Genomic DNA, 144,179 nt, shown 5'->3' on the forward strand with positions numbered 1-144,179 from the left:
ATGGATTTAATAAAAATTAAATTTACTTATTAATTTTTAACAGAAGAATTTTAAGAACAGAAGTTTAACACTTAACTGGTACTAATAAGATTCAACATACATGAAAAATAATGTGAAACCAAAATCTGTTTAAGCACATATTTTGTTACAACAATTAAAGAAATCGTCTTAATGTTTAAGACTACATTTATTGTTATTTCATTTTGAGTTGTGTGCATGGACATCACAAATCGTTTCGGGTCAGATGCGTTTCGCTATACGCCACCACTATCATCATTGTATCGTCTGGTAACGACCGTGGAAAATTTAAGTAGCCTACATTATGCCGACAATCAATCACTTTAAATTTGCCTGCACTTGTTCTTGGCAAATTCTCCTAAATGTGCAAAATGTATCTAAATTACTTAGAACATTTCCGAATATTTCGGCCGTTCAGACGCGTATCGGTTTCTCGCCATCTTCAGCGATAGGTCTATCTTTCATTTCTCTATTATAAAGTCTTTTAAGTCTTAAATTATATAAACTGTTGTTTTGTGTATTTTATTACATTGGTTCGAATTATCTAAATGTGTACTTTGGAAGATGAAATTTAAAAAAGTAAAAATAACAAATTAACGGTTTTCAAGAAGCCCACTGCACAGTTTAAATGTTAACAATTAATGTTATTATGAATCTGAAATTAAAATGAATACGATGAAATATGGTTATCATCCTTCCGGACCAGTAGAATTCTTAAGTGATTTTTATGCAATAACATAATAATTTTTGTTGAAGGACCTCAGCGTGTACAGATAGATAAAATAATATTAAAAAATTGAATAATTTTTTAAAACTGATTTTCACGTTAACATGAGTAGTATTTAGAAATTTTTTTCTTGCATCAATTTAATATGTAATTGTGTACGTAATTAACATTAATACTTTATAAGGGGAAAAATTAGGGTTTTCGAGGAACCGTTGTATTGCATTTAATCTGTTATTAATAATAAATATAATAATCTAGAACTTTCATGTAATATATGTATTAACATATTTAGAAAAATGATCTATAGCTTTTTTGAGCCATTAATTCGTATTGTACTTTGGTGAATGCTACTATATGTTCATACTTTAGTCTATGCATTTTTGAACATATGTGGACTAATGAAACGTATAAAAACTATGATTTTTCGTCGAAAGAATATCATAATAGAATTAATTAAATGTTTCGTTATTAGGGTATTCAGGCGTTTTATTAGAACAAATTTGTTATTGGGCAATTAAGAAGCATGGAACGTATACAGGCATTTCAACATTTCCTTATGCTAAATGTGCCCACGTATTCAGGAAGATTATTCTTTAGTTTTCGAATCAGTCTTACAAGTTATACTTGGTGATTAAAAACGGTTAATTGAGTTTTTTTACCGATGAATAAATTTAAAAAGGCGTTTATATTTAATTTTGTAGAGAGAAATAAAAATTGGAAGGCTGGAACATTTATAGCTGATTTTCTCTTCTTGCAGAAAGTGTATCTTCTGAAATGTATCGTGGTTATGGCTGTACAGCTAATGCCAGAAAAAAAAAAATTTACGGAATAATATGTAAAACGAAATTACTATATGTGCAGTTATTAGAGTATATAGGCAACCGTTGTATCGGGTTAAATTTGTTGTGCTTTTAAAATATGTACGAATATAAATGAACTGTACTTCACAATTTTTATATTTTAAATACTGAAGATAAGTTGTTTATTCTAGTTCTCGTTAGATAATCAATGTTATTTTTTTCAAAAGTTAGGTAAAAAGGATTTTTTTAGTTAATTATTTGTAAAAGAATAAAAAAAATAGCAAACAGGAGAAACTGGGCTTTATCAATCAGCAAGCGTATTTGCAAATATCGAGCATAATGGAATTACTTAAGTGTACTGATAGGTTTTCAAATGTTTAAGTTTTGACATATTTCTTCAAGGTTAACTAATAATTTATTATTTTAAACGGTGAAGATATAAATAAAACGATTATCTGTTTAATACCTGCTCTGAACATTTTTGGATCCTTTCTTCCTCTATGCACCTTTTTCATTTTTGATTATTTTGTAGGCAATATAATAAAAACCTAACACATGCTAAATGAAATAATTATTTTATTATTATCTGCTTATAAGAAGGGCCATAAAATTCTAATTTTTTAATTAAATTATTTTTATCCTGCTTTAAGCATTTTGGTTAATCTTTCCTTTCTTAATTTAAGATGTTTCTTTCTTTCTGATTCTTCTACTTACTTCTTAAGTAACTAACTTAACTATAAAATATAACTAACTAGGTGAGTCTAACTATAAAAAAATGTTTATAAAAAACTGGCACGACGGTTGGCAGACCTCAGACATGGGATTGTGTGCGAATTAGTTACAAAACAACACCCTTGTGACCAAAATTTAATTATTAGCAGGTGAATAGGCTAAAAATTCGTTAGTCTTTTTGACGGTTGTATCATTACTGATTTGTCACAGTTAAATAAATTATAATGAGTTTCCTATAGTTTGATTCCAAAACTTAATTTTCATATGTACTTCGTTTAATTTGTGCATTTTCAGGTAACAAAGATCATTTCTATCATTGAAGAGTGTAAAAATATCTAGGCCTTCCAAATGATTTTTATTTATTTTTCATATAATTGTTTCAAAATTAGTCCTAATTGTAAATGTATTAGGTAATAAAGATTCGCCTCCACGTTCCATTAGGATGATGATGATCTTTGATATTGAGTTTTTCAAAATTTGCTTTTATACTTATAACGGTTAGTACTGTTTGTATGAATCCACATTTTCGGCAATTTAACTTTTGCATCTAAAATTAATAAACACCTCAAAGAAGGTGTATTCTCAAAGCAAGTAGTGGCTCAACAGTTACAATAATTATGTTCAGATTATCACTGATTGTTCAGACAACTAACAACCGTTTTACATTTATAACTAAACGGGTTTGGGCATTATGCTTTCTTCATGAATGGGTGATTAAGCCGACGAGAATGGACGGACCCAGAAAAATGTTCAGTGTTGATCTGTTGCAGTCAAGCCCGCCAGCACAAATTGTTTAGTGAATTGTCTCTCTCCCCATGAAGCGAACCCATCTTTCAACACTTCGCCCATTATATCCTAATCTAGGCTTCGGAGTATCTTTCTAAGAGTCGGCGGTCGAAGGGAAGTAAATGTTTGGGATGCAGCGAGAGGCTGTGTTTGCATAATGTTTGTGGGCGTGTGTAGGCGGTAATGATAGCGGCTATTGTCTAGCCCATCTCCAAGAGCCATTGTCTCTCTATTAGAAGACCACGGCTGTAAAAACCGTCTCCGGGACTTTATCTCGGAAAAAAGAGAAGACTTATAAAAAAAACTACTAAAAAAAAGTAGAAAAGTCAGACGCGATGAATTCGGCCTACCATTCATGAAAGCACTCTCATTGATGTGCACGGGCATACACATCTTTCCAACAGTTTTTTCCCCTTCTGTTTTATTTTTCGGACTTCAGACGTCTCGACCACCTACTCGAAGTCCGCTCATATCTCTCTGAAAGTGATTCGCGAAAGAATTCCCGTTGATAATTTACATACAAGGACACTTTTCATGAAAAATAAAAAAGAAAATAACATTTCGTTTAGAAGGTTTATATCCCTCGAATGTTCCTCTTGTTAGAATCAGAAAACAATATGGTATTCATGGACTTTTCAAGTATTCCCTTCATACATTATGCATGTGTACATTTATAATTTGATTAAATTGGACCCCTTTTGAATAACTATGTTTTGTTTATCAATTTTTCGCCCGTTATTATGACATACCATATTTCAACTACATAATTTGCTATAGTTTATAAAATCGGCACGTCTGATGTAACCAGTTACTATTTATTGATAACGGTCGTGACAACAACTCAATTTAAATTTTAAATGTTATTAGACAGTGAATTTGAACAATTCACATAGAAATTACAAACGAATTTTGGTAGGTAGCAGTCCTATATGGAGGCAACCTTTGATCTCAATTCCAGCTAATTTTAACAATTCTACGAAATACAAAGAATATTATTACAGTAATACAAAACGTAACATAAGAAATAACCAAAAGTTTCTAAAAGTTAAATTAAAAGCTCAAAATTAGTGAAAATAAGCAGATACATGGGTAACAAATATTTAAAAAGAGTAAGAGTGTAAGCAAAGCGTGGTATAATAAATGACCGAAATTAGCCAATGAGAGTGGGTGGGCAAAGGAAAAAAGGGTAGGGAAATGTGAGAGAGCGAGAAAGAGAGAGAGAAAGAGGGATGATGATGATGAACGCTTTATTTATCCATCATACAAGATTTGGTCTCTAGGACCATTCTTACATCTAATGTGAAATCCAATGGTTACTAAGTTTAACCTTTTAATTGATTAACAATTAGTCACATCGAAAAACCTTATTTTTGTGGTCAATATGTTCCATCTATTCGTTTTACATTGAACTTTTACTTAAAATAGCTTATTTAAATTAATATTCTAATTTACATAATAATTGAGCGATTAAAAAGCAAATTACTAATAAAATAAAATAAGTGAACAAAAATCCTTTTCAATACAATGCGGTACAAATAATCAATTATAAATTACCAATATAAATCAACAAATAAAACTTTACTTGCTAAATAGTAATCCAAAAAACTAAACAAGACAAAACAACAAAAGAAGTTATAAGACATCCATCATAACTCGATAAGACATGAATTTTAAGACTATTCTGAAAATCTTTGATATTTTTACATCGTTTTATGTGTGTAGGGATTCTTGAAAATGTTATTGCACCTTTTGTTGAGAATGAACTATTAAAAGTTTTGGTTTTGTACATAACGGCATGCAGACGGTAGTTTGCAAACCTAGTATCTCTATCATGAATCTGAAACATTTATTTAAATTTCACATATAGATATTTTGGTTTTTGAACATTTAGAATTTTAAAAACTTTACACGACAGATTGTAATCGATTAAATCTTAAATTTGAATTGCGACAACTTGTTATATATACAATTGTCGTATTTCAGGTTCAGGGTATATCTAATACACATGTGTAACCCTACTTTGAGAGAGAGAGAGAGAGAGAGAGAGAGAGAGAGAGAGAGAGAGAGAGAGAGTATGTGTGTGTGAACAGTTTTTTTAAAATGAAAATAATTGAAGATTCAGTAGGAATTTTTCAAGAGAAAAAGAGAGAGAAAAAAAGATTTTGGGGGAGCGAGACAAAGAAATATATAAGGGGAGAGAGAAGAGAAATAAAAGTAGAGCAAGAAAGGGAGAAGTAAATAAATAGAGAGAAGGTGTAAAGCACACACACACATAGAGAGAGAGAGAGAGAGAGAGAGAGAGAGAGAGAGAGAGAGAGAGAGAGAGAGAGANTTGTAAGAACAAAAAGAAAATTAGAATATTTCCAACTGTTTTTTGTCATTTATTGTAAAAAGGAATTATAGAATTATACAATATTAAATTTTTTAAGTAATTAAACAACAAGGAAACTGGATGTCAGATTTGCATTTCAAAATTTTTATAATTTCTTTAACAAATATATCTTTTTACAAACTATGTACAATAAATAACAAAAGGCCAATTGTGTTGACTCATTTTCATAGCATTCAATCTTAAATGTTCCGAATGACTACACACAAGTAAAAAATATGTATATTTCGATTGACCTGGATTCGATGAAAAAACCTCTAGTCTTCTTGTACTTAACCTCTCATATAAACGTCTTATCAAACAAACAAAATTTCAAGCTTTGTGGGATAACCCTAGGTTCTTCATAAAAATGACTATTAGAATTAAAGAAACCTGTCAGAATATATACAACAGTTTCAAAAGTTGACATCACTATAGCCGTGTTTGGAAACTGCCGAATGAGCTGCGACGCCAGGCCTCATTACACACCCCTATATCCTTCTTCTTTATACACCAGGTCTAAAGTCTGCCAAAACTTGTACTTGTACTTACGTCAAACGAGTTCTTGCGACTTCATTAAGGGAAAGCAAATACACGATGCCACTGTTTTGGAACATGCACCTGCCATCATGAACTCGACAAAGTCCCATGAAGTATTATCCTCTCATGTAATCTCGTCCTGTCCACCCTCATTTCAGTAAGTTAAGCTTTTATTGCTTCATATATGACAAAATGAATTACAATATCAGATTTACCCCAATATGACGCTGTAATTCCCTTATAGAAACCATGAAATCCGGCTTGATGGTATATCCTTTTTATGCGCTGCAGTGCTGTAAGCCGCTGTCCACTAGAAGCATAGTCGAGTGGTAGTCTAGTTTTAATGAACCAAATAAGACCAGACAAACAGACATAGACATAGATATAGATAGATAGAGTGAGAGAGGGAGGGATTGATGATTGATTAACGAGTTAAATGAGTTATTTAATAATATACATGGATGTGAGTGTTAGAGAGAGAGGGAGAGAGAGAGATGTATTTTCATGTCACATAAGGTAGTTTTAGACCACTGTCAAAGAAATAACATTTGAACGTTTTTTAAAATAACAAATAAAACTATACATATGTCAAAATTCGTAATTTAATAATATTTATAAAATTTAATTGAAAAATAAACTTGCATAAAATAAATCAAAAACTGTAAATTCATGCTAGACAGAAATCATCTTGAACACGTAAACTGCCCAAGGGAGTCGAAATGATTCTTAATTTTTTTTTTACAGAAAATATATCCAGCCAAAAATAATTACAGGTGGGTCCAACTAGCAGCCTCCGTAAAATAGTAGAGATTTTAGGGAACGCAAATGTGACAATCTGCAATATATGTAAGATCCAGGTCTAGTAATCTTGTAATTCTGTTTATTTTAAAAATATTATGTGATTAAGAATTTAAATTGCCGTTTAAAAAAATAGTAATTTCATTTAAGCTGGCCGTGCAAACTGGTAAATATCCAGATCAAGTGTAATATTTTTCCAGGCGAAGCTAATTTGCACTAACGGGCTATGTGGGGGCGAGGAATGTTTGCAAAACAAACAGCTCTTTCTCGGGAAACGGCAAAATATGCACACGCATACGATTTTCAGCTTATCCGCCGGGCTTTGTTTTCTATTTGTTTCGCAAACACATTTGCAGGTTTTTGTGTTGACGTTCAATTTCCTATGTACGTCATTTTCAGTTTAGAACTGAAACAATTCCCTACTTGCCGTTTGAGAAGAATAGCTGGGCCGCGTTCCTAAGAGATCCTTCCCGTTTTAAGAAAACCCCCAGACAAGCAGGGGGTAGCGGGGCACTGCGGGTAGCAAGTGGTTGTTTCTGAAGGCGAGATGATGAATGGACGGGACACAGGTAGTGAAGGCTGCCGCTATCTCTAAGGATCCGCAAAAAACAAATGTCTTCGGAAACCTCTTGTCCTTATCTGTGTTTGTCCCATATCATACAGACACATCCATATTTATGAGCCGCAAATATTGCTCGGGGCCGATAAGCGGCGGCAAACCCTAAAGCGGAAAGGACTTGGTCTAAAGACCATTACAAACAGTAAGCGCGTGTCCCATTTTTTTTGCCTTGTTCAAATCTATTGGGCTGGCCATTTACGGACGATACAGGAAGTTTCCAAATCATTTATGGTTTTATGTTTGCTTAATAATCAAATATCGAAAAACGTACGAAACAGTTAATTTTTTTCTAGTCAATTTTGTTTTATAAGAGAAATATATCTTTTTTATACTACATTTCAAAAAGTTCTACTGAAACATTTTTAATATCAATTATAAATATAACAACTAAAATGATATGCTTAGTCAGAATTCTCCTTGGCCTCATCCTTTATCGTCTTTTAATATGTAATATAAAAATAGTTATGTACTACATATGTATTTTTTTAGTAAAATATTTTAACAGTATTGCAGCTTGTCCAGCCCGATTTCTTAAATAGGGCGATTTCAGACAAACCGCTCGTCATTTCTTTTATGTAGAAGGGTTCCATACAATGGTGAGGGTGGAGACGTATGCAAATCCGCGTCTAGTCCTAACAACGGCTGACTAATAGGCCTAATGGCGCCACATGAATTAATTTCTTCCAGCAGAAGAGAAGAGACTAATACGGCTGGATTATTCATGACGGGCTGATCCGTGTCTAGTCTTCCAAGGACGATCTTTCCACGAACCGCGCTCATCAATAACTAACGAGCGGACGAACAAGTCATAAAAATTCAGACGACCCAGACGATTTTCGAAAACAGAACGTATTCTGAATCTACTACACAATACACACGCGAGTGCACACAAAAGGGCAGTAGATTTTTTTAAAACAAAACAAAGACTTAAATTTTATTCATAATGAGTACTTATTCAAAACAAACTTCATTACCAGAAAAATAGACCAAAAGTTAGTTAAGAAGATTTATAATCGTCCTTTCTGAAAAGTGGTTAATGAAAGACCAACAATATTCAGTCATTTACCTGGCAATTTTCACTTCCTTAAGTCTCCTGCACCCACACAAAATAACTCCTTGACACTCAATCACTCTCTCTTTCATTCTCTCTTTTCTCTCACTCTTCCTCTTTCTTTCCCTCGTTCTCTCACACTGAATAATTTCTTTCGCTTATTCTTCCTTTACGTATTCTTTCACTCTTTTTTTACTTTTGTTTTATCTATCGATCTACCTCTACTTTTATTATTACGTACTCATACTCTCTCTCTCTCTTTCTCTCTCTCTTTCTCTCTCTCTCTCTTACTGACTATCTTTCTTTCACACACTTTTCCCCTCACTCTGACTCTAACTCTTTTTATATATATCTTTCTCGTTTTCACTTTCTCTCTATCTCTCACTCTCTTTTTTCTTGTACAAAACAAAGAAAGAAATAGAGATTAAGAGTTTTCTCTCTCACTCTCTCTTTGTTTCTCTCTCTCTCTCTCTCTCTCTCTCTCTTTCTCACTATATCTCTCACCCTCTTTTTTCTTGTACAAAACGAAGAAAGAAATAGAGATTAAGATAGAAAACAGAGAAAACTAAGTTTTCTCTCTCACTCTCTCTTTGTTTCTCCCTCCCTCTCTCTCTCTCTCTCTCTCTCTCTCTCTCTCTCTCTCTCTCTCTCACTCTCTCTTTATTTCTTTGTCTCTCTCTCTTTTTCACTCTCTCTTCAAAAAAGAAGATATATTTTTGTAAATGTAGCATTTAATCTTCCCCCTTTCTCTTTTCCTCTCTTATCTCTCTTTCTATCGTTAACTCTCTTTCTCTTTCACTCTATTTCAATCATTTCTCTTTTACTTACAGTCTCACACTTTATACTAATGTATTATTTATCTTTTTCACCCTTACTCTCTATCGCTCTCATTCCTACATAGATTCAGTTTTACTCTCATCTATATCTCATTTGTCATCCTACTACGTACTGACTAATTCCTATCTCTTATTTTTCCACTGTTCTCGTATTTAAACTCGTTCTCTTTTTATGTAAGAATTTCTAACTATCTGACATTCACTTTCGTTCACTCTCATTCTTAAGTATACACACATTCTCTCTCTTTCTCTCTCTTTTAATTAAAACGGGTGAAGATAAGATGTCAGAGAATCTACATATAGATTGCATAGTGTGCACAAGCTCTACTCTAGCTTCACTGATTTTTTTTGATCGATTTTCAACTTATATTAATTACATTACAATGCATTTGAAAACTGTAAACTTTGCCTTTATATAGATGATCTAAATGTAATAAACGATTTAAAAATTGATAAAATTAATGATACAATCGATATAATGAATCGCGATTTATGTACATTAATAGATTGGAGTAATAAACATGCCTTAAAAATTAATCCTAAAAAATGTAAATCAATAATAATTGGACATAATAAATTAATGGAAAAGTTAATGAACAAAATATCCAAAAGATAAAAATAGAGAACGTAGAATTGGATTATGAAGAAACTAACGCTTAGATCTTAATTTGAATAAAAATTTAAACTGGAACGAACAAATTTTGAATGGAAGTAAGAAAATGTATTCTACAATTTATAGGTTAAAAAAATTAGTTGGTTTTGCGAATGTTACTATCAAAAAAACGTTTAGTACAAGTTCTAGTATTCCCGTATATTAAATATGGAATAGCTGCAATGTGTGACTTACATTGTATGCAAATCAGTAAACTGCAAGTTGGTGTAAATTTGTGTGCAAGATATATACTTAACTTAAAATATGATGATAACATTTATGATAAATATTCTCAATTCCAGTTTTTAAAAATTAATGATTTAATTGATTATAATTTAGCATGTATCATCTTCAACGTGTTAAAAATGAAAAACGTACAAACATATATAAAAAAATAAAATGTAGATCTGATCTACATAATATAAACACTAGATATAAAACTAAGCAATTACAAATATTAATAATAAAATATAGAACCATAATATTTAATAATTCATTTGCAATTCAAAGTGCAAGAGTGTTTTCAAAATTACCAGTTGAAAGTCGGAATTGTAACAAAAAAAGTTTGTTTAGAAAAAACTAAAAAAAATTTTTATATCAAAATATGTGTAAAAATATTAAACTGTAATATTAATTTTTTCTCTCTTTTTCTTCAATTAAGTACAAAGATTGTCATGTTAAGATGTTGATAATGTATCTTTACAACTTTCACGTAAGTTTATAATGTTAAACCCTTACAAATGTCTATTGTTAGTTTTTCCTGATAGAAGTTACGTTTGTTATTATTTAAAGATAACTTTTTATTTTGAATGTGTTAATCCACTGAAAGCAAGTTTGTAAGAGATAATTAATTTGTTCACCTTTTTGTGTATAGTAGATTGGGTAGAGTTTATAAAATCATGTTGCTGTAATTTCACTTTAGGTGTACGAGTGGTCCTAGAGACCAAATCGTGAGCGATTGTTAAATAAAGTCATAATCAATCAATCAATCTCTGAATTATTGAATCTAAAAACCCAAACAAGATATGAGATTTTGTCTCTGCGCCTGGAGACCTGATGTTTGGCAGTTTCCGGCTATTTTGGTCTGCCTATCCTCGTTGTTTTGTTCTGCCAGGCCGATTTCGATTTCTCGCCATATTCAGTACTGGATCAATGGAAAGACCACTATACGTAAAATAGCGTTTGACAGACCAAAACTCCTACGATAGGGGAACCAAAACGGAAACGGCTCCAATAAACAAGATTGTTCGATTGATTTTTCTTTTATAATATATTATATTGAACCCTATGCAATATGAAGATAAAACGGCAACGTCAGAATCCAGAAAGTTCTGAAATGGAAAGTTTAATTTGACACATATATTATCGTTGGACAATTTTAGATAAGATAAGTCGGGAAGTGTTTGCCATATTACATAATTTTTAAGGATAGTTTTTGTCAACTTAACTTGAGCATACATCCGCACTAGTCTTAGACTAAACATCAAAATAGAAGTATGACAGGCTCTGATCCTTCTTCGACCAAACGGAAGAAAAAAGTCAAGAACGTTTCGGTTATTCGGTTGAAAGTCGATGGTTCGGTAAGTTGAGTCGATCGAGGGCAGTCACTCGAGTTGAAGAGATCTTGAAAATTGTTTATTTATGTCCAGCCCGAGGGATTGTAAGAGAGTGAGTGAGAGAATGAGAGAGTGAGAGAGAGAGGAGAACATCTTCATAAATCCGGCGGTACTTGTTTGGTCTATCTCCCTCTCGTTCCGGCGGGCGTACCAAGTAAGACCCGCTCCTTTGATCTTCTGTCCCCAAGCCCTATCTCAGGAACGTGACTAGTTAAATGGAAATACGAAGACATCACGTAATTATCAGACTTATGACCTGATCTGTCTGAAGAAACGGAAATCGTGAACACTGGATTTCACCCGGAATTCAAAATTTAATAAATTTTTTTTTCCTGTCGGCCTGTATCAACAAGGAATTTTGGAGGAATATGAGGGAATACTTTGCTCAAGATCGGTGGGTAAAATTTCTTCTTGTTTCAAGTTTGTTAGGAGATAATGCAAAATCTGTTATAAAGTAAAAATTGCAATACAAAAAGTGTTTAATGAGACAAACAACTATGAAATGACTAATTTAAAAGTTCATCGTCAGAAAATCTATCCAGTATGCATTAAAGAAATAAAATATTTGTAAAAATAACTATAATTTTCTATATCTTTTCTCAGTTGTTAAGTTTTAATGTTGTATGTTCATTTTCATTAATAAATAAATTTTAAAAAGTTTTGTGTTTTCATTAGTGAAGTCATAGTTTTATCTTGTGACTCTATCAAATTTCACGTAAGAATTTGTGCGGCAAATACCTAAATTTTCTACAAACCTCAATAAATTTATTTTTCCTTACCCTCTTATTGATTGAAAAATCCCCTTCAACTTGAAAAAAATTATGAGAAAATTTTATTTAAAAACTTATTGTTGTATCATTATAAATTTTACTTATTATTATTAACTTTTATTGTAGTCCTACACATATTACAAATCAAGTGAAGATTTTTATATATCGAAACCACTAAGGGCAAAGATATTTCATACTAGTTTCATAAAAAAACTGTCGGTTCTATCATCTTCATACTACTTATACATGATTAACATATTATGTAAATATACAGAAAGGTCAGATCACACAATAGATCTAATAGCTGAGATTAAGAACGGCTAAAGCATAATCACCATTTTTCTTAAATGATTACATATATATTAATATAATAAAACGAATAAAAACGTAAGTATATAATATACAGAGTGTCAGAGTGAACAGAAACCAATACTTCAGGAGGTTAATCTTCATGGCAAATGGGACTAAAAGGTCCTTATTGTCTTTAGTATGATTCTCAGTTGTATTTCGGGTTACTTCAAGATTCAAAACGTTTCTCACAGTGCTCCGTATGTCATAAAATCTTAATATTACCATAAATTTGAGTACATGAATGAAAAGAGCATTGAAAATCCTAGAAGAACTTCAGTTACTTTTTTGTAGCCATAAATTGACAAAGTACAAAATCAGTTAGAAGGTAAACTGTTACGAGATATCGAACTTCAGAGACTAATGTTTAAGTAAGATTTTGTTGATTCTGTAAATACTGACAGATATGGCGCTTACAGAAAATGTTACCTCTCTGTACCTCAGAGCCTCTTCAATTGGGCTTAAAATGATACAATGAACAAAACCAATAGACAGTAACATAAAAAATAATAGTCTGGTTAGCATTCACACTACCTCAGAATACTCGATATTCCTCGGGGTGATTGGGGATATTCCCCTCCATTCGCCCAAAAAATTACATTCACACGCCAGACTTCATTCAAACTACTCCAAAGTATTTGATATTCCCCCGGGTAATTTGGGATATCCTGTGTAAGTCGGACATAGGAACAGGCAGCCTTAGACCTTTGAAGGGTAATTGGGGATAAACTCTGCAATTCGCGCTAATAAATTACATTTATTTACACTACCCAGAGTAACTAATGTTTATATATCGGGGTAATTGAGGATAAACCATGTCTATGATTAAGAGAAAGAAAGAAAAATAAAGCCTATTCCTCATCCTCGTAAAATCCCGAGTGAGCCGCCTCCGCGAGGTCCAGTTTGGACGCAGTGACATACTGTGACTAAGAGCTCGCCAGGTGGAGTGAGATACGACCGTCTAATTGACAAAAGAAAGAACATAGCTTCCGTCTATAAGCCAAAAAGCTTTGTAGAAATGCAAGCCAAGAAGCTGCAAACAGCTATATGGCTTAGGTGCGGCAAAAACAAAGGCACAGACGGATAAACCTGCCATTAGTGCTAATAAATTACATACATAAACCATAAATTATTCACCGTACCATAGACAGATTTATATATTCCTCGGGGTAATTGGGAGATGAGCTGTTCATATACGCACATAAATACATTCGTTACGATAAATCACACATATCACCTACAGAAAGATACAAAGATCTATAGACAATCAAACATATTTATCGGCTGCGCCTAGATCATTCAGAATGCCGTATTTCTTTCTTTCTTAGATAGTTTAGACTGTTCTTTTGCAGTCTCTTACTACATTCTCTGCCGTAATAAGTTAATTTAGATGTGTTTCTTTCGTTCCAGCGGATTCTCCATTCATTTTATAGCAACAGCAATCGTTCTTTGAAAATCCGCTGGATGTACGGAGTGGGTAAGGGTCGTTTGTTCTAGTCGTGGCTAACTTCTCTCCCTTATCTGCTCCTTCGTTCCTGGTTATTCCATGTGACCGGGAACCTAAGCCAGGACCACCCTTTTTCCACTGACATCGATGCTTTTAAGTTGTTCATACTTTTTTTTAATACATTAATCGTTCTGCGGATGCTTTTCTGAGTCCTTGTGTCGCGCATAGGGAGTCTGCCCATATTATGAATGTATTTTCTTGATTTCTTTCGAAAATCGCGAGCGGTTTGCATTTTTGAAGAATTTAAGTTTACTTTTATTCCAATATTCCTCCAACTATTGTTGAGTCCCTTGGGCTTACCTCCTTAAGTCTGTTGTGGTTCAGAAGTGCATTGTTTTTTGTTTTTGTTTTTTAGCTAGGTATCCAGCTTTCCAGTTTTATCCTTCAATGATACGATATCTTTTACGATGTTTTCCTAAGGATTCAGGTGATCTAGAGGCTGGAATACAGTAAAGGGTATTTTCTATTATTAAACATATTTTGGTAGGGGACGATTCTTTTACACGCCTTGAATCTTTTAGTGCCGAGACGAGTTGTCGGTGCAAAACTCCGTGAGAGAAAGAAATATTGAAGCCCCCGTTGCCGAACAACCGTATTGGTGAGACTGGATGTTGTCCCGGATGACCTCACGGTCCCCAATCAGGTCAGCGACGGGATCACGTTACGACAGACTTCCAGACCCACTTAGCGCCACCCGTATCTGATTTCACGATTTAACGTTCCCTTGAGCATTATCAATGTAATCCGGTATAAGCCTTTTAAAAACGGTAGCAGAAAAAAGAACGGCAGATGATGGAAAAGGCTATCGTCTCATTTTGTCACGTCCACTCGGTCGTGAAATCGAGCTAAACTGAAACTGGATAACCCGAAACAAAATATCGTCATGTCTTTTCAAAACCAAAATGATTAATTTCCCTTCAGAAAAATCTTATACCTGAAGTCAATTGATGCAATGGAATAAACCAAAAACCACAATTGCCCAAAGACCGTCTTCAAAAGTGGTTATTCTCCTAGTAAACAATAAATGCTTACGTAAAATGTTTTCAAGCTTTGTTTGTTATCATAATTATCCGTTTTTATTATTACCTTATTTGACTTTTAGAATAAAAAGTTTTTAATTATTTATGAAATGTGTATCCTAGATTTGACTATATTTAAAAAAGATGTGTAAGAATAATGTTCTACTTGAAAAGAAAAGAGTCCTGCAGACTAATCTTTTGTAAATATAAAATTATGACTTTGATAAACCTGTACATTTATACCACGTTAATGTATATTAAGAAAAACATTGTAAATTATATATATGTAAATAATGTATATGAACATGATACTAGATCGAAAAATGATTTCAATGAAGTTTTGAATTTGTTGCAGTCAAGCTATTTAATACAACCTGTACATATAACAACATTACTTGCAAGAGTCTTTAAAAAAAGAGTTTGCAAATGGCTACGAAACAACCCATTTTACGCTTTGAATGAATTTTTTAACGGAAAGGTTAAAACAATGTAAAATAATAAAATGTTGATGTACTAAAATGTAAAATATGACATATTCAAACAAAATGTAAATGATTATTTGTACATCGTGAGATGCGGTCTGGTGTGACGTAGGTTTTAGAAAACATTTTCTTTATCGTGCCAACGTTTCGATCTTTACTGAGATCATCTTTAGGGCCTTATGTTATCTGCATTTCAACAAAAAGCTCTCTGATTGATAGCCGATACAAGCCGATGATCAATCATAGGACTTTTTTGTTGAAATGCAGACAACACAAAGCCCTGAAGATGATCTCAGTAAAAATCGAAACGTTGGCACGATAAAGAAAATGTTTTTCTAAAACCTACGTCACACCAGATCGCATCTCACGATCTACAAATAATCATTAACTAACGGTCACTAAACACCACACAAAATGTAAATCTTTTTCACGAATAAAAATATTCATATTACATTCTATGATCATGGATAAAGTCATTTAATGACTTCTAAAAGCCATTATCGTTACAAAAATTGAGGGATTTGGAAACACTCTATTTGAACTTTTTTACAACGTTTTAATAAAATTTAAAAAGATCCAGACCAAATTAACGACATTAAATGCTAAACGAAAAATTTTCGTATTTCTCTTTGTGAGTTTACTTTAAAAACGGCAAAGTACGGCCATTTTAATATAAAGAGTATTTTAAAAACCTTGTGTGATCATTCGAATAGGCAGTTTGCAAATTATTAGTGTTATCTTTACTCATAAAATTTAATGTACATGTGAAGAGAATGGCAAAGTTTTTCCTCTAGAAGACAAAACCTGATTACCAAATCAGCCAATTTTAATAGATCGCCCTAAAAGGTGGGATTGCATATGCATTGATTCCGAAATTGTTTTTCATTGTAAAAATAAACGGGTTTTATGTCCATAAAAGCAAGGAAAAGATAGACGAATAGAATAGTTATATTATGTACCATGTTAGCGTTTATGGCTAGACGTGGTTCATAAATGCTTAAGGAAAATAGAATTTTCAAAGTCTAGCTTTTTCTGAACCTTTATTTTAAAAGAATACCACGTTTTTACCAAAGGGGTTGTTTTAGTGAATAAATCTTGGATATACAAGCTCTTCTTAAGTGCCAAGGTATAAAATTTAAAATACCTGCAGATCTTTTTTAATTGTATTCATTAAAACCAGTCAGACAATTGTGTATTAGAATTTGCTATTTTCTTTTTTGGCGGGTTTTTTAGGTTTTTAACTTTTTTCAGAAGAAAAAGGCATGTTTTCTTTTTCACCCTTAACTGGCCATTTCATTATTATGACAAAATAGTTATTTACAAAATGACTCATTCAAATGAATGATTTTTTTTACTATGGTTCTTAACAACAGAGGTCATATAAACCCTCAGGGTGCCCGTGCTTTTGAAAAAAAGCCCATTAGTAAGTATATCCAGCGGTTCTGCATTCGAACCCCGGACCTTTACCTTACGGTGATGAGCGCCGTGTCAACGCCTAAACCGTTGCTACCACCGCCGCTCCTCAAAATGACCTTGATAAGGAGTTTTATGTCTTATTAAAAACTTTCTGAACATTAGACTGGCATACAAAAAAATGGGATGATTCATATTTATTAAATAAAAAAGATAGGGTATTTTAAATTTAAACAATAAACTGCTTGTTTAATAAGTATGGAATGTGGGGAAAATAGTAGGAATAGTTGCATATAATATATAAACTAAAAAAATGTAATAATGTAAAAATGTTTTTAAATTGTAATGAAACTAAGAAAATATTAACACTTTAAAATAAATATTTCTATATATATGTAAAATTCTTTTTGTTAGTATGGTTTAGTAGTGTAAATTTAACTAAACATTGATTGAACAGCAGATAGTTGTGCTAAGAACGTTTTTAATAAGATATAAAACTACTTTTAAAGGTAGCTCCTTATAAATAACTATTATGTTGGTGATACAGTTAAAATAATGTAGAAATTTTAATAATTTTGAGGAACAAATATTACACATGAAAATGGCCAGTAAAGACCGAACCTTTTGAAAAAGATGCTTTTTTCTGGAAAAAATCATGTTTCAAAAAGCGCCAAAAAAGGAAAATACTAGAAAGTAAAACGAAGATTGTACAGTAAAATTAAATAAATCAAAAAAATTTAATGTAAAGTAATGAAGGATAAAACGTGTGTATAGTTTGACGAAGTTCATAGTGGGTGAATGAACCTCTAGTGGCCACTTCTAAAGAGGACTTCATACAACGGTTGAATAGATTTTCTTCTTTATTTATGAACTGTTTCTTGAAAACTATGTACTGCTTAATTTTTGGCTTATATTAATTTTAAAAGCGCTCGTTTTATTTAATCACAAATTTAGACAAAAATGGTAGTTTTGAATGTGAAAAAAACCTAATTTTATAAACGTTTGGTGAAGATTTTGTCTTCACACAGGGTATTTGATTTAGTCGGTGTGAAAGAATTAACAGATAATTTCATGTTATGCAATACTTAAAGGGCCTTATGTAAAAATGGGAAAAACGAACACCCTAACCCCGCTAGGCCCACACATTAGTAATCTCGATGACATTTTATATAAAATGCCGTTTGAAAGTGTAATGCGAATATTATGAAAATAGGCTTATTAAAAGGTGAACTGCGATTGGAATCTCATTAATTAGCTTTTTTCCATCGGGCTCCACGGATCCATTCGATTTCCAATGCAAAATTATTCCTAGCCTGACTATGACAAACTAGATTTCCAATGCGCAACGCCTTGTATTTAATCATTTCGTGGGTTAGATTATTTTTTCGAACCAGTCCCCCGCGTTTTGGCCATCTCGCTTGAGGTGAAATCACGCGAAAGGCTATTCCGAGAAAATTGGTGTCATCCATTGTTCCAAAGGAATTCCATTGTTGGCAGACGTTTCGCTGAACTAAATCGGAACTGCGACAATTTCTCGAATATTTGAGGGTGAAAACTGAGATCACAGTCTGAGAAAATTATGTGTGCATATCAAAGTAATCAGATACATTTCTAAACATGTAGGCACATTTGTCATATCATCATAAAACAAGGAAAGATCGCTTACATATATTCCAAGTATCTCAATAGATCAATAATAGGGTTAACACAAAACAAGTGTTTTTGGAATACCCTACCAACAGTTACACTTAAGTAAGAAGATCCAACCTCTGATTGAAAAATCGATTTTAATTTTTAACATTCAACAATGTGATCCTCAACAAGTAGTTCATTTAACCTCCAAATGCACTAAAACCACACCCATTCACTCTCTCACGCACCCTTAAATACATTTTTTCTTAGTTACATACCATCATTCACTCAGTTCGGTTAACTAACTGGTATGGGTAAAGGTTGTTTGGAAGTGAATATGTTTATTGGCGTGAATGTATAATGTGAGAGGGTCGAAGGGGGAATATCGAGTACCCCATCGAACCTCAATTACGTTAGTTGTATAATATGTGTAAATGTTGTGTTGGGAGTGAATATATAACTCAGGGTAGGGTTTATGTAGTCCAGTATTTCCAACATTTAAGTTGTAAGACATTACGTATTCTTTATTTATTTAAGTCGAGAGGTAAAATATTATTACTGGTACTCTTGTTTCTAACTTGTAAATATGTATATACATGTATATGGACAGTAAATAAATAAATTTGATTGATTACGGGCCTAGAAAAGTCACGATCAGTTCAACATAATACTGATTAATTTTCATCGAAGAGAATTAACAAGGTTTACCCAAGTGGGCCGAGAGGATCGTAAAGCCAGTTAATTCAATTGGGACCAAAAACGTTTATCGGGGCAAATTTGTTTTTCACACTTGCACTATAAAGGTAGTTTTTGTCGCTGGGACTACCTGCTCTCGGGTAGTCCCACTTTAGGAGGATGCCAATTAGGGTGGCCCGACAATGGGCTAACCAGGACTTTTCTAGCTTGTAATAAATCCGTGAGTTATAGCCACTGGGAAACAAGGAAACGGTGTCTAATTGTTGACAACGAATCGCTTAGTGTATATTTAGCTATGTGGTTTTCCAAATTTAGAAGACAAAATAGCAAAGAAGACACAAATCACTGTTTTAATCATAAAGCGCCATGATACATAACGCCTTGAAGAAAGTTTTGTTTTTAAAAATGCGCGCTTAAAAAATATTTTACTGTCTATTATTAGTTGGTGATGTAATGTAGGGCGTCTTTTGGAATTTCCTGTGTTTTGTCTATGTTGATTAATATTTTCCACCTGTGGAAATATTTTAGTAGTCTAGGAAGAGTCAGAGTCAGTCGATTTAGTATGGCGTCTATTATTCATGATGAGACAAACAGAGCTGTTTGTTGTCATCAGCAATGACAACATAACATTTTCTTTTATGTGCTTGTCATTTATGTAAATGGAAAACAAGGTTGGACCTAGCATTGAGCCCTGAGGTACACCCCCAGACAGACGTCTTTTTTCAGACTTTTCATTTCCCACATGGTTCTGAAAAGTTGAAGAAGAATGAGCCGACCAGTCGAACAACATATGGTGAAAAGCCATAAACTATTAGCTCATAGAGAAAACCTTCATGCCAAACTATAACGAAGGCCTTCTCTTCTGGCCCAGTACATTCTCGCTAGTTTACGTTGTATTCATAAGAATTTAGGGATCTTCAGTAAGTGAGATATTAGGCCTTGAAAGGTGGTCAGTGTCGATAAGTGCAACACGACTTCATCCACTTGCAGACCATCCAACGCCATCAAATTATTCGCCTAAGTTCTATTTTGGTTTCGATTGTTTAATTAAACTCCAAATTAAAGCTCAGTATATTAAAAGGAGCTATAATTCAGAGACTACCAACTTCAAAATATCGTTTTTAAACAATTATTTGCATTATAATTTATTGATAATTTTGTATTGGTAAAAACTGATGTTTTTGTGAACTAAAAGTATTTTACTGGCTCATTTTTATAATAAAATATTTATTTGTAGAAATAAAAATAGATAAAAAAATATCTATGTTATATCAGCTTGATAAATGAGCCAAGTAATTTATTCAATTTTGACTTTCTACAATTATGACTAAACATTTATTGGCTGAAAAAATTTAAACACAATATGACAATTTTTTTGAAACCATATAATTTTAAAACGGGGGTTGTGGCAAATCACCCCCTTTAAGAATTTTATCTAAAAAATGTATATAATAAGAATAAAAAATAAAATAATAATACAAAAGAGAAATAAATAAATGTTCGAATATTATTAACGTATTAAATAATATTGTTATTAGATAGTTCTTCTGGTGAGTAAGCTCGTTTTCTTGAAGAAAAAGCACAAAAGTTCATATGTTTATGATCGTTTTAGGAGTTAAAGTTTTGATTAAATTGATTGAAATTACGTTAACGGAAACCATGAATAAATAAATGGCTTCCAAAGAAGCTTATTGGCAGAAAGCCTTGGTTCCCAATTTTATCGTTAACAAGTTGCCAGTTTAAACGAATCGTTAATATCCTCCGTCAACCGTTGAGCGGTGAGTTATTGCCTTGGCTTTTGACAGACTTGTTTAGCTTTTATAGCAGCATTAAACACTCGTAAGTCAGCCGAATCATCATGGCGATTTTTCTTTACGACCCCCGCCAATATGGATCCGCGCAGGAGATATTTCTCAGGAATGCGGCGCAGGCAGCCTCACCACTGACGACGATGCAATTAAAAAGAAAACTTTGGGATCATTGAAAGGACCTGGGAGAATTTTGGCAGATGCCGCGGCAATGCGAAATTAAAGGTTTCGCCGACGTTTTCAATACCAGGGCTGGAGAAAGAACTGCCAACCGATTTGATTGACAGATCACCAGCAGAAATAGAGGGGTACCTGTTGTTTTGAAAACGCCAATTGCAACCGTACTCGGGTCGTAAATCTTTCTCTGGAAACACTTCCAGCAAATCACGAGCAAACGTAAAACAAATTAATTTTATTTGCCGTTAGGGAAAGAAAACTAGACTCCTTTACTAATTTCAGGAAGCTGTAAATCTCCTGTTTATGCTAAACAACACTTACCTCATGAAAACAAAGTTTTGTAGTACTTTTGTTTTATTTTTGACCATTTTGGTCTGCTTATCTTTATTTTAGGCCTATCATACCTACCGGGTTCATAATATAGCCAGACCCCATTTCTACGAATAGGTGCCTGATTTTATTTATTATTTTAACACAGATATGTATTTGGTAGTCCTAATTAACAGTATTAATTATTTAAATTAATTATCCTTTTCTATCTAAGTATAGGTTGAGATGAAATTATTTATTATTATTGTATGCCTGAAATAATTAGCCCCAACCCAAATTTTTTTTGAGCCTGTGTGAGCATATCCTACATTCTCCTTTATAAATGTTTCCAGTAGAGGTAGGTTTACCAGTAAAAATTTCTAATACACTTGATGGATTTGTTTCGTTGCCCCTGTGTAGGTTTGCCAATCTTTGTATGCTGCCTAATTTTTGAAGTGATTCGATCACCGGATTATCCATCCATATGATATTCTAAGTTTGGTATGCTATTTTCTGTTTTACTACCTGTGACACCAAGTCATCACATGTCAATTGCCCGATTACCCCTCTCCAACGGCCTACTCTGGTTCTCCAAAAGATTCTGTGTGAAAAGGCAGGTGTGTTCGGATGCAGGAAGAGCAGGGTGCCAAAGAGCAAATATTTTAATTAATTTGCAAGTAAGTCTAACAATAAATAAAGGCCACAACCTTAAGTGCTGGAAGGGTCGATGGGGAGTACGAATTTTTTTAATTTTTGAATTTTATTTTTCTCAGTTTGTTTTCTTAAGAGGTTATATTTTGGTTTGTGTTTTTATTTGTGTTTAAGTAAAGTTAGTTAGTAAGTTTAAGTAAATTCTATTAAAGTTCATTTTAATTTGATGACCCTTCTTATTTATCAATTTCTTTTAGTTTAGTTTCCCAGCGCGGTGGTGTATTATTGATCAATCATTAGTGATATTTTACATCTAGTTATGATTTTTGTAGGTGGTATTTACATGTTGTAAGAAAAGGTATGGGGGCGTTGTGATAAGTGATATTGGAGACGTAAGAGGGAGCATTGAGCATGGTTCTGAGAAGTTTGGATTAAAATGGCTGCATTCACTGGAAGTTGGAAAGTTTTCCTGTGCCCTTCAGTCTTAGTCCGTACGTTCCAATTGGTACTGTTTTGTAGATTGTCGGCTTGTTTTGCCGACACTTAGATTTGTATGCTGGTCGTTTGTAGAGTAGACCGAAAGATCTTAACTCCAGTTGTTTAGGGTTTTCAGTTGCGTGTATTGGTTCCAGGATAGTCGTGAGTTCGGACTGCAGGTAACAGAGAGTTTTAGGGGTGAAAGTGTTATTACGAATACAGTATATGACAAGCCATTTCATAAAGGTCGCCAATGCAGCATGCACAATCAATAAGGCAGAGTTCCGACGATTGAGGAGGCAGAAGAGAGGACGGCGTGCAGGCCTGAGTGGGAAGCTACGCTGGATCGGGGAGTGGCTGTTCAGTCGCTTCAAGTGTTAGAAAAAAAAAAGAAAGTAAAAAAAAAGAAATGTGTGACGTGCTTAAAGTCTCAAAAACTGCTTGTGTTGGATTCTTCGTCGATTGGTGCCCATTGTAAGAAGGTTCTTTACATTATTGTTACATTATTACATTATTCTTTACATTGTTTTCATGTTGTCTACAGAAAAGAATATTAAAAAAAAAACTTTACACTTAATTATATGAACTAAATTTTAGTGATAAGAAAATATTCTCTTTCCTTCTTAGTTTCTTTATAATAAGTAACCTTTGATGACATTTTGTTGATTCTATTATTTGTTTGTAATATAATAACTTTTTTATGTTAAAATCATAAATACTGGTAGCAGAGCAAAAACTCGTCCTTTGAAAAAAAAAAAAAAAAAAAAAAAAAAGTCGGAATTCTGCCTTATTGATTGTGCATGCTGCTTTGGCGGCCGTTATGCAATGCCTTGTCATAAGTAGTATAGGTCTTACTTGGTAGGAGTGTTTTGTTTTCTTATTTACTCTTAAATTTTTTTCTCCTTTCGGAGGACGGTTTGGAGCTCCTTCGAAGCAATTGCGGGATCGGGATCTTGAGATAAAGACAGTTGTATTGACAGGACTCAAGGAGGGTAAAATGTATGAAAACGTCCTGTGTAGAGGAGGTAAAGCATTGGTTCAAATACGCTGCCCTGTAGTACACCTGCTCCAAGAGAGCAATAGTCGAAGTAGGCAGAATCTTGGCGGGTTCTAAAAATTTGTTAGTTAGAAAAGAATATATTTGAAAGGATACGCTTTAGTTCGTAAGGAGAGCTTCGTTGTTTGTAAGTCAAGTAATGACCCCACACCGTATCTTTGCACTCGAGGGATGAAGATATGTGGTCCGCAAAGCGAAGCACTTGCTGATTAGACATTAAAGAAGCCTTTTATGGAGAAAAAATGTAAATTAGTTTATATAAATATAAATATAAATTATTAGAGTTTCTGTTTTGAATTTTAACAGAAATTCGCTGTTTTGGTTTATCATACGCGTTTCGGTTTTTCGCCAGTGTCAGTGCGTTATTTTGTTTTATCTAACGTTTGTATCTAAGATAAAATCTCGCAAGATTTGTCAAACATTACAAACAATATTTGTTGAAATAATGATAAAGACGGAGTCACCCAAAAGTAATCCAAGTAATTTTGTCTCATCTCTATAAGCCCAAGTTTGAAGTTCGTTATTGACAATCGTTATTTGAAAATCTCAACTTTTCTTTGTAACTCGACGAAAATTAATGTTGAGGAGATAAAATTATTCTTCGTGTAGAGTGTGGGATATGAAATATGTTTTGCCTTAAAGATACAAATTAGTGATAGAGGTTGGAAGTGCTTTTTTCCTTCTTCTTCTTGCCCAGGGCAAACGGGTTGGTTGCATTGCCATTTATCACACATCGAACGGGGCCGTCGCCGTTTCGTGTTTATCGTGATTGGACACGGAAAAAATATATATTTCAAGGGGCTAAATGGAGGTGTGATGTGATTACCAGGGGGTGTGGCAGAAGAACAAAGCACTATTGTCCACCAGACAATGGTTCGCATGTCATTAGGATCCGTCGAAGAAACTCGGCTCGACGCGGCTAATCTCAAATTGCCCTGCCACCTCTCAGCACTTTGAAAAATTGTCACCGTCCAGAAAAGAGAGTCATAACTCAATCGGAGCTGAGATAGCGATGTGATGGAGCAACTCTTGATATGGTTGACATCCAAACGCCCTTCTCCTTATTCTTCTTGTTTAATGCATCACGCAAAGAAATTCTTGCTATTTGTTGAACATTTCTTCTCTCCTTCCGCGGTATGCGATATTAAGACATATCTACTTACCTCTACAAACACTAGAATTGTCTTCTCAATATATAAAATTTTCCACTTTTTATGACTAAACCATAAAAGGAGATTCCTCACAGAGATCTTCCCGTAAAAGAAGCACTAAGAATAACCTACGTAAAAAGTTATTCCTGTAGAGGGGCTTAACGTTTAACTACCCGTTGGGTTTCGCGGACGAGAGGTCAAACTACTTTATAATAAATTTTACGTATTATTTCAATTAAAATTCCATGAGCTGTATCGGAATTCGAACCCAGAATGGCAAAAGCGTTAACTGCCCTAGCAACCATGGTCCCCTGAAGACATATCTACATTATAATTTGTAAATTCAATAAGCATTGTGAAGCAGGAAGAGATCCTATTCTCAAACGACCTAAAAGTACTATTGTCAATTAATTATTCTGTTTATGTAAGGTCTTGGTTGAGATGAAAAAGCTAGTGTCACAAGCGGGATTCGAACCCACGACCTTCGTCTGGGGTTTCCGGCTGGGTTCGAATCCCGCTCGTGACACGAGCTTTTTCATCTCAACCAAGACCTTACATGAAAAGAATAATTAATTGAAATAATTAATATGGCCAATTAGGCCTCTAAACGTAATGGATTAATACATTAAAATGTTATCTATCTTACGTTTATTTTATCAAAATACACTGTCATTATATTTCGTTATTTTATTGATCCAATCATGTAACCTAAATGAATAATAAAAGGATTTAACCGTATATTTGATGATCCAGCTGTATGTACCCCAAAGCGGTTGTGAAATATCTGAAAAATCATGAAGGGTAATCTCAGTGAAATATAAAACCTTAACACTTATAAATTTGTCAATCTAAAAATATTAAATTTAGTGCAATACACTGTACAGTGGTTACAATAATTAACCTATAAAATAGTTGACCTGTTGCTATCCTCTCGTTTTTCTCGTATTCTCATTTTTACCATTCTTTAACCTTGTGATGGGAAAATATAGGTAGTCAACAACACGTAGGACCAGAAACCCTTAAGCAAAATTTCAAATTACGACAAAAAAAATCCGAATTGAAGTTACTGAAATGATCGAGTTAAAAACTCATACTTGGTATAACAACCTAGGAGAGGCAGGCAAAATATGCAGCCAAAAAGTTTCAAAAAGTCAATCGTTCATCACTGGTGTTCTTGGTAGTAAATATACAGCACATGTAAAAAACTAATTTTATTTTATATTCATTTCTTCATAGTCGAAATATATATATAGATTGGAAAATGTTGGAAATGTCACAAACATTAATAATTTGTTTCAAAGTTAATTTTAGCGAGAAAAGATACAAAAAAGTGGATCCATATTAAAAAAATAATAACATAAAATAAAATCTAAAAAAAAATCAACTGTCAATGGCATTTTTGCAATTAATTTCAGATTCTATTAGGGACATCGCATCGCAAGCAGTGTAAATATGCCCTAAGAACAGTGCTTACTAACTATTACATTAAGTCTTTAAGTCACTTTTTCACTATTCATAATTAACAGTTTACATGCCTGGTGAAATTTTGATCTATTCCCTGCTACAGCATTACAATTTTTTAGATAAATATGAAATTTGCTTACACCAATACATTTTTTTGTATTCATTACAATTTGCCGATTTAAAAAAAGGCTCTATAAATTCAGAATACATAAAAAACTCGTTTAAAATTCAGTTTCACAAAATCTGAGTAGGTACTACGGAAGAGTATAAAATTGAAATCAAATTTTCGACGATTTTTAAAGCTCATGAAACACCATGAACAACACATAATAAAGTGTTCATAACACTTAATATTGTATTTTGATTGATCGATAAAATAATGAATTTCATTTGTATTTAACATTCATGTATTTTTATAGTGTAGACTGTAGAGAAAGATCAAAGGTTAGGATATAGATCAAAACTAATTGGCGAAAAAAGAAAGTTTCATTTAAAATTTTCTTCATCACAAATTACGTGGAAAGGGAAATAGAATGAATGCTATTTGATTATATTCCACATCATCAATTAAAGAAAAAATTATACCTCCCCAAAAGTGACGTCAGAAAAAGATGAAGGTATGTTATCGTTAACCGTGTCGTAACCTCAAGTCTCCTATTTTTTGACAGTTTTTTTTCATTCCTTCTTGTAGTAAATGTTTCATGTTCAATAATTTGAAGTGCCTATATTTTAAACAATCAATTTATTAACAAGATGACATCCCGGGTAATGTGCATGACAAGGCTTCTCCCAGGCAATACGTCTATGCTCTTCAAAAATCTCCAAATAAACACATTCACCAAAAATCTCCAAATAAACACATTCAGCAGGAGAAATATATCATCATCGAGGCTTGTCATAAAAGAATTCGGAGATCCAAAAAATGTTGTTCAAATGGAAGAATACAAAACTGAATGCCCTGGACCAGGAGAAGTAAAATCAGGAATTACCCTTGAATAGATTGGCATATATTAATTTTTGGGTTTAAAGGTTCTGGTGCAAATGCTTGTAGCTTCGATGAACCCAGCAGACATCAATACGATTCAAGGTACATATCCGATTAAGCCGACACTACCAGGAGTTCCTGGAAATGAAGGTGTCGCAAAAGTAGTGAGTGTCGGTGCAGATGTGAACGATCTGCAAGTTGACGACCATGTCATGCCTAATGTTGAAAATTTTGGAACATGGCAGACACACAAGGTCATTTCTGCAGATAAATTGCTCAAGGTATATATACTTTTTTTAAAAGCTTATTGATCCTTACTGATTATCTTTGTCTGCCTGTCCTCACTGGGTTTGTCTGTCAAATGCGTCTCAACATTTTGCCATCTTCAGTGTGTTCAGTGTGCAAGCATGGAAGATGGTACAATTCTGACCAAATCAACAAGAATAGGCAGGTAGATGATAGCAAGGATCATATACTGGTTTACTACATAGTCCACAGGATGAAATCTCACAGCTTAGGAAATATTAGTATTACCAAGTATTTTTTTTTTTTAATGTTTAGGTCCCGAAGGAAGTTCCTCTAGTTGAAGTTGCTGGAATTATGAGTAATTGCAGCACAGCATATAGGATGCTTAAGGATTTCGTACCTCTTGAACCCGGTGATACTGTCCTTCAGAATGGCGGTAACAGTGCTGCTGCACAAAATGTAATACAGCTCTGCAAAGCCTGGGGATACAAATCAGTCAATGTTGTAAGGGACAGGCCTGATATTGACAAGTTAAAAAGTTATTTGAAGGAAATCGGTGCAGACGTTGTACTTACTGAAGAAGAAATCAGGTAATTGATTTATAAAAAATATACTTTGCTGTTACGTTAAAATTTTAATATTCCAGGACAACTAAAATGTTTAAAGAAGGAGAACTACCAGCTCCAAAACTGGCTCTCAACTGTGTCGGTGGGAAAAGTTCCAGCGAGCTGATGCGACATTTGGGCAAAAAAGGTGTAATTGTCACATATGGAGGCATGTCGAGGGAGCCCGTGATTGTACCCACGTCCCAGCTTATTTTTAAGGTATATCCATATAATCGGGGGAAAAAGAAGATAAGAACATGACATAATGTGATTGCAGGACATATCAGTAAAAGGATTTTGGATGACACGATGGACCAAGGAGAACCGTAACTCGGATGTAAGGAAGTGCATGCTCTCTGAAATAATGCAACTCATGTCATTGAAAAAGCTGAGAGCACCAGCACACAAGCTCATTCCACTGAGAGAATTCAATTCCGCATTGGATACAATAACAAATCCAAAAGGGTTTACAGGGGTGAAATACTTAATAGATTTCCGCCTCGGTTCTTGCTAAATTTTAAAGCCATGTTAATGTCTTAGTTATTTACTTATAAGACTTTTTTCTAGTTTCATGTTGTTTTTGTTTCTGTATATTATGTTGTTAAGAGTGAACATTATTAAAATCCTAAGTAACAGAACTGATATTGTCAATGTGCCTTTTGCTTATGTACTATGTATTAGTTTTTGTTTATGCCTTGTTAAGTTGATCTTTCTTTTAAACAAATCATAAATCAAATTGGCTTGAGTATTTTTTTAAGTAGTTTTTTAATAATTTTTTGTGAACATAATTAATGGTATATTGGAAAGTAAGTTGACAATTAGTGTATAATTTTTATTTGTTGGCCTAATGTTTTGTTAATGTTTCTATTTGTTGAATGGCAAGTATAGACATCAATTTAGGCTGTGTATTCTAACAAATGTAAATGGTTATAAGTGTTTTCTTTTTAAAATACACATTTCTGTATTTGTATTCATATTTCCTGAGACAACCTTTAATATGTTTATATAATCAAAATTTATGATCATCATGAACATAATAGGTCAAGAGATAAATAATTTCTCATAAAAAAATAATAATAATAAATAAGCAAACCTAAAACAGGGCAAATACTAGGAAACTGCTCTAAATTTCTAAACTTACTATCTTAATCAAACCATGGTAAAAGAAAAATCACTAAGCTGCTTGATGTTCTTAGAAAGTGTTTTTGATAACACTTAACTTCAATACATTGAAGAAGTAAAAAGGGCAGAGATACTTTCACTATAAACTGGATAACAATCAATGACAATATATACAAGGATGCCTCAAAGGGGAAAATAGCCACTCATATGGTAGTTGGTGGTTGATAATAAAGGGCAAATATGATGAAACTGTGTGAAGTGCTGTCAAAAGAAGGAAGGAAAATTCTGGGCGTCTACCCAAACAAAACCACACTAACACCATTCACATAGAAAAGTAAGCTTAACCTAAAATTCATCCTCTTTAAAAAATAAAAATCTAACTTTCTACAATGAACAATATACATGGGAATAACTTTATCAAAAGCTCAGAAGAAACAAATGCTACGAAAAGAAAAGGCCATAACAAGCATAGGCCAAACAATACAAATGCAAAGTAACCTACTGGCTGTATACAATACATTAGGCAATACATTCAGAGGATGGCATACAGACTTAAGAAAAATTAAATAAATCCTGACCTATTTTGATTAAACAAAATTTTTGACATACCCTTCCAAATAAAGTAACAAGAGATATTTGGAAGACAATAATAACCACTGGAACTAATAAAAGGACCTTATAAGCATGATCCCAAAGACACAAATGGCTTCCCTGAGGAATCGAAATATCAGTGAATAAAATTTTTATCAAAAGCTCATCTAAAATAAACAAATAAATCAAACCATAGGAAACCAAAAAGACATTAACAGGTGTGGGCCAAAGAGTAGTAAAACTTAGGGTATAAATATGCAAAACAACCTATTGGCTGAATACAACAACAATTACACAATACATTCAGAGGATGGCGTATGAAAGTGCAAACAGACCCTTAGGAAAAAGTTAAATAAAATGAGCTAACCTAACCTGACCAATTTCTGATTCCAATTAAAAGTAATAAAAAAAGAGAGGTTTGGAAGAAAACAACTCTCGGAACTAACAAAGAAAGTCCCTTTAAGGATGCCCCCAAAGACTCAAATAGCTTTCTTTGAGGAACCGACATATGAGTGAATATGGTTGCCATCATTTGGTTCATTAATCTAGTGAACCAAAGCTCAACAAATACAAATTACCCAAAAATTAGGCAGTGGATAAAGATTAGCAAACCTAAGCATCACAGAGGCAATAAAAACAACCAAATACTACATAACCTATTTCCATTGAAAACAAATATACAAGGTGAGGTTAGAAAAACCTCATACAGACTTAAATAATAATATATGGAATAAAAATACCTTGGTTCCTAACACTCATCATCCTCAGTATGATGGTCAAAAATCTTGGGAAAGAAGATACAAAACCAATTTGCAAAAATTACAAAATGTTAACATTACAGGGGCATACATTCATCAAGATTATGACAGACATAATACCATGTAAACAGACTATTGGATATGACAAAATAATACCTGACCTAAGAGAAAGCCACTATAAAAGGAAAATCCATCCTTTTAAGGAAAACTTAAAAAGGATACAACAATGTCTGAAACTTCCAAATAAGAGACGTTTGGAAAAATAAAACCCCTGAAACTAAAAATATATGGGCCATATTGTGGAAAACAGATCTAAAATGAAACATAGAATGGAGGCAGAAGTCAAAGGCTAAAATTTTGACCGAGCAAACCTCTTCCCCCTCACCATCAATTTTCCTAGCTGAGATCCATGTGATACAACTGTGTACAAGAAATACCTTTTAAATATTTTTTTAAAAATAAAATGGGCTAAAATAATGACAGATATACATATTCTCAGACAGTCAAGCAGCACTGAAAACTTTAGACTTCTCCACCTTCAACTCAAAGAGCCTGGGAATGCCTAACATATCTCTAACTCATCTGTAAATGAACCCAAGAAGACCAAAGTCAACCAAACAAAGATCTTTGACAAAGATTTTGACCTTAGAAAATAATAGATATCCTCAAACCGATTGGAGCAGACCCGCAAAATTGCATGCCCCAAAGGATACTAAAAGCGGAACTAAACAAATGAATGGAGAAAGAAATGATCACACACAAAGTGAATTCATTTGATGCAAAATAATCAAAGAAGTTCCTCAATGACTCAACCTTGAAAATGTACCTATCTACCAGCAAGTACAAGGAAAATAATCAGCATATGCCACCTCAAAATTTGGGCAAAACTGAAACAGAAGCAAACTCCGGCATGAAACAACATACTTTGGAAACCATTTTCTTGGAAGCTGTACAGCCTCATCGGAAAGGCCTGAAAAGTGCTCAACCACCCTAAAGGTAGTGCACTTCCATGGTTGGAAAATAAAGAAGGGACAATTCCACAATAGAGATTTTAGGTTTAGGGTAAGAAAAGGAGTCTAATGTCGCTAGTGACCACTAAAAGGAAGCCAAAACACCTTTTTGCTTCATTATGAAATACTTTTGTCACTGACTGAACTGCAGTTTGATCATCCATAATCCTTGTTATTCCAATCCACCTACACAGTCGCTATCACTAATATCAAAATCTGGCTAAATATGTAGTGAAAATATATGGATTTGACCTTGGATAGAAGAATTATTATCACAAGTATGAAACAACATATTAGCATTTAAAGGTATGTGAAATTGGCTTTCTACATCTTCAAACATCATAATTAGATGTGAAAAATGGCTTTGAATAATGAACAGATTGTTGATCTGTACAATTATTTTTGTTTAAGAACACCTATTTTTATTAACTTTATATAAACATTTTATATTAACTTTTTATAAACATTTAATACTGCATGCATGTTATTAGACTTTCATAGATAAAACTAGATTGAAATTAAAGCAATTTTCAACAAAATAACTTTATTTTTTGAAAGCACATCAGTTTAAGGGAGGTTTAGCCATTTCTACCGTTTTGTAGTTAATTTATATTATCTATAATATTCAAGGAAAGTTTTCGTCTTGACAAACCTTAATTTCTAGTTTAATTAATAGACATTGAAAAGAAATGGCATCACCCTTAAACACCTCGTAGGTTTAAAATTACAGATCAACTCAATTCTTCCATTAAGTCTAATAAATCAAATTGCGACTGATCTTTAGTAATGGGCGGTTGCATCTCAGCTAGAATTTTGTTTAATGCTTCTGTGTGAGGATTAGGTTCAAAAGCATCATCCGTCGTATTTGTCGAGCTGCTTTCCATTTCCATTTGTGTCATACTACTACAGACAAAAAAAACATTAGTCTTTAGGAACAATACAATTAAAAATTGCATTACTTTTGTGGTTGTTCGTTACTGCTGAAAAGTTGAAGAGAAAACGAATCATCAGGTAGTCTGACATTTTCCTGGCCGAGTTGGGCGACAAGAAGGTTGATCTCTTTTCTATACCTTTCCTGACCATCGTAGGATATCTCGCTTCTATCTGAGTCAGTTCTCGAAGCACTGTATCTATAAATGTCAAGGAATGGAAGAAGTTTGTTTTATGTCTTTGTGATGTTGGCTTACATGTTAGTCCCCAACAGTGTGTTCCTTATGCCCCTTAACTCTGTAGATCCTGGCTGGCTTGCTGCTGTGTATTTTCCACCGGAATAAAAACTCAATAAATCTATTGGCAAACCTTCCCTTGAATATATGCGGATTTTTCCTGGTGTTTCACTTCCTGGAAAAAAAAATTATATTTATTCTTTAAATTCACTCTCAGTCTTTCGTTTTACTTTGGTACCCCAACTCACTACTGATGATGGTGAAAAGCCAAAATATGTTTGACATAGCGAACCAGCAAGGATGGGAAGAACAAAATGATTTATAATGGCCAAATTCCTAGCAAGAGTAAAATGAGGGGAACACAGTGACTTTATCATGAACTATTGTAGACCATTGTAGTCAAAATTTTTTAATTCCCTAATGAATATTCAAATTATTTTTTTTTACAAAATAACTACTTTATATGGAGAACTAACTAAATATATATAATTAAATATATTTTTACTTTTAGAATAATATATTTGGCAGGGGCGCAGTAGGCGAGTGGTTAACTACTACTCTTGGCTATACATCCTGCAGTCGTGAGTTCGATCCCCACCGTCGCCTCTGGACTTTTCTGACACCTTAACCCGGTGGCCGAATTGAAAAAAATTGACACGGCACTCATCAATGGAAGGGGTGGGATCAGATCTTAGCGACCCTGAATTTGGTCCCAACCCCCTTCAAAAATGAATTTCTTCGATGGAAGAACACCAGTACAATGGGGGCTCAGGTTCACATTTGTGTTGCGAGCCCCCCGCCCTCAAAATATGGAGCCAGGGATAAAGTACAATAAGCTGTACAGCTCAGCTGTAGTGGAAAAAAAATGGTCTGCAATGACCAACATATAGGTTCTATTAAGTAATTATTTAATAGTATAACATTCAAAATTGACTATATAATTGACAGTATTAATTTGATAAAAATTAATTAACTAAATGGATAAATTTCATTAATTACCATAAAAAAGTTGCAAATTAGTTGGGATAACAAAGCTCCCATCAGGATTTTGAAGCCTCTGTCTTAAAAGAAGGGACACCCTGATCCTCACATCTTGCAAGAAATTCAACAACGAATACCTCACTCTTTGCAATTCGCCACAGGTCATTTGGCCATAGGTCTGAAAATTAAAATCCGTCAACCACTCATATTAAACGAATCAATTAAAACTCACCTTAATGAACATAAAATAAGCAGTGTCTAGCTGTTTTTGGATGATGGGGCAGGTAACCAAGGCTCGAATTGAATCGAGATGGTTTAGCGTAATCAAAACAAGCTCTCTTGGATGGGATGCACTGAAAACCTGCCATTTGAAGACCATCGTCATCAAATCATACAGCTTGTTCATACTCGTCTCGTTAAGCCTCATTATGGAAGCGTGGGCCAAGTCGTAGAAAAGTGACTTGAGAGCGCCTTTGTTGTAAATTTCTTGCGGTTTGAACAGCTCTTCCATGAAACGGTGGTTGAACATGATCCTTACAATGTCATTTAATACTTGAAAAAAAAAAAAAAAAATCAGTAAAGCAACAATGAAAAAGTGAAACGAAAGAATGATTTTCTACAATTCAACCACTCCTCAACATACATTTTCTCATCTATTTCTATCCTTTAGCAGAAAACATTGAAGATGGAGAAATGTCTAAACATAAAACTTAAAAACAGATGGACCTTGATGATCAACACATTAAACTTCAACAATCAAACCAACAAAAGTTCTTTACTTAAATTATTGTAAATTATTTAGGCAATAAAAATCCTATCATTTTGGTCTGCCTATCCTACTGAGTTGATTTATCAGGCAAATTTCAGTAAAGACATCCCAGCAAGCAGACCAAAATGATTTGTAATGATCAAATTGCAGGTTAAAAACAGAATTTTGTTCTTACAGAATTTTGCTATAACATTGATATTTCAGTATTTGATTATTTTCTTGCTTATGCATTTTTATTTTATTATTTTATAATACATCATTGAACTACTTAGCATAATTTTTATCAAGATTTCTTTGTTGATCTGAACGTTGATGAACTGGCAGACCAAAATGATTGGTAACAATCAAATTTCAGGATCATCACCACATAGACAACACTTAGAAGTCTTTCAAAAACATTATTACAATTTTATTTATCTAGTTAATTGTAAAATAATTAATATATTGGAATATTTTTATTATTCTTTTAATAGCTTTTTATTATCTATTATTCTTTTTTATCTTTATATTTGTTATTGTTATTTTTTTAATGTAGTAAGTTTAAGTAATGTTTAATGAGGCGACTAAATGGCGCAAGCCCCATGCCTCCTGAGAGCTACCCACCATGAGAAGGAAAGGGGAACTGGAACTCTTCCTTCTCATACTTTTAATAAATTCTCATTAATTAATATAATTTTAATATTGTGAGATTCATGGGGTCTGCAGATTGACAAACCTGTATTTTTACTATTTACAATTATTTTGGTCTGCATATCCTGACTATTTTCGATTATAAGATGCCAACCAATGTATCATAGAGCTAAAATACATTTAACAGACCAAAACAGCAAGGAATAGGCAGACCAAAATGACTGGTAACAACCAAATTTTAACAGCTAAAGTAACTAATATTAAAAACTATTACTTATTAAATCAATTCCACTTTATTTATTCATTTATAAGAAGTTCATTGACATTTTAATAAAATTTACTATTGTGACAATAGGTCCAAATGACTAAACTTGTCATTATACGTTTACATTTGGATTTGATCACATTTTTTTTACCTTTTATTAAATTATAATTTATTAAATAACCATCTCTCTATTTATTATTTATTTAAAAATAGCAAGTAGATAATAGAAACAATTTTTATCATGAATTGATTGAGTGAATTGGAACAATGCTCTAAAAATTACCAAAAAGCAAAATGTCATTGACGAAAGTTTTTTTTTTTAATTATTACCAATTTCATTTTCTACAATATACTTAAATTAATTGAAAATTATTTTTATTTACATTACAGAATCATTGTTGAATTATATTTTAAAGAAATGTTTAATTCATTTATTTAAACCTGGATTGCTACTAATAATAGATCAGTAAAAGAAAAAAGGCCAAGTACCTTTTCTAGCTTTCTCGATTGCTATGTTCTGAGCACGGAGCCTCTGGTCCAGTATGTAAACCATCTCTCCTCCGAGATTAATGAACAGAAATGGCAATGTATACTGTGTCATCATGGACGAGTTAGCTCCTTGGGCGAAACACGTTAGAAGCTAAACTGTCCACTTGCACATTGATCTGTTGCCATGGGAGCAAAGCACCAACAAAAAAGTTATAAAGACCTAATGAACCACCTCCTTGTATGTATAATTAGGATGAATATTTAACATTAATATGATGGTGATATTAATGGATTGATTATAATAAGTAAAGTGTTGAAAAAAGAATTGATTGAAAATACATTTTTGGATACTTTTTTTCTATAATAACCAATTTTTTAAGTCAAAATTTATTTGTCAAATAAATGATTGGATTCTCTACAGGAAATAACGTAGGATTAGTTTAAAAAAAGATTATTTCTTCATAATATTTATAGGTGAATTAATTAAATTAAATTTCTTGCTTTTATGTTTAAATTTGGAATACCTGAATCATTTTTAAAAATATAAATTAGATGAAAGAAAAAAAATTTCTTTAACTGGAATTAGATTAAGTGGTAAATATATGATATTTATATTAATGGAATTTAAATTTAAAGGGGAATAAATAATTTAGAAACATATTATTAATCTTTCTCTCCTGGATATCAAAGAGTTTTTTTTTAAGGAGAAAATAAATCATTCAGAAAATGATAATGTTCATTCCTTCAACAAATGGATTTATTTTCCATTCTTAAAGATTTAGTCTAATAGAAAATAAATTATTCAAGAATGAATTATTACAACTGCTGGTATAATTTAGAGTTCAAAATATGCTTTAAATAGATAATAAGCAATTAGCAACACAAATCCTTATCACCATTAATATTCTTTAAGCCCTATTTTGAATCTTAAGTTTATCATAAATGTAAAAGAAGCAGACAAGAACTTCCAAAGTTAAAATCTTAAATTAAATTTATTAGAGTTTGTGGTCCGATTGACTGAATAACATTTTTCAATTAATTAATCTTTATATAAGGCATTGGTTGAGATAAAAAAGTTAGTGCCAGTTATTGTACAATTTTAATACCCGGTTTAATTTTTAGTTGTAAGTTGTAAATTAATAATTCTGAATAAATATAATTAGCCAGTGTTTTTAAATTTTTCATCCTAATGTATTTATCATAAATAAAAATTAATAATCCAGAACAAAAGAATAGTCTTTTTTTATTTTGCCAAAATGTGATTCCATTATGGATCATTTTTATTATGTTTTAGGCTTATTTTTAAAAGTAGATTTTTTTAAACACAATCTTTAATTTTTAGCATCTTTTGAGCCATAACCATGCACGATTTTTTTTTTTTTTCGTAACCTTTAACATGTAATTAAGTAAAATAAAAACCACATAAAAAAAGCACCACTAAGTGATTGATACCAGCAATCATATTATAATTGCATATTTCAAAGTTTCAGCCCTGACAAAGGGGATATTCCCTGAAAACTTGTTAAAGGAACAGTGTTTTCATTTTTTTTCCAAAATGGTCTTATCCCCATTTTTTACACAAAATTAACACATTAATATTATTTAGCAGCTAATGGATGGACAAATAAATTGTACATAAGCTCTAAATTTACATTGTCATATTTCCCTTCATCTAGTTGGCAGGAGAAGCAATAAAAACAAAAATGAAGTAAACAATAGACATATCCAGACATTTTATTCAACTAATCCACCACTAAAAATAGAAAAAAGAAAGAATCTGACAAACTAAAACAGCAACAAAAACATGTAGCTGCAGTTCATCAGCGTGCAAGCATCAAGAATAATAATCAAGCCTCCATTCTCTTCAATGCCTTAGCTTTTTCACTCCACAGAAAACTATAGTTCTCTTTATTAAATTGTAATAATTCCTTTATTAACTTTTATTTTATTATTTTTTCACTTTCCTTAGATTCTCAATCTTCTCATCATCTTGCTTATCATTCCGCATTAGGCATGTTATGATCTTAAACCAAGGGAATTAATGTCGTCAGCAGCCTTAACATTCTAAGCATTTATAAACTTAAAGTTTTAATATATTTATATTTCAAATTAAATCAAATAAATGTTTTCAATATCTATCAACTTTTTTCTCATATTCCTTATTCAAACATCAATTTTTTACAGGCACCTTCGAGAGGTTAGCAAGCTAAGAAAACAGGATACAAAATGTGACAGAGTCTGTGACAAAGATGTACGGAAAAGATAAAGTTTTATTTAAAACTCAGAGGCCTGGAGATGACCATTTAATGTTTGTCGGCCCGTAACACATATATATTTGAACATCACTGAAAATGGCTAAATGCTACAATTTTCTGTCCAAATCAGAAATAACTGAAAGCTAGAGATTAATTATATCCTAGGCCTCAGGAAGAAATCTTACAATTGATTTTATTGATCTTTTTTATTTTACTTTTTTAAATTGTTAACCAAGTAAATAATTAGGAATAGTTTAAAATTCATGTTGAAAAGATATATTTCCCAAAAGCTATATGAAAGAAACAATTTTTTTAAAATTTTCTTTATTCCTGATTTTAGAAAGAAATATAATTAGAAAAGAAGCAGTTTAATAAAAAAAATTATTTTTCTTCAACTGCTAGTTAAATTTAGGCATGCTGAGTATTCTTATTTCAGGAAATAAAGATTGTAGTAAAAAATGTTGTTGCTCTTTAATTGCAAGTTAATTTTTGGTATATTGTGGGCTTTATTAAATAGAAAAGAAGCAGTTTAGGAAAAAATGTTTTTGCTTTTTAACCACCAGCTATTTAATAATACATTGAATTAACAGCTAGTTAAATTAGACTAACACTTTTCAATAAGGAAAATAAAATATTTACTTAGTTTGTTTGAAGGTATGCTTTTTTGGGGGAAAATAAATTGACAAAATGTATAAAATTAAAGCATTTTTCTTTTTCATTTTTCAAACAAAATTTAATTTATGTTACAGTTTTCTGTTTTATGAATTTTAATTATTAATTTAAATTATTACAAATTAAATTTAAATAATCCTTTGTGTTAAATATTTTTTTCATGGTCATTTTTTTAAATGGCTTTTAATGGTTGAATGTCTTTTTTTCAGGATATACAGAAATCGATTTAATTTAATGTTAGGTAAATAATTTATTACTATCATCAAAAGAATAATATTTTTAATAAAATGTTAGAAACAAAAAGATGCATATATATTATTCTACATCATCAGTCTCATCTAGGATAAACCAACTGTAACCTCCCAAGAAGGTTAATAATCATCTGTCAAAACAAGTTCTTTAAGGTCTCAATCAGTTCCTTGACATGAATACATTTTTGAAAAAATATTCTTAAGCGTCAACTTCAAAAGAAGATGGACAAACTGACAGTCATATCAGGCTCCCTGTTTCTTGTTGCTGACATATTCGCGATTGTGAGCTTGGCCACACCCGACTGGATCATCACTGATGTTGGAGGTACGTTGTATACTTAGGGGTAATGACAGTGTACATATTGACCTTGCAATTTCAGGTGATACGAGGCTTGGTCTGATGTGGACATGTATGACCGTATACAACAGGCCGCAGGTTTGCTTCACACCCGACCTCCAACCCGAGTGGACAATGGCCCTCATATGCATATTCATCGGCTGTATATGCATTACAACGACGATCATACTTTTGATTACTTCACACTGGGACAGGAACGTCATCCCTTATGCTAGATGGGTCGGCTTTACTGCAAGTAAGAAAAGGCAAAAAAATTTTTTTGTGGATTTGTGATCCATTTTTTGCCATAACTTTCTTTTATTTTTTACGTTTTTAATTCTTGTTTGTTCGAATTCCAGTGGTGTTGTTTTGCTTAGCAGCTGTTCTATTTCCGATGGGATTCCACATAGATGAAATCGGAGGGCAGCCTTATCAACTTCCGAACAGCCACCAAGTCGGTATATCATATATTCTTTTCGTCCTCTCACTCTGGGTTACGGTGATGTCGGAATTGTTTGCCGGCAAAGTCTGCCTCCCACATTTTTGATTAGTTCTTCATTTTATCGGATAAATGTAACTCCCTTAAGAAAATTTTTTTTTGTATTTTCTACAATGTATATATATCAAGTAACAGAGTAACTTATTAATTTGTAAATATTAATTTCCAATGTACAAACTAATTTTCATTTTTTATAAACAATTCCATTAAAGTGACAAATATGTATATATTTTATTTATAACTATTTGTCTATCTCTCACAACATAATATCTTTTGATCGAAATTGATTAAACTAAAGAATCTCATTTATAATTGTGGATTTGTACAAAGTTTATATTCACTGTTGTAGACAAATAAATTTTTTTCCCAATTTTGTTTATTCTTGTGAGAGTTTTCCTAATCTGTAATTCAGTCGTTGCCGGTCATCCTATTCTGCCTTTAATCTGACTGCAAAAGAACCTGGTAGGTATGTTCTTCTAATTCTCAGGGTATAACTTCTAGTATGCTGCCACTAATGTTTTCATTTTGTTTGAAAATTTTGGTGAGGATAGGCAGCCAAACAATGGTCAAACTCAAGTTAGGTCTTTGTCCAAGTAGTCTAAGAAGAAATATGTAGCAATGGGTAGTTTCCCGACTTTTCAGTCGAGTAAGACCTAAGGACACTAGATTAATCAAATTGGAAATATATTCTAGGAAAAGCTCATTTAGACTTCAAAATAAATCTAATTGGATGGGGACTAAACATTTCAGGCATACAACAATAGTAAATAAGATCAGATAACCTTATCTCAAAATGGGGACTGGCAGTATGGAAGGAATCGAAAAGAGACACAGGGAGAAGTGGACAAAATCTACAGATGGCAGACACAAAACGTTATGGTAAAAGAACAATTAAACTGGCAAACTAAATGAGAAGAAAGAAACAGCCACCATGTTATCTTTGAATGCAAAGCAACTGCTATTAGAGATAACTTGTGATATAAAGAAAACCCAGGAAAAGAGTTTGCAGCATCAACAGGGATTTAATACTTCTTAAAAGAAGGATTGATTTAAGTAAGTAGAAGAACGTTGGAGTGCTTGGGGAACATGAAACCCCATTTCCTTGTTTCCTTTCATCATCAACATAAGGAGATATTTATAGGGTTGGTTAGTTTCCTGGTTTTTCAGCAAGCAGCAAGAAGCAAACCGGGATAACAGTTTTAGTACAGGTTAAAGTGGGGGAGTTTGCTTCGGTCTTCTCCAGACAAAATCAATCATTGTCTGATGCCGATTTGTGACCAGTTTGATTCAAACATTATCAAACAAAGGTAGCATATATATATTTTTTTTCTTTCTTTTTTGGCATTAGCCATCGGAAAGTAGCATATACTAAGCATTTGTTTAATGTAGGTTCCCACACCTCTATCTTTTAAGAAATGACCGGCTTGTGCTATTGTCGAGGTTGCAAATCACATGATTTATTTTCTGCAAAACAGAACAAATCCAAAGGAGTCAGAAAACCCCACATTGACATTAAAAAAAGTGTAATTCAAGAAATAGATTAATTGTCAGAGGCGAGGAAACAAAAAGTTTAAAGAACTATATATTTAGGCAATTGAAAGAGCAAGAAATGTATGATTTCAAAATGTTCAATGAAAATCACCAGTCTATTTGAAGCCATGCTAATTATGGCGTTAGTGCTTCAAAATATTTTGGGTACACAAAATATAATATTGTAATTTGTTACATAATCAGACTGTATACGGAAAAGATATCTTCAATAGAGTTCACAAATGGCTAAACACATTTTGTCTATGGTCATTGTTCCAGTCGTATTCATAAAAAAAATTTGTTTTGGTTTGTTTCAAACAAATTGGCTAATTCAGTGTGTTTTAAGCCTAAGGTGGTTCCGTGTACAATGGATAATCATACATAGTGCATAATATACAATATAAGGTTAGACTGGTTTTTTTCATAGAATCAATTACAACGGATAAAGGTGGAGGTTTAGTTGTTAAGATTAGCCAGGAAAGGACCAGACTCTGAAGATACCGAAACAAGTCTGACAGATCAAAATAGCAAAGATAGGCAAATCAGGATGATTGGTAACGATCAACTTTCAAATTTATTTATCCTATCAAGTTTTAATTTGGTTAAAAGTTAAAACCAACCAGCAGGTATTATTTCTTGGTAAAATGTAGTAATAAAATTGTAACATGATTCTATTAAATTATCCCTGTGAATTTTGTCATGTACATTTGGCCTACTTGGGTTCTAAAAGTTAATTTGGGATGGAACTATCAAAGCACTTATGATAGACAGACCAGTGAGAATAAGTTGACTGGGATTAAGATTCAAAATAATTTTCTGCTTTATAATGGAATAATAAAGAAAACTATGTACTTCAACTTCTTGAGATGTGTTTAAAACACTAAAGTAAGGGGCAGCTGTTGCTAAGTGTTCAGCGTGATAGCCCCTGGTTCTTGACTCCGCAATCGTGGATTCAATTCCCACCGTCATGCCTGGTCTTTTTTCTCATGCAACCCTTTCCCCCAACTATTTATTATGAAGATAATCAACGAATAACGGAATCGTACTCTGGCTAATACGCAAGCTCATATGGCCATTAAATAAATAAAAAATGTATTTAACATGCAATTACAGTTTCAATATCCATTTTTACACAAAGACATGCTGTAAAATAGCTTTTAAATTGTATAATTTTTAATTGTGTTCAACAATTGAAAACTAACTAGATAAATAACTAATATTAATGACAATTTTTAAATTTACATTTTTAAGTAAAAAGTACTGTAGATATAATAATTTTTATTAAACATCACAATCTTATTTTATGTTTACAAAATGTTATTTCATGGAAGGATTAGGCTCAAATCCTTTGCTGCCAAACAATAACATGCCTGTTCAAAGAAACTTCAGCTCGTTTCTAAGCTAAAGAGAACGGTTAAAAATGTCAGAAAAAGATCAAAAAAGTAGATATATATTTAACAGGAAACAGTCTCAATTGAGCTATTATGAAGAGGACTTTTATTGCTTCTCTTGCCTTCCTAATGAAGGAAAGTATGACAAGGTAAATTTTCAAATTATACAAAATTTTATTGTTTCGTATGATTTTTTTTTTTTTAATAACTGCTACTATTTTCATTAAAATGTAACTTAGCAACTTCAAACTTAGACGATTTACAGCAAATAAGTTTTGTATGATTTCTCGTGTCTGCTGTGTGGTGAGCTTCCTTGGGCATTTCTGATCATTTCGGCCTCAAACTATTTTGTTTGTATTGTAAAATAGTTTGGGTCTCAGCATGGTCTGGATGAAAAAACAAATTCAATAGTTATTGCCAAGTTTTCGACCTATTTTAAAGTCATCAACAGGGCAAATTAGTCGTAGACCCCTTATTGCGTCAATATTATTTCCTCTGGATGTTTTTTCTCCATATTTACATAACTCTTTGCCATTTATTGACTTACATTTCAATTTACATTTCAAACAGCTCACTTGTACCAATTTGATCCATTTTGGTGTTGTAAAACTGTTTAAATTGTCTCAAGGTAACATTTGATGAAGTCAATTACAGATTTTGCGTAATAAAATCATGCTGAACATTAAAAAACTAAATTTCCAAATTATGCTTGCTTTTATGAATGGGGTTAAAAATAGTTTTAACGAGGAAATGATCATGATTTATTTTACTTTATTTAACAAATTTCACATTCTCACCAATAAAAAATAATAAATCTTAAATGCAGATAATTGACTGATAATAAAATTGTAAAATTTAAAAATATAAGACTATTGTAGTAGCAAAATCATAAAAATCAAACTCACAAACTTTGCATCAGTTTTTTGACCATCTTAACTGCAGAAGATTGTGATAGATAAGGCCTTCAATTATTCTCTTTCTCTTTTTGACCAATAGTAGAAGCTCACTTGGAAAAATAACATAAAAAAAATGAATGTCTCTTTTACCGAAAAAGTCTGTCAATTCTAAGAAAGTTAAAAATACTACAATACACTCTATAAACTAAAATGTTAGCAGCGAATAAAATAAAATAAAATATTATTATTCAAGGTATTCTACTCTGTGTTTTCAAGGAAAAGTGTAAAGATTTCTGTTCATTTTGTCGGCTGAACTCAGACCTTGCTTAGGATGAAAGCCTCAATAAAAACAATAGAAACAAAAGAAAAATAACAAAATTAATCACAAATATTTTTAATTATAATGCCCTTCTGAGTTCAGGAAATTTATAAATGATTGAACTTAACTTATGATTGTTGGATGAAGTACTCGATCTCAGGTACTGGACGAACTTTTAAGTTGATGCTTGTACTTTGCTAAGAATAGTAACTTATAATTAGGTTAAAATTTCTGTTTGCTGCCTGGGTGTTGTATTATGTAGGAGTTCTATTTATTTATTTTTATATTAGTTTTCTTTTCATAAAAATAAGTGATTGTTTTTAGTATCAAACATTTTACGCACTGCTTGGAGGAATTGTGCTGATCGCAAGCATCTGCCTCCTTGGGATCGATTTGGTGTTTCACAAACCAGTTCAAGGTGAAGTCATACCCGAGATCATCCCCGAGACACCAAGACGCCGGCACAACAACACTCCGGCATCAGCGTTCTCGAGCTCACCCGTCCTCGCCCCAATGGAGTTCTGGATTTGATAGTACAAACAGTTTGGTAAAGAGAATAATATTGATAATACAAAAAAGTATTTTATTCTGTATAGCTTTGTAACAGTTTCTCCACACATATATTGGTCATACATTTGGTTTAATATTTATATTTATTTATTTTTGTAAATTACATTTCAGCTTTCATACAAGTCAATTTAAAACCCGTTTTTCTTTTAAACTTTTTAATTTGTTAAATTGTAATTATATTTTGAAGGTATAAGAAGGTATAATCAGAGGATGAACATGCGATGCACTCCTAGGTGCAATTAAATTCAAAAATTCAAAATACCAAACAGCACATTACTATATTCAATAACCTAAATCTATGGATGTTTCCGTCCTTAATAATAATTGTAATAACAATAATGATAATCATAACGATAATACAATTTTTTAAATGCATCAAAATGTTAAAATTGGCTTTGTTTGTTTATATGAATATAAAATACAATGTAAAAAACATATATTTAAAAAAATATTATGTAGTTATCACAAATTAAAATATCAATTAATCAACAATTGAATAATATTTTTAAAAACCTAATGTTATTTTATATATGTTTTTATTAACATAAAAAATCAAATGAGTGATAAAAAACAAAAAGAATGTTTAAATTATAAGTGTATGTCACTTAAGAATAAATTTAGCACCTTTTGCAAATAAAAACAAGTATATTTTGAAAAGTGTTGTACACAACTTTTCTCGTCAAATAAGAGATAAGGGTTAAAAATTAAATTGACTCGCTGGAGCTATAAGCGCTATAGTTTAAACAAAATCATTCATAATTCCATTGTACAATTTTTATAATGATTTCTGCATTAACACCGTTTAAAAATAATTATAAACTATGTAAAATGTTTAAAATGTGAAATAACGTGTGTGCAAGGAAGCTGTCGACGGATTAACATAAACAAAGCTAATGGCGTTAAACTTTAGAATACATTGAGCATTAAATTTACTGGAAAATGGAGAAATCAGCTACTGTGCACTTTACAATTTATATCTCTGCTATAAAAACCTACGTTATGGGAGAAAAAAAGGAAACATATTTACATCAAAATGTCACCAATATATACAAATTTATACAATTTGTCACAAAACGAAGACTTAGTGGAAGCAATATTAAAAAATATAATATATTTTTTCTTCATTTCTTTCATTGTCCCTCATTATAACATTGAACCATAAACTCCCTTTGGGTCTGGTGTATATATTATCCAACCACCTGCTTGACCATAACTTTAACTTTTCATTTTACAGTATTTTCAGGAATTTTGATATTCCATTGAATTGGGAAATTAAAAAGCGTACAAAACAAAAACAAACAAAAAAAATACAAACAAAAGAATATAAAAATAATTTAATAAACTTTATTGAACATATTACTACTAAAAACTGTACAATAACTAAATATGAAACCAATGAAAAAACAAGAAAGAAACAAAGCATATAGTTAAAGTAGTGCAGGTGATTTTTTAAATTGTTTATTATTTTTGTACCAACGTGTTTAATATTCACATTTGTTTTAAATAATGGGTTAGATTTTTATTGCAATGATTTTGAGGTTTAAAAGACACGATTTTCATTAATAATGAGGGCTCATTGACAGCAAACTTACCAATATCAGACATTTCTTTTTGAAATAAATTCAATTTTAAATTTAACAATAGAAATTGATTTGAGCTAAACAAATGAAAATTATATCAAGCAGCACATCAACAGGGCAATTCGATTATTTCTGAATAAAAATCTTTTAATATCGAGGCACAGTGATTTGGGGCTTTTCTATTTAAATGTAGTTCTTTTCTTCATATTTTGCAGAAATTAAAACTTTTTAAAAAATAAATAAAGATTGATTATGTTAATATAAATAAAAAGAATCAACAATTTTATTAGCCCTAATGATGTAGTGTTAATTAAAAAAAAGAAAAAAAAGAGAAATATTGTTTACAACCAAGTCAACATTCATAGTTTGACTAGCGTGTTTTTAAATATTATTTTATCACTTTAATAAAATTGTTTTAAATTTTAAATCCAAGTTTAGATTTTTAGTTGAAAGGCAAAAAATCCAATTGTGTAAATATTATTAATTTTTAAAAACAGAGATTTGCATTACAAGATAATTGGCAATCTTCTAATTCCAGTCATCTAACAATTTGTCTATTCAACAAATATTGTTTAAGTCGTTTCTTGTTGCACTAAAATTTTAATTTATATAAGTCAACTACATACAAATTCGAATGAATTCGTAGCCCCTCATAAGAGCACTTTTTTAAAGATCCCATTAAATCAAATCATTCATAATACCCACACAGTTGTCAGGTAATGCCATTGTGTGTGTGTACTATAATGACAACAACACTTAGAACTAATACCTTCTTAAGTAACTACAAGGTTTTTTAAAACAAAAATTTAGAATAGGAATTAATAATTATTCAAAAAGTATAAGCTTGAAATCACTAATAATATTCACTCTAACTGCAAAGCTGTTCTCATTTTGTCTAAAATTTTTCTTTGTATCACGTAATTCAATGAAATATACAATTCTATACGATGGTCCAGTGTTTTGACTATAATTTCAATTTTATTAAATTATGACTATTTAAAAATGCATAAATTGAATTAAAAATGTACTTGTTTGAATGCAAATATTTTTGAAAAATGCAAGGAAGCAAAACTTTTAATATACATATATAGTTTTGTATATATATTTGTAATTTACAAAGTTATAACTTGATAGGATTTATATAAAGAATAAATTGGAAAAATGTCACACTGTACAGTTTAGTATTGATGTTTTAAGCCATGGCTAATTAAAAGGCAATATTAATGCATCGCATCTGCTAATTGAGTACTTATGTACATTTTTCCAGTATCAGTTCCAAGTAAGTACTTGATATTACTTGTTGTGGTAATAACTTGTGTGTTTATGTGTGTAATATGCACGCGAGTGAATGAAACATCTTAATTTTGGGAGATTTAAACTTCCCTAAATCTTTTTATTTTAAAACGTGTCACACAATAGCTAGTAATAATTTTAAAAAGTCAATTTTTCAAATTAATATTTTTTTCTTTTTGTCAGTGAGGGGGACACCCACATTTAGTTGGAAGTTAAAAAATTCAATAATCTCTTCTAAATATGGCCAGTCACTTTTTGTGAACTTATTTTAAAATATCACTCAACATCTCTTATCAGGCGAAAGGATGCCTTTTTAGAGATCGGTGTTCAATCTTATCTAGTACAAGATTTCTTTCCTTGAAATGCCAAAACACGAGTGGAGCAGCAATTGTCCATTCTAAGTTCTATGTACATTTATAACTTTTTTTAATGCAAAGTTTGTCATAAAAGAAATTATGCGTTTCTATGTAAAATTAAACCCATAATAGAAATTAATTCAAATTTGTTTATTTGTAGACAAAATTGAAAACCTATTTTTTAAATGTATACATATTTCAGGGTGGTATTTACTGAATTTTATTATAATTGTAGGCTTTCAAACAAAACAAAAATATTTCAGGGTGCATCTAAGGAGCAACTATTGTCTATATTTGGTCCATATTTTCTGTAGTCATACCTACCAGTGCCTGGACGGACATTGGAACTAAATTTTCTATTGTGCGCCTATTCAAAATTTAGAATCCACTGATTTTTTTTTTCTTGACAAACTTTTCTAATAATTTTAATCATTTATATTACATACGCTAACACTTCTAACACAAATAAAACACTGAATAAAGGCTTTAAAATCTAAGTTTGTCTACAAGTTGAGCAATGTCCACCAGACAAATGCTGCTTCACTTCTTTGGCACTGTTGGGCTTATCGAACTTTTAGTAATTTTAGCACCCCTACAAATTAGCTTTTGGTTAAGCCAGCTTAAAGTTAAGTTAAACATTTAAAGTTGATGTTTTAAGGCCCCCACATCTTAAAATGTCAAAGTGTTTCAGAAATATTTAAGAACAGATATTTAGCAAAACATATACCATCTGCCATTTTTATTTAGTTTTTTTTTTAAATTTTATTATTTCAACTTTATCTTTCTATGAAAATTGATAAGCTTATAATTGCGACAAAAATGGCATATTTGATAGTTTAAGTAAGGGGACCCCATTCGAAATCAGTTTAGGTAGTTCAAATCGCATATTAAATGTTTATTATTATCAAAGCTTCTATTTTCTAGCCTTTGAATATGAACAGACTATCAAAATATATACATTTTTGTACTGTTTGATATCGTGTATACTTCTTCTCTAGCATGTTTACTTTTTGCTGATTTTTTTTTAATTTAAATTTTTTTTTTAAATATTGTTCATTGTTAAAAAGCATTAAGAACATTAAAACTAATATAAATTTACTTCGTTTTTTTTCTTCAAATGAATGCTAATTAGCAAAACTCACAATTTTTTTTAAAAAGCGAAGATGGGAAATATTTTTAAAATATTTATGTTTATGCAAATTGCGTCAGAATTAATTGCATTAGTTTATGTGTAAATTTCCTGATAATAAAATTGGATTGTATTATTAAAAAAGAAATATCAATGATAAACGTTAAATATTTGAACCACCTTGGAACTACAAGTTAGTAGTCAATTTAAAGGTTTTTTAAATAAATGAAATTAAACCTATGTACAAATTGTGCTTTAAAAACATAAATATTTGTTTGCAGGGACAAAATGTCTTTTACATTTATATGAAAATTTAAAAAAAAGTTATGTGCTTAACATGTCTCCCAGGATAAAATTTAAAAAAAAGCATGAAAACTCAGTGAACTGTTGCAATAAACGAAAAAGATTTTAAATGAACTCTCTTCTTTCCATTCGTTGGTTATAGTACTTCAAATGACCTTAATTACAGTGCAAACTTACAACATAAAATAGCACTTTAGTTTATTTGATTTTATACATTACTTTAAAGCGTCAAAATTGTATGTTTTAAAAAAGATAACTGCATGACCATAGTGTTTTGAATGAGGCGGTGGTCATATAGACGAACGATGAGAGGAGATGGCAGTGGTCAGTGGTGGTGTCGGGGGAGGAAGGGGCTGAAGAGTAAGTCTCGGGGAATACTTGGGCATCCACGTGCAAGTACAACTGCACACAGACCCGGTATCGCCGACTGAGCTCGATTCTCCTAAAGGGCGGCCACTCGTTAATGAGCCGTTTGCAGTAATCACGTCTCCCTCTAACCTAACTGCTCCTTGCGCTGCCTGAAAAAGAAATTTTTGACATTACATTAACAAGGCTTTGTCAATAAAGTGTACAACATCATGGGTGGATGATACAAAACATTTATCACAGGATCTTCTGTGCATGATGGCTCTATCTCTGACTTTCTGAAAATAAATAATCAACTAGCAGAAATGCTTAAAATCTAAAACCACAAAAATGAAAAAAGATAGTCATGAAAAAAAAATTTCTCAAAACTTAAAAATACAAATCTTTTTTATTTATTTTTATTGAGAGAGAAATAAAATTTTAAATAGACCAACATGGTAAAAAGTAAAGTTAAGTTGATGGTAGATGCTGGTCTGCGAGTTGGTGAACACATGTTGAACTGCCACTGTTTCCAACTATCCTCGCCAGTTTTAATGACCACTCAAACACTTTTGGTCATGCGTGATCTTCAATGAAGAACAATATTTCCAATGGCTCTGTAAATCTTTATATGCCAATACCATGGGGTCTGGTGGGTCTTCACTGAAGATGGCGCAAAACTGAAATGCATTTGAGTGATATCGAAACCTGCAAATGTAGACACACTCTGCGCCAATTCAACATGGTATAGTGTATCTATCACTTTTTTAATTTAAAAAAATTTGTTGTACACTAAATTTAGTAGGTATGATATTTAATATGTATACTGACTATATTTTTAAGTTAATATTATAAATAAACAAATAAGTTTCACTCACTTGCAAGGCTTCAGCTTCATCCCGTCTTTCATCTTCTGTGTTCATTGTGACAAAACGTAGAACCAGAAGATTGAGCGAGGCTGCAACGATGGCGAGACCAAACAATATGAATATGAGGGAAAAGGCAACATATTCGGGCTTTTTGTCGAGTGCGTCATCCTTCTGTATTGCCACCATGTCTCCAAAGCCGATGGTCGTTAGAGTTATGAAGCAGTAGTACACCGAATCGAAGTAAGTCCAACCTTCATACCGGCTAAATGCTGCGGCACCACCCGCGATAGTCAAACTGCTTAAAGTAGTCACAACACATATAAGGTTTATTTCTGAAGCATCAATGTTCCGACACCCTAATAACCGTTTCACATGGCGAATAACTACTGATGACAACTTGTTCACACGTTCGCCAATGCTTTGGAACATAACTAGGCCCAATGGAATTCCAATTATAGCGTAGAACATGGTGAACAGCTTACCGCCTATTGTGTTGGGTGTAGAATGACCATAACCTTTAATAAAAAAATATAATTAATCTAGAGAATAAATTAACAAACCCAAAATTATTTATTATAAATAGAAATAATTTCATTTCTCATAAAACTATTGATTGATTATGCATTGTGCTTATGCATACACATGAGTGCAGAATTGAACTTATGAGTTCTCATGGCATACCGTGAGAATCACCAACTTCGGTGTTATAGTGATCCAAGGGTCAGATATCAGTCTTGGTTGATGGAATGGTTAACTACCCCTAAGAGTAATTAATATTCTACCATCACCCTTTAGACACATAAACAATTACATATACGCTAACTAAGGATCGATGGGGTACTTAATACTGACTTTATTTTTTTACATGGACATTCCTCATATTTTCTTCTATAATAGAAATTTGTTTCCATTCTTCAAAAAATAAGCATAGCACACTAATTGATTAAAATTCTAATAGCACCAGCAGATTCTATGTCAAAAATGACCTTTGGAACCATACTTAACCATGCCTTTTATTAAAACTCAATAATATATGCAATACTACTATTAACTGAGATTTAAAAAAAAAAAAATGTATAGAAAGAAATACCTCTGTTCCTTCCAAAAATCAGAACAGGAGATCCAATACTTGCTGTTCAAGCATAGTTGTAATATAAGGTGGCATTCCTACATGCTCTCCACAAGAATGTAGCTAATACAATTAAAGGTTGATGGGTACTAAATACTCGATGCTCTTGCATTATATACACATTCACGTTTATAAATACATTCTCATGAAACAGTTAACACTGAATACATCTACCAGCAAACTTGTTATATATGCAATACTAAAATTAACTGAAATAAAAAATCTCTATATGCAGAAGTACCCCTTTTTCTTACAAGAATCAGAACAAGAGGCACAAAGATTGGCTTCTGTGCAACCCAATTCTAATATTGGGTGGTCATCGTCCACACTCTTTATTCCATGGAGTGACCAATTATGTAACTAATCTACTGGAAGCTCAATGAAGTACTTGATATTCCTCCATCGACACTTTTTACTGCACACATTTTCTCGCTTATAAATACACTCTAACAAAACAGTTAACACAGAATATACCTTTACCAAACTTGTTTCATATACAATACCAACTGAGATTTAAAAAAATCAATATATACAGAAATATTGCTTTTTCTTCCAAGAATTAGAATAGAGGAGATATTCATTACTAAACTCGAGCAAAATTCTCATATTGAGTAGCATTCCTAGTTGCACTTTACTCTCTGGAGCTTTTCTTATCCTCAGTTCTTTATGCCAAAATGTTTACTTCCATTTTAAGTTACAACTATCAACCTTTAGTTCATAATTTTATTTACACATATGAAACTTTAAAATATGTATCCTTTTGTTAAAATGTAATTAAACAATGTTTATTACATAAAATCACTGCAGAATTATTTATCAGTTTAAAAACTTTTACTAGTTCTTGTGATTAAACTTATTATTTAGTTATTCAAGATTATAAATTATATATTTCTAACATTTTTCTACGTTTTAATTTTGTAGAAATAAAGTGATTAAATAAACAAATGGATATTGTTTTCCATAGTTTGTGTTTTGCATTTAAGATTTGGTGTAAGTAATAAAGAAAGGAGTAAGAACGTCAAACAAAAATCTGATACATTTTCAAAAATGATTAGCCTTATTTCATATCATTTCAATGATTTCAAGGATTTCTGGCTAAGTATAGTAAAGTACATTTATTGCATAGCTGTATTGTTTAAAAACTAAGGACTTTGAAATTTAATGTCAATCAAAGTGTTTAAAGGCAATTTTGATAAATGTATACCTATTGTAGTAAGGACTGTTGTGGCATAATAAAAGGCACCAGCAAACTTCCACTGTCTACCAGCCTTATGCGGCTCCGCCTTGAGTACAAGTGTTTCCAACACTCGGTAATCATCAGGTGATATGTTGTACTTCTTGATTATCATTGTTTCAATAGCTGTGAACAAAAAGGAATGTTAAACCATTGGAACTTGTATTCTCCGATTATTACATAACATTTACAACCTAGACAAATCTTTACATTTATATATTTGTATTTTTAGATACTGAAAAAAATATTAGCAGATAATGTCATTTCTTTACTCTGGCCTGTTTTTGACTAGACTTAATGAAAATAAGGGCAGTGAAAATGGAAAGCTAAATATCTCAGGGTGGCTAATCTGTCAGAGTGAATGTGTCATGACCAGGAACAGTTTTCTTTTGTCCATTCCATATCTTCACAGATTCTTTGTCACCTCTAGATTTACAGTTAATTACTTACAACTTTTAACCCTGAGTAACAAACTTCCTATGGTTGTATTGTTGCAAAAAAGAAACGAGGGAAAAAATTGAGAATCACCGGAAAACAAACAAGACATACACTGCATATTTTTTTCTAAATTTGAAAAAATCTACTAAGAACCAAAATTAGACAGTGCAAAGCTCACAATAAATTACAGCAATTAAATATGAAATTAAAATTAACAAGAGGACAGTAACACTTAAATAAATAAAGCATTAAAAGTTCTAACAGTATGGAAAATCCAAGATTTTCTTGATAAAATTTGCTAAAATAATAAAGAGAAACTGTACTATGACAGTGCATACATTTTTACAAGTAATAGCTGATGAATTAGTTAGAAGAAAATAGATGCCACTAAATACAGTCTTAAAACTGCTAATGGACTTGTAAGAAATTAAACCAGTACTAGTTTAAAAAAAGTTTTACTTAACGTATATATACAATTGAAGTATATATTACAGAAAATTATTTCCATCTAAAAACTGACCAAACTGTGGTGCTTGACTAATGTTTCAACACTGTCAGAATTGAAGCAGTATAAATAACATAAAATAGGCAGTTTTTTAATTATTTTATCGTAAGTAAGAATGAATAACCAGTTAATGTTAGAACAAAAGTGTTTAGAGGCAATTAAAATCAATGGGAAGACTGAGTTTAAAACTAATTCGTCCTTTGAATTTAAAAGGCCATGTACAATTCAGGATTTCCTCTCTTTAAAAATATCTCCACCAGAAATATGAAATAAACAGAACTGTCTAATTTAGAGAAAAAACGCATTAATCTAAATTGCAATTGGAATAGAACTGTTACTACATAAATCGGTTTACAAAAGTGTATAAACTTAATTTTTTGAAAGATTGTCATTTCAAAAACTTCGTCCCCTAAATTCGACAAATTAGTTTTTAAGTATGCTTGACTAAAATTGCCATAAATCGAACAGTGCACGGAGAAAAAGGTTTTAGTTTTAAATTTGCCAAAAGAAATAAAGGACTAATGTTGAAATAAATGTATGTACAATAGATCCTTAAATGTTCTAAAGATTTTGTAGCTCCAATTAAAATTTGTCTACCCCAATAAAACAAAATGTTTTATATTTTGAACAGCGAATCTGTACAGTTTGATAAGCATTTTTTAAGCCCAACGGTTCGAAAATTACCGATGAAAATAGTAAAACCGGGTTTTTTCTTGACATGTTTTACCCCTTTAAAATTTGCCCTCTTCCATGTTCTTGTTCAGATGATTTTTTCCGGCCGGATGAAAAAGTTCGACGAAATTGAAAAAGGAATTGCCCCGCCTGGCAAGCCAGTTTCCTATATCACACGAATATTACCTCGCTTCGAATGTAAACCAATTCTTCAGACTTGATCACTTTCCATCTAGATTCGCCTCCAATTTGAAACAGTTTCCTAAACGGGGCAAACTTCTCGGGGTTTTTTTCGATAAACAAATTTCCCAATCGTACACATTTCAGACTCTACATGTCTCTAACCTTTCTTCAATTGCAAAAACGCTCACTGACAAGGCCCAGACGCTAAAGCTGAAAAGAAAAAGAAAGTCTCTTGCTAGAAGATTATATTAATTTCAAACCTGATTATTAAAAACATTGGTTTGATAAAGGATTGATTTCCTTGATAAAGAAAAATAATAGGGGACAGAGAAGATTTAAGGAAACAGGCACTTACGAGGACTATAAGCGATTTTGTGAATGTAGAGAAGATTCAAAGTTAAGGATATCCACTTGTTATAAGTCCTATGTTTATAATATTGTGCATAGCCCTATATTTGATGCCAAAAGGTTTTGGTCTTTTGTCAATAGTAAGCGAGGTGGTAGAGACTATCCCCGTGAAATGTTCCATGAGGTAATTTTCGTCCCCATTCACGATTATTCAAGAATTCGTTTCCCTGTTTAAACAAAACTTCATCAATTGTTCCGAGTCTGATTTCGAGTTAAATTTTACTGAAATTATGTATTTAAGCTCGGTTGCTTTGGATCCTGAGGTCGTAAATTTTACTGAAATTATGTATTTAAGCTCGGTTGCTTTGGATCCTGAGGTCGTTAGGAAAAAGCTTGCTCCTCTGACCCTGAGTTGTAATATCGGTCAGGATGGGATCCCAGAATTGTTCTTAAAGAAATGCTGTGGTTTCTTGTCCGAACCTCCCTCTATACTATTTGTCAACCTTTTTGGGAGGAGATATTTCCAGAGACATGGAAGATTACTTTTTTCTCTTGTACTTAAAAAAGGTGATTGTAGGAACATCGAAAAAAAATGCTATCTAATACCTAAGATTATGGAGTCCATATTGAGCCTTTCATTCCAACACGTTATTTTTCAGCATCGCAAAGACGCAAGAAAGGACGCTCGTAACCAACTTGGTTCTTTTCAAGGATTTCATTATCAATCGTTTGGAAAATTATGTTCATTCTGTTTACACGGATTTGTCTAAGGCCTTAGAGGACAGTGGACTGTTTAATCTTGATGAAAAAACTGGAAAAGCTAGAAGTAGGTAACCCTCTTTTGAGGTGGATCGTTTCTTTTCTCCCGAGGAGATCTTTTACAGTAAGATTCGGGGAATGATTTTAGACTCTGTCTATATTGACTCTAGTGTTGCCCAGGACTCTCATTCGGGGCCAGTATTGTTTCTGATATTTTTCAAACATGTTGGATCAATCATTAACAATTCCAGATTTTCACTCTTAGCTAACGGCGTACAAATCTTTCGTCCAACCTCCTCAATTGAGCAATTTAATATACTGCAGGAGGATCTGGACGCTTTATTTTCATGGTGCGATCATAATAATCTTAAATTAAATGAAAATAAGTGTTAAATCCTAAGATTATCCAAGAAAAAGATTGCGGATGAGCTTTGTTGAGTGTTGAATGAGATTTGTTTACAAATTCCATCGTCATCTCACAGACGACGTGCCATCTCGACCAAAAAACTTTAACTAACAATGCCCAGTGGCCAAAGTTAGAAAGAAAAGTCTTTCTTTGCGGTTTGAAGAAACTTGTCAAACTTGATAATTATATCATTAGATCATATCAGAAACATTGATATTTATCATTTTTATATTATTCGAGATTTAAAAGAAGTCTTAAAATTGTTAGAAGAAAAAAGTAATTTTGCCTGTTTTCTATCTAGAAGTTTAAAACAAGAAAGTATAGTGACAATGTCGACATGCCAGTACTAGAAACGAAGAGCTAAGTCTTTTTCTCCTGTTTAAAAGTTTTATTGCTTTCGGACCTACTATTAGACCATTAGACAGCATGAGGATTGGAGAGGGATCTTGCAAGTAATTTTGCAAGTTTCCTAGCTAGAAGTTAGCGACAAAAATGCTTAGTGTCAATGCCCAGATGTCAAAACTAGAAAGAAAAAGAAAAAGCTTTACACTCTGTTCTAGTTAATTAGTTTAATTTAACTATAAGTTTATGAAAAAACGCTTACTTACAATGCCCTGAGGTTAAAGTTAGAGTTAAAAAACCAACTTTCCCCTAGCTTTATTTTATCCATTTCAGACCTAGTAATTAAATCATTAGATCTTAAAGGAAAAAATCTAGACCTTTATCATTTTTTATAGTATTACGGTTTTAAAGGGGTTATTAAAAGTACTTTTACATGTTTTCTAACAACAAGCTAAAAACAGCAACACTCACTGGCAATGGCGTAAGCTACGGAGGGAAAAAGAAAATTTTTCTCTTCTGTTTGTAGTTTTATTGATTTCTGACCTGATAATTAGATCATTAGATCATAAAGCAAAATCATTATGATTTTAAAGAGTTAAAAGTAATTTTGCATGTTTTCTAACTAGAAGTTAATGAAAAAACGCTCACTGACAATGCCCAGAGGCTAAAGCTAGAGAAAAATCTTTCTCCTCAGTTTGAGGATTTTATTGATTTCAGATCTGACAATAAAATCATAACATCCTAGAGAAAAACTTTCTGTTTCTTCATCATTATTTATAATATTGCGGTCTTAAGGGGGGTTATTAAAATCAATTTTATGTATTCAAAGTTCAAGTCAAGGGCAAATAAGCTAACAATTCCAGACGACAAAGCTAATGAGGAAAAAAGTAAAGACGTTCTCACCTATTTGAGAAATTTATTGATTTGAAATTCGACAATTATACCATTAGAACTCAAAGAAAAAAATATCTAGTTCTGTTATTATTTACACCAAGTATTAAAAATAATTTTGCATGTTTACTAAATAGAAATTAAGCCCAAAAAAGTTAATTGAAAAATGTCCAGATACCAAACCTAAAAGAAAAAGAAAAGTCCTTCTTTGTTTTTATCTATTTCAGACCTGATAATTAGTTATAAGATCTTAGAGGAAAAATGGAGATCGTTATAATTTTTTCAGTCAAGGACAAAAACGCTCACCGGCAATTCCCAGACGACAAAACCAGAGAGAAAAAGTTTTTTTCCCTTTTATTTGAGGAATTTATTGATTTTAAGCCTGACAATTATATCATTAGATGTAATGTGTAAGTAATTTTACCAGTTTTCTTACTACAAATTTAGGAACAATCAAGTTTAAACTTTAAACTTTCTTTGTTTAAGTAATTTTAAATTTTAAATATTATTGTTTAATTCTCTAATTATTATTATTATTAATTTTTAAGGGCGTTTTAACGGCCAAGGACATTTCACGCCCTAACAATTAAACCTTCTATCTTAGTCCAATTAATTATTTTTTTATGTCACGAGCGGGATTCGAACCCACGATCTTCGGCTAAATACGCCGCTGCTCTACCACTTGAGAGAATCCCGCTCGTGATACTGACTTTTTATCTCAATCAAGACCTTACGTAAAAAGAATAATTAATTGAAAGAATAACTTGGTCAATTGACCACTAAAACATAAATGGACTTCTATCTTAGGTTAGCTATATCCCTCCTGAGTGCTATAAAGCTCTGACTCCAAACACTCATTCATAAACAACTTTTGTCCTATTGCCATCCAAAGCTCTAATTTATCCTTTTAAAATTTTTAATTTGGAAGGCCAAATTTATGCGAAAATCCCATTTTAAATTATAAAATTTATTTGTGTTCTTTAATTAAAATTTCAAATTTTTGTTCCATAATTTAAACATTTCCCATAGTCTTCTATGGCCAATAATAATAATAATTAATCGCTTAATGTAAGTATTGGTTGAAATGAAAAAGTTAGTGAAACGAATCCTTACATAAAAAGATTAATTAATTGAAAGAAGTTATCTGGTCAATCGGACCATGAAATATAATGGATTTAATAATAATAATAATGGGGGCGTCGGTGGCCGCAACGGTTTAGACGTTGACACGGTGCTCATCACTGTAAGGTAAAGGTCCCGGGTTCGAATCCAGCGGTCCTGCATTCGAACCCAACATACTTACAAATGGGCTTTTTTCAAAACCACCGGCACCCCCCCCCAAAAAAAAAAAAACAACAAAAAAACCAACAGTCTCAGCATGAGTGTAGGCCCATCGTTATCCTTTTGTTCTTCGATTCAAATATGATAAATAAACTAATGCTACTTAACAATAATAAGAAACAAAAACACGATAACACTTCTTTTTCTTTATCCTCTTTTTTTATTTTTATCTATTTTTATTATTTTTGTATTTATATATATATATTTTTTTTGGAGGGGAGGAGCTATCTTTTTTATTTAAATTGCGATTTTGGGCATTGTAATTTATTACCCCGCAATTTTTTCTATTTCATTTCACCGCTCCGGCAGCCTCAAAAATTCTGAAAAAAGAAAGCAATCTTGCACGCACAACTCTCATTCGAACACTAGCAGACAAACGTTCTATGGTATAACAATTTGGGAAAAGGCCTAAATCCCATTATAATTCCATTAATTTAAATTACATAAATTTGAGAAAGCTGAAAAGTGCTCTTCGAAACAAACTCTGGGGACTCAGTAACTCCATTAAATCACTCGAAAGATTGAGCCTTTGCTTAAAGGGTTGCAAAGTGCGACAGTCGACCAAAATATGTTTCAGTCAGAATGATACGTTTCTCCACTTCGCAAATTTAACTTAATTTCTGTTGTTGAATAACAAAACATTTCGGCCCATGAACAGTATAATTGTTGATATTTCATCCGTGGCGTCCTTTTGATCCTTTGTTCTAAAGAATTTCCCAATTTCCATTTCCGTCGATATTTCTAAAATAGTCCTTTTTCCTTGTTTAACGGTCGAAAAGTAATTTTCTTTTTGTAAATGAAATTGATTTGTTTTATTTTGTAAAAATATGATAAAAAAACATTTATTTAGGTTTTTTAAATTTATGTATTTATAATATGATACATCGGTTTTTAAATCCTTTTTATAATTTTAAACGGCTCATAGTAAAATTAGACTGAATCAATTCCAAGAGTTTGTTTAAACTGTCGTAAAGTAAACACATATCGTGAAAGTATTTTCAATATAATTAACTAAAATTCATTAACTATAGCACAGTTTATTACATAGGCCAATATTTTATTTCTATAAATTGAAAAAGGAAAAGGGTACTCTCCATGGCGATCATAAACCTTAAATAAAACAAAATAGCTATATTTTTAGAAAATCCGCACAATGTCAGGGGCGAGCAATTAAGTCTTAACAAAAAGAGTTTTCAAGAGGGGGCGAAATAATCCAATAAAACCTTTTTCAGTCCTGTTTTAGCGTAATCAGTCTTAAGTAATTGAATATTTAAAAACAGTTGAAAGGATTGACTTACAATCAAATCGTTCCATTGTGGGAGGTCATTTAAAGCTATTCTTAAACGGAAAGACTTCTTTGAACGGAACAACTCCTATAATTAACAGTAATTTCAAACAATACGTGACACCCCTTCATCAGAGAGGTTATTGTGCTAATTTGCCTTGCGGTTGAAATGGAAATATTTCCACCTCTATTGAGTTTAAACGCAAAAAAAACTAATTTACTTACTCCTTTTCTGAATTTCTGCAATTTCATATAGTAACAGAATGTAAATTTTTTAAAACGCCTTAAATAAAATGTTTGAAAATTTAATTTTATATACTCCACTATATGGCATGTCTCATATTTGACATTTACAAAGTGAACCCTTCCTCTTGAGAAAATGTGTTTTGGTCATGGCAAGGTCAGTGGATGGGGCAACATGTTTGCACTTGTGAACGTCAAAGCTGTCCGAAAGGGAACATTATGTTGGCTTTGCAAAGGGAAAATGACGAAAAATCGATTAAGAAAACAAAAATGATTTCATAATGAGAATGAAAAAATACTTGCAGATTTACAAAAAATAGTCATTGCTTACTAAAATAAAAGTTTATTTCATTTATTGTTCATTTCAAGTTGGAAAAAATCTCAATCTTAAAACAGGCTAGAAGTTTTAAGTGAATAATTATTAAAAATAATTGAAACGATTGATTTAAAAACAAATCGTTTCATTTCTAAAATCGATTAAGAAAACAATCTGATTTCGTTATGATAACGTATAATGATAACAAAATAATGAATAACTTATTAAATTCAGCTCATTTCAACTTGCGAAAAATCATCTCGATCTCTGGCCTTTAGCGTAATCAATCTTAAGTGAATGAAAATTTAAAAATAATCGAAAAAGATTGACCTAAAATATCATTACTTTTTAAAATAACGAACGATACATTTAATTTATTTATCATTTTAACTTTGGATAAATCATCTTAATTTCATAAATATCAAAATTTAATAGTAGGAATATTTGTATTTTATGTATTTGAAATTATTCTCAGGTGCTTTATTTATTTAATTTTTGTTTGTAGGTTTATACAATTTTTAAGTTGTAGAGGACATTTGGTGAGGTCGAAACGTACCAATAAAAATAAAACAGCTGACATTAGTTTCAAATAAATGAAATACATATATATCCTACTATTGATTTATAAGGACTCAGCAAAAACAAAGAATATATATTATTATGGAAAGCAATATTAAAAAAGAATACTGAAATTCTTAAAAAAAACCAGTCTAATGATGTAATGTGTATAATAAACAAATACATTTTAATTTTTATGGTTTAATGAGAGGTATTATTTGGGGGTTATTTTTGTGCAAAGCAATCTATCAGCAGCCTCTTCAATTAAAGTAGTAGTTATTATTAGATATAAATTCTGACAACATTGTAATCCAAGCCAACAAAAACAATTGATACAAAGCGAATGTTTGGAATAGAATTTCACAACACTCGAGTAGATAAACTCTCTATTTATAGAATATAAAGGTTCTTTTATATTAAATCGATACTTATTATTGCAAGAAAACAACCAAGCTCGAATGGAAATAGCTGGAATTGTTGGCTAAACAGAACTGCGATGTTATTTATTTATTTAGTATGTGGGTTGGTTGAAAGCCCTGGCACCCAGCCATTTAGACTTATCGAGCCCCTAGATTCGTCTTGATCAGTGTGCCACGCCTGTTAATATCTTTTTCTTAGGTCCAGGTGGGTGTTAATTGGAAGTAGGAAGATTCGATTTGGTGGTTTGTTTTCGTGGTTTCTTATTGTTCTAGCAGCTAAGCTAATTAAGCTCAGCAGCTAAAAATAATGTGTAAAGTGATTTATTCTAGCATGTTATTATCGACATTCTAGCATATTCTTCTCTGCATGGGTTTATTTAAATGATAGTGACCAGTCAATATTATAAGATTGTTTTATTTTTCGAGTGAATTTTATCAGTTTATTGAATGAACCTGCAATAGTAGTCTTACAATGCCTAGATAAGATAAATACTTTCATCCGTTTCTTTAAAGCCTTCCAATTTGCTTAAATTTGATATAATCAGGGTCAAAAAAGCTATTACCTATTTCAGACTTTGTTACCACAGATGTACTAATATTGTCTTCGTAAATAATGTAAGAGAATTTTTGTTGCTATCGCTTATATCGAAGGACATGATTCTTCTTTAAGTCTTCTAATGTTTATTTTTAAAATTAAAAACTCTCTTTCATCGTTTTCTTCGACGATTATTTTGACATTGCTACACGCATTGGGCACACTAATTGCATTTAGTTGCGCTTGGAAGAACGAGAGGTAATTTTCGAAGTTGGGGTTACTGCAGTCATCCTTGTAGTCCTTGAAGCAATGTCCTATTTGGTTTTGAATCTTTCGTTGTGTTGAGTCATTTTATTGTCGTGCCTATATATAATAATTTAATAAAAAATAATAAAACTGGACAATTTGACTGCTTTTTCATATTAAGGGACAGAAGTAAGTACAATTCGGTTGAGAATAATGCTAGAAAATATTCTTGAAACGACTGACTCAAAGGGATTAGGTGGAGTAAATTTTAAACACGACCATTCCAAATAGTTCTGTTTTAGATTATCTGTAATCTTAACATCGTTTGTGAATTTAGACCATCAAGAGATACACTTTTTGAAATTAAAGGTGTAAAAGTGTTTACAAGAACTTCAATCGTTAATACGAAGGAAGGATATGCCAGCACTGTTTGCTCAATCGTATTTGAATGTTTATAGTTAGGATTTTATGTTGATCAGAAAATATATTTTCTTTCCCTTTTTCTCTCCTCTCTCTGTTTCTTTATTCACTCTGTGTCTTTCTTTCCCTCTTGCTTTCTTATCTCTGTCTGCATGTCTCTCTCTCTCTCTCTCTCTTTCTTTCTCTCAAAGAGTACAAATATTTACAATGTACGTAGTTTATTAAAATAATATTTTTTTCTCCAGAAGAACGAATTTAATATGTAACACATACATTTCAAGAATTTGAATGTTTATAGTTAGGATTTTATGTTGATCAGAAAATGTATTTTCTATCTCTTTCTCTTCTCTCTCTGTTTCTTATTCTCTCTCTGACTTTCTTTCTTGCTTTCTTCTCTCTGTTTGCATATTTCTCTCCCTCCCTCCCTCTCTCTCTCTTCTCTCTCTCTTTCTCTCAAAGAGCACAAATATTTACAATGTACGTAGTTTATTAAAATAATATTTTTTTCTCCAGAAGAACGAAGTTAATACTTAACACATACATTTCAAGAATTTGAATGTTTATAGTTAGGATTTTATGTTGATCAGAAAATGTATTTCCTTTCTCTTTTCCTCTTCTCTTTCTGACTTTCATTCCTTCTTGCTTTCTTCTCTCTGTCTGCATGTTTCCCTCCCTCCCTCTCGCTCTCTCTCTCTCTCTTTCTCTCTAAGAGTACAAATATATACAATATACGTAGTTTATTAAAATGATATTTTTTTGAAGTTCGATGAAAATGTAACGATGAACGAGATTATCGACCTGTTGGAAACATGAAGTCTCATGTCAACAATGTCATTATTGTTTGTTTATATGATAATAAAAGAGGCCCTGAAGATGACAGTATAAAACTGTTGAAAGCTCGGCGAAAACCGTAAGGAAGTTTTCTCTGTTTTGACCTCTTCCGAAGATCCTCTGAAAAGACTTAATATTTTGTTCTTCAAAAGAATGAATTTAATACATAACACATGCATTTCAAGAATAAGTAACAAAATAAATAAAGTTATAAATTGACGTGTGTAATTAGGTTAAGTATATTTACACAAAAAATATTTCCGTTCAGTTTTTTAATAAATATTTTTCATTATAATATTTTATAATAATTAAATTTGTCAATAACAAAATATATAAATAGTTTTGATTTTTAATGGGAAAATTGCTTTCTTTTCTTCTTTAATTCGATATGGTAGTAATCAAAAGACACTATTATAAAACTAGTCTATAAATTATTCACATTGAACATGTCGACGCATTCCGAAAAAAAAATATTAATGATTCGAGCAGAAGCACAAATTTCAAGAAACACCGTGTGCAATTTAATACACTAATTGATTTTAGCAATTACGCTGTGTATATTTGCCCATATCGCATTACCCGTCCAGTTTTGATAGTTTTAATTCAATTATGGTAAGACTTATTATTAGAATTGTTTATGTCATGATGAAATGTTTGTACCATACGAAAAAGTTATTACAAAATTTTCTATTATAAATCAACTTGATTACCACTAGAATAATTGTCAATTCCAACGGTATCATAGCCGAAGAACATAAGATGAAATATTCAAATTACATAACATTGAGATGTTACACAATACACTGATAAGTTAATAAATTTTTCGATTTATCCCGTTTTATTTAATTTTTATTCAGTTATAATAGTTAAATTTTGACGTTCTATTTATAATAAATCATGTTAATCTTATTAGAGGATATTTTATGTGTATGTATCATCTTCTCGGACCCTTCTAGCTCTGTTTCTTTCTCTTCTCTCCATTTATTTTACTGTATCTCTGTGTACCTCCCTTTCACACATACACTTTCTCTCTCTCTGCCTCTCATACGTTCCCCAAAAAATATATTTTTTTTATAATTTAAACTGAGTTATTTGTTGTTTTTGTTTGTAATTGCATTGTTTCGTTATAAAAATCCCTGTTTTTCCTTTAAACTTTAAAATCCATCAATTTCTTTGAAATATGTGCTTTTCATGGTTAACCCGGCCAGTTTTGGAGAAGTTGTCCCCTACCCCCATAAAATTATTTCGAAAGGAGAAGTGTACAAACGGGTGCCGGGTTGGTACATTTTACGCCATGAGGGGGGGAGAGGCAAATGGGTGTAATTTGGTCATCTTATTATGTCATTAAACGGCGTTTTTAAATATCTGCCACCTACACTCCAGGTGAAACATTCTCTGCAGTTAGACCATATTTACCTGAAAAAGAAAAAAAAGAGCAGAAGAAAATTCCACCGGTTGGACGGAAGGGGATGGAAGAAACTTTTTAATAGTGAATGTTATTGGGGTTCCGGACAGGGGGTTGTTACGAGCAGAAGGGTAGCGGCCTTGGCTCCAGGTTGCCCTGGTTACCCAGTGACGTCACTCGGGGATACCCTACAGCTGGCTTACTCTTTATCCAGTTTTCTGTATTAATCGCCTGCCCTGACCCAAAAATGACTCTTTAAAAGTTTCCTCTTTTTGTTCAATTCACCTTTGAAAAAGTCGAGGTGGAAGTTGTCAATTAATCGGTTTTACGAAATTTCCATATGCCATATGGTCCCTGCCGTACAGACGGCTCCTACATGATGGTTAATTATAGGGTTATTCAGAAAGGGAGAAGTCATTTGAGATCGCTCTATATTTTAGGGTGTATTTAGATTGACTATTACTTTACGAACATCAGGTTTATTAAGGTTCGGTTATTACTAAAATTGAATAAGCTTTAAGGATTTTCATACATAAAAGTGTTAATATATAGATATACAATTATAATTATGAATCAGCCTTCAATGTTATTATTGTACATTGAATAAAACACAAGGGATGGAGCCAATTAGAAAGGAAAAACTTGTTTCCAATTTACGAGTTTTTAGCTTTTACCTATAATATTCCACGTTCAATCATATTTGGTTAAGATTTGTTTCAAGGTATGAAAATTTTAAAATAATCAGAAATAAGACCAAGGGGAAAGAAAACACTCAGTTCCTTATTCGAGAACTATACATTCTTCATAAGGAACGTGAACCTTAATGAAGTAAAAAGTAAAAGATGTTTCTATTTTTTAAACAAATATAATTTTGTATAGATTAAACTGTTCATATTTGATCTACTTGAAAAAAAGGTACATTTTTATTTAAACTGCTCAAAAATGAATGGGGTGCTCATTTCGTAGTATTTACTTTCCCTAGGATTTTCATTTTATTTTTATTATTAATTGTATTAAAATTTATTAGAAATTTATTATTTATATTAAAATTATTAGAAATTAATATATAAAATATATGAATATTTATTTATAAAAATAAATAACTATTAAAATTAGTAGAAATTGTTTTTACCGATGGAAAATTTAATTAAGGGATTTTGAAAAATAACAAAATAAAAGGTATTAAAAGGTAATATTCCATAATTTTGTTTATTGATCGCAATATTATTTTTAGACAATAATATGGTGTGTAATGTCCTCTGTTAGCTAAAACCTCTGTGCACCTGTTAGGTATACTGTCAATAACCCTATACTCAGGTGTTGCTGGTCAACTGGCTGCGGATGATGATCGAAAAGCCTTTTCTGCCATGCATTCTATATGTCTCAATAGGATTGAGGTCTGGAGACAATGGAGGAAGCGGCAGATAAGAAATTCTCAGGTTTTCTAAACATAGATGAACAACTCTGCTTCCATTAATGCTGCACCAGAAATCGAAAATCTCTTCCAATGAGATCCCGGTTTGAGATATGTATTTCACGATAATTTCTTGGCCATAACGGACTGCGGCAAGGTTGCCTTTAACAATATGGCGTCCTGTTCGTCTTCCAGTGTAAATCCCATCCCAGACCATTGCACCGCTTCCTCTAAACGGTACTGAGGCATTGTACTCATCTCCTGTTCTTGGTAGACTCTTGCGCCTGCTATCACTATACAGACAGAAACGCGACTCCCCAGGAAACATAACAGGATTCCAATTGGTGTTCTCTTCTAGGCGCTCGCTCTACCCTATTCTCCTGAGTTGCTGCAGGTCGTCTCATAACGGCATCCGATGTGAGGCCAACTTCCTACAAACGATTACGAATCGTTTATGTTGATAAAGGCCTTGCTAATCAATCCAATCTTGTATTTCAATTAGAATCTGGCTGGCACTATGGAAAGGGATCCATCTTGCAGCAATGTCAATATTTCTGTCCTCCCTTAGCGTCGTAATGCGCTGAGATCCACTACCAGGCCTCCTCTTGGCTCTTCCAGTCTCTCGAAATCAGGTTAAATCCGGGAGACCACGCTCTGAGAAACGCCAACTGCCCCTTTGATCTCCACTTGCCGGAGATCTCGATGACTCACCCTCATAATAATATTGCGATCTTCTGGTTCAAAATGATGTCAAAGAGAATACAGCTGAATTAAAACGAGAAAAGACGGGAAAAGATGTGTTTTTACAAAATGAGTAATTTTCATTTTTACTATTCTTAAGTAAATCCGTTATTAAAAATGAGGATTAAGATTTGTTTGTTTTTGGCCATTTTCTTTTGTTCAACTAATAAGAATATATCGGTTAAATTAATTAAAATTAATCGAATAAATATAACAAAAAATCCCTATTGTTTTTGAGTAGTTTATTTAAAAGTGTAGAAATAAAACATGGGGTTGGTTTTACATCCTTTTCGGTCCAAATTTTACTAATATTACATATTGTAAAGTGGCCATACTGTTAGTTTTTAATTAACAATATCCTTTTTCTATTTGATTTAGAGATATGTACATTACAACAAAACTTTGAAAATATAAATTATGTGACATAATTAGTGATTCTCATACAATGATAACAGATATACTTTTTGATAAATTACAAAGTCGAACCAAAATATCATGCAGATATTTGATTAGGCAATTAAGTTTCTAAAAAATTAAAAATCACAGAATGCTAATTTTTTACCTTAATTTGTAAAATATTTATCTATGCGGAGGGCGGAAGAAGTTTATAATTCAATTATGTGCCTCGTCATTCTATCTGTATAAACCAATTTTATCGCTTATGTCTCTCGCTTGATGAAGAAAAACGTAAAATTTTTGACTGTTCATCCAAAACTTTGTGCAGAATTCTTCCCCCAAAATATCTAATATTAAAGACTGTAATTTACTCATTAAAAGATAATTTAATTTGTCAATACGTAGGTTAGTTAATATTAAGAGTGAATATTACTTTTTACTAGAAATGATGAATGGCGGAGTGAGTGCGGTGTTCAATCCTTTTTTAAAAAAGATAGTTCCTATTCACAGTAAGTATCTTTTTTTAAAAAAAGGATTATTTTTTACTGTTTTTTCCCCTTACAGTAGGGTGATTTGGACCCAGAAATCAATCCATTTGTTTCGTGGAAAAGGCTGTAACTTGTTTTATGGCTTTTCTCGAAAAGTGAGTAAACTCCTAATATCGGTTTAATAACTGATGGAAACAACATAAAGTTCCAGACTGGTACATTCATAATATAACAAGTAATTCTTCTTCTTAAATCTATATAACTTTAGTTACCTGCAGAGCTATTTATATCAATTTAAATAATGGTAAAATCGTTTCATTTTATGTATTTTGAAAATTTATCATATTAACAATTTTTTAAATTTTAAACTAAAACATGCAAAATGTCGTATTCGTAATGAGGTCAGCTATTGATAGAATAATGTAAAATACTCCTGACTTCTTTATGAAATAAATCGATGAACCGTTTCAATCTGAATTACAAATTGAGATAGAATATTACTTCTTCTGTTTGCTCCTGAATCAATTTTACTTCAAGATCAGTAGTTTTCGTTATTAGCCTGTCTTATTTGCTGAAAAAGACCGTAAATAATTGGATGATTAATTCATGCAAAATTTACAATAAAAAAATCTGAGATACGTTGCCAATTGAAAATTGAATAACAAAAAGTTACGGAATCTTTAAACAGGGTAGACGCTATCCTTGTTCAAAAAATACCATCGTCATTAATTTTTTAATTTTTTCTCACCTAAAATCGAAAAAGACAATTTTATAAAAAAATGTAAAAGTTTAAAAATTCCGCTAGAGAACAGTCATTCAGGGTTGCGATCTTGGATGTGCCCTATGCAGCTTCCGGAAAATTAAACGTTTTCAATACTCCGTATTATGTTATCCTGGACTCCTATTGAACTGACCCAGCGCTCCAGAATGTGTGTCCAATATCAGACGAATACAAACCGGCGTTCTACAAGGGAACATCCTTAGTCCCATTCTGTTTGTGATTTATATTGCTGATTTTCTTATGGTCCCCAATATCAGATCATTCTTTCTCACCAATTCGCCTTCTGTCTCTATCATTCCACGATACAGCAAGGATTAAGATTTTTTGACATTTCCTTCTCTCTAGTTTTTTTTTATTAATTAATTTTATTTAACTCTTGTGTACATACACATTATGTTTTGCTAATAAATACTGATATACAGTACACTCAAAAAGTGTGATTAACATGGCATTTGAGGGTGGGTCCTGCCCTATGGCAGTCCACACAATAATTAACTGGAGTATAATAATTTGAGATAAATAAATATCTCATTAATAAATAAATTAACCTACTTTTTTGTTTTTATCTATAATCATAACGTCAGGCGCACGTTTACACTAGCACTTATTTACATTAACACATATTTACAATCTGTAGTCCGTATGATGCTTTCTTTTTAGCCGTCTTTGTTGGCGGGGTGGAGGCATATTCCCTGGAATTTGTGCAATTGCCGGATTCGGGTGGGAGTCAGCTTTGGCAAGCAGCATCGGTTATCTCTTCTTTAGTTACCCTTCTACTGATGTCAACGATATTTCATGATGGAGCTGTTCATTCCTTACGAACCAGGGCGCGTTTGTTATTAACCGTAATACACGGTTCTGCAGCGTTTGTAACCTTTTTTTTCTCTCTAATGAGCAAGTAGTATTATTGCTTGGGTTGATTACTAGGTGTGGCATAGACTTTTGATAGGGTCTGTACCAAGGAATTATTCATAAACGTAAACACTTCTTACTCACTCTTTATTACCTTATTCTAGAATTTTATTTAACTGACGGCTGAGTCAGACTGAAGTGCAGCAACGAGTACTCATATATCAATATAAGTCGGTGAATACAAGGGAGCATTCTTGGTTCCATTTCTAAACACACCAATAATATCGTTACCGTTTGTCTTCTAATCCGAATCCCATCCAAGGAACCAACGTCTAAGAACAAGTTGAATTTATTCGAGTTGAGCATAAAGTGAAGGACTTGACTGAATTAGGAAAACCGAACCATTATTCATTTGCATTGAAAAAGAGTTCTTGCTCTCCGCTGTACATCAACAACAACACTTCTCTTCATGTCAGATACTTAAGTCTGTTTCTGGGTTCCCCACATAACATCGAAAAAAACTTATCGTAAGACTTTGAAAACTACAGACCTTTAGGACCGAAATCTGCATTGGCCGTCAAAACGCAAGCAATTCTTTTCATGATATTACGGCGATAATACTGGACCCAAAAAGTAGCTTCCACTCCAACTATAGACTATATAAACACGTGAAATTGCCATTTAAGACTTATGAGACTCCAATAAACTAACTCTTTACAGGACATTACTGTGACCATTTGTACGTGCGAAATAGATCTATGCGATTCCGCCAAGCCACCGAATATCCAGCGCTTCCAATCCTTCTAATTAATAAATTTCAGATAAATTATCAAAGCTTCTTAGTACAATAACCTCACTATCCTCAAAGACCTCAACATTCCTTTTGTCAACGACCTGATACGATCCCGTTTCCAAAAGTTCCACAAGTTCTTTCCATCCAATCTAACCCTACTGGCCAAGCCTTATCCACAATTTTCTATCCTGAGAAAGCGCCACACCGCTTGAAACCTTCTCGCCTTTTAAGCTCTCAGATGAAGTGTCAGCGTTGGCTGGTTCTCTTAACATGGGTCCTCCGCGTCAGTCTGGGGGTTATCGGGAAAAAAGGGCCAGAGGCGACGGTGGGAATCGAACCCCACGACCGCGGCGTGAGAGTCTCTCATGCTAACCACTCGGCTACCGCGGTCCCCCTGAAATTGTTGTGATCAATAAAAAAAATTGTGTACATATTTGTTATAGGTATTAATACGTATAGGTTACAAATAAATTATTATATAATATAAATTTTTTTCTTGATGAAGAAGAAATCGACCACGACGGTTAATGTGTTTGGGATCTGGTTTCTGATCAGGTAGAGAAGGAAGTAGACCCTGTGATCACTTGCCAAGCTTTCGGCCTTTAAATCATCATCAGGGCAGCATCCTGTTTCTCATATTAACATTACTGAATGACGAAAAAACACCGACGATATCGACTACGAGGTCTGGAAGTACATGTGGTTGGTTAAGTTGAAATTAAGACAAATATTTTCAGTTTTTTCAAGAATGGTGGTCTCCCCAAAATGCAGGTCCAGTCGAAAGAAAAACGTTGTTTTTGAAATACGTTTTTTTTGTTTGATCATCATCATTGAAAATTTTTTGTGTTTGAAATACGTTTTTTCTTTATCGACTGGACCTGCATTTTGGGGTGCAAAAAACTTGTCTTAATTTCAACTTAACCAACCTCGTGTACTTCGAGATCTCATATAGTCGATGTCATCGTGGTTTCTTCGTCATTCTGTAATGCCTAATATGATTATAGGATAGATAAATATTTTTATTAGTATAAACTTTTTTTAATGTTTAAATCAAACGTTTCATAAGGAAACGAATTTTTATCCTTATTTAGTTTCGTTTTGTGGTCAAAAACGTTGTTCTAAATGTTTATAAATTATAATTGTTCTTTAATTTACTGTTTTTAACAGGTGTTATGTTCTTTTGAAAATCATTTCATTACGGACACGTTTATAATCAACTTTGAAGGTTACCTGCATACATTTTCCAAGTGGCTAAGGTCATTCAATAGCAAAACAACCCTGGAAGCCGAGAAAATTTAATTAAGCAAATGAGCGGGGGAGGTATTACCATTTGCCTGAACAAGGCAGGAGATCTTAAATTTAAATGGCATTTAGTATGGAGATCGAGGGGGCCGATACTATTTTTAACATAGACCTTTATTTGTAACCTGACCATTCGCAGGTCAGAGTTTAAATATATATTTAAATCTAAGTTTCTTTACAATTAATTGACGTCAACAGGATTTTCTTTTGCGTATTGCGGACAACTAGTCTAATTTTCTGGCTTTATGGCTTACTTAAAATAGTATTTTTTGGTAAATAATAGGAAAGAAATTAGTTTTTTATATGCTATACAATCGAATTTTCTCACTGTTTTGACATTTTATGAAAATTTAACAATTAAAAAAAATGAAAGTTTCGTTTTATGTTTTAAAACAAAATAAAAAAATTTGAACATCGAGGTAAACATTGGTTTTCCCATTTTAAATCCCTCAGTGAATTACCTAATCCTATTTTTAAAAAATTGCGTTTTTAGATAGTAAATTTTTAATTTAGAACATTTATTATTAATTTTATTAATTATTTAAAAAACCTTGAATCATTGGAATTAGTGAGTAATTTAATTACTCAAAGAGAAGGCTATTCGATAATTTTTTTCAATATAAATAATTTATCCATCCATAATCTCAAATACATTATGATGGTTTTAGGGTAGTTTTTTGTAGAAAAGGATGTGTAGATGGAAAGAAATCGTAGGACGAGATATGCCTATGGAAAATAAACTTAGACTAATAAGACCGGGGTCGTTTTGTAGCTGTTTGAAGAGCAGCTTTTTTTCAGTTACTCGATCCTGGAAACTTGATCATGTGAATTAAGCCTTTTACACAACACTTTTCAACATCATTACTGGGAAATTGGAACGTTACGGAAGAGCTATAGAGTCATCAATTATTTCTTGAAAGGCTAATTGTTAAAGTGTACAAAACTTAGAAAAATAATTAATTTTTCTGCTTTTTCTTTAAGTGAAGTTTGATTTCAGTAAACATTACATTGTAAAACAATGGTTTTTGTCTTTTTATTGTTTTTTTCCAGCATAGTCAACGCGCGGGGACGGTTTGGCTGGGGACCGTTGGGGGACATCTCTGCGCTCTCAGAGCGCGTTATGCTCCGGACTGGGTGATGGCGTTGGACTTTTCCAAGGGTAGCTTTTCCATGTTAGGTTTTTATCCACCACCATCGGGAACAGTCTGTTATGTTGAGAATTTCCCCGTTACACATGGAGAGACCAGGTGTCCTTCTTGGCCGGTCTCGGGGGCCGCCTTCCGAGGGCCGGTAACATCAAGCAATGAATGTAGATGGCTAGATGTACACTAGTTCAAGGCAAAAAAAAAACACTTTTGCCGAAGTGTCTGGAGGTTAGCTAACCTTCAATTGATGACAGATGATACGTTGCAAAACGTCAGTTGTTCTTTGCGAGATTTCTCTTTGCCGTCTGCTAGGTGAAAAACTTTTTTAAATTTATTTACAGTGCATTATATCTACCTTTAAGTTGGTACCAAGTAACAATTTGGGTATAAAACAATTGAATAAAGGAGAGAGGAGAAACTACCCACTGGTAGCACTTCTATGAATTCTAAGTTATCTATTTAATCGAGGTTAGTGTCACTGTCATTGGAAAGGTGTAGTGTTTTTAGTCAGCGATGAGGGTTGAAAGGAATTCGTCGGAACGAGAGTTTTTTTATTTGAGGATTGATGGTGTTTGGTTGGTTTGTATGAAATTGGCGAGAACCGGAGTGGATTACATCTTGGACCGAAGGAATATTTAGGTCTATATGGGTGAACTTGTAATTTACCAGAATAAGGATCGCAAGCCTCCTCTCTGATTGCAAGTTTGTCTAGATATCTTGGTAAGGATGGTTTAATTGCTGCCTTGAAAGGCTCGAGTTATTTTAAAACAACAATATTTCCATCATGAAATTTTTTTTGAGGTCTACGGTGAGGTGAACCTATTTTGTTCGTTTTTGATATTGGGCTTCTTGTGACAACCCTGGAATCACCATAGCAAGGAAACTTCAAATTTAAACACCAATTAAGTTATTTAAACTTAAATCTAACTGTAATTTGATCGTTTCTGATCTTGTTGATCTGCCTATCATTGCTGTTTTGGTCTTCAGCGGTTGTACTGAAGATGGCGAGAAGTCGAACCGATAGATCAAACGAGCAATTAAATTAAGACCATCAGAAACGTCCAAATTATAGGTTCCATCACTCCGCACCCAAGAGGAAAGATCACAATGTCACTATTTACAATTCATTTCCAAGACTAATATGGACTATGAAATATGTATCAGTATTGGAAATATTTCTGCATGTTTGCAGCAGTTATGGTTTTGAGTTCCCCCCAGAAATCGGCCAAATGTGTCGTGTGAGACAAGCTACATTAGTAATTGTAAAATTCATAATAAGCACAGAAAACTTGGTTCATTTTTTAAATATTAGACGTGGAAAAAATCTTTTTTGCTCTCATGGTTTGAAATCAAGAATTGGGAATGGCAGGTGTTTCATTATGTTAATATCATTTCCCTTCATCGCTTGGTAATGCAGATGTAGCATAATCACTTCTGAATTAATTGACTAGATCATTAATCATGCGTTCATTACCTAAAGATCAATATTCACTTTTTGGAATGTCAGGAAAAAATGCTTTTGTAATTTATTAAAAGGTGATAAATTAAAAGGTTAATGTATGTTTTGATAAACCACACAATACAAATTGAAAATATACGTTGTCATGATTTTACAGAACACTGAAAAATTATTAATTTCGTATTTAAAAAACAATAAGTGTGTATATTTAAAAGAAAGATCAAAATTAACAGGCGAAGAAAGGACCCTGTTTTATAACTTGAATGTACTGATCTGAAGGGTTGATTGCGAGGGTTGAAATTCCCCATCGGACTAATTAGATTGGAAGAAAAATCCACCTGTTTAACGGTACCTGGTGTTTGGAGGGGGTGTGGAAAAGTGGAAATGAAAACTGTATGAGGGGTTCGTTTAAGCGAGAATCTGAGGGGTGAAAGGGCGGCCGCCCCCGTCCACGCTATCACCACCCCCAAAGTCGGGCTTCTCTTTCAGACGAATAAACGGCCGGATGATCAACCCGTTCACTACCCATTATACTCTCGTAGTTGCTGTTGAAAGTAATTTCGGTACAATGGGGATCGCACTGTTTTGTACGATTCTACCTCAGCTCGAAGAGTTCGGTGTTTGATTTCTTTCAGATTTTCGGTTTGTTCAAGAGAGATTATTTTCACCTTCAACCAGCAATCGAAAGGAAAAGTTCCTAAGGTAACGTCGATACTAAAAACCTATAAACTTTTTTGTATATTATCCATAATGCAAAAATTATAGTTTTACTCGTGAAGTGGTTTCTGAAATATTATACACATTGTCTAATATGTAAAAAAAACTAAACACCCCAGGGTATTTTATCAGTTTATAAAACATGCATATTTTTTAATTTATAATATGAAATTATGAAATACAAGAAAATGGACTAATTTTAGAAATTTACCTTTCAGAACAAACAAGACTACAACAAAAATTTAAATGTGAACCCTCCCTTCAAATTTAAAAATCGTTGTTCACCTTGAAAAACCTTGTTGTTAAAAGTATAAATAAGAGCAAAAGAGAAAACGCTATGTTTGTTTTTATAAGTTCGTTGCGGTTGCTCGTCGTAGGCGTCATCATTGAGTTGTTTCACCAGGCAGATGACCTGCCTGAGCTCTCCATTCTCCCAAAAGTTTTCCGCCTTCACAGAGCTCAATTTAAACTGAATTTGTCCATTTATATATGCTATTATAATGTTTACTTTATTCTATAAAGGGTGGCAACTTGTACTCAAAATTTATTCAACCTAGGAAACAATACATAAAACGTTTTCACCACAAGCACTAATTATAGTGTGTTATTTTGTCTTGTGTCATAATGTCATGTCGTGTCATCACTTGGAGGCCTGTAGTTTTTGCAATTTCTTTTCCGCGCTTTGCTAAGTTGGTAAAGGCTTCTACCAGTGGCAGATTCTTTGTACAATAACCCCGGAGAAAAATTCTGTAATTGGTTAAAGAAACAAAAATCTTCCAGGAAAACCATTGGAAGAGATGGCACGACAAAAGTTTAAAAGCCAAAAGGGGAAACCCTTCGACTACAATCGGGATAAAATGTTTATGGCGTTGTGTAAATCAAATACTAAGATCTAAACACACATTCGTTTTTGATTTGAAAACAGTGTAGCATTTTTGTTGTATGTTATTTTACGTGTTATTTTTGCAATGTTTGACATTTCTCTTAACTGGTTTTTATGTGGTTTTTGTTTCAAGTTTCAACTCGTATTTGCCACGCTGGCAGATCTGGGTTTGAAACCCTGCATAGTAAATAGCTTTTTAAAAGAGATTATTATAAAAAAAAAGGATTTTGAAATGGTTCTAACACTTCGTTAGGGATACTCAATGCATAGTTGAATTTTTATTTATGACAGGAATTTTTTAATTTAATTATTTTGGATTGTTGATGGTTTTGTATGATCAGAACAATGTGTAAAAGTATGGATTTTTTATAATAAATGTGGACCACAGCTTTAAAAACAGTACCCAGACGGGTATCTTTATTTTAAACCCAGTATATCAAAATATAAGTATTTCTTCAAAATGCCTTTATAAACCCCGAGGGCTTTACCGTCCAGAATTCTGATGAGCAAGCAGCATTGAAATTATTCCCGAATATCACGAGAGGTGATACAGCATAAAAAATATAATATGGAAAAACTTTTACACCCGACATTATTAATTTATTATACGTTTAACATTGAATACGATTTCGTATGTCATAAACGAAAAAAGTTCCAATATCGATATCCCGTAACCAGCGGATTATATTACCTATATAATTGTTAAAAATTAATTGCTTTTGATACTTTCTGATGCGATGATCCAATTATACTAATCAGTTGAGATGTATCAATCGTAATGCATTACCCGCTGTAAAGTGATCATACAATCATCAACAACCGTTATCCGATTTGAGATTATATACATTTACCCTATAGAATTTACAAGCAATAAATGATTGGTTATATTCGGATATCTCAACTGTTAAGTGATTTTGTCGTCCTGAAATATATTTTCAATTTTTTTTATACTTTCAAATTTTTAATAATTAAGAGAGATTTTTCAATAAGATTTTTCTTATATAAACAATTTATTTGTTGGCTTTACATGTAAAAAGTTACAAACATGTGCCTGCTGTTTTTTTCTCGGTCACAGCACAGCATCCGGAGGACACAGGTTAACACGTTCACTGCGGATGACATCAAACTGTCCCCATTAAAACGTTGTTACTTTATTATTCGGAAATCGTGAGATGCGGATTGGTGTGATGTAACATTCTGTTTATCGTGCCAACGTTTCGATCTTTATTGAGATCATCTTCAGGGCCTGGGATTTACAAACAATGTTTAAATTTAACAAATACATGAAGGATGCGAAAAAAAGTGAATTTATACAATGCAAAAACATATTTTTTGAATTCAATCAAAGAATTTTTACTCACTCTGTTTGTTTTCTGCGTAATTGTGCCATTCTTGCGTGTCGTATTGAGAGTGCGATATTGCTGTTTGACGTTTACATACGTTGGAATTTGAAGGGGTGGGGAATGAAGTTGGTATAGAAAGACGTTTTTGTATAAGGAGTCGGCTTCTTTGAGGTGAAAAGAGCCGACGATGGGAAAAAACGTTGGAAATGGTTCGGCCAGATTATCCGTTCAGGATTATATAGACGGGGATACATAGGAAAAGGAAAGCTAAATTGTTGAAAACTTGACTACGTGAAAATGTTTGATGTGTGGAATATGATGAATGTTTTATATGTTATATTATATGTTTTGTGTGATTGATGATATATGTATGTTATCGATATTAAATTTGATTAATGATATTAGCATAGCTGCGAAGTCACGATAGCTCAGTAGAGTAGCGGCATCGTGCGTTCGAATCCCGCTCGTGACACTGACTTTTTTATCTCAACTAAAAACCTTAATTAATTGAAAGATATTAATTGGTCAAGCGGACCACGAAAACTAGTGAATTTAATAATTAAATTGTTTAAAATAGCCAGATGGAAACTTGATTTTTATCAGTGTATCCATGTGATTTTTTGAACGTAAATTTTTCCCCACAAATTATTATGGAATTTCTCTTCCACTTTGTATGTAAAAATGATTATTTGAAAATAGTAGGAAGCCATCGTGAAGAAAAGTCACTTTCCCTACATTCTAAAATTATTCTATGTATTGTATTGCACATGTACAAATAAAAATCTATTCTATTCTATCACTGTATCCAATTTATCAAGATCTAATATAGTCAAGTCTAATTTCTAAATAAAACTATCACACAATAAAAATTCCATTAACCATTAATATTGACCAGTTAAGTGTCTGAAGGCGTGTTACTTACTAATAGTAAACCCTTCAAAATCACAAAAAACTGCAATTCTTTCAATAAAAAGACGGTTCAAAGTTTCTTAATTCATCTACATAAATGAATCAAAAACAATATAGATAAATTTAATTTTAGGTAAATTGTATTATTACATTTTATTGTGGTTTATAACGTAAAGAAAATTAATATGTTTCAAACAATGTAGCAATTAAATCTCATGCTGTTTATGGGATGATAGCAAAATATTTAGTTTTTTGTATTTAAAATGCGATTGACAGGTTAATAAAATAAAAATTATCATTCTACAATTAAATGTTATTATAAAACATTTACACAATAATTTATTGTTTGAAATGTATTAATATTATTATATAAAGTTATCACCTGTTTTTTTAACAAAACAAAATGAAGAACAGCCCCGGCAAATATGGCATTGTCAAGTATGAATTATTCAAAAACTATGGTATTCAGTGTGGTGCGAAAGGCTGTCATGTTTTACGTTTCTCAGACATGGAAGGGTAAAAAATAGGACGAAATGGAAAGACAGTTTTCTTTTTATTTTACAAAACAAAAACAAAGAAATGCCGAGACATCCCGCTGCAGCTGTGTTCAACAAGGCCAAAATAATCGTGCATTTGTATTCAGCGTGTAGGGACACTTCAACTGCCGAAAAAATCGCCTGCCGAATCGCATACTCCAACAATCCATAACAAAAAGATGACACGCTACTGTGTAAAAATAACCCTGGACGGTACGGTTACATGAGACGCATAACAAAATGCTGACAACCATTTTCACCGACACACAAAACAAAAATTGAAATTATTTTGCATGTTGGAAACAACACAAAGAGGTTTAATAAATTCATACTGCGAATTATTACAAAAAAATGTAATTGCATATAACTCTCAACAAAAGGCACAATACTACAGGAAAGTGATAAAAGCCGCAGACTATGAAATGTTCATTTTTAAAACATTCAACGCTGGACATTAAAAGAATATGTCTTATTATTAAATAATTTATGTCCTCTCTTCGAAAATATAAAACGTAAAGTATGATAATATGCAAGAAAATTATCAAATTAATTTAAATTAAGCTTAATAAGCTTGGTCGTTTTTGATAATTCTGGTTTATTTATCATCTTTCCTCCTTGTTTTATTATCGGACTTGTTTCAGCTTCTTCCCATCATACATCATCAGTGCCTCCCAAAGGTCACAGGCCTACTATTTAGCACTTAACATATAAAAATCTGCAAAGAAACTTAACTTGATTTAAATAAATTTAAATAGCTTTTCTTACTTTAATCTATGCTTATTTTTTATGATTAACTGAAAGTTATGTTTAATTCTTAACTTAATTTGTTGAAGTCGTGTAATCTACAATAAATCAAGAATATTGTAGTTTACAAAAACACCTTTTCATTTTTTGTCGACGTTCGTCCTTTATTCGGGTCATCATCAGGGCATAAATTGTGGTGCATTCTTGTGGTGTCACATTGGTTTTGTGTGAAAGTGTCTGTCACAACTAAATTTGCTTAGCATGAATCTTAATTTATAATTTCAAGCAATCAATCCTAACTTTCAACTTCAATTTTCCCTATATTATTAACGTCCTTTTTTGAATTCTTAGCTTCTAAATTAAAGCTGCTAAGTTAAACAGGATTATTAATTTATGGCTTGAAGTTAAACTAAATTCTTAAATTACATTAAAAAAATTTAATTCTTAATTTTTAAGTATAAAATGGCTTTATGGTTAACATTTTACTTTAAGCTACGTTTAATTCATAACTTTTAACTTTTGGTACAGCATGATTCTTAATTTTTTACTTTAATTTAAGCTTAATTCTTAACTTAAAATTTTAAGTAATATAAATTCACTAATTTCGTGGTTCGCTTGACCAATTAAATCATTACAATTAATTAAGGTTTTTAGTCGAGATGAAAAAAAGTACCTTAATTTAAAAAAAAGTACCTTAATTCTTAAACCATATTTGCTTAGTGGTCATAATTGACGATAGTAATTATTCCAATTAATTATTATTTTTATCTAAGGTTTTTGGTTGAGACGAAAAATTAGTGTCACGATCGGAATTCGAACCCACAACTAGAGCTACCGTGACTTTGCTATATCAAGTGGTTAAAGCAGCAGCGGTTTGAGCCGTAGGTCGTCGGTTCGAATCCTGCTCGTGACACTAATTTTTCGTCTCAACCAAAAAGCTTAGATGAAAATAATAATTAATTGGATTAATAAGTTAAGCTTTAATTTTGTACTTTTGACTTGAATCTAAGCGATTAATTTTCATGGTTTAATTGTATCTAATTGTAAATGTTTAACTTTTAACTTTGAATTACTATTTATTTTCAACATTTATCTTTACGTCAAATTTAATTATTAACTTATAACTTAAAAGTAATTTAAATTTTAAGTTGTATTTTGTGAGTAAAATTTTTTCTCGAATCAAACATTATGGGTGTTGTTCACTCTTAGAAGTGGTTAAACGAGGTTCACTTGACCTTTCCAATGACTGCTATCGAACTGTGGCTTGTAGAGAATTGTCTTTTTATCCCAAAGCACCCCTGTTCCAAGAAATGGATCGTTACCTTGTCGAGGTCTCGTAAATTTCTGTCATTTAACAAAGAAGGCCAACATGTTTGTCTAGAAAAAACCTTATTTTATGATAAATATTTTTATCATTTAAGTTGTCTGTTTAGTATTTTCATTTTAAATTTCACCTCATTTCCATTGAGTGATTCAAGGGTTTTTAGACTTAACATATTTCACGGACATCCGTTTGTTAACATAATTGACGTATATAACTTTCATTACGTACACGATTTTCCAAACTGCCGCAGTATTTTACCATTTCAAATTACTTATTTTAAGAAAAATGCTTATTTTAGCAGCGATTAAAATGAGTTGAAATAGTTTATTATGGTTGCGAAAAGGTTTAAAAAAATATAATTACAGGGAAATATTCGCTAGTAAATGTTTATATACAACAACCAAGCGTTTTTATGTTTTTATATTGAAATAACTTATTAATCATTAGTGTTTATGCGAAGCTCGAATTATTTACACGAAATTTAGTATTGAAAAAACTGTTATATTTGCTGTTTATATTATTTATTAATTTGTTTAATGAAAGTAATACTGAAAAAAACATATATTCTTCCTTGCAAAGTTTTGAGTTTTGTTCGCATGATGGATGAACTTTCTCAAGTTGTGCATTACTCGAGTAACTCTTGTCGCAAGTCAAAAGTACAGAAGGGCTTGTTACAATAGCCTACCTGTTCATTCAAATTTCTAGACTTTCCTGACGGTTATGGTTAAAATCAGAAAGGTCAACGTGATTTTATTTTAATTCCCAGTCATATTTATATAAATATGCCATTTTATACAAACTGTACCTACGCTGTAATGTAAAATTCATGGGACGAACATTTCGTTATTGTTGTGGGTTCCCATAAAATTATGACTATTTGTTTGTAGAAAATAAGTATTTTATTTGCAAACCTGTATTACTATTCAAGCGTAAGTTGTTGGAGCATTAAACAACAAATCAATGCATATCTTAATATACCTGTCAACACAACTTTTTGTTATTACATAATAGATTCAAAAACTCCAAAAAAATTATATTTTCGAGGTAAAAATATTCTCTTTGTGGTGATTTCTCGTAATTTTTTTGCCTCTAAGCAAGGTTCTTAAAAGCGGAAGTTTTGGACCGTGCTTTATCCTTGGAAGAGCCTCTTTCGCAAACAGGATTGCTGTTGTTGCGGAAAATCCTAAGCCCTATTTCATGCATCACGTGTTATTTTTCACCAACGTCTTCTCGCATGGTGTCTACAAGGCGGGTAATTTTTCTGGCTTAATTATCTTTTACAATGCCAATATGATTTGCATGGCTTCACTTACTTTTTGACTTATTTGTACCCAAACAATGCCGGTTTAAAACAACTTTAACGAAATATTTTATTATTCGAACACATCAAATCTTTCAATTCTATAGAGTTTATTTTACCTAGTACACTAAATCATAAAATTCCTAACTTTGTATTTTAATTAATTCTATGAATATATTTACAATAGGTACATAAATGTAATGATGTGCGAATACTTAATGCAAAAATGTTTAAATATTTATTCGTTTGTTTTAGATTTCTAGGCAAATCTTCAATCAACAACAAAAGCTGGCCGGATTAATTAAAAGTTTAAAATGTTCAGTCTGTTTCATTGATTAACCATGGAAACTGTTTTTTCCTTCATTTGCACGATATCCCTATCTATGTGCACAGTGTTCTTCTGTTTGGTTTTAACAATGTTTACCTCAACAAAAAAAACCTTCGATTGGTTTATTCAAATCGTATGAAAATAGTTGAAATTGAATCGGTAGAAAATAATCGAGTCAAAGGTTGGAAAGAAGGAATTGGATTTGGTCCTAGTGAAATGTGTTAAAACTTTTAATCAAAATGGTGAATATAAAATTTTTAAATTTACTGTACAGCCCATGGATTTGTAATTGTTAATAATATAAAAAAAGTAAAATATAAACGGCTCTTCGTCCACAACGCCCAACGGGTAATTGGACACTCTGTTACAATTAGAATTAATTTATTTTTATAGTAATTAGTGAAAAAGTTAATTGTATTTATAGTGTTTGAGAAACATGTCTGGATCATAAAAAGGTGACAATTTCGTAACTTGTACACCATATCTTTAAAATATATTTTAGAAATGTAAGTTAGGCAAAAGGCATAGAACTTGGAAATTTATCAAATCAAGCAAAATATGATGTATAACAATGTACAATTGTTGTCAAACATACAGTTTAAAATCATTTCTGTCATGTATTTTTAAAATTTTATTCTTTCACTGAATTTTTTTTTTAGTTCAAGGGCTTCAAACTTTCGAAATATGAAAACCGTGGATAGAAGAAATGTAACTGAAAATAACAAAAGTTCAGATGCTAAATGAATATAATAGATTGTTTGATAAGTCGTGAATAACATAATTATGCGTTATATCAGATATTAAAATGATGATAAATGATAAAATAAAACTGATGAAAAATATGATAAAGTAATCTATTTATGCACAAAATATATGTGTAGTAAAAAATTATTTCATATTTTGAATTTTAAGACAATTTGTTGGACTGATTGTTCCACTTGGTCCAGCTGTTACTTTCTACAATATTCTTTATTAGTGAAACATATCCATGGAGAATAGACGGTAGATATAGAAGAAATGGTTTTTGCGGATAAACAATGTATGAAGTATAGAACTTAACGAGTGTTTTTTAGCGACCAATGGTTCAATAAATGGCTGAACTAGTGAGGAGCGGCCAGGATAGATGTATTTCAGAAAGAAACCTTTTTATTTTATTTTCGACGTTTTGCCGCTTATTCAAATCATCATCGACGCCTGAGTAAATTACAAACATATATTGATTGGGCAAATTATATAAAAATTATACAATAAAAATGTAAATAATTGTGTTAATAGAAAATTGAATATTAGTTTAACCAAAGTATTTATACGCACATAAATTGTGGTTTATTACTAGTGTTATTTTTGTTAAATGCATGCGTGGTATAATTATGAAATGTAAATTTGTATCCGGCTGTTCAGACAGAGTGGGGAAGATGGTACGGTTTGAATGAAATTTTCTTTGAAAGTGGGTGGCTTTTTGTCTCAAAGAAGTCGTGAATGGGGATTAATTTTCTAATTCGGCGTTTATTCAAAGGATATAGTTAATTATATTATCGTAGATTATAATTAACTTTCTTTCTAATATTAGTCTTATTTACATTTTTATTGCATAATTTTTAAAGAGTATAATTTTTTCCCATCAACATATTTATGTAATTTACTCAGACGTTGAAATGAGCCGAATAAAAGTCGAAACGTCAACAATAAAGTAAAAAGATGTTTTTCCGAAATACATTAATCTTGGTTCCTCACTGCTTCAACCATTTGTAAAATTTAATCTTGGAGTATCTCTATGGGGTGATCATGTATCATTTAAAAACTACGGTAACTTTCCAACTGATGAATTTGTTTTAAAGTTATACTTAAGTTGAAAAGTTACATATTTAATTATCAAAACCTAATTTAATTATTGATGATTTCTAAATGTCAAGTATGTCAATTTATCGTGAACATTAAGTGATTGTTGAGTGCTTCCTTTTTGGAGTAGCAAGAGTCGCCTTTGAATGTTAAATGTGGGAACGTTCTGTTTAGAATTCTGTTAGCACACATTGAAATATTACCAACTTCTACTTTTCAACCAAGAAAGCATAGTCTATATCACATTTGAATTTCTTAGTGTCGAAAATTTCACAACGAGGCCGAGTTAAGTTTTGGCGAAGGAAGTTGCCCGGCGTTTTGCCAATTTGCCACTTACATTCTAAAGCTTCCCAACGTCTTTTCTCAGTTTCAGATTCGAGGGAGTCGAAAACGGCCGCCCCGACGAGTAGATAGGTGAAGGTGCAAACGATCAGCGATAGAGTTCGGACGTTTTGCTTCTTCATCCTCCGGGGGACAGCATGCTGTTCCGGTCGGGGCTAGCCCCTCCGGCCATCCCCTCCGCCCCGCCCCACCCTCATCACCTGGAAAAGAAACAATTTACAAAATTAAAAGGTGTAACACAACAACTGTGCTAAAAGTTTTATTAGGCCTTTTTCTACCTCCGTACCTGTATGAAAAAATGTTTTATATCAGCACAAGAAATCGTTATGTGCATTGCTATAATTTTATATTTAACAAATAAATTAATAAAACTGATTTACACTTCATTTGATTTCTTAAAAAATTATTTTTCACGCTAGCATAGCGAGGGTTTTAACCTTTATCAGTTGATTTTTTGTTTTTAAAATAGTTTTGCTTTTCACGGAGTCGGCGTTATGCTAAATCCACAAGATCGGCACGTCTTGCACAACTGAAGAACTGTGCGCCTTGAATGGCATTCCTCTAGCTCTTGATTTGTTAATGTTCATATTGAATAATTTTTAATATAAATAAAAAAATAATGAAAGAAAAATGAACTAAAATATGCTTAGGCCTCTTATTACTCCTAGATTCTTTTTTCTACCTACGTCTTGAGACACACTATAGACCTTTTAACGACGAAACTTCGTAAAAAACCGTGTTTGCCATGTACAAAAATCATTATCTAGGCCACAACTCATAACACCCGGAAGTCCACAAGGCGGTGTGTGGGCACAATTTCTCTATTTGATGTATGTCCAATTTTTCCCCAACCATCTCTTCCGTGAACCTAAGTAATCAGTGGACTTAACAAATTCTTCCTATTTCTTATTTAAAGATCTTTAAATGCCTTTTTTAAGACTTAATCTGAATCAGATAGTTCCAGAAAGCTAATATTTCCCTCCTCTTGCTGTTTACTTTATTTGAAAATTGCTTAACATTTTTATACGATCTATCATAATTTGTTAAATTATTAAGCAAATATATCAGGTCCGTTGGCAAGTCATGGCAAAAGAAAAGATTTGACGATTCTGCCGCATTGTCTAAGAAGAAAAAGTTTGGCCTTCCGTGATAGACGCCACATCATCGACTCTGCTAGTTGCCTAGCCTAGGTGGAACTGGGGCATGTTGGTATTGAAATATCCGTGTCCTGCCATTATTTGGGTGATAAATTTGGAAGAAATTTGGTTATAAAGCGTACTCAATGCTTGACAGATAATTTTGACCCATCTTTCCTACGACGAATCGTCACTAAATTAAGTAAAGAAATTTAGATCTTGTTTTCTCTTAGTGCCCTTCAAAGCAAATCTACTCAGATTCTATAACCTTGACTAATGTTGGTTCCTTTCCATTTTTTGCTCCCGGACTGCGATTTTCGTCAAAGGAAAATGTTGATTGGTAAACGTAAGTAAAGATGTAACGGAAGATGTTATCCCTGAACGACAAACTTTCTGTTTGAGAACGAAATTTCCCATGTTTTTAATTTAACGTTATTAAGCTTTTGACTAATCAAGCGTTATGTTCAATTAAAGGTAATTAATTGCAATAAAATTTCAGCTAATTTAAGAGAATAACTGAGCGACATTAAAATATTAGAAATTATTATTTTGCACACTACTGTACATTATGTTCTGATTGACTTTTACTTTTAGTTTATTAATCAAACAAACATGTATACGTTACGCGATGCATAAAAATATAATTGTGTTATACAACTTGCATCTTACAAGAAATGTTGAACATTAAGATAGTAGGATGCAAGTTCTATTGTAAGATATACTGCCCATAAAGATATGTTTGGAAAGATATGATCATACACGTTCAATTGTTTTTAGTGACCGGTTGTTCAATAATTTGTTCGTGACGTGAAGAGGAGCGGTCAAGAATGAGGTAGTTTAGAAAAACTAGTCCTTTAGCACACACTTCAACACAAAGAAATAGACATTCAAACATAAAAATCTCTCCATAATAATTTACCCATACTCCAAAATTGTATAGAGTTGTCAAAACCCACAAACACACATCTTCTTTGAGACCAATAAGTTCCTTCGTGTATTTGTTGACAAACGATCTATCAAAATACCTCACCAACACACTCAATAAGTACGCAGACACACTAAAAAGACACGCTTCATTTCGAAAACAACATAAACCAAATCATCATACTCCCAAACTATGCAGTTATATCTCTAGACGTCTCATCGCTTTTCACAAACGTCCCAATAGCCGTAACACTTAACATTATCAAAGACAAATGGCACGACATAACACTACACCCAAATCTCTCTCAAACATCCTTCACAACAATGTTACGACACTGCTGCACAAACGTAAATTTCCATACATTAACCATTACTACAAACTACGGTTCGTCATATAATCTATATAATTACTTAGAACTGTTATTGCAAAACTATCTTACACTCCACCCTTTCTCACTAAATACATTAGTGACATTCTAACAGCAGTACTCTCAGATCAAATTCAAACAACATTAAACACATATTTCAAACAATAACACAACGGAAGCAACAACGATAACAACTAAACACTCCTAACAAGGTAAACAGATGGCACGCTAAATACAGATTGGTACCAGGAACCAATGAACACTAATCGCTAACTCAATTATACATCACATTACTCCCTACACACAATAATTAACCTAGCTAAAAGATTATAATACAGAATTATTTTTTTAAATCCAGAGTCCTTTCACCTGAAAAACATTCGAACATACATACAAATTTATCAAAACCAGAATTCCTTCAAAAAACAATTATTAATCAATTGAATCATAAACAATTATAACTCAGCACTACACAAAACAACATTAACCTAATCACACAAAGACTAACCAATACGCATGTCCATTCCTCCATACATTGTCACCCCAAAAATTTCATCCCTTTAACACAACATTAAAATAGCTTTTAACCACAAAACAGCACACAATTTTTTTTTCCAAATTTAAAATCACAACACAACAAAGCAGCCTACAAATCCGATTTATAAAGTTAATTGTGTCAACTGTTCAGCTACATACATTAGAATTATATCGTAATATCCGAAGAAAATATGTCTATGATTGTAAGACACCAAAAACCAATCGGCCACACACCATTTTTAAAAACAACAATTATTTCGACAAAAACAAATACTAATTACTTTAAAAAAATTACAAAACGCAACTTTCTAGAAATGGTTTACATCAACAGAGGCACACGCAACATTAATTACAGAATAGATATATACACACTCGGCCGTAGCCAACATCATAAAGTGAATAAACAATTAAAATTTAACTTAATGTTTTCTTCGTTATCGTCCTTAACAATTAACTTTCTTTCCGATATTTGGTAACCCCGAATCACAAATTCAATCCAGAAAATCCCCATTCTCTACTTCCTTTCAGTTAAATAAAACCCCTTAGGATTCCCAGATTTACCACATCCCCCACCCTGCCACAATCACATAAAAACAGCAGAATACAAATTCACGTTTCACAACAATTTCATACAAAACCAATATGACACTACAAGAATAGCACAACACTTTATGTGCGTATGAAATATTTGGTTCAAAATATATTTACATCCGTTTTGTAATTTTTCCAATCACATTCACTTAGGCCCGAATAAAGGCGAAACGTCGGCAAAAAAATGAGATTTTTCTGAACTAATTCATTTTCTACGATAGTCACCACGCCAAGAATTTTTTTTTTGAAATTTCCATTTTTGACTGACGGACCACATAACATTAAAAGCTTAACAAAACAGACGTTTATGTAGCTAACTCATATTGTAATATTTGTTAAAATATTAGTATCTGCTATTGCTTTAAAATGATATTTACATAAATTAATTTGTAAAAGCACTTATTGTTTCAAAAATAATTCTTTTTTAATAAGTTCTAAAATTTATTTTCATTTGTATTTTAATTATTTCCTATTATCAAAAGTTCTGATTTTTAACGATTTATTCACATTTTTTAATCCTTACTTTCACGGCGCCCTCTTTATGCTAAACCATCAAGACCGGCATGTCTTGCAAAACTGAAGAACTGTGCACTGTGAATAGTATTTCTTTTGTGCCTCTTGCTGCTGAATATTTTTTAATATAAAAAGAAAATAAATTAAAGATATTTAATAATTTCAGATTCTAACCGTTTAACTTATTTATATTTCCAGCATATTTTGATTATAAAGTAACCATCTGCTTTTTATATCAATAGAAGATATTGGCGTACTTTACATTTATTTGATTTATTGTCTTTTATCAGACATGACATTCAAAACTGCATTGAAACATTCTATTTTAACACCCAAAAGCGTTTTTCATTACAATAAAAACAACTTGTTTTATGGTAGATAAACGAGAGATACCCTCAAAAAATAATGTTTTTATCAACTTTTGATAATGACACAGCAAATTTATTAATTATTATTTTTACTAATATGTTTGGTGTTCTTGGAAACAATTGTTCGTTGGAAATTTTTCTTATTATAATTAAAAAGGAATTTGTATTGTGCCTTTAGCATTGTTACAATTCTGACAGTATTAGTTTAATTGTACAATTAGTTAAAGATATTACAAGACATTTAGATATTAAGATTGGATTTTAAATATTTATTTTTGTCAAAATTGGCACGCCAAATGTTGGAAAGGGTTGATTCTGCGTGGGCGGAATCAAACGGGTGAATCAGGGTCATTCAACGCCAAAGGCCTCATCACTATCAAAACAGCTTTGCTCATTTAAATGGATTTGGGCATTAATTTCCTGGTTTATGGTCAGATAGTGGGTATGCGGCGGATGGTGCGGAAACAATATAAACAATCCAGCATCGCTGAAAAGGAGAGTTAGATAAACAAGAGGCCGAAAAAGGCCGCCTGATTTCTCACGGGCATAGTTGATTCCCCTAGAAAAATTTCCTCGGGTTCATGATGAAGAAGACAACGTAATCCTTACAATTGCCTGTCTAGGGATTTTCATAAAAACTCTACAACAATAAAAAAACATATAGGAAAGGAAAGGGTGTCAGGAGTCAGAAACAAGTGTGTATTGTGTACAAACGAGTTAAACCAGTAACAAAAGCTTTTCAGTCTGGACATATTCTTCAGTATAAAGCTTTATCTCAAATTTCAATTACCACGTTCTATTTTGGAGAAAATTAAGCTTTTATGGCTTTTTAGTATTGAAAATCGATAGATTAGACTACGCAGAGAAGAAAATAACTCAAAGGCCATTTGGAACAGTTTACATGCGTATGACATGAATAAACTAAACTGAGATTACAAAGTGAATATGCTTTCGAATTTCGCCGTTTATTTATTTTTAAATAATAATAATAAAGTGGGAAGTTTATGGGCCCTACAAACTGCTGGTGTCATTGCCGCCCCTCTGCGTGTTTTCCTTCATTTTCTTTTCTTTCGCGCATATTTTGTTTTAAACTGCAGCCATTTGAGCGTCTCGATCTGGTTACTGACTCTGATTTCAACGTTGATATCCTAGAATGCTAGTCTCTCGTTTGTACTTCAGGTTGTCAAATACAGAATAGAAACAAAACATACAGTACATATATATACATCATCACAAACATAGATGTCTGGTCACATTACGCCAGAGTACTCAATATTCCTCGGGGCGGGGTATAAGCAACCATTTCCTTTCACGCTAATAAATTACTTTTACTCTTCAGACGTCATAGACTCACCCAGAGTACCTGATATTCCTCGGGGCGGGGATAAATCACCCTTTTTCATGCTAATAAATTATATTCATTCCAATAAATGAACATAAAGTCAAACACAAACACATAAAGCTAACACATCCTATACAATCCCCATAGCCCTGAGGTACCGGCACAGCGATCTGTGCCCGCTGCCGTGCCCCAAGACTGCATATAGGTCCGATATGCCAAAATATTGTCTATATACATCATGCCTTCTACTCTTGAAGAGGTGCTCGACCGTTATTCTATCCTTACATAACGGGCACCTACGCGGTCGCTTTCCGGCCAGAAGGCGCCCTTGCATTATTCTTGTATGACATATGAGTAGTCTTGTCAATGGCCTTTTCCCTTTTCGAACCGTTCTACATGGACCAGGGACCGACTTCTTTTCTTACCCTGCCACAGTGTGGCGGGGTTATTTCTATTTCTTCGAGCCCAGCGGTTTTCCCTTTATTTTTAAATGTTTAGTAATAATAAAATCTCTCGCCTTTTTCACAAATACAATATTCAATATTCAATTTTCAAATTTGATTTTGAATCACTCACTACTGATTTTGATATAAAGATGAATTTTTTAAACAGAAACATCATATAAAATACATTTAATATTTTGAATATTCATTTTTATCTTAATTTTAAAACCGGTTGTAAATCAATAATTCAGTAGTGTTTTCTTACGAGGGTATTTCAACTACGAGGTTATTATTTGAACCCTCGTGGTGCCGGTGTTTTTGAAAAAAGCCCATTTGTAAGTATGTCGGGTTTGAATGGAGGGCCGCTGGATTTGAACCCGGACCTTTACCAGATGATGCGCGCCGTGTCAACGCCTAAACCGTTGCGGCCACCGACGCCTCTGGAATTCAGCAGTTCAGACTTTTAAAAATAATAATTGTTCCATAGTCCTGATAAAAAATTATATTCCATCAACAGCTCGGCCACGGAATTTCCTTTTTAATTGGACTAACCCTGATTAGTTTTATCGTTTTCTAAATTATACTTTAACATAGAAATGCAATTAATATATCTGGAAATTATAAACATTCTGATTATGTTCTTAGGTTTTGTAGAAGTTAAACCCGACCAACTAAACTGCTCAAAAATGAATAGGGATATTGCCAATTTTGTAGTAGTTACTTTTCGTAGCTCTTTTATTTTATTTTTTATTGTAAATTGCATTAAAATTTATTACAAATTTATTATTTATATTAAAATTATGAAAATTAATATATAAAAGATATACATATTTATTTACAGATAATTATTCCAATATTAGAAATTGTTTTTTAATGAAGGAAAATTTAATTAAGTGATTTTGAAATATAAGAAAATGTAAGGTTTTAGTTCCATAATTTTGCAAATTGGACATCATAATTTTTGTAAAAAATTGAAATAGTGTATAATGTCCTTTGTTAGCCAAAACCTCTGTACACCGTTGGGCATACTGTTAATAAGGTTGTCACTAATTGCATAAGAAATTGGCTCAATTGGCTGCGGATGTTGAGCGAAAGGACTTCCCTGCTACGCATCCCACATGTGCTCAATGGGATTTAGGTCTGGCGACCGGGGGGAAGGAGCAGATGGGAAATTTCCATGTTTTCTAAACATTGGTGAACAATTCTGTCTCTACGAAGTCTGGCATTGTCATGCAAAAATCGAAAATCCCTGCCAATGAGAACTCTGGTTGGAAGGATGTATTTCTCGATAATTTCTTGGCCATGACGGACTGCGATGAGGTTGCCTTCAACAATATGGAGTCCAGTTCGTCCATCAGTGTAAATCCCAGCCCAGACGCATCCCTTGTTCTCAGTAGTCTCTTCACCGCCTGCTATCACTACAAAGACATAAACGCGACTCATGAGTAAACAGAACAGCATTCCAATTGGTGTTATCTTCCTGCAACATATTCACCTGAGTTGCTGGTTTACGGTTAAATTACGAATCGTTTGTGTTGATAAATGCCTTGCCAAAACATCATGTACTTAATTTAAGATCTGGCGGGCACTATGGATAGGATTCCGGCTTGCAGCAATGACAATTTTCTGTCCCCTGAGGATTAACATTTGTTTGTTTTCGGTTTGTATTTTTTATTTTGTTTTATCCAACTAACAAGAATATTTTGGTTAATTTAATTAAAATTAATAGAAAAAGAATGAATTACAAATATTCCTATTCATTATTGAACAGTTTATTTTTTTTTATTTCCCGCATTTAAAGATTATTTTGTTCTTTTTTGTAATATTCAAAACAATTTACTCAAGCTTTATTATTTAATTGTTTTATTTTAATTTAGAACTTAAACTACGTAATTAATCATTAATCTCTTTTATCTTTTTTTTAAAGCTGATTAAGTGCTTCAAATGGTCACAATATTTTAGGTCAAATAATTTCGAATTTTCCTAGAATAATTTCCAAAAAATTTTTAGGTGAGGCTAAACGAAAGTTATAATCCAATGAAATTTTATCTCATTGTCAACGAAAAGTTATGGAAATTTAACAGTTTTCTATTTACCCATTCAGACCGGTTTTCGGCGCTAAGCATACTTAGTTGGCCGAGTTTGGAACATTTGATGTTGCCGGCCGTTTGTCTTTAGAGATTGAGATTCATTGTTAAGATCTACCAATTCCACGAAGTGCAAAACACGATCACTGGTTGAAGTTCACCCTTAGAAGTTAATAAAGGCTAAATTTGGTTTTCTCTTTTATTGCAACTGATTGTTGTACAAAATTGACTTTCTAAATTTCTATTTCTTGTTGACAACCTTTGTAAAAATTGATTATTATTGTTTCGTTTCGAAAGCGAAGCTCGGAAGAAATATTTGTGTAATTTCAGTTTAAAATTTAATGTTTTCTTGCAAATAATTAAATATTTTGCGATATAATTTTAATGTGAAAAAAAACTTTAACGAATGCTTAACAAGGGCATTTGGGCGAAATCAACCCAGCAAGTGCTCTAACGTTTTGTGTGCCGTCCCAATACATTGGGAGTTAATATGAAGGAAAAGAAGCAAATACGGAGATAATATTTTTAGGCGACCGTATCAATTTGACAATTTGTCCTCCTAAACATTCTTATTGAACGATTGTTATAAATTACTTTCGAAAATAGCATTGAGCTAGAAATTCTTAAAATCGTAAACTCTTTTGAAAATAGATACATGTAATTTCAAAAAGAAATATCCTGAAGTTTGAATTATGTACCTAGGTACATTATTACATATATTTCTTATCTATATGAGGAATATGGAATACTCTGAGTTATTCGATATTCCTCATATTGGTTTGAAATGTACGTAATAATGCATCTAGTTACATTATTACCATTTGTGTATTAGCCTTTCCAAAGGAATATCAAATACACTGGGTGAAAGTTCTGGTGAGTGAAAGTAATTAATTAGAGTGCATTGTGTTTATTGTACTGTTAATGTCCTTGGTAATGGTGGGATTGACTATTTTTTCAAAGAAATTTGAAATCATCTATTAAAAACTTAATAAAAAAAAAGAAGTTTAGGAAAATATCCCTGAATTAATAATTTGAAAATTCTGCTGTTTTTTATATAGTCGACTATTAAATTGCAATGCTGATGTCTATGTTTATGTCTAGTTATTACTTTTTTCTCTCCGTATTCAATACGGAAGTAATAATTCTAGCTGTTCCGAGGCCACCCTCGTCTTCCTGTGGATATTTAACTCATTCCTATTATCGATTTCAGCGACGGTACGGCTTAGGATGTTGATAATGTTGTTGTTTTCTGTTTCCGGCGTGAAAGTTATGTTTTTGCCTGGGTAGGAGTTAACGTCCCATTATTTATTGCCGATGATGGCGTAGTTGCCAGCCATGGCAATATGACTAAAATGTATCTTTGCGCATACTGAGAATAACTAATATTGATTTTGGTAATCATAAGTTTTTGTAATAAAAAACGAATCTTCTTTTTATATTATGCAACGATATTCGTGTTGTTTAATGATCTTAAGTCAGCAGGACATTCAAGGAAAAAGCCTGAAACTATCTATTTTTAAATAGCGTTTCTTCCAAAACTGTTTTCAAAATAGATTTTCTTTTGTTAGATTTAGCTTTTCTGCGTTCGAAAACTAAATCAATAACAGATGCGTAGGTTTGCGGGTTGCGGTAGACCAACTCTCATTCCGCTCTACTTGGCTTCCAGACGGGTGGTTTAATACTTGTCTTGCACGAGATTCTGCTAAGCCAATGAAAACGCTAAGGGCTATTTTTTAATAAATACTCAGCGATTTCGTTTCTTATATTGTAACTTATTTACATTTCTTACAAAATTTTACATTTTATAAATCATTACGGATTGATAAATGATGGTAGTTCTCGACCAGAATGTGGCTAGGCATGAAACAAAGCCAATCCATGAGAACATGAAAGGTTTTAATTATTGAAAAATTGACTTTTTTTAAGGTATGCAAGGAAATAATTATAAATGTTCCAAATCGAAGCATTTTGAATGATAAAACACGAAAATGTAATATCTACAATTACAATTTAAAAAAAGTGTTAACTATTTTTGATAAAATACATCAAATACTATCAATCTATGTGTATGTGTTCCAAGGATCGCAGACGTACTGATTTTAAAATAATCCGCTTTAAGCACAAAATTTAAGTCAGAATAAAGTTCAAAAATTGATTTTTTATAAAGGAATTTAATTAAAGTAATATCATTGATAAGAAAGAATGAATAAAAGGGAAAATAAGCGGTACGGATGTCAAAAACAGACAATATTTAGCTGATGGCACGTACAGGATATCTCAAGAAAAATGTCCAACTCTTAAACTTCCTTAATTTTGGCACGATTTTGATTTAATTTTTTTAAATGAAAGCTAATATTTAGATATTTAATCGGTTCCAGATTGTTTTTTGACATAAAACGAGGTCTAAAAGATTTTATTCCCCCATATACGACTTATATACACAGGCTTGTTGATTTATAATTTTAAGCAGAGATCTGCTCTGGTCTTTTTTTTTGGGGGGGGGAGTGTTTCGTAAAAAAATAGTGCCAGGGGCTACGGCGGGAATCGAACCCATGACTGGGTCTACGACTTGAGAGTCAATCTCGCTAACCACTGGGCTACCACAGTCCCTATCGAGACTTTTATAGTGTTTAATCAATAAACTATTGTGTATACCAATGTATCCAAGGGGACATGGTCAATGGAATATAAATGTCCGGGTAATAATATTATTTCTTAAGTTAATCGTTGTTGTCAGAATTATTTATTTATTTATTGTACTCCAAATTATAATAAATTATACAATCTATTCAACTTGATCAATTATCAATCCAATGTAAGAGTTTATGTCAAATTTTGTCGTTTAAACAGTTTTAAATGAACTTTCTTCGGGAGTGTGAAAGTACTGTAAATATTTCCATACAAAATGACATTTATTATAATTTTATGAGGGTGAGAAATACTCGCTCTAATATAAATTATAACTAAACTCCTGTTTTGTTTTCACTTTGTTCTTTTTCAAATGAATAGTATTCAAAATGTATAAAAAATAGATGAGAAATAGTTTAAATTATTATTGATTGACACTAAAAACCAATATTTTTTCACAAAATACCAAATGTTCTTCTAGAAGTTAAACGTCTTTGCAAAAAGACAAGAATTCTGAAAATAAATAAATAAATGACCTAGTTACAAACCCGCAGCCTTGAAATTAGTAGTAAACCGCCTTTTTTATATACATTGGTTAAAGGGTTGAGAGGGTGAGAGTTGATAATAAGTATAAAAGTATTGGGTGATTACTCATGTCGCTTCCAACAAAACCTTACCATAAATCAACCCTTGGCTCAACCAATTTCAAGATAGCATTGTTAAAGTGAAAATTGAACACGAAAAATGACCTCACGGCCTTTCGAGTGTTTGGGCAAATGCTTGAGCGCCGGGCTGAAAAGGAGTTTCTGCTCTGCTAACTCAAGAAATATTTCTCACAGAAGGTAAAAATTTCAACGCTTCTGAACGTTATAAAAAAATGTTTCTCTTGAAAAACTGAGATTAATGATGCTTGAATTGAAAGGGTGTTGGCAATAACTCCTTGATGGTTAATATCAAAATTCATAAGACAATACACTTTGATACTACTTAAAAAAATTTGAAAGTGTAGTTTCGTTAGTTGAAATGATTAAAAATAGGGCAAAGTACAATAGTACAATATAATTTTTACACAAAACAAAAATCATATAAATATGTTGTTCATTGTTATTTGCATCTGACAGTGGTAGTTGGGAAAGAATATCACGATCAAAATTTCTCCATTTTTATGTTTTTCTTTTCGAAACGGTACGTATCTAGGCCTAGTCTGGAATACCTGACTGCAAACTGGCTTAAACTAACTGGAGTTAAATGATCGCTTTACGTACATCTCATATTTCTTTTGACTTAAGTAAAATAGTGCATAAAATAAAAATGAATATATGATTCCGCTTAAATCATCAACACCGACAAAATTGAACAGTCCATCTTTTTAAGGGTTAACCATAAATCGTCCCTTCTAAAATTTAAACGAACGTAGAATTATATAATTGCTCTTTTGATCCAATTTTAAGGGTAAATGTTCCTTTCGAATGAAAGGGGCCGTAGTATCAAATGCCCCTTTTCCTACCGCGTTTTCTCCTAATTGACACTGAAGCAACCGAGGTCTACGGTTGCTTATTCAAGGATAATCCGGCGGATCCGCAAGAACGAAAGCCGGCAAAAGCTTCTTTGCTTTTGGCAGAAAACGAACGGATCGCCTTTACTTGCAAGTTTATTGTGAAAGGAAGGAAATATTTCTTTGTATATTACTTTTCCAAATGCCGCAAAATAATTGCATTTTTTAACATCCTCGATTAAATTTTTTGAAAGGATTGCATTAAAACTAATCAATAAAGAATATAACTTATTAAAATACAAAACAACATTAAATCATAAACTGTTTTTAAAACAACAAAATTAAAAATTATCCTAAAATTTGTAATTAAATTTAATTTTAATTTTTTTAAACTTTTGGCTGAAAGATTCTTTATTCACATAAAAAACAGAAACATATATATGCTTATTAGTGTAACAAATGTGGTGATTTATAAACAGGCTATTTTCCTCACTGCAAAATATTAACATATTCAATTCTATACATTTATATTGGGTTGTCCGGAAAATAATGCAGGATTTTGGTATTAAACAAAAAAAAAGAAACTAGTTACTTTAAAGCAATGTTCTTTAATCAAAATAATTTCCCATACTCTCAATACATTTCTCCCAACGTGTTGGTAACTTATTAATTCCGTCTGAGTAGAATTCAGAATTTTTAGAATTGATAAAGTCAATAAATGCATTTTCCAGTTCCGTTTGATTTTTGAATATTATGTGTTCTAAGTAGTGGTCCAGGTGTCTAAAAAAATGGTAGTCAGTAGGCGAGAGGTCCGGAGAGTAGGGTGGGTGAGGCAAAGTTTCATAGCCAAGCTCCAATAATTTTTGTGACGTTACACGTGACACATGTGGTCGAGCGTTGTCATGCAACAAAATGGGCCCTTTCCGATTGACCAAAGAGGGCTTCATTACTGCCAATTTCTGATGCATGGTATTAATTTGGTTACAGTATGATTCAGCATTGATGGTTTCGCCAGGATTTAAGAAGCTGTAGTGTATTAAACCAAATGAAGCCCACCATACCGTAACCATTACCTTTTTTTGATGAGTTGGGGGCTTTGGAAAATGTATTGGAGCTTCTCCTTTGTCGAGCCACTGTCCAGAACGTCTAGTGTTATCGTAGAGAATCCACTTTTCGTCACATGTAACAATTCTGGCCAGAAATGGGTCATTTTTGTTTCGACAAAGAAGTGATGCACAAACATCAAAGCGCTGATTTTTTTGGCGATCGTTTAATGAGTGTGGAACCCATTTTCGAGTTTTTTCACTTTTCCAATCGCCTTGAGGTGGTCAGCGACGGTCGTTTTACTGACTTTGAGTTGCTCTGCAAGTTCTCGAACAGTTGTTTTGGGGTTTTCTTCCACCACTGATCGCAGAACATCATCATTAAGAGAGGAAGGCCTTCCACGACCTTCTTCATCTTCAAGGCTGAAATCTCCCTCCCGAAATTTTTTAAACCACCTTTGCACAGTGCACTCATTAACACAACCCTCGCCCCAGACTTGGTTAATGTTTCTAGCCGTTTGGGCTCCGCTTCGGCCGAGTTTAAACTCGTAAAAGAAAATCGTACGAAATTCTCGCTTTGACATTATAAGGATGACTGAATTATTTCCAAGTAGCGGAATGCTACAGAGGTAAACAAACAATATCATTTGGAAGAGGATTAATAAGTGTTGACATTCATACAAATGAGTAATCCTGTAAACGTAAACAGAATATTTTATATAGATTTTTTTTAATGAAAACTTAAAATCCTGCATTATTTTCCGGACAACCCAATATAAACAAGGTGTCTCATGTTATAGTATCAATACTTCAGGAGTCAGATCGGGCTAAAAAGTCATTATCTAAAGTCTGAGTCTCGATTAAATTCGAGATATTTCACTTTTCAAGTTACCTCAACCGTTCACAACTTTATTTCATAAAATATTAAGCCTAGTGTAAATTTAATTACATCAATACAATAAGATTGTTTTTATTGTAACTTTAAGGAAATAAAATAAACAATTCCAGAGTTTCCAAAGTTCTTTTTTAAAGATTGAATAAGATTTTCTTCGTTCGGTAAACACGGACAGATATGGCACATACAGAAATGTTGCTCCTACTAATAAGCTGGAAACACTTCTATTTATTATCTTCTTCTATTAAAAAAAGTGAAAGTAAAAAAATAAAGTTCAAAGATAAAGAAGTAGCATTTATTTGTTTATTTTTTTACGAGGGTTTGCAAAAGCAGAAGTCATATCAACCCTCAGTGCCGGTGTTTTTGAAAAAACATTTGTAAGTATATCGGGTTCGAATGCAGGGCTGCTGGATTCGAACCCGGGACCTTAACCTTACAGTAATGAGCCGTGTCCACGCCTAAACCGTTGCGGCCAACGACGCTCCTCATTTATTCCTTTGTTTTTCATTTTCACAACCGTCTATTAAAAGCAATATGATTAATGTGAATATGCAATATTTTTCGTAATGTTTCTTATCATGAAGACATAATCAATATCTTTTTTAAAAATTTATCTCTAACATAAAATTTACAGTAACTTGCTTGAACGGAAGGTTTTAGATAAAAGCACAAAACAATCAGCAAGGTTAACATTTTTAATTACAAAAGTTTTGATGTAAAAATAACCCAGGCTAACTTTAGACTAACGGATTTTCACCGGCAGGCTTTTTAATTTTGTCTTAAATTCCTTTCAAGTTGTTTTGATCCGGATTAAGAGCGTGCTTAAGAATTGAAGTTATGGTTTAAACGTTTTATTCACTCTTATATTGAAATTGCTCCACTCAAGCCAAAACATTTAAAACCGACTGGTGTCTGCCCGTAACATCGTGCCATTCTAGCCAATTTTTACAAATAGAAAACAGGTTCCTTAATTTTTTAGTCTCAGCAATAAATTACAAAATATTTTTATATAAAAGAAAGTTCTAAATTAATTTTGGCCATCAAATATTTTTCTTCCTTAATCCATATCCCCGTGGGTTTAGAATTGAAGTTAAAAGTAAAATCTAGGATGGTGCACTTAACCCATTTAATAAGGGACATTACGAGTTTAAAGGATTTATGGGCCATCAGTTATGCGAGGATTTGAGTGGATAGGCCTCCGCTCTGCCTCATTTTACCCCCTAGGGAATGGCGTTAAGGGCTGAATGGAAAAAAAGTTGCCCCACCAGTCAACCAAAGAACTAAGTAAAGATATTCTTAGACCTCCCAAAAGCATTATAAGTATTTTGTAAAGACATAATAATATATTTAGTTCTTAACGACGATGTTTTGTACGGAAATGTGAAACATATCGTTTTGAAAATATATGTAATATTAATAGAATGTAAAATTTGTCATTGAATTTCAAAATTTCTGTCTTTTCTTACTCATAGTCCAATTACCCTTTTCACATATTTTTATTTTCTTCTTATGAAATCGTGTTAATTAATAACAATTTATTTATAACCAATAAAAAAAAAAACAAGATATGAGCGTAGCATATGGTATATTTTGTCCTAAAAATATAAATTCCAATTGTTTGTTGCCGGCGCGAAAATAATTGGATTTTTTCTTGATGGACACATTCTATAATGAAACTTTCATTGTTGGATTTTTTAGACTAGGTAAAACAAAGTGTTGACGCCACCAGGACATTTATTTTAATTTATTTGAATGAGCCCGAACAAGGAGACGTTAAATTTATTTGAGCCGAAGGAAAGGTTCGTTTAGTTTATTTGTTGATGATGGAGGATTAGTCGGGCGATAGTGCGGCGGGTAATCCACTGGTGATAGATCCACGGAAGCCAGTGTCCGTTCAGCCGTGACGAGAGAAGTGGCCTTTTCTACGTTCTGCGCCTGCGCGACGCCGCTCGTGATTTTCTGGAGATCTGCTCCGCCTACCTTACCGCAGCACTACCCAAAAGGAAAGTGACTGTTTCCGACCCACGCCGCTGGAAGCGCCGCGGGACTCACCACTACCCCTCTGCAGACCTGTTGCCAGGACAACCTACCGACGCCAAGACTGGTATCGTTACTATTGCCTGATAACCTCCGTCCGTCAACAAACCCGAATTGGTTCTTTGACGCCAGAAATTGATTTTAGTTATATTTTTAAAAGAAGTAAAATTTTGTTGTATTTTGTTGATACGGAGCTCCGTCAGTTTTTTTTTGTTTTTTTTTTGTTGTGAGAACATTTTAATTTGTAACTTTTCCTTTACTTTGAACTTATGTTCCTTTTCTCATTTTAATTTATTACACAACTCGAAAATGATTTTGTTGTCGCAATAAAAGGCGTATTTCCGTTTATTTTTGTGTTTTTGTTTATTTCCCCCTACAGTTAATATCATAGCTCTAGGCGAACCAGCCCCCCCATAAAGCAGTGAGGACTACCCTTTAAACAAGAAGGGTCCCTCTACTTTACACAAAGGATTACAAGTAACTTATTAGATAACTGATATATTACATTTATTGCTAGATTTTCAAATAAAAAGTAAGATATATAGAAAAATAAATAGTTAAGTAGATGTATGATTCAGATAATTTCCTTTTTTAAATATTTTACTTTTAACCTGTACATATAAAATTACATATTACAAGAAAGTTCGTTTGTTTTTTTCTATCGATCACTAATTTACTAGTATATGGCTAGATTGTCAGATAAAAAGTATGGTAAATAGAAAAATATATAGTTAGGTAGATGCTTGATGATGATAAATTTGTTTTTTCAAAATAATTTACTAAGTAACATGTATATAATACGTATCTATCTATAATAATATGTATATATTCATCATGTATCTATGTAGATATATATCTAGTATATCAGTAATTGATAGATAAAACCGTATATGAACATATTTGTAATATGTATGTTTATATTATACAAATACATATACATATTTGTAATATATATTTTTATATTGTAAAAAATACTTATTACATATATGTTTTTTTCTATTGATTACTGGCATACTAGATATATAACTAGATAGATACATGATGGGTGTATATATATGTTCAATAATTTATTTGAAGCCTGTACATACAAATATCCAGTTTACAAATATGTTCGAATATATTTTTGTTTCTATTGTTCACCCCACTTACAGTATAGTCAGTGCTGTATTCCGACGGCTCAGGTTAAGAAGTAAGTAAAGTTTTGTCGGTCAAAACAGATAATAAGTAATAATAATTTCAATAATTCAAGTCTTTTGTTAAGACGTTGTCTCTTAAGTTTTCCGTGGGGAATCCGCGCAAGTCTGCCGTCCTGGTAGTCCTAAGTTTCTGAAACGAGTGGAAGTTCATGTCTCTTTGTTGTTGATGTACGGCCTAGGGCAATATCTAATGTCTTTCCAATGTAAACACTGTGTACATTTTTCCACGTTTTGTCTCGTTTTCCACTTTTTACACCTATCTATTAGAAAACAAAGGTGTTATTGGATGTTAGAAGTTGCTCGGACAAGATTCTGGTTAGAGGACATAATAGCGGCGTCATCACGATGGTATAAAGACGTATAGGAGAGTCAGCAGTACACATGGGATGAACAGTTGGACGAAGTATACTTCCTGTAGACGCAGGCTTGTGTTCCGGAATAAGGTCAAAATGAGCGGGTAGAAAGCGATTAAGTTCATAGAAGTTGCCTGCGTGCCAAAGATCAAAATCCTAGACCTTTGAAGAGAGTATATATTTTATAAATAAATTATTTTCACCTGTGCATATCAAAATGAATGTTACAATATGTGTGTTCCCAGTAAAAACACTGACATTATGCCCGCACTGTACTCGGAATACACTTGTTATGAAAAGCAGTTAATGGACAACAGGGCAATGCGAAACAAAAAAAAAATCATCTATTATATTTTATTGTACAAAATGGCAATAAAATTTATTAATTGAATACATTTTAAAAATGTATATTCAGTAATAACGATACCAATAAATTTAGTGAAGAACTTGAATAAATTATTATAAAAACAATGCTATAGAAGCTTATTAATATTGCCATTAATGTTTACATTTAAAGTTACAAGTTTATACTTCTGAGTTAATATGGAAGTGTAATTTTATTTTTCAATGATTACACAAGTCTATATTTGTCTTAGATAAATATTTGTTGAGGCATGCCGTTTAATAATACTCATAATGATCGATTCCCGACTTGAGGTCTGGCCCCCAAGGAATAAGCAATTTGATATTAGAGTTAAGCCTGGAATGCCTCGGGGTAAAAGGAACAAAATTGCCTTGTTACGTGCCTTACAAACCGCCGGGGAAACAGTGTAAACTGAAAGATGCTTTAATAACAAGACGCAGGGTTGCCTCGAAAAGGCTGTACATATATCTAGGTCAGTTGATAATTGCTACAATAGAAAAAGGGATTAACACAATTTCACACTCAAGGAGGAACAAGTTTACAAAAACTAACACAAGCGATTACAAAAAAATACTAATCCAAGAAACCAGCAAAGCAACTTTCGTTTTTTATTGATAGATTTTATAAAAATTACAGTTAAAAAATTAATGGTTTGAGAAAAAAATAATGATAAAAGAAAACTTGAAGTCGCATATACAGGGTGTCCTTTTTAGTGAAGAAACAAATTATTGGAATTAACAACGAATCAAACAAAATACGTTTTTTCAAACTTTTTTCCCTAATTTTGTCAGTGTTTGATCAAATTAAATTCCGATTGCACCATTGTTTTCAAATAAAAAAGTCTTTAAAATGATGTATCAGAATGTATAGGGTCGTATTTGAAATTGAGAAGTTGAACTGGGCCTGTAGTACCCTGTATAACTTTTCTCCGAAATAGGTAAAAATTTGAAACTAGACTAAAAAACTAATCAAACGCGTTTTTTATAGAGTCATTGCTTTAAGAGAAATTGCGCCGGGCCATCTAAAAAGGACATCCTGTACAAAGCGGCAGCAAGACGAGGATGCATGAAAAATACAGGAATGGTATCTTATTTTAAGTAGATTTCTGCAGAAATTGAAGGATCCTTTTAAATGTCTCAATTAACAAAGTAAAGTTTATTCAGATAGTTTAAAGAAAGAAAAAGAAGAAAATTTTTTAGACTTTTAAAAAACTAAAATATGAACGTTCTTTCTTATATTCACTAGTTTTCGTGTTCCGCTTGACCAACTAATATCTTTCAATTAATTAAGGTTTTTAGTTACGATAAAAAAGTCACTGTCACGAGCGGGATTCGAACCCACGACCTTCGGCTAGATACGCCTCTACACTACCACTTGAACTATCGTGACCTTGATCCACTCGGACACCAACTTCCCATCTCAACCCCACCTTTTGAATTTTCCCTCCTTTTTGCCATTTTTCAAATGCCGTGTAATCTATTTGATTCTCGGCGACAAATGAAATAGCCACGGAGAGCTTTAGTGAAGTATACTTCATTTTAACTTATTAAATTCACTAGTTCTTTCTTATATTTAAAGAATAGTTATGCGCGTATAATATTGTTTCATCTCTCTCTCTCTCTCTCTCTCTCTCTCTCTCTCTCTCTTTCTATCGATGTAACTTATCTATTTGAAGTCACCTGTGTTCTAGTAATTAACTACAATGTGAGACTATCCACAAAACGTCCACACCATGCTTTCGTACTCCTTCTGCCAAGCTTTAATCACACTTTCTCATAAACGACGATAGCGTCATAACAGGGCCAGGTTTGGGTTAGTTTCTAAATGTATGCTCTCCGGGTGTAAAGCTCACAGTAGTGTCAGTGTTTTGACCTAGAGAAAAATATACCAAATACTCAAACATACTTGCAATATGTATTTTGATATAAAAAAAACTATGATGATATACAAAAACATTATATTATTTTCCTATGGCTGCACCCCAACTATTTATTTTTCTATCTCTCTTAGATTTTATCTGTAAATCTATCTATATATCTAGTATATCAGTTATATAATAATATACTCGTAATTCTTTGTTTTTCCTAATCTAAAAAACACAACTTAATTTAGTCTTTAGTAGTATTTAAGATTAAGTATAGAAATTAGTATATAATAATATCAAGTCGACACAACATGTTGAACGTTGTTAATGGCGTGAGCCATTTTATAGTTAAAGTTCGGGTTATCGTAACACGAAATCCGGTAAGGTTTCAGAACAAGGGCTAATAAACAATATTACATATATAATATGCCGGTTAACAGTGCAGGGCTTAGGTTTTAAATATTTAATTTTTTTAAATAAAATAGCAGCTGTTTTTTATTGTAACATAACGGTTATTTCACGGCGCCCAATACAGTTATAGAAGACCGTTCAGTCGTGATGGTTTAGCATAATGAAAGCGCCGTGAAAGAGAAAACGCGAATTTTGAGGGCTAATAAAATCAGTATTCTTTTTTATCATTACTATTAATTCTAATAATTACTTATTTTCAAAAAAAGTTAAAAGAAACAATGAGAGATACTTTTATTTCTTCAAAAATAATATTTTTACCTCTAATTTTTAAGTAAAGCGAAACTACAATAAAATTATAAAAAGAAAATGTAAGTTATTAAAAGATCAGGCATTATGCAGAATAAACAAAATTGAAGGATAATTTGGATACGCGCAATGCACATATTTATTGACCAATGTCAACTGGTTGTAACATTTGTAAGACAAGTAAATTTTTATATTATTTTACAATGTAAGCATTTATAAACTAGAACATATTCTTTGTATTACACATTGTTTATAATGGCATTTTCGGCAATTCTAGCATACGGATTAATAGCAAACAGTGTTACATTGTTGCTGTGTAATAAATAAATGTGATTGAGGTAATGTAAAGTGAATATTTAAAAATTGTGCTATGCCTGTGGTGCCATTGCGGGTTCAGTTTCGCCAATGTCCTAATATCGACCAGTTGGCTAGCTCTCTTTTATACAGAACTGCCTTCGTACGTGTTTTCCTCCTTCCCTCGCTTTATAAATCTCCCTATTTCTCTTTCTCACCCGCCAAAAATATGTTATTTGACTCCCATGGCAATTTTCTTTTCCAGTTTCCCTTCGCTTTTCCGTTGATTGGGTTTTTCATTTTTTATCGGGAGGACGCCAACACGTCAGCGCAGAATCGGCCTTCGGCGTGATTTACATTAAAACTTCCACCAAGAGTTTTAGATTGTATGGGCCTTTACAAAGTTTACAAAAACTTAATGACACTAGCTTTGTTTTAAAACTTTTAGCTAAACATTCAGAGGTTTTTTTAAGTATAATGTTAATAGTAAAATTATAAGATTTTGATATAAAAAATGGACAATTCGGTATGATTTCTGTTTCGATTTTAACATACAATTAGTACAATTGAAATAGATTTTTTCTAGAGTTTACTTTTTGGATTACATCGAAAGAATAAGGAAATGATAAACCAATTATAAACGAGTAAAATCCGAAGTGGGTAACTTTGTTTCAACAAAATTTGAAATTTTATCTAATCGTGATAATTTACAAGTTTCTCTGATTAAGAAGAAGAATATACTGGAAGTGTCGTGGAAATGTAATATGAAAGATGTTTAATAAATATTTGAATGTACATTAACAGTGTTAATTAGTTTAATGAAATAAAAACCCCTTAATAAATTTGGAACCATCTATTGTAAAATTAACGGGCCATTTGCATTTTATTACATTGCGTCAATCATTGTACACAAAATTTTAAATTTGATTAATGTTCATACATTCTATTTAAAAAGAAAAGTATTCTGTTTTTCTCTTTTAATTAATATAGTGTTTTTATTTATGTTTTATTTCTTGTAATTTATCCTGAAAATTGTCATGATCAACATGTATTATCGTGTTATTAAAATATTAACATACTTATGCCAATTTGTCTCTCTTTTAGCTCAAACTAAAGAATTTAAAATAATTTTCCAGTTACACTTTACTAAACAAATTATTGTAATCGTTATTTTAACGAGGGGGATTGTAAATTGAAAGAGTCTTTCCGCGTTTTTGTTCTATAAACCAACATTTGACGGCCTTGAAGGCGGGCAGGGTCGAGTTTAGACTGAGTCAAATTACCAAGGGAATTTCCACATTTTATCGCCTTAATAAATTTGCAGTATCTTTGTCCCGAGGGATGGTCAAAATCGAACGGGCTCTAATGCACCAAGAAAGCGTTTTTTACGACGTAAAACGCCCCTTAAACAGAAAGAGCGCATAAATATCTATCGTTCCAGAATTCTCTTTTCAACCAAAAAGCACTTTTTTAAAAATCACTTTAGACGTTCGTTTCTTTTATTCGTTTTTTTAAGAGATGAACAAACATATTGAATTTCTCAAATATTATACTGTTAAGGAATATTTTTTTTTGAATTTTTAAGTAAATATTTTAAAGTTCGTTTCTAATCAAATTATCTTGTTGTACTGTTTACAGCACGGTTCTTTTTTAATTAAATAAATTTTTGTCATCATAAACATAGTCATTTTTTACACTAAGGAACACCTGCATATTTAACTTAGATTTATACATAAACATCATTATATTTAGTGGTCTATTGATGAAATTACTTCTTTCAATTAACTAATCTTTTTATGTAAGGATTTGGTCGAAATGAAAAAGTTAGAGTCACGAGCGGGATTCGAACCCACGACCTTCAGCTAAATGCTGCTCTACCACTTGAACTGTCGTGACATCGATCCACTCGGACACCAAGTCCCCTTCTCAACCTACAACCTTTCGAATTTTCCCTCCTTAGTGCCATTTTTCAAATGTCAAATGTATGTATATATGTATAAACATTAATAATTTTTAAAAAACAAGAAATAAATTCAGTGGAATAATTTTCTAAAAATCTCTATCCATTAGAATTTAGTCAGTATAATATGGCATTTTTCAATCAAATTAATAATTTTTCAACTAATTTATTAATCGTCTCAGCGAAATGAATAATCTTCTCAATCGTTTACCACAAATCTTGCACTTCACTCAGCGCCATCTTTATCTCTGTGTGTATGTGAAATTTGTGTATATAGTAGTGTAGTATTGTATGCGATGCCCTCTCGGTTTCCAACCGGTTTTGATGACAGTTTTTGGTCTAATTGTACAACAAACCTCTTAAATGTTGAATTTCATGATGGGAAGGAGATATGAAGGGGATATTACTTACCAATATGTTTAAATTTAAAAATAGGTTTTTGCAACTACTAACGCGTATGTAGTTTCTCCTCTAGCCGCACAGTCTCGAAAGGGAGGGTTATTAAATTGGTTGAGACGATTATTAAATTGAAATAGGCGATTATGAAATTGAATGAGACGATTATTAAATTAGTTCGTTAAGTTGACTGAAAAATGCCATATCTAGAAAGTAGTAACTGACTCTTAAATAAATAACAATTCATTAATTAAATTAATAACAAATTTATCCTCGCAGTAATAATTATCTCATTTTTAACTAATCTTTCGTTTAATTCACGGCAATGCGATACTTTTGCAATACCTGTATGTCGTGTCTATTTAGGATAACGGCGGCGCCGTGAACAATGGGAAACATGTATAGCGAAAATTTAAACGCTAAAGTGTTAATATTATTTCATATTATTACTTTTATCTTTACTACTAATAATAATGTTTTTATGAAATTTATTGTTTGTATCAAATGTTTTTCGGAAGAATAAAAAACTATCTTAAATTGAAAAAATTCTGGACTATATTATCTTTACACTTTATGAAAAAATTCATAATCAACCTATTTTATAAAATATTAAAACCAATATTGATTTGTTTCACATTGGTAAAATAGAAGTACAAAATTTGGACTATATTTGACTAAAATTATAACTTGCAGTTATATTTCTGTGAAGTATTCGTGTCTTAAAGAAATAATTGTAATTTCTTCACAGAATTCAGTTATACTTTTTTGTCCCTTCACGAATTAGCAGAAAACTTCCTGTACACCCTGAATTTTCGTGTAACAATGCAAAGCAGTCACTGACGAAATATTAAATATTAAAAATCAAATAATTGTGACTTCCGAATGTTTATCTGTTCATTTTGTATAAATTTGTTAGACCAAATGTTTATATACGTTTAGCTGGGTACAAACTACCAGCTTATGTTATTTATATATATATATATATTTTTTTTAGTGTGATTCTAAGAGAGGCTGTGGAACCCCGGTGCCTATCAAATTTTCAATTGTACATATAGTTTAGATAGTTTCTAGACAGTGTAAGTGTATTTATTAGCAAGAATGCTGGCGGATCCTCAGCGGACTATCCAGTACCCTAAAACTCGCTTTAAACCACAATGTATTGTACATACATTTTTCGCTCTCGTAGAAGGCCGATTAAGAGTAACAAAAGAAAAGAGCCAATAAAGCAGAAGTACTAGAGAAAACACAATATTTCGGCTTAAGCCATGGGCGGCTGCCGAAGAAAAAAACGCTAATTGCAATGATATAATTTTTAGTATCTTCAGATTATTGGCGCTTGCATGTTAACGAATCTTCTGATAGACACATTTAAGCACATTTTTATTTACCTTTATTTATATAAACAGTTTGTTTATTTTGCCTCTCATTCTCTTCTATTAATCATTCCAAAGACAATTCAAACAAAAAAAAATTGTTGTTTACACATTGTAAACAAAATTAATTTAAAAGACAAAAACATTTTACAAGATTATTCAAGGTTTTTATCTACAACATGGAAAACTTTAGATTGAAAGTGAAAAGGAGATAGATCATTGACCGTCTCTTGAATATTTCGCCACACTCAGAATATAAAGTTGGATCTCGTTGTTGTAAAAATGAATATTAAACAAGAAAGAATCTCAATTGAAAACCATCCACTCTTTAACGAAAAGAATCCATTATTTTTAGCCAGCGAATCGGTCTCTACATTTTGTTTTGAAAGGACGCATCAGTTGAAAAAATAATATTTCAGTCTCAGGACCGGTCTTTACCCGTCGTTTTGTATTTTAGAAGTTGTTTTCTATATCAAAAGAACCATTTTTTAAAAAACCAAACAAGAATTAATCGATTGTCAAAACAAAATTGTAATAAACGTAAACATCTTTTTTTCTTCGTTCTTTTTTTAAATTGTCCCTTTGCAATTGAAATTATTTTTAAAGAGAAGTAAAAATACAACATCTATTTGACTGTATTTCATATCATCTTTTCTTTCCAAGTGGTTTGTGTAAATTAAATAGCTTATAATAACCTGTACAAGTATTTTACTATTAAACATTTTCCTACCCGTAATATTTCATGTTTATTAACCTCATTAACTTGAGAATTCAAGTTTTTTTTTGGACAAACATTGGTTTTGAGACTGAATTATAGATTTTTTATTAACTATTTTTTTCCAACAAAGAAGACAACTTTCAACGAAAACCGTAGAAAAACAAAACATGGGCTTTTATTTAATTAACATTCATGGTTAACTTGGTAAAAGTGAAAGTGATTTTTTTAAAACAGTTTTTCGATTATACAGTAATGCAGTTATTTTTAGAGTTTGAATCAATACATATCACCCGTTAAAAGCCCATCGGATTAACAATCAGGGAATTGTTTTGTTCCTGGAGAGCCTATAAATAGCAACGAATCATCCATCGATACATTCCCTTATATTTTTGGTATAATGTCTTAATAAACGACTATTTCATTTATTTCAAACAATTTTAGATTTATTTAGTTAACAATTGCTACAATTTTGTCAAGATAGTTTAATAACTATCTAATATATTTTACAAACAAACAAATTTACTTTTAGTTCTATTATTTTTATTTTTTATGATTTATTCAGTTGTTATTATTGTATTTGCTAAAAAATGTGCCTACATGAGGAAGCGAGAAAAAAATACAAAACTCTCGTTAGCTAGAAGGAATGGATATAAAGAAATATTTACAGATAGGTTGTTAGTAAAAGTAATAAAAATAACTTTAAAAGAAGCAACAATCGGACTCAGTTACCCCACCAAAAATGAAGCATTAAATTTTCCTGGCTTGCCATCATTAGTATACCATCAAAAAATGAGGGAAAATTTTTAAACGATAAGGTTTTAGAGTAACTTTTAGAGAGACGTATTCACTTAGAAACATACAAGGTTAACAATTTGTCAAAAACCATTTAATTTTACCAACTTAATTGTAACGATTGCGATATTAAAAATAAAGTTCAATGTAGCAGGGAAATTAACACGAGAGTTAAAGAACACCTACCTCAATCGAACAAATTTTTTGATTTTAAGGACCATTTAAATGAAATAAAACACAATTTCGATTTACATTTTAAAAAACAGTGTTACACATTTTCAAAAAGGGAGAGAAATAGATTGGTGTGTTAATTTTGAAATAAAAACATCTAATATTAAACAAAGAGATAAATGCAAAAATAATATTATAGATTTTTATCAACATGCTATACTAAAAATGTTTTTAAATAATATTTGGTAAAACTTATGCTAAAACAGCTCTCACCAAGACTGGCAAACTCACTGCTGTAATTGGAGAGGGCCAGACTCAGAGGAGTGATAGAGCGATTAAACCGGTCACTGACATCTGGGAAAAATCTACATAACAAGGGCACATTCAACGTCGATCCCATTTGCAGATTATGCAATGAGGAGGAAGAAAAAGCTACCTATATCATCTTCGAATGGAAAGCCCCGCTAGAGACATAACGTAGGACACAGAAAAAAAAAAAAAAAAAAAAAAAAAAAAAAAACCAGCAGCGGCAGTCAATGACCTAACATAACCGAGAAGAAGGATTGAGTCGATTAGACTAAACCAAGGAACTAGGTAGTTTCAAAAAGCCAGAAGTCTTCAGTGCCTGGGGAGCACAAACCTCACTCCTTAGTGTCATCATTATTATCATTACTAGGCTTGTACATCGTACTTTTTTAAATTTTAGTTTTAATAAAATTTATGATAGTTCTATTGGCAGATAAGTCCAATAAAACAATGATTTTATATTGTTAATTTAACTAATCTGCTTTGAGAATGGCTAAAATATTTGAAATAAATTTAAATTCGACTTATATTTTTCTTTTATACACAATTAATTTGATAAATTAAGTATATTTCTACATTTTCATTGTTCATTATCGGGATTGACATTCCTTTATTTAGAAATATTTCAGCACTTTTTTTAAATTTTAACTCACCTCAAATCATAATTTTTTTAAAGAAGACAAATTTTGATTATGTTTACATGATTTACGACCTTTTCTAAAATTTTTCGTTCATGAATTTTTCATTGTATTCATAAAGTAGTGATATTGGATTTTTTACTGGCATTAGATTGGCGTATTTTAATGTTTGTAGAGTCTATTTCATTAGACTATTTGAAGTAATGATCTAATCAGTACAAGTATTTATGCATAATTATCTCTGTCAACCAGTATTCGTCCCTCGAATGCGTGCGACGGGAGGATGGGGAACGGTGAAGTGCAACACATAACCTATCCCGTTCCCGCGGACTTTTGCCTACTTGTGGCGCCACTGTGAGGGTCTCCTAGGATGCTGAGAAAAAGAATACCTCAACCCGCTCCTATCGACGGATGGTGGTGTAGCAAATACGGCTGTCGGGGGGGGGGGGTGTCGTTCCTTGGAGGATCTCTTAGGAGATGCAGCTGACGGGGTTCGATTGTTTTTCGGCAGTTGTTTGTGAAACTGGCTTGTATTATGACCCTAGAGGATCTTACTAGGAATGCCGCAGAAGAAAGGTATTCTCTTGTAGTCGACCTCAGGCGGGGCAGTGGAAGGCGTACGTTATCTCAGTTCGACTGTTCGGCTGTTTACCGTTCTGTTAGATGGTGGCGAACGGCGGCGGGAGGTATCTAGGTAATTCTGACCGGGGCCCAAGGCAGGTGTCCCCTTGATTTAAATTCGACTTTGACTGCTTCCGTTCTGTCGCCGGGGGAGAATTGGTGCCTCTCCCCCTTTCCTCCATGTGTGGTTCTGGGTTTGAATCGCTGACGAATAGCTCAGAGGTGATACTGAGAGTGAATAAGTCGACGAGGAGTTGCCTTTTGGAGGATTTCAGTGGGATACCGCTGAAGAGGGGTAATCTCTTGCGTTCAGCCTTTAAAGAATGATGTCGAGCGAGCGGGAATAATATTAAGGGATCTCGATTCATCCATTCATAAACTTCATTGCCGGTCTGGCCGCAGAGGAGAATGGAAACCGCAAAGAAATACTTCAAGTGAGGGCCCGAAGCCTGCAAAGCCCCTGGCTCTCGAGTGGGCGTTTGTGACCCTTGGGTTAGTTAGTAGCGGCTGGCCGTAATGGCTTTCAAGCGAAGGCCTGAGGGTTGTGGTCGCACGCCGAGATCAGTAAAAGAGGGAGAGGGTGCATACCGCTCTCCCGTAAATAACTCCGATGCGGTCTAGGCTTGGTGATGGGGGACTGTCTCTTGGCTCTGGGGGTGGCGGTTGGCCCTGGGATAGTAGAAAGTACCCGTAAGGGTAACCTTGTGGAATCCTGGGGTACCTGTCGCTCACCAAAGGGCAACCATCGAGGATTAATGAACTGATTAACAAATCCTCAACGTCACCGATCTCGTGTGGGAGAGACTCTAAAAGCTTCCGAGTGGGTGGTGGAATAACCCTTGAGTAGTAACAGGTACCTACGGGAACCTGTGAGGCTTCTGTTGGGGTTCCGGGCCCATGAGGAGCACTTGCGAAGAGAACGCGGCGGAACAGGCTGATGTATTTCGGCTTGTCAGCCCTTTGCGTGCGGCATACGACCCGATGCACAATGCGGGCCCGACCATTCATGGTGGACAAGCGGAGAGCGAGGTTGTCTTGGCCCTTAGGGCACCAATGCTGCAGCGGTAACACCATTCCGTCGTATGCCAGTGTTGATGATGATGAACGTCACATAGTCCCAGATTATCCTTGCCAACAACACACCCTAGGTAAAAATAAAACTGTTTAAAGTATAGCAATTAGATGTTTGAACGAGTAACTTTCTAAAATGAATTTAAGTAAAATTGGCTAGTTTATATATTTTGATATTGGTATATTATCAGGTAGATTTCTCATGACTGAATAATACAAGTGTAAAACGGATTTAACAAAATTTAAGCTTTTCTCAATCATTAGCTTGTTTAAGTTTAAGTTCTATCTCAATAAATATTGAAAATTAATTGGTTCGTCAAAACTTTTCCCGACATGCTGCCGTCCGATGGATTGCCAGGTGTGAAGCGATTGACGCATGAGTTGATTTGATGATGTAGAGTTATCTTTCTGGTTGAAGTGCTGAGCGATCAGCTTGGAACATTCAGACTTAGTTAACGTTCCTCCGAGAAAACACTGCCTCTGACATTTTGCCGATCTTGTCTAATGACGCGTAGCAATTCTAAATGTCTCCGTGGCTTTTGTAACTGTCACGATACCCATCAACCGGTAATGCAGTTCGATTTTTTCCTTAACTTTTATGATAACCTGTCACAGGTGAAGGGTATTGATTCATTTTTAGCTAAGAGTAGGCCTTTCAACAAAAAAGAAATATTAATAAGGTTTTTCAGTATTTCATTGTCATAGCGACCTTTATTTTCTCTTTCAAGGCAATTAAGTTCCACTTAAAAATGACTACAAAATAACAACAATTATTTTTACCTAGAAAGGATTCGGCACATTTTGCTCTCTTCTACTCAGCGAGAAGTCGATGGCGGAAACTCACCACTCAGTTTCATCCAAAGCTCTCCAAGTCCAAATCTAGAACAAAAATATGTCTTTTTGAAGTTCTAATTTTTGACATTAGACTCTCTGCATAGATTGTCAAATAATTTAATATTAAAACTCTTTTTCAAAAACAACAAACTAAAAAATATGTGTAAAAATTAATTTAAAATTGACCAGGTGGTAATTACGATAGGGGAAGTAGTTAGTAATAAGTACGGTTTTAATATATTAGTGTTTCTTAGTGTAGTTTTCCATTTGTCGAAAGTAGTTCATGTTAAACGTCAAATTTAGTGGAAAGCATTTCTGCTCGTGATTTGCTTTTAATCCGTCAAGTTAACGATCCATTTCTTGAAAGATTAGTTGGGCGGATGAAAAATGGATTGTAGTTTTTATACGTTTGAATGGCGATCATTTAGGAAGACATATATATTTTTTTTAAATATCATTTACATTTGATACTAGGTTTGGCCTGCGAGCAGGTTAACTAAGGCTAAATCGGCATTAGGTTATTCGGCCTTCACTCGTGGGTTTGTTTAACTCCTCAAACGAGTTTCGGCATTGCGCCATCTACAGTGAGGAACTCCTTCACTGAAGATTGCGCAATGCCGAAACGCATTTGTGCACTTCAACAAACCAGCGAGTGAAGACGCACTCCAATAAGTGAACCAGTGCCGGTTCAGCATAATTTACATTTGTTCGCTATTTATTGACATAAATAGATGGATTTTTCGAGTTCACTCTAATTTGAAAGAAAACCGGAATCATTAACATAACCGTATTTATTAATAACTTGGGAAACATTTTGACCTCTGTAATATTTAAGATATAATTTTGAATTTTATTATTAATTTTCATTTATTCTATAAACCCCCAAAGGACTGTTACAAAACTAACTATTAAAAAAAGAAAGATCTTTTATATTATACTTTCCTATGAATGTATTTTCATCTTTTCTTATTAAATAAAAGTAATACACAGTAGAAAAAGACGCTTTGGTACAAAATTGAATATAAGAAAAAACAAGCTTCAAAAAATAAATTAAACGTTCAAAACATCCACCTTCTAAAAAAATACATGCCTGACATCGTCTTCTGACAGATCTTCCTTCTCACAAGAATTCATTCTGGTTCTCAACTCTCATAAAAGCACAGGATTCCTGAATCCTTTCTATGAGCTCGTCTTAAGTTCTGATAGGACTTAATTTTTAAGCTCTCCCCATATTTAGAAGTCGAGGTTAAATCTTAGCGTGTATTTTTCTTCTTTACAATTTTGTATCCAAGTCTTTTTTGTTTACTTTCATAATTTTTTATAGATAATTTCAACATCCTAATGACGAATTTTTTATAATATTTGTGACCGAAAAATCACATTTTTTGAAACTATGCGTAAATATTGTTGATGACTGATTCTTGATAAATTAAATGTATTTAAAACGCATTAGTAGGGGCAACTTTTTTATAAGCGTCATATTTGTCCCTGTTCACAAACCCATGAAAATATTACTTGAACTTTAGACAAGATCAAAGGAAACTTCTCAAAATTTATGCTCTAAGTGATATTGTACGTCGGTTGTTTAGGTTTACAATAAAAAGGAACATTATAGGGTTTTTTTAATACTCTTTCTATTGATGCAATCAAATTTACAGTAGGAATAACATTTCATGAGATAATTGGGCTTTACGGGAAAACGTCGTGAAAAGCTAATACTATTAAAACACTGTTGAGAACAAAGGAACTTTATTGCAAGAGCACATGTACAAGGCTAGACTAGAACTGACGGTCGCGCCGCCTATCGATACATACAACAGACTAATCGATTAATGAGTGTTCAATTGTGAATCAGACAGAAAAAGGGACGTTTTAGAATAATCTCCTGAAGTATTGTCGTTTATTCACGGTACACGCCGTATAGCCTTCTTTATATTTGTATTCTTCAGCAGTTCGGATACTAGTACCCTTAGAAAGTTTAAAAACATTGAAAACATTGTTGGTCTATGTTAAAAACCGATGATCGAACGTAACTAATCAAGCATAACTTATTGTAATCGATAATATCTTCAGGAGATTCAATAAAAAATCTTCATAAATTCATGTTTCCATATTAGACATTAGTTTTTGACATATTTAATCTCTTTTCATTACAATATCAATATATGTTTTTATCATCCCTCGGAATGTCTCGCACCATGTTAAAAAATAAAATAACAATGTGAAATTGTAAGTAAAAATTATACTAAATGAAACAAATGCCGCTGTCAAAAAGTAGCAATTGAGCATACTTGGATACAGAACAGAAAGTTGTTTTGAACAAAGAGCCAAATTAACTTCTAGAAATTACGTCTTTTCTTTTTTCTCTTCTAAATTCTCCTAAATTCATCCCAAGTAACAACACCTCACAATGGAATTCGATGGAATATTCCGACTAAACACTCATAAAAGGTAGTAGTGGTCTGGGAAGCACTTTCGACACTATGAACGTAAATGTTCTCCTGGTATGGAGTCAAAATGACTCTGCTCAATATTCCAGGATTAAAGGCTAATTTGACAGAAAACAAGCAGTTCCTCCGTCGAGTTTTCGAGCAATATATCACATTCATCGGGAAATTAACTTCAAATTATTGTTACATATTAATAATTTATTGTTTAATATTTTGTCATGGTAGTTTAGTGTAAATAAGTACTTATTATTTTATTTTACAAATGTACTTCATTTTATCATTTGTATAATGTGTAAACAAATACAAAAATCGCATAATCCCATTTTTCTGTTTTCCAAATTTTTAAAATTAAAATATTTAAGTCTGATATCCATTATAACCTCATATCCTGTTTTATACTTAAGCTACCGAGATAACAGTTAATTTGAAAATCGCACTTCCCAGGCAATAAGGCAATATTGATTTATACGACAACAAACTTGGACGTTTTAAATAATTTCGAGAATTGGAAAAAGTTCTTATGAAGAGTTTTGTAACGAGACGGTTACGAGGTTTCAAGAGGATCACGAAGACTCCTCGAAACTGGTCCGTGCCGGTTTAAAGTTTTGATTGATAAACTTCTCCGAGATCTATACCTTCTTATTGGGCGATTGAAGCAAAAGAAGCCCAATTTTCTCTTTTTTCATTTTAATTTCTAGTTGACCTTATAATATTGTCCTATATGCCCACACATCTAAGAGAAAGGTTTTACACATTGTAGTTTTAAACAATACATATAATTTTTTTAATAAAAATTTCGTATTTTCATTTTATTACATTGCAGTATCGTATATAAAAAATACAACAGCGTATGATTTTTTCCCTAACCCCCTAGTAATAAACGAATCGACCTTTTCGTACCGTCTGCCACAGACAATTATATATTAAGAATTTGACCTTAACGTGACCTTTGAAACGTCACTCTCAATTTAATCATGCTGACAAAAACACTTGTTATGGGCCAGTTTTTACTTCATCATAAATCTTATCTCTCAGATCCACTCTTTTGGGTCAGGGAAAGACCAGATTTCCACTACTGCTCTCTGACCGATATAATACCTCAACAAACAAACTTGCAATTTACAAACTGGGTCTTCTTCGAAAACAACCCTCTTAATTGTACTAGACACACTGCTAACCTCCACTGGAAATATCCAAGCAAAAGCTCATGTGGGCCTCATAAACAATCAAATTCGATGGGAACTAAACTTTTCGCGCACTCAACAATAATTATTAAAATCAGAAACCAATTCCTTGAAATGGGGACTACCTGATCCTCTTTACCAGACCACAAATGAGAAAAAAATGCAGATGGAAATCAAATACTGTATATGGTATGCAGATGGCAAAAGCACTGCTACAGTTAGAGAGAGCTAAAAAGGACTAAAAAGTTTGATTGGACTATATACCGGTCACTGGCATCTGAGAAAATATCTACATGACAATAACATGTGCATATTCAATGATGATCCGATGTGTAAATTATGCAATGAGGAGGAAGGAACAGCCACTTATATCTTCATTGAATGTGAAGCACCCACTCAGTAAAGGCATAACCTGGAATACAAACCCCATTTCCTTATCTTCTTTTATCAGCATCATCATGAGAAAAAAAGAAAATTTAGCTTTTTTCGTGTGCTGAATCGTCGTGCACTTTTTCATTATTTACTTTTATATTGTTTCTAATTAAATATTCGCTTTTATCCATTGGATATCAATGTTCTCTCTTTCCCTTTCACTTGGAAAATCCTAAAAGATATTACCTGGTCAAAAGCAATGCAAGCATCTATTAAAGTCATAATCATATCACACTTAGTGAATGCATCCAAAATCTCCAAATCGTTGGGAAACACAACAACCTGATTATATCTTGAGTCTCAAGACCCAAGGGAATTTTGGGTAACGAAAAAGTAGACACACTGGCCCTTAACCTGTTGTTGGATTAACAAAAACAAAGGACAGAATCCTCAATCACAAAATAGATCAAAAAAAGACACAAGAAGAAGTGGATAAACTCTAAAGATGCTATACAAGGTAAACATACTGAATCTATTATCTACACAACATGGGTATATTCAATGATGACTCCATTTCAGATTATGTAATGAGGAAGAATTTCTCATATCATCATCGAATGGGAAGCAATCGCTTAATGGAGACATATTCAACAAAAGGCTGTAGTGCTTGAGGGACAAAAAACCCCGACTTCCTAGTATCCATATTCATCAACGTCATCAACCACAAAAAAAAAAAAAAACTACAACCTTCCAATTTCCAACTACTCCAATCATTTTAATCAAAACGCTCTTAGATCAGTAATAAATCCTCTGTATTATCTTTCAAATGTTAATAAAATCCAGTTATACAAAAATTTACTTACTTTGCTGAAAACTGTAGTTTTTAATTTTTACATAATCTTACTTTTTATCAAAAAATTTAGTTTGTAAGTTATATGCAGAGAATCAAGTGAAATAACGTTAATACCTCCGGAGGTTAACCTACATGTCAAATTAGGATAAAAGGTCTCTATTCTCAATTATATTAGAGATATTTCACTGTTCAGATTATTTCAACGTTTCATACCATTTTTCCATAAAGTCCCTCGTTATTTTATAAAATATTAAATTATAAAGAATCAGATTCTGGACAATAGTAATGTTCTAATTAAATTGACAAGTTGGATAATCTCCTGAAATTTGAAGTCTATTCACGGGACACCCTGTATAGTTCGTTATAACAGTTATTTATAAATAGTTAAGTCGTAAATACCATTTTTAAGTTATTATTAGTATTAATTGGTAATTTGTAAATTATAAAAATGGTTTTTTATACCGCCAATTTTTTATTACACCAATGTACATAAAAAAATATATAACTAGGTTAAGTCTGTTTCACTGAGCATATATTATTTATTATTTTATAGCACTACACGAGTAAAAAATTGAAGTGGAGTTAACGAAGGTTCAAGGAACAATTCGAGTTTAATATAGCCTGTCTATTCTTTGACACGTGTTATGATATCATTTCTTTAGATGAAAAACCCGTTTTACATTTTTTTAAATATTTTTCCTAATATTGCATTTAAATAGAAAAAAATAGCAGTCGGTGGGAAATTTGGGGAAAAGGCCGTCGTGTGTGCAATGGGTTAATAGATATCTTAGGGTTGAGGGTTGAACCCTTTTCGTTTACATAGGGTCGATGAAGGAGTTCCACAGAGTACCGTTTTATGTACGTTGGTATAGGCAGTATACACTGTTGATATTCCTTCTCACTCTGACACTACAATTCCCCTATTTGTTGATGACACCGTCATATTATCATCAAAACCTTTTCTCACGAAATCTACAACTCTCCTCCTTAATTCTCCTTACCTAAGGAGACATAGGGGGGAGAATACCTCGTAAGTCGATGTCGTCGGTTTTTTTTTGTAATTCTGCATGTTTATATAAAAATAGGATACTGCGCTAAGGGTGGTTCTATAAAGGCCGAAAACTTGGAGAGTATCACATAGTCTACTTCTTTCTCTACCTGACCAAAAACCAGATCCCAAACACATTAATCTTCCTGATCGATTCTTCTTCATCAATATTATTGTTACTAATTGTGACAAAATATATTATAATTATAAAAAATATTAAATCTAAATTCACGTAAATAAACTGCATTATCTAACAATATGTTACAATATGGTGGCTTGTACGTTGGTGGCCGGTGTAAATATGACGAATAATGATTCAAAAGGTGTTGGTATCAATTGAAAAATTTAGTAAACGTCAAGGCTGTTCCATGCCGAAATTTATTATTCCGTACCATATCGTAAATTATTGTCTATCGAACCTCTTCTGTTAGGTAATTTGTGTTATCTAGTTGTTGGTTTTCAAATAAAACCTTTTTCACAATGAATGTGTCTATAATTCATATACACTCGAAGACAACAAAAATCCTGTCACTCGTACTTTGTTCGTTATTTCAAACTATGTGTAATTTTATAACTTACGAAACAGAATCCCATTTTTTAATGAGAGCACATTGAAGTAGTCTCTTTATGCCTTTATCTTGTTGCACAAGTCGTCTATGGGAATCATGTCAGGAGAAGGTGCTGTTCAATTCATTGGAGTAATTTCTACATCCTTCAAGTAATGGGTGCCACCTCGAGCTACATGCGGTCGAGCATTATCTTGCATTAACTCAAGTTGATCTCAATACATGTAGCAAATGGGACATAGTTCTTCAAAGAACATCCACAATGTACCTTAGTGCCGTCACAGATTCTGTAGATAATCAGTTCGGCAGGGCATTGATGTCGATTCCACTCCATACCATAACTGAATATCTTTACTCACGCATGGCCCATGAAGCAAAGCGTTCTCCACATACGGTCCCGGACATCAGAGTGCCACAGACCTAACCTATATTCTTCTGCCGGTCGCCTTCCTACTAGACGAGTCTCAAGTACTAAAAGAACCTGACTGTTTTAGAGCTTACCCTTACATTACCGGACCGTTTGGAGTTGACTACTAAGAAAGCCATTAAATGACGATTTCGTGGTGCGGTAAGCTATAAAACGGTCTTCTCTAACCGTCGTACATCGCGGGCGACCACTACCTCTTCGATCAAGACTTCCGGTGGCCCTAAGCTGTAAACCATCGTGGACGGGAGAGCACGGCACAGCCAGGTCGGCTACATAACAGAGCCGTCCTTCGTGGCCAAAGTATCTGGCCGAGCGATATATTCGCGACTTAAAATCACGCTTTAAAAAAATATTAATAATTCATTTTTCACTCCAAATCGATTTTTTATTAAATAAATCAATTTAAAAAACCAATTAGCTCACTCGACAAGTTGGTTCTGAAAAGGGTAACATTGAACTGTTTTCTCGATTTTTAATCTAAAGAGTGTAAAAGGAATAGTAACACTGTAGAAAGGTAAGTTGCTCTAAGATATAAAGATAACTCTATTAAGTCAACTATTATTTTTTATATCTATTTATTATAGAAAATAATAAATACAAGTGCACAGTTTTTTTTTCGAGAATATTTTCGGAGACCTGCGAGAAAGAAACCACACAGTTAAATCGTTTTGCTTTCAAAGAATATATTCTGTTTAGCGCGACTATGAAATTATAATTTTTAATTTGATAGTTTCACTAATATATAAATCCATTTTGTAACCGTAATTGTTAAAGAACAACGAATTTAAAAGTTGAAATCATACATTCTTGTTTTTGTATTGCCAATATTGGTTTAAATTAACTATTAGTTGTATTGGTTAGAAAGGGTGGGTCGAGGATTGATTGAACATTAACAAGCTTTCCCTCGGTTCTGAATAATTTTAATTATTCAGCAGTATCGATTTCTACATCATTAGATATTGTGTTCGGCCCATAAAAAAAAAAAAAAAAAAACATTTTACCCAGCCCTAATGTTAACTATAATTTGAATACTATCAAAATCTCAAATCGTTTTACGAACATCGGCCTTTGCGGTTAAGAAGAGACGACGGCGTTGAAATTGGTGTCCTTTTATTCGGCGAATCTTCTTAAAGTTCTAACAAGGGAAGATCCGTTATAGGGTGGGGGATAAATATGCAGTAGTGGGTAGACAATTGACGTTTTAACAAGCGTAAGAAAGCAGGGCATGCGCCAAGGGTTGAGAGCTCGCTAGAGTCATGTCTGCCCTTGGATTAAATCCCTCCGACGGTACACTTCGTCAAAATAATTAATTAATTACTTGATAACATGTAAATTTGATACGTTGATACGTTAGATCAAGTTTGAGCTTTATTTTTATTTATTTTTTTATTTATTAATGGCCTAAACAGTATGGGTAATTTTCACTTGGAGCTTTAAGAAGCCTTACTTTACAAATTATGTTATATAAAATAATTTATTTTTATTGCATTAGATTGTCCGATCTTGCAAAAGCTATTATTAAACTGTATTTATAATCCATTATATTTAGTGGCCTATTGACCAAATTACTTTTTTCAATTAATTAATCTTTTTATGTAAGGTTTTGGTTGAAATGAAAAAGTTGGGGCCACGAGCGTATTTATAATAATATAAAATTTATTACGGCAAAGCAGAAAGCAAATATGTAAACTATGTAAAACTACAAAAGTCTAATCTACGATGACTATCAATGTAGTTAGTCTAGGTAGCTGAGCTCGGCCAAAAATCTGATTTTTTAAAAATTATGTTAGCTTTTTAAAACAATACAATTAAAGTTGCCTTTTGTACAATATTATTTTGGATGTTGATTCGATTGTACAATAAGCTATTTTTTCTTTTTTTTTCAATGGACTATCGAGATCTTTCAGTGAAACTGAATGAGAGGAAACGGACATACCCTCCAAAAAGTGATAATGTTGTCTATCCTACAAAGCGTTCGAACTGGCAACTAAAAATCTTTCAATGAACAACTAAAAGATTTAAAAAAAAAATAAAAGACTTTTTTCTTGAATGAACAGATTGGAAAAATTGAAAGTGGTCGAGAGAAAAGATTGAGACGGTAGAGAACGAGATAAATAGAAAGAGAGAGAAACAAAAAATAGACAAATACATAGATAGATAAACAGATAGAGAGAGAATGAAAGACAGAGAGAAAGAAGAGAGATAGTAAATAAAAAGAAATGGAGATAGATAGATAAATAAATGGAAAGTGAGAACGAGAAAGAGACAGGTGTGTATTAATTAATAGATACAAAGAGAACGATAGGTTTTACTGAGAGAGAGAGAAAGAGAAAGAGAAAGAGAGAGAGAGAGAGAGAGAGAAAAAAATAAGGCGAGAGTGAAACAGATGTGTAGCGATTAATAGATAAAAAGAGAAAGATAGGTTTTAATGAGAGAGATTTACAGATATAGATAAATAGGTAGGTATGTACGTAAAGACAAAGAGAGAGGGAGTGAGAGAGAGTGAGAGGGTGAGTGAGAGAAAAAGAGAGAGGAAGAGAGTGAGTGAAAATTGTTATGTTTTCACAATGTCAAAAAATTATCAAATATATATTAGCTTTGACAGTGCTGTTGTCAGTATATTATACTTTTCTCATTAATAACTATGTATTGCACAAAAGAATGTTGAAGGTCGCTATAAAATAAGTACATTTCAGAAAACGACAGTATCCACAGATGCCGAAATAAGATGCAGGTTTAACAAGTAGTCCAGGATAATGATGTTTGTAACCCAATATGGCGAAAATAATTAGGATATTAACTAACTTGATTTAATGCAGAAAAAAATTACAGATAGAAAGAAATCCATTTTCTTTTTGAATCCGTGTGATTTGTCTCCGAGCTTGGTTGAAGAAGAAGGGAGTGATTTCTGGCCCAGATATAAATCGCCTACTTCCGGGACACCAAGTATTGCAGGATGCTTGTGACATAACCCCTTCGATAATGGAGTTTATCGTAACGTAAATAAATTTCTTTGCGCAGCCTTTCACCCCTTCCACCGGCTCGCTTCTCCCCTTTGAAGTGTATTTACAAAAATGGCCCACCCTCTGAAAAAGACGCAGCAGGAATCTGGCATAAGAAAAAAATGAAGAAAAGAAAAACAGGGAGTTGGTGTTATATTTAAACTAAAAAAACTAATGTACTATATTGTTTTTGTTATAAAAACTTTTGGTTAAAAAAACTAATGTACTATATTGTTTTTGTGATATAGTGAGTTCCTAAATTTATTATAATATATTCAATTTATTTTTCCTTTTTGATTCATATTTACAGTACACTAGTTAGCCCTTATAAAACTTAGAACTTATTATATCTCCCAGCACCAACACTTTATTTTATTATTTAAATGTCTCATTCATTGAAATAATAATAACTTGCAATGCAAGAATAAATTTTGCGGGAGACGTGGTTGTAGAAATCCTTCAAGCTAAGGGCTCGAAATCCGGATCGTTGGAAAACAAGTTACTGTGAGTAGGAACTATGTTTTAAAAAAAAGGAGACTAAACGTTGTAATTTTACAGGTGTTTTTCAACAAATGTATATGTTATAAAAGTTCCGTTTTGAAAGTAGGAAGTGTACATAAAATAGATATAGCTAATCCACTTGAGATTGTTTGTTATGAGTTTTCTGCATTGAATGAAAATAACGATTTTAATAAGAATCGTAGTTTTATGATAAAAAAGCAAACTTTAATTGAACTTTGATGTGGATTTTTAGCCTTCTGATTAAGTGTAAAAAAATTAGTACTCATCCCGCTTTAACGAAAACCAACCGTAAAAGTTAAACATAAATAGGTAAATACTGGATTCGGGCCATCGCTTTTCCAAGGAGTAGGAAATTCTTGAGCTGTCCCAAAAATACATGTCCACTGCACATCTTGCCCCTGATTCTTGCCAAGTCCGTGTGAGGGGACTTCTATTACACGCGAAGAACTTTCGAAAAAATACTGGCTTCATGCCAATTCCTGAGAGTAAGTGTTGTTAATCAGCCCAGCAAGTAGCAACTTCTTTTTTTTACGTCCGGCCAAAATGAAATGTCTACAACATAAAGTACAAACTTTTTTTGTTTAATTTTGGGGGAATCGTTTTATAATCTACCTGGATAAAAAAAACGCACTTGAATTTTAGTTTCAAGAAGAATATATTATCATGAGTTGCTTCATCTTGACTCCTTTACATAAAAGATGCCTTTGTATCTCCCTTCGGGGCGTGCAGACGCCAAAATTGCCATGGTAGTACAAACCACATGGGAACAGGGATATTAACCTATTTTAGTCCCAGGCTCCCGACACGGGGAACTTAATTTGTTAGTGACTGCTTAAACGTTTTGATGAATTAAATTTCGATTAGTTTAAATTGTTTCGCACCGTGAAGCAATTTTGATTTTAACGTGATGTTTTCTAAATTATATTTCGGTCTTAACGACCAAGGAACAGTTATATCCCAAACCATTCAGTACAGCAATATTAATTTTTTTGAAAATCTGAAATAATAGTTTTTTTTGCTGTATTTATAACATATTGTCATATTAATTTACATTAGCCAATTACATATTTTTATTAAGCATATTCCACTCACTTCCACACTATTATATATCATTTTTATTGGACACTATAAATCTATATATACATTTATAAATCTTCGTGTTTTTGAGCATCCCATGTAGGTTGGTTGGTAAGGGGATTTTTTCCTCCTCGTCCTTCTTCCAGATGTCCTGACGTGCATGATCTAGCCGGTTTGACATGGTTTGAATCTTCGATGACTGCTCTCTGACACCGGCCACAGTGAAGTGACTCTTTTACGCCTATGCGTATTGATGTGACGCCAGTCGATGATGGTTGAGTCTCAGACGGATCAATGTGATGTAGAATTTATTTTTCTCTTTGAATGAATGGTACCATGCTCTTGCAGGGACACGAGGGACTAAGGTTCTCCTATAGGGATGCGCCATAATCTTCGTCACGAAGAAAAGACATTTTTTTTTTAAATTTGGGCTGCTATGTCTAAAGTAGTAACTACGTGATCTTTGCTTTCACCCATTGAAGTCGCCTCGTTGGCTAATCGGTCCACCTTTTCGTTTCCGTGAAATCAGGCGTGCCCTTTGGTCCATATAATCGCGGCTGAGCCGTGTTCTTGCAACTCTAACTTCAGGGATCGGAGTGTGTATATCATTTTTGGGCTTTTGGAGCTAGGTGCATTAATGCTTAGCACTGCACTTAAGGAATCTGAGATCTTGGGCATTATTTCACGCTTGGCATACAGCAGTGCCTCTTTTTTTGCTAGTAGATTTGCCGTTTATACGGAGGCTTTCTCGCTGAGATGGAATTGGGCATATTGTTTGCTCTTTGTTTCGAGAAAGGCTGTTCCTACTCCAGTTTCGCTTTTGGATCCATCGATGTATATCTGATCTGGGATCACTGATGTCAGTCTTGCGTGAAAATTCCTGGTGGTATCCTGTAGCGTTTTGGTGGCCATAATGGATAAAATTAGAGAATATATTCAGCTTCCTAATGGTTTTAAAATAATCGACATTATATGTTGGTAGACCCTCGGTTTTTTCCGGGTTCCAGTTGCGTTGAGGCGCGAGCTCACAGAAAGCGATACTAAGATTGGATTTCTTATTTTTCCCAGAAAGTTTTGGTCAATGAGTGTTCCGCCAACGTTGAGATCTTGGCCAGTAAGGGATTGTTTGTCATCATCTTTTTTGCAACGAACTTTCCGGCCAACTTTTTCCTGCTAAAGTTAAATGGATGTTCTTTTGCTTCAACTAATAAGGCGTTAGTCGGGGAAGATGTCAAAGCATCCATTTTGCGCGTAGGGACTTGTGTTGGGTTCTATCCAGCTTTAAAAGATGCGATTTCGCGGCATCGTTATAAAAGAGAGTTCGGTGTAATAGGAGCGATGTTTTGATGTCCGCTTCATAGTTATAGAGGTTGATGCATCTTATGATGTTAATTCACAACTGGCTACTGCGTTGTTAATTTGTTGTCTCCATAGGCGTTTTTGGTCAAGATGCCGTTGCATTTCTTGAGGCTATGAAATTGTCCAAATTTGATTGGTTTTTGTATCTGCAATAAGCTATGATATTGTTATTCTTGGCCTCTTCACATTCTTTATCCTACCAAGAACGAGGGTGAGATCTCCTATTACCTTGACATTGGGTGTACCTGGGAATTGAGGCAAGTGCTGCGATGTTTATGGACTTAATTCATGCCTCGTATTGTTCACTTGTGCTGCCTATCCATCGTGTCTTCCTCGTTTCTTTGTCGATATTTTCAGCGAATAACTCCAAATTACCTCTTTTTAGATTCGTTAGATAGCAACTTAGATAGTTGCTGTGCTGGAAGGAGTCCTCAACATTCGCCGAAGAGTCGGGAGTGTCTATGTCGATGGCAATGCCTAGATGGTCAAACCCTATGGGTTCGCCCAAAGTGGTCCAAGAGCACCAGCTGGCAAGGCGGGAGAGCATATGCTGAGGCCAATCGCAGATTTCGTAGTCCCATGAACTTGATACGAGTTGGGGACCCATTATTAAGAAAACATAAATTGTACTGCTCTACGAATTCCATTATGTTCTTACCTTCGAGATTTTCCGAGTCGGAGCCGAAACCAAGTTGGTGTGCATTAAAGTCTCCGCAGATTATATATGGACAGGTTAAATTGGTGAGCAGGCGCATCCAATGTAGAGAGCTAGTTTTATGTCCAGGTTGAATATATGGATATAAGGGAGACATTTTCACAATTTTATCGATGTCGAACTCTTATGCCGCAAGTTTGGATGGAGTGATTATTGAATCCAGGGTCAAAATTCAGGAGCTCAAAGTCAACAGAGTTCTTGATGAGGGTTGCTGTTCCAGCATATCTGTCAGATCTGTCTGACCTGACGGTTGAATAATTTGTTAGGTGGAAGGTTTTGGAGGGAGATATACATGTTTCGGATACTGCTACAATGTGAAAATAGTCTTTCCTGATCAGTATTTCTAATGCCTCTTTGTTTTTTTAGTATTGATCTTATGTTGATTTGAAGAATGTTCAGTCTCATAATGTTTTTTTGAGGTGTACTAAGTTCGGGTGCTAAAGGAAAAACGTCGCTGTCGCATTCTGTTAGAGTTAAAGTTTATGTTACTTTCAATGGTAACTATTGCTGATTGTAACTGTTTTTCCATTTCGTTGGAATCGATATAGGTTTCGAACCTCAAAAAAGTAAGTAATTTTCCCAGTTTTGCTAGCAAAGCAGTATGGGTTCACATGTTAGTGTTCCGACTGTCGCGCGTCGCTGTCGGTTAAGGTCGTTGTCGGATGCGTTCAATACCCGAGACACGGAACTAGTAGAAGGAGGTGGTTCTTGGATTAGTTCAGGAAACTGGTTGCAGGTGGCTTTAACTTTTCTGGGCGGAGATCTGTCCTCAGTTTCATATTCTCTTTGTTTTTTTATTTTTTATTCAGCATACGGCTGTCTTGTCCAGGAACTCCTGGTGGGTCTATATTCTCTGAAGGTCTTAAGGGTGAGAATTCGATCTCATCTTGTAGTAAATGTAATCTGCTTTTAGTTGCTTCAGCATAGGATTTTCCTGACATGTTATCTTTCAGCTCCTATCCATTCTTAATGCATACGGAACCTGACCTTTCAGTAGCTTTGTGGTTTCCCTTACAGTTGGCGCAAATTGGTGTTGTTTCTTTGTTCTGGCACTTTTCGGTGCTGTGGTTAAGAGGACAAATTTCGCATGTGGTTTTGCTTCTGCACTGGTCGGCCGTGTGTCTGAATTTGAAACAGTTACGAAACTGGATAACACTGGGGATGAAGGGAAAAACGCTGCATCTGACTCCATAGATAGATACACTATTGGGAATGGATTGGCTATCGAAGGATTCGAAACACGTTCCGAGTGGTTCTAGGGTGACTTTACCATCCGAATGAGTGACTTTTTTTGTTGACCTCTTTATGCTCTTCACTTTAACACTCGATTGAATGACTGCCAGCAATTCGTCTTCCACGATCGTGGCGTAAATGAATTTTATTACACCTCTTGAATTAATTAAGAAGTTTGGGATGTAAGCTATCCATCCGTTGTTCTTTGTTATCTCTAGAGAAACCAGATTATTAGCAGCTTCTGGAGAATTGATCTCTATTTTCACTTTATTTTTACTAGTGGTTTTAATATTTGAGATTTGTCTGGCAATATCAGGAGATACGGAAAAGATTTTTCGTCCGAAAGACATTCTGTGTAGTTGTCCTATATTCCCATCGCTAATGTTCACTTGAAAGGATTTTTTGTCTCCAGGTTTGTATCTGTTTTTGAGAGTATAGGTTTTGGAGGCGTGACTGTATTTTTAAAAAAATCTTGATTTGCATTTTGACTTGACCCTCCGCTGTCTTCCGTCATGGTAGTAGGGAATTATATTTCCTCTTGAGAGGAAAATTTGAGATAGAATATGAGAAAGATGGTATTCGAGCGAAAAATATAGAAATCTAAACTAGAAATAGAAAGTTCGTCGGGTATATAAGGATTGTTTACCTTGATAAGCGTAAGACACGTCCGCTCTCACTGGAGGTAAACACAAGACTGTATACAGTTTATACGCGTAATATACTATCATAATTTTAAATTAAACTGTAGGTTAAAACTACGAATTAACTTAACGAGAATATCTGTTTTACGCTCAATATATTAATGTTTTAGCTAAATTTACTTCATGTAAAATTAAATTAAATGTTAAAAACAGAAAATATACACGTTTTCACGGCGATCTCGTTACGCTAAACCCGCATGACTTAAAATCTTGCAAAACCGATGAACTGTGCGCCGTGTAATAAATAGGTTTGCAAAAATGTGTAATTACAATTATATATATTTTAATATGCATAATGTGCATATTATTTTTTTGCAGTTGCAACCCACATTTTAAATTTACAAAAAACCTTTCAACTTTTGACAATATTATTCGAGGACAGTTGACTTCTGTGACTTCAAACTTTTGTTTCACATAACGTCGCAAAGTTTGTAGAACTTATTTCAGCCTGTTATTAAATAAACTATTGACAAACGGAAACTCGCCAGAAGATAAATCACATATAATATTGATTCGTTTCTCCAGGACGATAAATCAAACCTATCATCAGAATGAGATCAATTGAACTGATGACAAAGTTAACGTTTTGGTTTGGGGAAAAATGGCTTTAAAGAATGACTGTTCAGTTTGATTTGCTTAAAATAACCTTTTATACAACCTTTAAAAAATTTCTCCTTGAGTTAATGAATGTTATGTTTTGAGTATATGCTTAGTGCTTTTTACGCTACCTTTAGGGGATTAACAGCTATTTTGAAACTTTAGAATAAATATCAAACTCAGAATATACGGTTTTAATTAAAGTAAAATACTGATTTTGTCGGATGGAGAGAGAGAGAGAGAGAGAGAGAGAGAGAGAGAGAGAGAGAGAGAGAGAGAGAATGTAATTAATATATTATAGTTTGTAAAGTTAATGCTTGTTTTCTTATGTCGTTCACTCACATCAATATCCTTTTACGTGTACTGTTACTAACCATTAACTGTGCAGCGTATTCTGGGCTATATGTGAATCAGGATATATCATCGTGTTATTGCCATTATTTTTTTATGTTCGCATTTCTTTAATTCGAAGAACGAATTTTTCTCGTCATAAAAGTTAAAATACTGCTGATATTGTGCATATTAAGGAAGATATTGTGAAATGAAATTGTTCTCTAGCTGTATGTTAAAATCGGAACAGTCATAATAAAGACAATTTTTTTTCAACATGTTTATTAGTTATATTTTCTGATTGTTGCTCAAGAATTGGTTCAGATATAGAACGAAATCAATGATTTTGAGAGTAATTGAGAAAGAGAACTTTTCTAACTTTTTTCATTAACAAAGTTATTTGGCTGAGATTTTAGAAAGTAAGGGGCCAGAAGAAAGTCACAAGTTAATTAAACAAAATTTGTTCCTTATGCATAACCAAAAGCAATTCTTTATGCGACAGTCAGTACAATTTTAATTAATGTTAGTCGATGGTTTCATACGACAAATTAAGTTAAAAAATGAACTACACTATAGGACCAAAACCTTTGAGCAATTCTTATGTCTTCAAAAGTTTTGTTTAATTTTCAATTGGATCTTTAATGCTACAGAGGTTTGATTTACAAAGAGTACTTGTAAGTACATTTCCTTTTCATTAGCTTGCCAAAAAACAGTGCAAACATTATTTAAAGAGATTTTAATTTGATTCAAAAGATTAAAAGTAAAAGATTAAGAAAAGCCCTTCGGCTATTACAGGTAAAGCTTTCTTTCAATTCTAAAAAAAATCGGATTTTAAGCTGATCTTTCTTGGAAAAAGAAAGAAAAGAACCGTTTAAAATCCGTTAATCATGAACCACTTCACCGGAAAACGTGCATTTCCATCTGGACGTCTTTGCGTGTCCCGTTCAAAATTTATTATACAACAGTTGATTAATAAATGTTGCCTGACGTTTAAGCTTGAAAACGTGTAAAAATAGCACGTTCGTCATGAGATGGTCAGGGGGCTTACGTGGCGTTGCGTAATACGTGAAATGGACGTTGATCATAAATTGAAAGAGGGAAAATAAAACAAAACCTGTCAACGGGTGGGATCATTTGTTTGAGCAATTATTACAACGTCGTTATACACATTTTGAAATAAACTGTTATACCACGGTATAACATAAAACTGGGTAGCATATGGCACTCAATATTTATCATCCAACATTATACTCAAATCACCTAAAGGTACAGCTATATTCACAAAACCTAGGTCAATTGAAACTTGATTTTAATACAATTCGAGACAAAATAATAAACTATAATTTTAATTTTTTTTGGAATTGTAACAGTATTCTTTTTCATTTAAAATAAAATCCTTATTTATCCAAATTGTGACTATTTTCATACTATTAACGTTACATTCTGCGGCATAACATTCAGCTTTTCACATCACACTTGAAAAAATGCTTAAATTCAATTCATTTTATATACGACATGGCCTGACGTTAAGTGTGTGGTCTTGCCTTCGTCTCGGTGCAAGGGAACATTTTTGTGGTTCACCAAAGGTGGTTATTCATTCGGCAGGAACAGCATGCACCTGTTTAAGTGGTGCTGAATAGAGTTGGCAATTTATCACTGACGAAATCCGAAGAAAGCCACACAACATGAATCACTACTTAGAAACTTAAAATCCCAGGACAGAACACGATCTGTTTAGCTTTTTACCATGATTCGAATCAATCTATAATACTAAAATATCACAATTTAATAATTAGTTTAACCTTGGGGGTTGATTTCTTTTTATAATTCACTCATGAATTTGTATTCAATCCATAGCTCTGGACAGCTCAGGATCTCACGGGAATATACACCTTCACCACCTTTTCGCAATTCTCAACTATTTCATTCCAAAAAAAACATGAATTCTAAAAATCAATAATATTCTTAAAAAGAATATCAGGGAAAAAATAAAAAAATATAGAATTAATAAATTGTTTAATTAAAATAAATACGAAAAGAACGGATTCTATTAAATTAGTAGAAGTTCCACACGTTACAAGAGAAATGTGATTTAACCAAACTTCTGCCGTGTAATTAAACAAGTTTGACATTTACATTTATAAGAAATTACGGTATTAGAATTGAGGTAAGGGATGAAAATCGAGACACTCTTCTATTAGCCAGGACAAAGATGAAAGACGGTTTAATAAAACTTTGTTCCCGAATATAATTTATTAAGTTGAACAATGCTATTATTTATAAGAAACCGAATTGTAAAATTATTTTTAAACTCCTGAGCACTTAAGATTTTCTTTAAAATTCATATTACTTGTATAAAAGTATATTTATAGAACAATATTTTCACTTTTATAGTTAAAATGTATTTTTCTTAAACAACTCCTTATTAAAAAAAAGGGAAAATATGAAAGTTGCAACTTTAGGAATTAAAGGAATGTTTTTCTAAATCGGTTAGCATTCTTACGCGACATATGAAGCCAAAGAATGCTACCCTTTAATTATGTGGACACATCGAGCATCCTTTCTTTATATGCAGAAAATGTACGCTTAGGCCACTGGGTATCAACAGCTAAAACAATATGTCTAAGGATGGAGGAATATCGAGTTCTCCACCACCCTCATTGAGTGAATGGTATGAAAATAAGAAAAAATGTATTTAGGAATGAGTAAGAGTGTGAGTGCGTCTATGTTTAAGGATCCGTAACGATACTGTTTTGTTTTGTATACAAGGCGTCCTAGAAAAGCCCCGCTAAACTTCAAAATTTCAAATACGACTCTATACGTCCTGACACAACATTTTAAAGGATTTTTTACTGCGAAGCTACGGTAAAGGTCCCGGGTTCGAATCCAGTAGCCCTGCATTAGCATTGTATAACCACATAGTTGAAATACCCTCGGAAAAAAATTAATTGCCTTTATTGTTTTTATGACATTGTTTGTCAAACTCGCATTATGAGAGCAAATCTTAATTCCAGGAAATAAATAAATTTTGGAATAGTACATATTCGTTACATTCTATATTTAATTCAAAATAAACCAAAGAATATATATTTCCGATCAACAATGAGTTGATGTGAGACTTTGTTGATAGTGTTGGTATTGCATGCATGAAACCGAGATGTACTTCGGAAATTTCCTGATCGCCACAGATTAAACCACAAAACGTTTATTCGTGTTGCTCGCAATACGAGGAGATGAGGAGAAACGGATCAGTTGCTGTTCCATTACAAAGAAACCGGCAGCGTAATTTCGACGAGGAGCTGAATATTTTACTGTATGTATGCGAAAATCCAAATTCCTCTCTCCGAAATGTTGGATGGGTTTTAGGATTTTCATAAAATAAAATTAGAGAAGTACTCTTGTCTGTCAGAGGAAAATCTGACAATTTCGTACTCTTGTCATTATCAGGGATCCACAGTTTCAATGTTTGGTGTGGACTTCTCGAATATAAACTAATTTGACCTTATTTCTACAAAAATATTTTAAATGCTTAGTTCCTCAATTTTTGAGAGAGGTTTTATCAACATTATTAGATTATGCCTCTTTGCAACAAAGACAAAGAATGATTCTCCAGCTTTACGGTGCTCCGCATACAATTCTTTGCAGGTGAGATGTTGTATGAATCGTCACTTCCTGGATAGGTAGATAAGACCACATGGCTCGATGTTTTGGCCTCCTCGGTCACCAGATGTAACTCCACTTGACTATTTTCTATGGAGCCATTTAAAAAACAGTGTTTACCCATTTAAAACCAAGTAACCTCAGTTGAAGAACTGCAGCGAAGGATAGAAAATGCTTATCAATCCATCTCCCCTGACTCTATCGCTCTGAGCACTGGTGAAGGGTGGTTGAGAAAAGTAAATCTTTGCATCTTTACGCACAGCAGACAGTTTGAACATGAGATGTGATTAATAAATAGCAAACCAAATGTCTGTTTTTTTCTTCAAACTTTCTGTCATAACTTTGTCATTTTTTGACCAATTTAAAATCCGACTGCAACATCGTTTTTAGCTTAAAAAATCCTTTAAAATATTGTGTCAGAATGTAGAGCATCGTATTTGAAATTTTGAAGTTGAACTGAGCTCAGGTAACATGAATAACTTTTCTACAAAAAAAGGTAAAAATTGGAAGCTAGACTAAAAAATGTTACACACGTATTTCTTTTATTCTTTGGATAGTGTCATTGTTTTAAGAGAAATTCTGCTGGATCATCTAAAAAGGTCACCCTGTGTGTTACTTAATAAATATAGTTTTGTTCATACTTTCGCTTTTGTGTATATTGGGATTAAATGTGTTTGTTAGTATGAATTTGTGAGATCGCGACTGTCGAATATTAAGAGCGCTCTACGAGCTTACTTCAATAAATGATAAGAACTATGAGAATCATGTGACTAGTATGAGAATGTATTTACGAATGAGTGAGAGTATGAGTATGTGCCGAGGTATAAAACTTTTTGCGTTGGGGGCTGCAATGTGTAATTTAGCTGTTGATAGCTGCCAGGCCCAACCTCGACGTCTGGACGGATAAGACCGAAGTCTGACCCCGGAATGCCAACACTCGCGATTGTGATTCTCGAGGCCTGCCGGTAATTTATTGTAAATTCCAAAAGCTGGAGTTGCCGGAGGAGTTCTATAAGTGATAGGTTCGACTCTGGACATGTGTGTATGATTTGAGCTAATAAAAATCAGTAATCAGTAATCTTTCTTTCTCTTTTATTGCAATTTCCGTCAGTTTTGAGTATTTTATCGGGATTGGTAGGAATGTCTGCAGTGTGCAATGAAAAAAGAAAAGGACCTAGGTTGCATCACCATATAATGTAAAACATTTGTCTGACGTGTTGTCTATAAATAGAGACCAACAAAAACAAATAATTTAACTCCTAATTTATGCACTTCTTGCTGTAAAAAGTACCATATATTAATCAAGCACATGACTAAACAATTTATTTTTACAAATTCTTTGTCAATAAAAAACTATTCTGTTTCATTCAAAGATGCAAAATTAAATGATTTTTCCAACAGCAAACTAGGAAGTTTAAGTCCAGTTTAGAGAGTTTTGTTTAAAAATATTTCAATAATTTGTTGTATATTGTTCTAACACTATCATACATATTATTATAAAAACACCATACATATTATACATATAAAAAATAATAATTCATGAATTTGCTGTATCGCTATCAAAAGTTGATAAAAACATGATTTTTTGTAGGGAATCTCTCGTTTACCTACCATAAAACAAATTGTTTTCATTCTAATGGAAAACGTATTTGGGTTTGAAACAGAATGTTTCAATGCAATTTCGAACGTCATGCCAGTAAAAGATAAATAGTTGAAGTTACTTGTAAATTACATTATATTGTAGGTTATTTTTAACCAAATAAATATAAACTACGCCAATAACTTTTATTAATATGATAAACAGATGGTTACTTTATAATCAAAATGTACTGGCAGTATAATTACGTTAAACCGTTAGAATCTGAAACTATTAAATATCTTTAATTTATTTTCTTTTTTATATTAAAAAATATTCAGCAGGAAGAGGCACAAAAGAAATACTATTCACAGCGCACAGTTCTTCAGTTTTGCATGACATTCCGGTCTTGATGGTTTAGCATAAAGAGGGCGCCGTGAAAGTAAGTGAATTAAAAAATCGTGAATAAATCGTTAAAAATCAAAACTTTTGATAATAGGAAATAATTAATGTACAAATGAAAATAAATTTTAGAACTTATTAAAAAAAAATTATTTTTGAAACAATAAGTGCTTTTACAGATTAATTTATGTAAATATCATTCTAAAGCAATAGCAGATACAAATATGTTAACAAATCTAATATTTTAAAATATGGAGTAGTTACATAAACGTCAGTTTTTTAAGCTTTTCCTAAACGTCAGTCAAAAATTTAAATTGAAAAAAAATTAATTTGTTGGAGTCGTGAGGAGAGGTCAAATATGGTAAGTAAGGTAGTTTAGAAAAACACCTTTTTCAATTTTTGTGCCGACGTTTAGACCTTTATTCGAGCCATCTTCAAGGCCTGGGTAACTTACCAATTATAGGTTGGTTGGAAAAATTATAATTTAAGGTGTAAACATATTTTGAACCGATTATTTCACACTCGCATAAAGTGAGGTGCTATTGTTGTTGCACTGCAAAAAACAACATCCTCCACAATACACAACACATCATTAACACAATCATACAAAGACAAGCCAATAATCCATTCCATTCGTCTACACATTGTCACACAAATTAAGTAAATTTCTCTCCTCAGAACAGATTAAAATATCTTTTAAAAATTTTAAATCAGTACACACATCTTTTCCAAAGTCAAAGATCCAACACCAACAGCCTACAAATCCGATGTAATTTTTAAAATTAATTGTATGAACTGTTTAGCAATATACATTGGAATTATATCGAAATATTTAGTGAAATCGAAGAAACAACACATCAATGACTGTAAAACACCAAAAAACATACCCACAGCATTGGCCACACACCACTTTGAAAAACAGCACAACTTTGATTTCGACAAAATACTTCCTTTGAATTAAATAAAACAACGTTTGCTCAAAGAAAATTTCCCAGATTTACCGCGTCACAATCACATAAAAACAGCAGAATACAACTTTGCGTTTCGCAACACTTTCATACAAAATCAATTGGATACTACAAGAATAGCACAAAACTTTGTGTGAGTATGAAATACTTGGTTCAAAATTTATATTTACAACCTAAATAGTAGTTTTTCCAACCAACATATGTTTTGTAATTTACACGGAGCTCTGAAGATGATCCGAATAAAGATCGTAATGTCGGCATAAAAATGAAAAAGATGTTTTTCTAAACTACCTCATTCTTGACCGCTCCTCACGACTTCAACAAGTTTTGAAACAGCAGTCACTAAGAAACACACATATATTTCAATTTGTAGTATTAGTGACCCTTAATTAATGCGGTCTTGTGTGATGTAGGTTTAGAAAAACATTTTCTTTTTTGAGCCAACGTTTCAATTTTTATTTAGAGAAAATTATCTAAATAAAGATGCAAACGTTGGCTGAATAAAGAAAATGTTTTTCAAAACCTGCATCTCACAAGACCTAATCTCCCGATCTCCAAATAATCACGGATTTCAATAATTAGTCTATTTCGTTCGTAATATGTACTTTCAAATTTCCTTCTTTTACATAGTTTAATAGTTTTCCATTTTTGGTTTGTTTACATAATATAAAAGTTGTCGAAAGAAAACAATGAGCTGGAAGAAAGCTCCTGAAGGGTGGACCCCTCCAAGCTACTTAAGGGCGACTTATCAAGTGAAAGTAATTGATCCTTAGCCCAACAGGTCCTATCCCATAATTACAAAAGGGGGACTAACGACCTTAAGGATAATTTAATTTTAGCGTTGCCGATAATCCCGGTAAGGCGTATTTCTTTTTTAAACAACAGTATCTACAACGGATATGAATAGTTGTCGATCGGCGTCGAGGGATTGCCTTGTTCTCCTGAGTGTATTCTGTCCATCAATGCGGTGACAGCCACACAAGCCCTATTTTCCTTGTCAATCCGTTCGAATCAATTCAACCCGCTACGAATGATTCCATCCTTTCTTACCCTTTAAATCAATTTCGGAAATTTGAGGATGGTATAACAGGCTGGTTTGTTTGAGACATTTTTTTACTACAAATACATTTTTGAATCGGCGAATTTTCGAATTGTAAACGATTACAAGCGGAATAAGTTTAAAAACAAACGTAAACCCCTTTTAAATGTTGTTTTCTTTTGTTTAAAGGCCAAAATGTTATCTATAAATATTCCATCGAGGAAAAAAACAAAATCAACAAAATTATATCTATAAATAAAATAACTGTTTTCCTCAGAACGTGGGCGTCTCACCCGCCTTTGCCGTTCTTCCTGTTAAAAACCGACTGATTTTCTTTAACGAGCAAGCTAAAAATAAAAGTCAATTTGCTTCAATTAAATATTTATCTACAGTGCATTACTCGTTTTTCGGAAAAATTTTAATAATTTACAAATCTTGACTCTGCAGTTATTAGCTAGGATAAACACACATTTTAAAATTAAAAATGTCCATCAACATTATAAATAGTTAAATTTAGGTTTTTAATCGTGCTTTTTGTCAGATACATTTATATTAAAAATATATGGTAACAGACATTGTATTTATTTATTACTAAACTTTAAACTCAGTCTTTGGGTCTGACTCATAGAAGGGTCATCCTCATCCGAATAATGTAGAATATGCGATGTTCTGGTTGAACACGACGGTGAGTACATGGGTACACTATTCCGATTTTTGGAGGGAAAAGGTTCGTTTTATTTGATATACTGATGCATGTATTGATTTATGCCCATAGTGTGAGTATGAGAGTGAATATATTTTTTGACGTGAATGTGTATTGTGAGAGGGCTGATGGCTGAATACTGTCCCAACGACACTAAATAACGTTGACTGACAGTTTTATGTACCTGGCGCGTGTTAAGAGTGAATGTGTAGTGTGAGAGGGTAGATGGCGGAATATTGTACCTGAATTATGTTAGTTATATAATATGTGTAGAGGATTGTGCTATATGGTATGTGTACGTAGGGTCGGATCACCGAAGCGTATGGACTCTGAGATTACGCAGACGGAGTTCCTCGAATACGTACAGGGTAGTGGATGGGAACGGTGAAGTGCAACTTATAACCTATCCCGTTCCAGCGGCCTTTTGCGTACTAGTGGTGCTACTGTTAGGGGCTCTTAGGAGACTGAACAAAAATAGGTCTGCAGCCTGCTCGTTCGATGAAAGAGAGATAAATACGATTCGGGCGGTCGTTTCAGGTAAGCTTGCGAACCCCTGGGAACAACCGAGCCAGGAGACGGCACAGGTGCCATTTGGAGGACTACGTTATTGCAACAGGCCGCAGAAGAGGGGTATGCCTAGTGTCGTTATTAGCAACTACGAGGTGCCCCTACTAGGATTCTTGATCGAAGAAATAAAAGAGGCCTAGAGGGCGGAGATAGAACCGCGAATGGGTGGTTGGTCTCCGGGGCGGAGCGGGCGTATCCTGAAAGGGTGAGCTTGCGAGGTTTTGGGACTGCCGGGCCAGCAGCTTGGCGAGGTGGTTGTCTCTTCGAGGATCTCAGTGAGATGCCGCAGAAGAGAGGTGGATCGTTCTCGCTGAGTTTTAAAATGTGGCAACGAAGAAGCTGTGTCTCATTCGTGGCCGTGGACCGTAGTACTTGCGCATGACCTCCGTGTCACCTCCCGACCTCGTGGGAATCGGACGGATCGGATTGCCGAGAGCGTATAGACAACGAGGACTACTCTGACGGAGTCCCTCGAATGGGTGAAGAATGGGGGACGGAGGCGGAAGTTTTTCGGTTGTGGCCGATGGCATGGTGTCTAGGGGGTGGTTAGAGATTCAACTAAAATGAAACCGCGGCCGGAGCGCATCCTGAGGTTTCGACGCTAGCAGAGCTCCTACACCCAGGGAGATAAGATTGTCGTCCCTAACTAGGGAGTGCTTGGGAGACTTGGCCGATGCATTTCGATCACTTTTGGGTATCCCTTTACGTGCGGCTGTTAAGTGTACAACGTTAACCCACCCCTCGGAATGGGCAAGCGGAAGAAGTCGACATGTCGGCAGCAAGATGAGGGATGAAGTAGGCTTCTACACCGAACCTCACGGAAGAAGCAGATTTTCCGTGCGCGGACGTGAGTCGCTCCTAACTTGAGAATCTAAACGTGTGATAAGGCCTCTGTACCAGGTGCGCACGCTGAAGAATCTGAATGTTAACAGATATTGCGACCCCAGTGGAAACATAAATATGTGTACAGGATGATGGAGAAGTATTGAATCTTTCAACCTGACTGAGTGAATGGTGTGTAAATAAGTAAGCATATATTTAGGACTGAGTGAGAGTTGAAACTAAGTGATCTTAGCTGGCTTATCTACAATTACCCCAAAAAATATTGATATTCTCACCTATACCTATTACACCAATACTACACGTATTCCTAGTGGTTAGTAAAGCTGGGATCTAAGGATTCAAGATTTTAATGTCTGACCCACCTAAAATGATGACAAGAAACTGAATCGCGTCAGCTAGATAAAACCAGCGCAGGACGGAAGACTTAAATGTTAGAAATCTATCAAATTATATAAAACACATCAATTTGTGTGCTGAGTATACACAAAAAACAGCATTAAAATTACATCCTTGTTAAGAATATTATCGCGTGTGTGTATTAATTTCAATCATCATTTGCCAATCTAATTTTCACATCTTGAAATGAAAATGTCGCCGGTCAACAAGCCGGCGCTAATTTGATTAGGCGCGTGTTGATTTTCCGTTCCTGTTACAAATTAGAAACTTTTGAGAGAAGCGATGGGGGGGGGGTCAAGGGTCGTCGGGGAAATTCAAACAAACCGTTCCAAATCGAGGGGGTAAAATGGCGTTTTAAAACCGTCCCGAGGTAGAAGCCTCCCATTGGACGGAAGGACAAGGGTTGTTCATAACAAAATGTTGCCATGACGCCTGTTTCAAAATAGTGCCGCCTTTTACTGTTAAGAATGGCTTCTGTTAAGTACAGACGAGTTATCCAATTTAACGTTAATAAAGAAAAAATTGGCTAATCCATTGGATAAAGATAACTTTCAATTAAGAAGGAAAAGTTTTAGGTAAGAAGTTTCTATAATATACTTCAAAACCACCCTATATTTTCCTTTTCACTTATAAATTCAGCTATATTTTTTAAATTTATATCAAACATGGGATTTTTAAGACGACTTTGTCTTATTTAACGTTTTTGCTTTGTGCTAGAAAACACATTTTCATACGGGGTTTTTATTAAAGAAAGGAAATAAGAAACCTATTTACATTTATTTGACAATTCGGAAATTCACACCCATCATCAACATTTATATTTTTTATAAACAGACGTTTGTATAACATAGATATTTATATTTTACATTATTTTATTAAAAAGCTTACCTTATATTGTTTAAATTTATAATTTATTATTATTCATATTATATCTTAAAAGATACGACGATCTTGCATTTGCAATTTAAGTTTATATACATGGTTTATATACATTTTTGTATTATTAATAATTTAAAAAAAGATTTACTGGCCAACTAACCACCTGGCCAGTTGGAAGAAGAATACATAGTTTTTTTTTTAAACGATATATTTTTTATTTAGAATTTTAGAAATCTAAGTTCTTACCGTATTTTTACGATTGTTTTATCTTATACATTTTTTCATAATAATTTTAATTTATGTTAACTTTTTCATTATTTTTATTTTACATTAAGAAATTCAGTCTTAGTATTGTTTTAGTAGTTTGCGCCAAAAAAAATGAATTTTTTATTTAGTTTTTTTAAATTATTTTATTTATATATATATTTTTGAATTGGTAGTTAGTTTTTCTAATAACAGAATATAATCGAGACATTATTAATCATCATGTAATCACTTCTTTTATTTAAAATTTTTTCACTATCTTTTGTAATATATATGCTGGTAGTTTAAAAAGTGTTGAGCAATTTATATGTTGAAAAAGGGTTGTTATTTTTTTAATATTTTATACCATTGCTAAGGTTCAATAACCTGGTTATCCATATTTTTTGATTGACCTATTTATATTTTATCACAGCCATCACAATTGATTGAGTAAATGACTTTTTTTCCTTCTAGAATTTTCTTGTTTTCACTTCTAACATTAAAAAAACGCTTTTCATTTTGTTTAAATTATTAATTTAACATTTTGAGTTTTATCTCGGCACAAAGAAAAACGTCAAATATACCACATAGAAAATACAATAATTTTTTCCATTGCCATCATTTCGAGTTATTTATAACCGTATAAACTCACGGTTCTTCATACAATTTACGCTTTAGTTCGCCAAGTTTGCCCGAGTTTCCTGTGAGTTGATGAACTGTTGTCAACCTTTGATCATAGCTAATCATCTCTGGGACATTGTCAATGTTTGCCCTTTGTCAGAGGCGTTTCTCTTTCACGTCACCTTCAGCGGATGACCGTATACTTGTCCATGTGCCATCGGATTCCGAAACAATTGTAAAAACGGTTTTAATATTAACTATTAGTAGTTCTGTCTTTATCGAGTCTCAAGACCTAATTAATGTGAGATATATAAAATTTAATTAGTAACGATAAAACTGAAACTACCGAAACGATACAGATATAAAAACTGAGAAAGAATAAATAAATGATAATGAATCGCATATCCCATTGACATTATAATGGACGGAATAAACCCAATCAGACGATGAAAAATGAACTTACATAAACGTTTCTTCTATTCAATTGTACTTGTCTGCAAACGTAATGTGATAGTAATCGGAGGGAGACGTCAAGGGTTGGAAGGTATTTTAAAAACACAAGTTTTTCCCCCCTAGGAATACATAAGGTTTCCCCGAGTCAAGCTATCTCGAACAATCCTCATAAAATATGCAAGCGGGATCCCAATCTGGTTGGAAAAGGCGTCTACAAAATGCTTTCGACGACAGTTCGACTGACCACTTTTTACCGATCGGAAACCCATTGAAAGCAAGGCTCTTTTCTGCAAAAAAAAAAAAAAAAATCAGTAAAAAGGACAAAGGAAGTCGATTGTGGATTGTTTTCGAGCCCGCCGGCTGAATTGGCATTGTACGCGTTAATGTCCCCTGCCGACGGGTGAGTACAATTTAAGGACACGTCGCTTAATGAGATAACTAATTTTACCCCTGTGATAAG

General features: G+C 32.8%; 4 protein-coding genes and 1 long non-coding RNA gene across 7 annotated transcripts; 3 read left to right on the plus strand and 2 right to left on the minus strand.

The window, feature by feature from the left end:
* The first annotated feature begins 27,129 nt into the window (after positions 1–27,129).
* On the plus strand, positions 27,130–29,316 carry LOC106668678 (enoyl-[acyl-carrier-protein] reductase, mitochondrial). Its single transcript, XM_014397648.2, has 5 exons — positions 27,130–27,476; positions 27,534–27,770; positions 28,051–28,325; positions 28,382–28,559; positions 28,618–29,316. The coding sequence occupies exons 1-5, from the start codon at positions 27,258–27,260 to the stop codon at positions 28,852–28,854; spliced, it is 1,146 nt and encodes a 381-aa protein (XP_014253134.1). The 5' UTR covers positions 27,130–27,257; the 3' UTR covers positions 28,855–29,316.
* Positions 29,317–32,298: 2,982 nt separating this feature from the next.
* On the minus strand, positions 32,299–36,354 carry LOC106668595 (protein OSCP1). The gene is made up of 6 exons (XM_014397492.2): positions 36,122–36,354; positions 34,201–34,520; positions 33,987–34,146; positions 33,009–33,162; positions 32,781–32,951; positions 32,299–32,724 (listed from the first exon to the last, which is right to left on the minus strand). Exons 1-6 carry the CDS (start codon positions 36,234–36,236, stop codon positions 32,553–32,555), a joined length of 1,092 nt encoding a protein of 363 aa, XP_014252978.1. The 5' UTR covers positions 36,237–36,354; the 3' UTR covers positions 32,299–32,552.
* Positions 36,355–39,391: 3,037 nt separating this feature from the next.
* LOC106668585 (uncharacterized protein C16orf52 homolog A) lies at positions 39,392–40,503 on the plus strand. Its single transcript, XM_014397481.2, has 3 exons — positions 39,392–39,624; positions 39,680–39,892; positions 39,996–40,503. Exons 1-3 carry the CDS (start codon positions 39,522–39,524, stop codon positions 40,181–40,183), a joined length of 504 nt encoding a protein of 167 aa, XP_014252967.1. The 5' UTR covers positions 39,392–39,521; the 3' UTR covers positions 40,184–40,503.
* Positions 40,504–43,013: 2,510 nt separating this feature from the next.
* On the plus strand, positions 43,014–46,084 carry LOC106668688. The gene is made up of 2 exons (XR_002910278.1): positions 43,014–43,205; positions 44,596–46,084. It is a non-coding gene; the product is annotated as an uncharacterized LOC106668688 (long non-coding RNA).
* Positions 46,085–49,250: 3,166 nt separating this feature from the next.
* On the minus strand, positions 49,251–85,028 carry LOC106668593 (two pore potassium channel protein sup-9). Of its 3 annotated transcripts, XM_024226855.1 has the most exons (5): positions 84,854–85,028; positions 53,050–53,205; positions 50,726–51,231; positions 50,101–50,146; positions 49,911–50,020 (listed from the first exon to the last, which is right to left on the minus strand). In XM_024226855.1, exons 1-5 carry the CDS (start codon positions 84,978–84,980, stop codon positions 50,001–50,003), a joined length of 855 nt encoding a protein of 284 aa, XP_024082623.1. In that variant the 5' UTR covers positions 84,981–85,028; the 3' UTR covers positions 49,911–50,000. The 3 variants fall into 3 exon arrangements, with proteins under 3 accessions (XP_014252976.1, XP_024082622.1, XP_024082623.1); XM_014397490.2 differs by lacking the exon at positions 50,101–50,146 and having other exon boundaries at positions 49,251–50,020; XM_024226854.1 differs by lacking the exons at positions 50,101–50,146; positions 84,854–85,028 and adding an exon at positions 54,750–55,023 and having other exon boundaries at positions 49,251–50,020.
* Between the last annotated feature and the right edge of the window lie 59,151 nt (positions 85,029–144,179).

This window comes from Cimex lectularius, unplaced genomic scaffold (genome assembly GCF_000648675.2).
Source record: "Cimex lectularius strain Harlan isolate CLEC.00 unplaced genomic scaffold, Clec_2.1 scaffold7, whole genome shotgun sequence".
NCBI classification, from domain to species: domain Eukaryota; kingdom Metazoa; phylum Arthropoda; class Insecta; order Hemiptera; family Cimicidae; genus Cimex; species Cimex lectularius.

Excerpts from the sequence above, each read along its gene's own strand:
- LOC106668678 (XM_014397648.2), top strand. The coding sequence starts at position 27,258 with ATGACATCCCGGGTAATGTGCATGACAAGGCTTCTCCCAGGCAATACG. Across the intron at positions 27,771-28,050 it reads CTGCAGATAAATTGCTCAAG|GTCCCGAAGGAAGTTCCTCT; the intron begins GTATATATACTT and ends TTTAATGTTTAG. Across the intron at positions 28,326-28,381 it reads CTTACTGAAGAAGAAATCAG|GACAACTAAAATGTTTAAAG; the intron begins GTAATTGATTTA and ends TTAATATTCCAG.
- LOC106668595 (XM_014397492.2), bottom strand. The coding sequence starts at position 36,236 with ATGATGACACAGTATACATTGCCATTTCTGTTCATTAATCTCGGAGGA. Across the intron at positions 34,521-36,121 it reads AATCGAGAAAGCTAGAAAAG|TATTAAATGACATTGTAAGG; the intron begins GTACTTGGCCTT and ends TTTTTTTTCAAG. Across the intron at positions 34,147-34,200 it reads CTTATTTTATGTTCATTAAG|ACCTATGGCCAAATGACCTG; the intron begins GTGAGTTTTAAT and ends TTTAATTTTCAG.
- LOC106668585 (XM_014397481.2), top strand. The coding sequence starts at position 39,522 with ATGGACAAACTGACAGTCATATCAGGCTCCCTGTTTCTTGTTGCTGAC. Across the intron at positions 39,625-39,679 it reads GATCATCACTGATGTTGGAG|GTGATACGAGGCTTGGTCTG; the intron begins GTACGTTGTATA and ends TTGCAATTTCAG. Across the intron at positions 39,893-39,995 it reads ATGGGTCGGCTTTACTGCAA|TGGTGTTGTTTTGCTTAGCA; the intron begins GTAAGAAAAGGC and ends TTCGAATTCCAG.
- LOC106668593 (XM_014397490.2), bottom strand. The coding sequence starts at position 84,980 with ATGAAGAAGCAAAACGTCCGAACTCTATCGCTGATCGTTTGCACCTTC. Across the intron at positions 53,206-84,853 it reads ACGTTGGGAAGCTTTAGAAT|CTATTGAAACAATGATAATC; the intron begins GTAAGTGGCAAA and ends TTTTGTTCACAG. Across the intron at positions 50,021-50,725 it reads ATGAAGCTGAAGCCTTGCAA|GCAGCGCAAGGAGCAGTTAG; the intron begins GTGAGTGAAACT and ends TTTCTTTTTCAG.